The following is a 121,896-nucleotide window of genomic DNA, read 5'->3' as shown; positions in this document are numbered from 1 at the left end:
CATTCTTCAAGGAAGCTAGGTACTGCTTGCAGTTTCTCTTCCAGTGACCAAGTTCATAACAGTAAAAGCACTCTTTGTCTGGAGCAGGTCCAGGTCCAGCTTTAACCTTGGGCGGTGGGTTTGGCTTGGACGTTCCAGCCTTGCCCTTCTTCTTCCAAGAATTGCCCTTCTTCTTAAAGCTGGGCTTGTTCTGTATCGCCATCACATGGCTGGTACTAGCGCTTTTCTTTATGTCAGCCTCTGCTGTTTTAAGCATGCCACACAGCTCATTCAGACCCTTCTCCGTCCCATGCATATGGTAGTTCGAGATGAAGTTCCCATAGCTAGGAGGAAGAGACGAAAGAATGAAATCAGTGGCCAACTCTTGGCCCAGTGGGAAGCCTAGCTTCTCCAACCGTTGAGTGTAACCAACCATCTTGATTACGTGTGGTCCTACTGCTACGCCTTCTGCTAGCTTGCTCTCAACAAAGGCCTTAGACACATTGAACATTTCAGTCCTGGCCTGTGTTTGGAACATGTCTCTAAGCGCCACGATCATATCGTGCGCCTCATGGTTTGTTTCGAACTGCATCTGCAGCTCGGGTTCCATGCAAGCTAGCATAAGGCAGCTTACTTCAAGGTTAGCATCACATGCCTTCTTGTAAGCATTCTTAGCAGCAGCGGGTGCATCATCAGCAGGTTCTTCTGGTAGTGGGTTGTCTAGAACATCTTCCTTTTTCTCAGCCCTGAGAACAATTCTCAGGTTGCGGATCCAATCCGAGTAATTTGTTCCATTCAACTTGTCCTTCTCAAGGACCGAACGCAAAGCAAACGGTGTAGTGCTGCTAGGTGCCATTTAATCTACAACAAAGTAATGCAAAATACACTAAGACAAACGTATCCATGATAGAGCAAATCACATTAAACTATTTTAACAGAATCTACTCCCACTAAAATCAATATCCCTCTATTGAAATTTAGTGATTCAGGATCCACAACTAACAAGTCCACTAGTGAGCTTTAGCATCACCGCTAACAAACGAGGTAGATCGGTAAGCAACTTTTGCTAATCATATCACATATGACTCCTGTTGTTGGGTGACATCCCCATGTCTCGGCGCCCAACCTTTATGCCCCAAGGTCCTTAACCGTTAAGATGACCTCGTTAAGCAAACCAACCCTTATGCGTGTAAGTGTCCGACACAAACCCGTCTAGTCAAGGAAAACCAGTGGCACCCTAATTTCATAGACCCACCACTAATTGTACATGACATGGGACGGTACAAGTTTTAGTTGGGAGGGCATACTAACTTAAAATTTGCGAGGGATCGTTCTACTTCTAACATCACAGCATGCAGAAAGTAAAACATAAACAGAATAGCATTCACACAGCTTGTGACACAGTATGGCCCGTTTTCATATGGTGATCTCCATCTCCATAGAACCTGTTCACCATGGTGATCTCCATCTCCATGTTCCATGTGCGCCATCCTCCTGGTGATGAGTCCTCCAAGAACTAGAGCATGCTATTACGCCTAATAGCTAGTAAAGAATCTAGTAATGAAGATTACATAGTTGCTTGGATCATCACAGATTGGTACGCAGACCATTAAATACAATAAAGTGACAACACATATGGCTCCTGCCGTGTTGCCGTACGCGTGACACGCAGGTCACGAATGAGTTACACACATGCATCACATACACAAGGGGGCCATACTGATCACAAGATACATACATACATCCTGCAAAACAGAGTTAGGCGTCCTAACGTTCCAAACTTCGGAGGCCCGAAACTCCATCTTCCAAGCCGAATTTGGGAAATCTAATTTCGCCGAAAACGGCAAAGTGGTTGAATTTCATGTGTAACTTTTTCTGTAGATCAATTTTCATATAAAATTCGCCCCGATCCGAGATCGTACCGAAAAGTTACGGCTGATTTACCGAAGCATACGCATACGGCAAAAATCCCGACCCCGGCAGTAGATCCCATCTACTATTGCACATCTAATGCGCTTGGCGTATGACCCTGGATTTCGATTTGACCAATCATATTGATCTTCGCTCACTGCAACTGGATTTACGTGTATCACTTAACTCCGATGGCGGAAACCGACCGGTAGGAGTATGTCGTTACACTACCATTGCAGCAAGGGCACGAAACCAGGACATAGATCAAACGGAAAACTCGCATATCTCCATATGCACACATCCCGAATCCAAAACTAAGCAGCTACGGCTCTTGATACCACTGTTGGGATACGAGGTCGGCTACACTAGCGCAAATCAAAATTTCTACCGCGTATAACCAGGAAGAACTGCCGTATAAGGATCACGGGATTACCACTCGACGCACTACTGGTGCGGAAGATGTAGATATGCGTCGATGCAGTGAAGACGATCACGTAGTCGTACGTAGTCGATCAACGTAGTCGTACGTAGTCGATCACGTCCAGCAGCTCCTCAGCAGCTCGTCCACGTGCACAGCAAGATCGCCTCCGGTACCGCGGCTCGTCGTCGGCTCGTCGTGGCTCGGCGGCGGCTCGTCGATGGCTCGTCCAAGTGCTGCAGGCGCAACACCTCCAAGGTATCCACACGTGCAGGGAGGAAGCGTCGCAAGCCGGACTGCTAGATCCGCGAGTTGCAACAGGCGAGGGCGTGGGAGGCGCGGCAGAAGTGTTTCGCCAAAAGGTGTAAACCCTAGGGCGCCCCCACCCCTCTATTTATAGAGGTTCCTGATGGGCCTCTGGATCCGAGGCCCATTAGTACTCCTAAACCTAATCCAACTCGGATCAGATCCGAATTGGGCTTCCAGCCCCTTAAGTGTGTGACCCTATGGGTTCGGATACGTATAGACATGGCCCGAGTACTCCTACTCGGCCCAATAGTCGGTAGCGGCCTCTAGCAAGACGTGCCAACTCCTATACGCACACGAAGATCATATCAGACGAACCATCACAACATAATATACATGCTATTCCCTTTGCCTCACGATATTTGGTCTAGCTTCAAGCCGACCGCTCTTTCTCGATCCTGTGACTCGGAATCCCTTTGTAGGTTAACTCTTAACCGTAAGTAGCATGGCCATGCATTTTCGGATCCGATCACTCGAGGGGCCCAGAGATATCACTCTCAATCAGAGAGGGGCAAATCCCATCTTGATTGACCATGTCTCATAGCATGCTTCTTGACAAACCCGAAAGCTACCTTTATAACTACCCTGTTACGACGTAGCGTTTGATAGCCCCTAAGTAGGTCGATCCACATCTAGAATACATGTGACAATCTTAGGTCTAAGGACAAAGCGTATATGTTGTTTAAAGAGAGAACTACTTCTCGTGTTGGGTCAGTCCTAACACATGTCTCCACATGTGTCCACATTATTAGTTCAACATCTCCATGTCCATGACTTGTGAAACATAGTCATCAACTAATACATGTGCTAGTCTAATATTCATGTGTGTCCTCACATGAACTCCGACTAGGGACAACTTTAGAATAACCATACAAGTAAAGAGTTTCACATACAATTCACATAATTGCAAATCAATTCAAGTAGCCTTTAATGGATATTCAATGAACACAATATACAAATCATGGATACAAATGGAATATCATCATCTCTATGATTGCCTCTAGGGCATACCTCCAACACTAAGGTCGAGACTTTTAGTCCCAAATGATTAGTCCCAGTTAGGAAAAGCGAGATCTACAAGGTTTCCCAATCGAGACTACTGCTCGTTTCGTTATTTCACGTGACTTGTCACTTGGAACGTGCGCATGTTAGCGCAAAACTTTTTAGTCCCGGTAGACTAAATAGACTAGAGGTTGGGACTTTTAGTCCGAATGAGTAGTTCCGGTCGGGGAAAAGAAAGATGTCGGAGGTTTCCTAATCTTTCTCTGCAAGTGAATTAAAATTCGCGGCAGCTTTTTTCATGCTCACGCATGAAGATTGCGGGAGCAAGATATGTTTATATATGATCTCGCTACAGATCATCTACGCACGGCATCTATTGGGTGCAAACAGCGTGGTCCCTTGTGGGTTACATCATTACACATGTTAACTTATACTGCAAGGTGAATCAATCAAGATATTAAATATATTGTTGAAATATGTTGTACTTATTCTGAACATACATAATACATTACCGCAACTTATACTGCAAGCTAAATCAATCAAGAGATTAGAAAGTATTTCATCCGTTTCAAATTGTAGGTCGTTTTAGCTTTTCTAATTCTATGCACTTAGATATAGTGTATATCTAAATACATAATAATATTTATAAATCTAGAAAAGCTAAAACAACCTACAATTTGGAACGGAGGGAGTACTTCGTACACTAAGTATATACTACAACAATTCTATATGTTATCCCATATACATGGAAATTATTCTCGCTCCCAAACGCTCACGCGTTCAATCGTCGGCGGCGGCGGCGGCGGCGGCGGAAGCATGAAGGCATTCCGTTGTCCAACATCGCCAAGCTTGTGGTGCGCCATGAGTAACCAAGCAAAGGTGATGAGCTCCCCTCCTGTGCTCAGCCCCGACGCATGCACTGCCGCTCGCGACTTGCCGGCAGAGTAAACAAGCAGCCTCGTCCAAACACTCAATATCTCCTCCAACGTTTTTCTGCATGCCTCAGGTTCAGAGCGTAAACCCAACTTATTCAGAAGAAGAAATCTGGCTCTGTCCAGTAGTTGGATCTGCGTGTGCCAATTTGCTCTGGCGATGTCGTCTAGAAATAATTTTAGGGTAGGTCGGGTGTTGCCAGTGACAGGTAGCATTTCAGGTCGTGCCACCAGAAGGTAGAGCATGTAGTTAGACAGATTGCGGCATGCAGTTATCAAGTGACTCACATTATTCCTAAGTTGGTAGTTACGTAGGTGTACCTCTGTAAATAGATGAAAGCACACAATGCCATAACCTAGACTGGCGCCAAAGTCGGGCAGCAGTTCTTTCAGGAAGGGGCCAATGTTAAGCCAGTGTTGAGCATCCCCTAGACTGATCGTGCTTTCACCATGTGATTTATAGACAGTTTGTATGACAGACTCCATTGTCGTCTTGTCCACCTCGACATGTTCAGTGTCCAAAAGCTTGCTCAGCCACAACAATAGCTTTCCTTCATTGGCGCCAACTAGGCTTGCGGTCATCCTCGCCACCCTCTTCACTAGCTTGGACAGCCTCGACTTCTCACAACCGACATAGCTCAGAAAGTTGTACTGCCCCATGGAATTTGACCACAGAGGCCTCCCCTCTGACCGCGCAATACTGCTGGAGAGGAGGGCTGTGCATAAATGAGCGAGCCCACAGAACCTTCGGGCCTTCAACCATGACCAAGTCCATGGCGACATCAGTAACATAAATGCTGCACAAGCTTCCAGAACAAAGGCTCCGGCAAATAACATATATGTGATTGCAACATCTGCCCTGCTGTACCCATGATGGTTGCTTACAAGGAAGAGCACAAAAGCGACTACCATAGAAATTTGAGATAAACATCGAAGTATTATGCCGCTTTTTGTACGAATCACCAGAGCCTTGGTGTAGATATCGTCGTACATTAGGTCAAGTTCAACCTCAAGTAACTTGGGCATGTGGGCCTCATGAATTGTAGATGTCAGTACATCCCTTTGGTCAACTTCCATTTGGTGCAAGGTGTGTCCGGCAAAGAGTTCTCGGACACCTGGGGCTGATATCAAAGCAAAAGAAACAATACCAAGATAGCCAACATCACCAGCCTGCTTCAGTCTTCGAACCTCGTCCACATTCTCAGTGGTATTGGAATCACTCGTGTTTTTCATTTTCTGAAGAATGCCACTCATGTTTGTTAGGTTCCCATACATTAAGGCCATTGTCCTTTCCCCATACTTGATAATTCCAGTAATAGAAACAAAAATACCTGGAGCTGTAAGTTGATAACTGTATTGATCAATGGACTTCCAAAATACATAGATGGCAAGGGTAACTTGAACAATCAAATTCAGCAAATGCCTCAACCATAAATTGTTGTCTTCAATGGCAAAAGCAGTGATAGTGTCTTGTCCACCAAGATGTATGAGAAGGAAAGGTGCCCAAAAGAAAGCTAGTTGGTGAACCCCTCTTAAGGTGCCACTACCCGTGGTTGTATCCTCATGTCTTGAGAGAAAGCCAAGGGCATAAACTGCTACCAAGTCTGCACTCAGATAAGCTATCCAAATTATGAAATTAAGTAACATGTTTTTGCTACGCCGCCGAAGACTGCCGGAAAAGAAGAGGAAAGTTTGTAATGTGAAACTGAGGAGCACCAAGAACTGAATTTCCCACTCGTTCCAGAGTTTCTTGATGCTCTGCATTGCGTACTTGATTCCCTAGGGCCCTTTACCACTGTTCATTGCAGTGTATGTAAGTATTGTGTGGTCAAAGAAATTAAAAGTGATACTAAAATGATGATATTTGTAGATGCGAAGAATAAATAGTAGAAACAAAGAGAAATGGAGAAAAACAAATAAATTGAACATCCATTATAACAATAAAAATTGTGAGTACAAAAGTTCTACATATAATTTTTAATTTAGGAATTATTAATTGAAAAGAGTATAGAGATTTATTCTAAATTTATAACTATTAATTCAATAGATAGTTAATGAATTTTTGTGTAGGCTATTTATACACATTCGAGGCTTAATTATTAAAGTTACGATTAGTTATAAAGGTACCACAGCCTGTGTGAACACGTGAATTTACAACTACTGAAGTCAATTTCCCTTGAGTCATATGGTGCTTTAATTAAATAGATGGTACCCACGTGTATATAATTGATTTGTCATGTGAAACTGATTTTCACAAATCATAATACATGAAAACATAATTTTTTTGTCAAACAAATTACCCTCAGCTTCAGTATTATTTGACAGATCAAATTTTATTCGTGTTTACTTCCTTTTTCCTTAAAGATTGAAGTAATAAGGAGGCAATTATTTTAGCCAATAACCATTAATACCACACAGCTTTAGTGCCACTACAATATTATCCAGCCATCATCTTTATCTTTCTTGCCTATGTGTACAGTAACATACAGTTTGGTCACGAGTACATGGCAAGCCAAAGATAGGAGATAAAAATATACTAGCACCAAAGACTAAGGGCAATACACTAGATGAAAAGGACATGTTTTCTCATGCTCTGTTTTCTTCACGTTTTGTTTGGAAACACCCAACTAAATCCCATCCCAGTTCATATCATTTCCAGGGAATTGGACTTCAGAAATTAAAACAGCCTTAAATAATACATATTTATGGACCTATTTAAAAAAGGTCATTTGTAAAACTGCCAATGAGATTTTTTGCATTTCCATTTTGCCTGCCACTGATCATATTGCTATATTCCATTGTGCCATCGTAGGATATAATCCCATGCACGGTTTCTTTTTTTTAAACGAAACCACGCCCATGGGTCCATCAGCCAAACTTCAAGAGAAAACATTTATTCTAACTCTGGCAATCTACACTCTCTTGTCTCTTCATCCTCACAACTCCCTGATTTTCGTAGGCAATGGTGCTCAGCTCGGTACTACATGCAGCAGAGATCCAAATATGCTACCCATACTGTAGTGTCAAATATAGTATAGCACACCGTAAAAGCACCTGCTGACCTGCAGTAGGCTTACTACCTCCTAATTTCAGTTGTGATACGATACCAAATAGTACTATGTATTTTCAATCATTGAATCTAGATACAATGTATTTTCAACCATTGAATCCAGCATTATGGATGGCTTAATATAATGGTACCTGGAAATACTAAGGTTATTAAAATCTCAATCAAATTATATGTTATATACCATCTACTAAGAAAAATGGCAAGTTTTGAGAAGAGTAATTCGCAAGCAGAAAATAGAATTCAATATAAAAAAGAGGGGCATACCTAGTGTGAAAGCTTCCACACAAGGTGGGGTCTGAGGAAGGGAATTCCTAGATAACCTTACTCTTGCAAAATTCTTCTAAAATTCTGCAAAGAGGCTGGTTTGAACCCAGGACCTCCGGGCCACAAGTGGAGGATTATAGGTCTTGGATGGTTGGATGCTTGCATCAGTTTACCACTGCTGATCTTAATGAAGTAAGCCCCGATGGCGCCGTTGATGGGGTAATACGTTGCTTCCTTTTGCCTTGGTGTCATCAAACATTAAAAGGCTCATCAGAAAGATTCCATCGTATGAAAAAACAATTGTTCATGGCTGAAGCAAATGTTTATTTTTTTGGACTACTTTCTCTTTTCTTTTTGCGACAACACGGGAGATCTTGTGTCATTGTGTGTTATATAAGATAAGGGGAAAGTTAGAGCAGGCAAGTAACGACTTCTGCCCCAGCCAAATTGGTGAACAAACAAGAACTCTAAGAGATGAGGAATGAAACATAGGTGTAAATTTGAACAAAAAAACTAGTAGTCTCATGAGTTGAGTTAGACTAGCCATGCCTAGCCCCAACAGATTTCCTGTTAGCACGCTCCTCTTTAATATTAAGAGCAATCTCAGGTATATGGTGTTTCAAAAATTCCGTATAGAAGAACTGAAAAGGGTTTAAGAATACACTTTTGGAGTATACATACATCAAGTAACCCAAAATATTTGTGCTTACCTTATCCAAAATAACTAAATCAGACAGAGTGTAATCCATGGTATGCCTCTCTGATGCACATTATGCTTGCTTGTTATGTTTGTAGCTCTTGCTCTGATATCCGATCCTTTCCTGCTGTAGGAGCAGAAGAGAAGGCATGTAGTCTTAGCCGAATCTTATGCGGGTCTTGCATGAAGGGCAAAGAATAATTAAAGAGATGCTTTTCTCACATACTTGTGCTCACTTTAATCAATCAATTACTGCAAAGCTGAGGATACTGATGACCATCCCAGGGTGGCATGCTTTCCCTTCTATACACGCATTTCTTAAGAAAAAGAGAGAAGAGATCGATGCTCACCTAATAATAATGCCATTGTTCTGGAGCTGATGGTAATACCGCCTCGTTTGTCGACCGTCGGCGGGCACTGGCAACAGCGCATGGGGAGTGCCGTGGCCGGTGGGTCATGTCGATCAGACGATCACGACCATAGTTGGCAAGGCGTCGCCTAGTCGGCGACTTGGCGTCGTCCAGAATGGGACGCCAGGGAGCTTCGCCTAAGGGGATGTATGGATAACACCCCCGTTTACCTGTCACATCGGAATATTTGTAACACCCCCGTTTACCTGTCACATCGGAATATTTGGATACTAATTAGAAGTATTAAATATAGTCTAATTAAAAAACTAATTACATAGACGAAGTCTAATTCGCGAGACGAATCTATTAAGCCTAGTTAGTCCATGATTTGACAATGTGGTGCTACAGTAACCATTTGTTAATGATGGATTAATTAGACTTAATAGATTCGTCTCGCGAATTAGTATAGGAATTCTGCAGTTAGTTTTATAATTAGCTCATGTTTAGTCCTCCTAATTAACGTCGGAACATCCGATGTGATCCTCCTAAACTTTAGCATCTTGTATCCAAACATCCCCTAACTATCGTGGCGTGCACCGTGGTGTGCGGGCAGCTCGGCGGCGCCGCGCACGGGCGGTCGTGCGGCCGCGGCGCAGGCAGCAAAGACGCACGGCGCGGTGCGAGGCAGAGGCTCCCGGGGGGGGGGGGGGGGGGCAGGCGGGCAGCTATAACCACGAAACGCGGCGGCGCGACTGGGATATGTGCGTGCTAACTGTCGGCCGAGAGAGAGGTTGGGGATTGACTGGATTGATGGGCCTATTGGGCTGCTGGGTAGGGTTCCAGAACGTCAAGTATTTCGGAGTAGAAGGGAGCAGAAAAGTTTTTTTTAAAAAAAAATACTAATTTTATTTGCATCATCCGAACGTTAAATAGAAGAAATTTCACATCTCATGCAACATCAGTATAACTGCGGCTCAGAAGCTTGTGTTGCATCATCAAATAGAACGCATCTTATGCATCAGAATTTAGCTCCTAATTTAGTTTTGTCATCAGCAGCCATGAGTGCTTCACTGAACTCCCTGGGTTCCAAATTAATTTTAAATGGGTGAGGGTGATTTTCACTGTATTCTTCTGAAAAGGGAGATTGTTTTGCACAACTGTTAGAGAGAAGCTGCACTGATGTATATGCAGCAGGGTGCAGTAATGTTGTGTTTGAAGACTGTTGTATCGGTCGACCGGAAATATCACCTCGTGCCTCCACCAGAAATGAATACGATGTACACTTACCAGGCATCTCGTTAAACCATATCCTAAACAGCACTATCACCATGGGGTCTGTTCGCTTCAGCTTATAAGCCGGCTGAAAAGCTGAAACGGCTGATTTGTTGTGAGAGGAAAACACTGTTTGATGGCTGATAAGTCGGCTGAATAAGCTGAAGCGAACGGGCCGGAGAACTTCCAATCTTTGGATGTTCCTTTAATTCCCTCTCCAGAAACCGTGAAGAAACCCAGAGGGAATTGAAGTATGAAAAGAATGCAAGGCGAGGAAATGAAAATTTTCCCAATGTTCACTGATTATTTCTATTAGATGAGCTTCGGTATCTATAAAGCAATCAACAGATGTCTATGTCCAGTTCCGTTTGCCATTGCTGCATGTTTATTCAGGTACTCGATCGCCACTGAAGCGTGGAAGGCAGCTCCTACCGGCAGCACATCCTCATCGATCACAAAGTAAGGGGAATGCAGGGGATGCACTGCCTCCATAGTCTTGTTGCGGACTCCGATCATGAAGAACGCCCCTGCAAATTTCTGCGCATAGAAGGAGAAATCCTCGGCGGCCATTAGCGGGGTGCCTCTCCTCACATTGTCCTGCCCGAGCATGGTCTCTGCCACTTCTTTGGCATGGTGATACATCCCTTCGTCGTTTACAGTGGCTGGATATGGACGGAGCTGCTCCTCCATGAAGTCGACACTGGCGGTGCAGCGGTGGACGATTGCATGCGCTTCTATGATCTTCCAAACAAGTATAATGTTATCATTTGCAGTTGTAAGTGCAGCAGAGACATTTTCATTGGTCAACTACAGATTGATGCTCCTGATTTCAGGTAAAATGGAGATATAAACTTGTTTTGTTATTTACCTCTTTGATCCTCTTCTTAAGATACGAAAAGCCTTCTGTCGTCAAGCTCCTTAATGTACCACCGAAGGATACTAACTCCGGAATGACATTGTGAGCGTGACCTCCTTTCATGAACGTAACTGAGACCACCTGGCAGTAAACAACAGAGAGGAGATCATGCCATTATCAGAATAACATTTGAATATGTGCTGAACAAATTAAGACATAAGATGGCCTGCAAAGACAGATGAATGCAAACATGGTAAGCTGGTCACATACTGCAGCCTGAAGGGGGTCAATTTCCCGGGCAACAAGCAGCTGAAGGTTGACGATGGCAGAGGATGCTGCAACGATGGGGTCCACAGCATCTTGTGGCCCTGCAGCGTGCCCGCCTTTTCCAGTGACCGTCACTAAAAATCTGCCTGACGCTGCTAGAAATGGCCCTGGTCTGGAAGCGACGGCACCTACAGGAAGGCTTGGATCAACATGCAAGCCAAAAATGGCCGACACATCATCCAGGACACCTTCTCTTAGAACATGAAAAGCCCCCGCGTAACCTTCTTCTGCTGGCTGGAAGACGAGCTTCACAGTACCCTATAAAACAAAACAAAGAATCAAGTTTTTGGCCATGGAAGACTTAGAAACCCAAGCTCACAAATTCTGGTGACACAATACATACCTTCAGATCATCCTTCCGAGAGTGAAGTAATTTAGCTGCTCCAAGAAGCATCGTTGTGTGAGCATCATGCCCACAAGCATGCATCTTTCCACTTTCCTTGCTCTTGTGCTCCCAGTCTACCAATTCCTGACAAATGAATCACATAGCAATTAGCAAAGAGACAGTTTTCCCAACCAAAAATGAAGGACATGTGCTATTTATTCAAAAAAGGAGGGGACAAAACACTGGCCATGCAAAAGCAGTAGAGTTGCTAAGCTAGCAAGAGCATTTGAATTGAATTGCTGCCTGATGCGTCAAAAGAAGCACTGCGTCCATGTTGCTCCCAAACTAAACATGTAAACGGATTCATTTCACAAACAAAACAGTAGCAAATGTACTCTCCCCATCTTATGCCTAAGGTCTGGCTCTGCAAGATTAGGTTAAGAAACGTGCCAATATTTTTATTTCTATGATTCGATAATGTGTGGAATCAAAAGCAGAGGGTGCCGGGTGTCCCCAACATAATTGAGATGGCTGGATTGGATAAGATGATAATGAACTCCTAATGGCAAGTATGCTGCTAGGTTGGTGTACCTAATGGGATAAATCACTGAAGTCATTAATTAGTGGATTTGATATTTGATAAACGCAAGGCATCTGAAAGTCATGAGACAGCAAAAAGGATCCGAGATACTGAAACTAAAACATGTATTAGCAACGTGTACTTGTCAGTTGTCCAATCGAATTGATTGTTGCAGTTTTGATGGATTTTCATCCAAACAGAGGCAGTCACCTACTCGATTGGAAACAGTGAAAATTCTGGTAATTGATCAAGTTATTTGTAAAAAAATTCACAAGCCGAACCTAAGCACACTTGAAAAGACTAAAACAGATGAAAGGATAAGCAGAACTTTATCTTTGTGCCAAGAAACCAGTTGGAATCCAATAGTACGAACCGCGTGCTCCATCCAACAACCAAAACAAACTCCCAATCGAGAAAATCACGGACCTGCAAGGGGAGCGCGTCCATGTCCGCCCGGAGCGCGACGACGGGCCCATCGCCGCCGCCGCCGCCGCCGGCGATGGTCGCCACGACGCCGGTCTGCGCGACGGGCCACGCGTACGGCACGCCGATCGCGTCGAGCTCGGCGCGGATGAGCTCGCTGGTGCGGTGCTCCTGGAAGGCCAGCTCGGGGCGCTCGTGGATGCGCCGCCGCACGCCGCGCAGCCACGCCGCGAAACCCGGCGCGCGTGCCGTGCCGAGGAGGTCGCCACCGAGGGCCGATGACGCCGCCGCCGCCGCCGCCGCGGCGCCCGGCGAGAGCCAGGAATACAGGACGAGTATGAGGAGGAAGAGGAGGAGGAGGGAAGTCTTCGCGAGGAGAGACGGCGGCGGGGCCATGGCGCGGCGAGGGGCGGCGCGCCGTGTCGGAAAATTTCAGAGATGGTTCAGAAGGTCGAGAAAGAGGACGGGGAGAAAACCTGTTTGGTTCCTCTATTTGATTGTAGTGAATAAAGAGCGAACAATGACTGATTATATAGTGACTAAAGAACATTAAATGAGTTGAACAATGACTGGCTTATCCCTAATCATTGCTCCTCATGCCCTTTTCCCTCCTCCCACGAAGGTTAGGACCGCTGCTGCTCGCACCATCTTTCTCTGCTTAAGGATGGCAGCGGCTCGGGTTCGGGGCGGATATCCGCGGATTTCGGTTTTGGTTCCTAATTTTTGCCCACGGATTTACGGATTCGGATACCTGAAATACTGCGGTTTTGGAGCGGATTTTTAAATTCACCCGTGGAGCTCCATCGAGGTCCCGAAACATTTAGCTCACTAGAAGCCCACCTAGCAACCCTAGGTATATACGCATGAAATCCCCCATCGGCCCCACCCCGCACCCCTGCCAGCCCGCCGCTGCCCGCCGCCGCTCCCCTGACACCACCCCGCTCCGCCGCCCACCCACCACTCCTCCGCCTTCCCATCACTGCCGCCCACCCGCCGCCTCCTCCCTGCACCCAAGCACCCCGCCATTCGCCCGTCACACACCTAGCCGTGCCGCCAACCCCGCCCCGCACCCTTGCTAGCCTGCCGCAGCCCGCCGCCGCTCCCCCGACGCCACCCCACCGCCCCCGGCTCCACCGCCCATCCTGCCGTAACGAGAAACGCAGATAAGAGAGCAGGGATTGAGTCGGTACGGGGACGGAGCCGAGGAGGTGGCTGTTGGTGTTTAAACCCGACAACCTACCAAGAGAGTACCTAAGGTAGAGTTTTGGTTGATGTTGTCGCCGAAATCATGAACTCGATGGTGTACATAGGCACACAATTTAGATAGGTTCGGGCCGCTAGATCGCGTAATACCCTACGTTCTGTGTGTTATTTGCTTGTATTGGATTGAACTTATCTGGAGGGGATCCATGCCCGCCCTTATAAACCGGAGGAGCAGGGTTACAGGTTGGTTGTTTTATAAGAGTACTAGTCGGATTCGACCATAAAGTCCTACTCCAATTGCTACGAGTAGTTTCCTTGCCCTCAACTAGTTCCTTGTACTCCATGAACGCTACATCATCTTGCACCGTAGTCTCCATGTCCAGTATGTCTTGGTGTACAGCCCCATATGCGGATCTATCCAAACCTTTGGGTGGGCCCCATAGATGTATCTACGACAAGCCCCCGAGTACGTTTGAGTCAAATGTAGCAGTATCGAGTATCTTTACAGACTTCACTCGAGTACTTTGTCAGGGTTGAGTCTTGAAGTAACTCGAGTACTATCATGCGGCTAGAATGTGCTCAAGCCTCAACTAACGTTTCCTCTGAACATCTGTTCTTGAATCTTTATATGGAAGTGCGATGAAAATCGCACTCCATATGGAGTAGCCCCCGAGCCTTAGGTTGAATCGAAGAATCAGGTTGAGGATCAATCTGCATCTATATTATCTTAATCTTGATCTTGACAAAAGAATTTTTTAACCAACGAGCACGGTGCACGCAGCCCCCGAGCCGTTGCACAACTAGCTCCAAGAGGTATAAGGGTCAACCACTGGTCATCGTGGCTGTTTGCCAACAGTTAACTCTATCTCTTGCGATACTTCTAGTAACTGCCGGACAAGTGCGAAATTTTCGGCCAAGTCCGAAAACATTGGGCCATTACCTCCATTAACTCCGCCGTTGTTATAAAGGGACGAGAGAAGTTACCCCTCCTATTTACTTTGTCATTTGCCATCTACTATCTGCCCTTTTGAAAAACCCTACCCTTGAGCGCCACCACAATTCAATCTCATATCGCCAGCCCCCCTCCCCCCGTTCCTCCTCGTCGAGCCTCCGGGAAAATGAGCACGTGGGAGAGAGCAATGTTTCATTATTTAGAAATCTCACCGCACCTCAACTTTAAGGGGAGGATCATATCCCAAAGCACCCTAGGGCTGGTAAATGAGAATTTGAGTTAGGGAAAGAGCTTGTGTGGTCGCAGTTGGTGGAGCTTCTTCCAAGAAAGATGTACAAATTGTACATGGAGGCTTCAGCCACCGGTTTACTCCTGCTAGAAGTTCGGATTGGAGATCAGCATTATTTCTGTGGTGATGCCATTATAAATGTGCCGTTCGAGGAACTTTATTTCCTTTACAATCAAGACGCACTTGACAAATCATTCATCAGTTCCTGGGTTCTATAAGTGTTTAATTTTCTCTAACTTGAAGAATATATATAATTATTTCTGTAAGTGTTATAGACGAGGCAAATGTAAGAGATAAACCAAATCAGACCTTGAAGAATACATACATACATACATACATATATATATATATATATATAATGTATTTCTGCCGTACAACTTCAAGTGAGCGTGTTCCCCATCTCTTTTATTTTTCAAACTAGCATTTAAAAATAAGACTAAATAGCTTTTCACTGTATATATATATATATATATATATATATATATATGTACAGCTTCCACTAGGTACTCCTTGTTATCGTGGTTGATTGAACCATGGTCTATATCTTGGATACATTAACCTCATAGACATGCTTAACAGAGCATGGGATCGCTTCCGTCAATGTTACTCAGGTAAATTCAAGGAGCAACTTCATATCCACTCTGAGTTCCCGGTATGTATTGAATTTGCACATCTCATGTCACTTCCTTAAACACATAAAATATTTTATAACTTCTTTTGCCATACATATAGTGTTTAAGTTAGAATCCGCGGAATAATTTATATGGATACTATGTATGTGAGTTCATTCATGGCTTTGTACATCCCAAGCTTATAACTGACTACGAATTCAGAGTACGTACACAAATTTCTTAACAATAAATTAGTTCTAATTGTGGAGATCCATTGATCTAATATAATAACCTTTGCTAATGATATAGATTATACACATGAAGGAAGAACTCCTCGAGACGAAAAAATCAGGGCAATTCAAGAATAACTCAGTAAATTTCTTCAGGTAGTAAATTTAGCAGGAGAGTTTCAAATGATAGATCAAATCTACATCACCGTCAGGACTTGGGTTCAGAATAGTTGATCCAAAATATTGAACTTTGAGAGTTAATGCAATGTAATATGATTCATATATGTGTATGCACAATATGTCTATGTATAATATTATCTCAAATGTACTATTATAGATCAAATACAACTTTATATTACATATTAGAACTAGTATATATAAAGGAAACAAATATGAAATACTAATATAAAATAAAGAAATAGAAAAGAAACATAACAGAAAAAAGAGTTTAGTACCGATTATTTGAACCGGTACTAAAGAACCCTTTTAGTACTGACTTAGCAATACCGGTTGCACAACCGGTACTAAATGGGAGGTTTGGACCCGGTACTGAAGGCGCTTTCCCTAGCAATGTTATATACTACAGGACACCACGGATGGCCGACCACTTTGTTAAATACTCCCTTCAGTGTCCACGGATGGCCGACCACTTTGTTAAATACTTCCTTCAAATTGTTGATCGTTTTAGTTTTTTTTATAAATATTATTATGCATCTAGATATAGGGTATGTCTAAGTGCATAATAAGATCTATAAATATAGAAAAGTAAAAACACCTATAAATTGGAAGTACTATACATGTGAGTTAGCCGGACGATTTGATGTGACATGAGAATTTTTTAAGAGCGTTGATCCTTTTTTATTTTTAAAAAGCAGAAGGCCACGGGTTCTGTCCACTCTCAGATCAACGATCAAACAGGCGAATTAACCCAAACACACACCAACACGGTTGGTAACTGATCCAATGATCCATCCACCCAAACACACACCAACACGGTTGGTAACTGATCCAATGATCCATCCTGCCGCTAATGGAATTGATTAGTCATAATGTTAGCACGAGATGGTTCGGATCATGCTAAATATGCTACTCACTCCGTCTCAAATTATGAGCAAATAGCAATTTAGGACGGAGGGAGTATTTCTTTAGCTGTTAATGGAGTAATAGTAACGAGTAAATTGACCCAAACTGGATCATTACAGGTGGTCAATCAGTTTAATGGTTAGCAGGGCAAGACGCGAGCGCGTGAACAGCTGTGGCTGCGCGGTGAGTAATTTCGAGGGGTCCGAACACCGATACCGAAATCCTTGGGGTCGGCCGCTGGAGTTCAGCAGTACTGTCACGGTTGCTGGTGAAATGGCGGAGCTTCCCAGCCTTGGTGGATTCGCGACCACGGATGTTCTTCACCTTCGAGTTATATCTGGTTCCTCGTGCCTTTTCTATTCTACTGTTCCAATTCGAGGCCTTTTCTTGTCTGAAGTTTCAATCGAGCTTTGATTCGATGATTCTTTGTTGCCGTATGGGTCGGATTGGGTTTCGACTTGTTGCAAAATCCACTTCGGAATAGAGCTAAACGCAAACGAGGATTGCGTTTTTAAAAAAAAAAAATAGTTTCAGGCTACTATCGGCGCTTAAGATTAGGTGTAATTAAGTTGGACAAAAAAAAAATCAGAGCAGAAATGTTGCTTACTTGAATAATAGGTAAGATAAGATTTGACGTTCTTAATGTACACGAGGCTCTACTCTGATTGATGACGTTCAAATTGGAGGTGGCAATGGTAAACGTAAAAGTGTCTCGGGTAATACTTTCACAGCATCACAATTTTGTCAGGTTTAAAAATACTGTGGTAGAAACAGTTGGTGTAAAAGGTTTATTTTGCAGACTTTGTTTATATGTGATACATCATTTTTATTTTGTCATAGAAACCGATGTATGAGTTGCATTAATATTTGGAATATCTTGTTATTTATTATATATGTCTAATACATCATTGTCTTTCCATCAGTGAGGATAACTTGTAGGTCCTGACTCCTGAGCATCTGAACACCTACTTTCTATCTTGAATAGCCTACAGCAAAGTAGTAATGGCATTCTGGATTTTCAGATCATTAAAAACCAGTAGGATTGGGGAACCAAAGAAAGGAAAACTCTGCTCACCTCCACGAAAAGCATACTGCATGATGCCCAAAGTATCCAAACAAGCCAATTTTTCGCATTCATTTTCAGGCTGATGCATGCTGCTTCAAGTATTCAGTTGCCACGGCAGCATGGAGTGCAGCTCCTATGGGAAGCACATCCTCATCAATCACAAAGTGGGGCGAGTGAGTGGAATGGACTGTCACCATGGTGCTCTTGTTGCCGACTCCAATGGTGAAGAAGGCGCCAGCCATTCTCTGCGCGTAGAACCCAAAATCCTCCGCTCCCATTAACTGCGGCGCGACCTTGACGTTCTCTTCCCCGAGCAAGCTCTGAGCCACTGCCTTGGCATGATCATACATCCCTTCATCATTGATCACAGCTGGATATGTTCTCATTTTGCCCTCCATGAAGTCCACGGTGCCAGTGCAGTGATGTATGGCTGATTGTCCTTCTACAATCTTCCATACAAGCATTCATAAATTGTATGAAGGGCAGAAACTATGCAGTTCAGGCCGGAAAGAGTTTACCTCTTTGATCCGCTTCATGAGATACAATAGACCTTCATTTGTCATGCTCCTCAAGGTGCCACCAAAGGTCACAGACTCTGGAATGACATTATAAGCATCGCCTCCCTTCACAAAAGTGACGGATACAACCTGAAAGTTCAAAAGGCAGGGAGGCACCGGTCTTTTTCAACAGTAGTAAAGAATTTTTGAAGTAAAAAGTTCAGAAATTTATCTGTCAATGGAAATACTACCAAAGTAAGCAGATAACGCACCGCGCCTTGGAGGGGATCTATTTCCCGGGAGACGATTTGTTGAAGGCTGAGGATGGCACTTGATGCAGCTACAATTGGATCGAAGGCTTGGTGGGGTAGTGCAGCATGCCCACCTTTACCAGTAACAGTTGCTTGGAATCGAGCTGCTGTTGCAGCAAAGGGTCCTGGCCTGGATGCAACAACGCCTACTGGAAGGACTGGATCAACATGCAAGCCAAAGATAGCTGACACGTCGTCAAGCAGACCTTCTTGTAAGATATAGTATGCTCCACCCTGACCCTCCTCTGCTGGCTGGAATACAAACTTCACAGTACCCTAATGATCAAACAAGAACAGCAGAAATTATAGCATGGAGAGCAAAACTTGTCTAGTGAACTAACTTGAATCATCCAGGAACCACAACGAATGTTGAAACTTTGGGTGGACAGTTGTTGTGGATATATATCATGAAGTGCCATGCATGATTACTGACATAGTACTAATACAGTATAGGAAAATCTGGTGATGTTTTGAAACATTTTAAATTTGATCATAACACTATGTCCTTTCATGTCCATCAAATTGGTTAAAGATTACCTTTAAGTCGCTCTTATGATCTTGAAGTATCTTAGCAGCCCCCAGAAGCATTGCTGTGTGTGCATCATGTCCGCACGCATGCATTTTTCCTTTTTCCTGGCTCTTGTATTCCCAATCAACTAATTCCTGACAAAGAAAAAAAAACACCTCTGCTATGGTAACTCTCTTCACAAATGGTAACTGAGGAATGTGGAAACTATAGTTAAGGTTTTTGCAAGCTTTACCACATGGATGCAATGCACACTATACCAGTGGGGGTGATTAATTTTCGTTTTTCCTAGTTGTTCTTATGCTCTGTTTTGAATTTTTCGAACAAAGATGCTCTGTTTTTCAGATTACACACATTGCGGAAGCTGTGTAAATCCACTAAAGATTTTTTAATAAACTCATTTGTACAAATAATGTGGGCGACAAAACACAAGTCTTTGGAAGAACCTGATTTGGCTGATGCAATTACTTATGTAGCTTGGGTTAAGATAACAGAAAAATCTGAATGAGCTAGCTATAAGAAGAGAATGTGTTATATTGTTAGAATCAACACAGAAGATGTGAATTTAGGAGCCTCAAACTGCATTTCCTTATTAAGTTGTTATAAGTCTTGCAATGTCTTTCTAATCTCCAGCTAAGAGATCCCTCACCAGGTACAATCATATTAACCTTGCATCATTACATCCTCCCAAAAGTAAACTGCGTTACTGCATGCACAAAGAATTCAGGCTTGTTTTATGCGCAGCATTGGCTTTAGGTCAGTTCACTGGACAATTGGTTTCAGGCTTGTTTTAGGTCCGGGCATTGGTTTTAGGTCCAGACATTTTCAGAGTAGTTTTAGGCCAGCCCACAAAAATGCTCGGGTATACGATATATGCCATGTTCCATCCTTTTTTCCTAAAAAGTTGATCACGCTGTATTAGGGAGGAAAAAGGAAACCGGTGCATCATTTTACAAAAAACAGTTGTTTCAATTTTAAATGAATTTTCACGTTTAGATAATCAGAACCAGCATATATACACAGAAGAAAGAGAAAAAAATTGTATTGGATGATGAACTGAAATTGAATGGTTAGACCCCAAGACACCTGCGAGCATCAGAACCCACACCTTGTGCCCGCACCGAACCCTACTGAGTTGCCTACTACGCAAGACGACGAGAAACGAGATCATGATTCACGACGGCGCCGCACCGCTGGAGTATTTGCAGGAAAAACGGACGGACCTGCACGGGGAGGGCGTCCATGTCGGCCCGGAGCGCGACGATGGGTCCATTGTCGCCGGCGCCGCCGACGATGGTGGCCACGACGCCGGTCTGGGCGACGGGCCACCTGTACGGCACACCGATCGCGTCGAGCTCGGCGCGCACGAGCTCGCTGGTGCGGTACTCCTGGAAGGCCAGCTCGGGCCGCTGGTGGATGCGGCGGCGCACGCCGCGTAGCCACGCGGCGAACCCCGGCGCGCGCGCCTCGGCTAGGAGCTCACCCGCGAGTGGCGTCGCCGGCGAGGCGACGGAGTTGTGAAAGCAGAGTAGTAGCGGTAGGAGGAGGACGATGAGGCTACAGGCGGCAGCGGCGGCGGCCATGGTCGACAGAGATGAGTTGCGTGTGTGCTTGTTGTATCCTATGCTAGGTGCACTGATCTGCAACCAAATTAAACTGAAATCCTAGAATGTTGGATCTTTGCATGTATTGGACACAGGCATGCAGGAGCTGACGATCTGTTAGACTCTTATCCCCTTTATTGCGTGCTTTGACTAAACCATCGGATGCCAAAAGATAACTCAGTCCTACCGTGCCTTTAGGCCACACACTTCTTCCTCTGTCACGAGATAGTAGCTAGTGATTACTCAAAGAACACAGGGAGGAAACGACGGTTTGGACAGAGATGCATGCACTTCGATGTTTCTTTTTCGTTCATTAATAAGTTTAGTGTGGTGGGAAGACATTACTGTGCAAGTTTTATAGTGTTTATGTGCTGTAGTTTCTGTTAAGATCAATATGCAAAGTTATTTTGAAATATGTTTAATGCCATACAGGACATTCCTTCTCCAATTAGAACTTTTAACCTAAGTGAGGGAAGCAAGTTTGCTGAAAACTATGAGAAGTGTATCATAGACATTCAAAAAGACATGGAAGATAAGACGGATGTAAAATTTACTTTTGCCAAGTCTCTAGAAAAAGAAAAAGAAGTTGCTGTCCCCGTTACTCCTGCTGAAGATATCATATTGAAGGAAAGCAATACAAACTTTTAGAGCCTTCCCCATAACTCATGATTCATGATATTTTCCATGAAGGCACTAGATGTTATTGCCATGAAGTAGAATAATGTAGAATATAGATATTTGTCCAATGAAAACTCTAGAAGGGGACACATATCATCATCCTATAAACTTACTTGGCCTAGAGGTCCCCTCCCTTGCCATGCCATTCAACCATGAGCATGGTAGATGAATGGAGTATAATGGAGTATAGTAGAAGTAAAGAGTGAGTGCTAGACTAGCCACTAAAGAGAGGGTGCTGTACACTTTTGTGTAATATTGTTGTGTTGTAATAAAGTTCTCTTTATTACAAGTGGTAGCTTTTGAGTTAACTACATTTACCACTAATATATTTATGATATATTTTTTAATAAACTCATTTGTACAAACAATATGGGCTACAAAAGGCTACTAGCCTTTGCAAGAACCTGATGCAATTACTTATGTAGCTTGGGTAAAACAGAAAAATCTGAATGAGCTAGCTATAAGAAGAGAATGTGCTATATTGTTAGAATCAACACAGAAGATATGAACTCGCTAGTGCGCACATGAGCTCGTTGGTGTGGTACTCCTAGAAGGCCAGCTTAGGCCGCTGGTGGATGCGCCGCCGCACACCACGCAGCCACGCGGCGAAGCCCGGCGCGCGCTTCGGCTAGGAGTTCACCGGCGACGGGTGACTCCAGAGAGGTGTGGGCAGTCAGGTGCAAGCAGAGCAGTAGTGGCAGGAGGAGGAAAGTAAAGGTGGTGCTGGCGGCAGCCATGGTGGGATGATGGAGATCACTAGGTCGGAGACGCGTCGGCGTGGTGATTGAAGCCGAAACGGGCGAGACTAAAGGGTGGCCGCCTTGATCGATCTGCCGCGCAAAATACTCTGGCGGAACTTACTGATAAAACTAAGATAGGATTTACAAGAATCAAACAATAGATGATTTTTTTGCGGGCAACAATAAATACTTTTCACAAATAAATCAGTGCTGGCATCATCCAATAACTTCCCTGCGTTTCGTGTACTAATAGACGTAGCTGCTTTTTGTTTGCAAATGAGCTTAACAAAACTATAGATTAGTAAGGGAAAATGCCATTAGTACCGGTTGGGAACCTTTTTTAGTACCGGTTTCCCAACCGGTACTAGTAGTTCGGTACTAAAGGGAAGCCTTTAGTACCGGTTGAAATAACCGGTACTAAAGGGTATTAAAAACTTAAAAAAAGGAAATCCCCCACCCATCCCCGCCCCCTCCCGCCGCCGACCCCCTCTGTCGGCCCGCCCCTGCCACTCGCTCGCTCACTCCGTCTCCGCCCCACCTCCGCCTGGATCCACCTCTGCCTCCACCCCGCCCGCCTCTGCCTCTGCCCTACTCCACCTCCACCGCCGCCCCGCCCGCCTCCGCCCCTCCACCGCTCTCGCCCTTCGCCATCACTGCCGCTCCACCCCGCCGCCGCCCCTCCACCTCCATCCCGCCGCCTGCCGTCGCTGGGTGAGGAAGAGTGAGAGGAGGCAGAGGAGGAGGAGGAAGCTAAGGAAGGAGGGGGCTGGTCGGGTGAGGAAGAGTGAGAGAGGAGAGAGAGAGAGATCAGGATGGGGCCGGGGGATGAAGATGGATAAGAAGCGGAGGTCGGCGGGTGGAGGAACTTTAGTACCAGATGGAGCCCCCACCCGGTACTAAAGGGGTCACAGATGGCTCCTCAAGGACTATCCGTTAGGCCCAGTACTAATGCTCATATTAGTATCGGACCAAAATGCAACCGGTACTGAGGCTCGGGACAAAAGGCCATTTTTCTAGTAGTGTTTTACCACTTGAAAAAAAAACTAACCCTACCCATAAACCAAGTCTTTTGCATTGGTGAGGCCACATCAAGGATACTACACGAGTCGTCGTTGGATCAGTTACGTGGAGCACTATCTCGTCAGTTGAGTTTGTGACTGCTCATTTTAGGAGAAGAGGAAGTGCACGACTACTCAACCCCAAATGGGCACGGCGTTAGGCAGCTTCTCCTTGTATATGAATCTGGTTTGTCATTGATACGTGTGTGACAGCTACTCCTAACATCCCTTCACTATCATGACATCAACTCTCTTCTTTCCTGGTATCTTTAATTTGTTGCTTTTGTTTGTTTGAAGCCCCGTGCAAGTGCAGCTCAGTGGCTTGAGGTAGTCAGAGGAGGCATAAAAGATTTACATGGAGCTAGTTGCCCAGTAAAAGAAACAAGTCCTGATATGTACACTCAAAATTCCAATTTAATTTGTATTTCCAAATATTCTGATGTTGACTAATAATGGAACTTATGAATATTTTCATAAGTTTAAAAGTTTGCGCTTTTGATCGTTACTAAACTTTTAGCAAGTGCCGCTGGCTATGTCAATTCACATTATAAGACTATACTCTATATGGTGAGTGTATTATGGTGGTATATCAAAGAGTGCCATGTCAGACTGGGGGTAAGAAATTCATGTCCAGATATTACTACTTATACCGTATTATTAAAAAAAAAAGATCAAGGTTCAATCGTATCAGTTGTCCAATCGAATTGATTGTTGCAGTTTTGATGGATTTTCATCAAAACAGAGGCAGTCACCCACTCGAACAGTGAAAATTCTGGTAATTGATCAAGTTATTTGTAAAAAAATTCACAAGCCGAACCTAAGCACACTTGAAAAGACTAACAGATGAAAGGATAAGCAGAACTTTATCTTTGTGCCAAGAAACCAGTTGGAATCCAATTGTACGAACCGCGTGCTCCATCCAACAACCAAAATACTCCCAATCGAGAAAGTCACGGACCTGCCCAATCGAGAAAGTCACGGACCTGCAAGGGGAGCGCGTCCATGTCCGCCCGGAGCGCGACGACGGGCCCATCGCCGCCGCCGCCGCCGCCGCCGGCGATGGTCGCCACGACGCCGGTCTGCGCGACGGGCCACACGTACGGCACGCCGATCGCGTCGAGCTCGGCGCGGACGAGCTCGCTGGTGCGGTGCTCCTGGAAGGCCAGCTCGGGGCGCTCGTGGATGCGCCGCCGCACGCCGCGCAGCCACGCCGCGAAACCCGGCGCGCGTGCCGTGCCGAGGAGGTCGCCACCGAGGGCCGATGACGACGACGCCGCCGCGGCGCCCGGCGAGAGCCAGGAATACAGGACGAGTATGAGGAGGAGGAGGAGGGAAGTCTTCGCGAGGAGAGACGGCGGCGGGGCCATGGCGCGGCGAGGGGCGGCGCGCCGCGCTGAGTCAGTTGGATAGCGCATCTGGCAAGGGAGTTGTTTTGTTTTCCTTTTCAGCCCTGTTTCTAGTCTCTACTTCTCTACTTCTCTACTCTAAAAAAACCAAAGAAAAACTTCGTACGCCCTCCGATCTTCCGCTCGCTCGCCTACTCCTCCTCGCTTGCCCTGCATCGCCGCCGCCGCCCGCAATCCTCCTCTCCTCGGTTCGCTCGCCCTGCTTCGCCGCCGTTCCTCCTCGGCTCGGTCTCCCTGCGCCGCCGCCGCCGCCACCGCCGCCACTCCTCGGTCGCCCTGCGCCGCCGCCGACGACCGCCCTCCTCCTCCTCTCCTCGGTCGACGGTGGCGGCGGAGGCGGTTGTAGCTCGTGAAGGTGGCGACAACGGGGAAAAGCTACTGTTGCGGCGGTGGTCCCTTCTTCGGCGTCGACAACCCAAAGGAGGCGCTACCCATCCATGCCCAGATGGGCTGGGGGAGCGAGCGGACGGCTGGGCAGCACCGACGCCGGAGGCGGTTCAGGCCCCACCTGCGCCGAATCCTCGACCCGGCTGGGGGACATGGAAGAGAGGATGCGGGCCTCGCTATTCCCTGATTCATGGCCTTCCTGTTGCAGCCCTGAAGAAAGGAGGCGGCGCTGCGGGCGGCGGGGCGGCTGCGGGAGCGCGCCTTCGCGCGGCTCCTGGAGCGCGACCTCGCGTTCTTCGAGGGCAGAGGAGGGGTGGCTGCAGGCGACCTCGCGCACCGGATCGCCGACGAGGCGGACGACGTCGCGGATGCTGTGTTCTCCGTGCTCAATATGTGAGATTGCATTCGTCCCTGGTTTAGTGGTTTTGTTGCCGATCGACTCACTTTAGAGTTTAGAGAGCAACAATCGTTCGTGGAAATTCATGCTTAAATAGGTAGGTAATAGTAGGTTGCTAGATGCTTGTAAGTTCCATAGTATGTAGGTTAGCTGTTCGAGGAAATGCCCGCCTAGCAGTCAGTATGTTTGCTGATTAGATGTGGCCTTGAGCAGGCGTTTGGATCCTAGAGCTAAAGTTCAGTCCGTGTCATATTAAATATTCGAAGGCTAATTAGGAGGACTAAATATGAGTTAATTATAAAACTAATTAGACAGATGGAGGCTAAACGGCGAGACGAATCTATTAAGCCTAATTAATCCATCATTAGCAAATGGTTACTGTAGCAGCACATTGTCAAATCATGGACTAATTAGGCTTAATAGATTCATCTCGCCGTTTAGCCTCCATCTGTGCAATGGGTTTTGTAAATAGTCTATATTTAATACTCCTAATTAGTATCTAAACATTCAATGTGATAGGGATTAAAGTTTAGCCCGGAGATCCAAACACCCCCTGATTGAAAATTTCAAACTTTCTTGATCTGTGTTTTCCGGAGACCCCCCGCCATTAATCGGCTGGTTTTTCACCAAATTTGATTGATACTTCTACATCTTTCAAGATGATGTACCAATGAATGGTACATCTCGAAATAACACACCGCATTTTGGCTACTGTAATGGTAACAGGCAGCCTCACCGCGGTTGTACCAACAAATGGTACACTACACATGCATTGATTCTGACTACTAATTTTGACACAGACAATTGTGCCGACAAGCTTGCAGTTGATAACAATGGGTACTCAGATGGTGACAATCGATCCCATGCTCTCATTGCTTGCAGCAACGGTAACCAAGCTCACAGTTCACATTGTTGTTTCACAGTCACTTCTATCTTTGCTGTCTAATTTTCTTTGTACATTGTGTGAACAGGTAATTCCATGCATGTGCGCTGTCATAGCAAGTCTTGGTAAACGACTTCGTCAAATGTCCAAGGAGGCGCATCTCAGCCTTGCCATGCTCACAGCCTATCTCAACGATGTCTGGTTTAGTAGCAATTGTTCGCTCACATACCAAAAAAGAAAATCCACATCTGACTACAACTTTAGTCATCTTCTTTTTAGGTAGTTCCATCGATGCTCACTGTGAAGGCAAACAATGGGGAACTCAAGGAGATATTGAGATTCCAAAAGTTAGCTCGTGACAATCTAAAAAATAATTTGGATAAGAAGAAAATGAAGACTCTCATACCTCAGGCTGTTCGAGCAACATACATTGGAGGCCTGCTTGTGCTGTGCTGGGTCAATGGTTGTTTCAGGCACATCCTTTGATGCTGAAGGTTTTCTGTCTTTTCTGACAGCGCTTGCTCTTGTTGTGGAGCCTATTCAGGTCAGTTCAACATTCATGTCAAATAGTTACCTACTGTGTATGTTGGTTCCTCACCCTTTTTTCTTTCTTTCTATGACAAGTTACTCTTTGCTATTTTAAAACAAAATGGATAAGCATCTACTTTTTATGTCAAAAAAGATAATTTACTGAACTGTAGAAATGGATTAACAAACTTGAAGTGCACTCTTTGGACAAATTGACAATGCTTATAGGATTTTCTGTCCTGAATACTTTGAAAATTTCTTTCACCTTCCTGTTGGGGCATTCAGCATCTTTCCCTTGTAGACTTCCTCTCCTGATGAGGAATCATAAAAGGGTTCTAGGCTTCTAGCATTGGAGGATGAAGAAATGGTTCTTGTTCCCAGAAAACTTTCTTTAAATATTTAGAACATGTAATATGATATTTACCTTTATTTCTATTATTGCCTTGCACATGGTCATGCACTGCCTTTATATAGCAAAAGGTATTCCATATGAGGTTGGTCTTTCCACTAACATTATATTGTGTTTTAAAAAAAAACATACACCAAGGGAATGGCTAGCTTGCCAATTTACCGATCTAATGAGTTTGAAGTAAATAAGCGGCTCCGGTTAACCCATACGTAACTGTTATTTTTTCTGCATTGTGTTGCTGCATCAGATTTTATTTGAGGCATTGCTGGTATGACTTTGGAAGATATAACTTAATTTCCTTCTTGAAGAAAAAATGTATCTGTTACTTGTGTGATCGACTAATAATGAAAATATATCTATAATACAAAAGACATCTATAATACATTATTGCAATTCCCAAGTCTTTTACCAGGTGAGCCACAATGTCTCTGAGAAAAATAAACTTCAGTTTAGTGTATATAATTGTTTAGTAGCTCAGCGTTTTAACCTTGGATTTTCCTTCCCTTTTTCTCATTTTTGTACTGTTGGCTTGAATCAATGAGCCTGACCTATGCAACAGTCATTGGAATTCTCCTCAAGCTGAAGAGACTCACAAATGGGCATCCTTCATGTTACTCTTCGGTGTGCTGGATGGCCACGGGCAACTGGGACAATGGAGCAGGACGCCATGCTGAACTGTATATGCGTGTTTAGATGTGTGACGAGGACAGGAGCATGTTCCAGATGTGCAAAGATGAGCAGGCATCAAGTGGATGTAAGACTTGGTGAATTGATCTGAAAATTGTTTTGAAACATAAGACATTTCATATTGTAATTTACTTATCATCATACTTTAGTAGCAATAGCACTTATACATGTGTTGTGTTTCCTTTCACCATGTTAGGGCACTAGGTTCACTGATGACATTATTTTCCTTGGTTGATAGAACAGCATTGACTATTTTTGGAACCCCATTGTTTATCTTTTTAAAAACCTCTTCATCATCTATGATGTTTGTTCTTCAGGAAGAAGTCAGAAGTAAGCTGGCTGCATTGGAGGTGGGCCATCAAAATGAAATTCAGAGAACAGTTTCTGCATTCGCTTGACTTCAGAAATATGCAGAATCAAGAAAAGAGATAGACAGAAGACTAGATGTGCGCTTCCAGAGAAGAATGTATGTACCTTTGTAAATGTTTCTTGCATTTCTTGAAGTATGCAATTTCCATATTTTTACAAATACTAGAGAAAAATTCTATTTGTTTTAATGAGATATAAAGCATTTGTAGTACTATTCCAATGTCCGTATCCAAAATAGGAGCAGGTTCTCTCAGCAATGAGCTAATCGCGTACTGCATTGTTTAGCAATGCTGATTTCTCTGTTAAATTATTCTGCCTTCATTTATTCTATATTCCTAAGTGAAAAGTGTATGCATTTACAAGGGCATCTGGAACTTGCTTTCAGTGTGCTTTATATAATCTGAAGATAAGTCGTACTTGGGTGTACAACTCATCTTTATTAGATTGATTGAAGGATTCACACTGACAACATTTCTAAATTTTTGATTGAAGGATTCACACTGACAACATTTCTAAATTTTTGAGTTCAATGTTGAATGCTCTGATGAATACTTCTATTACTGTATTGTATCCCTCATAGTCAGGTGATGTGTATTACTTATAAGGACAAGTGCCATTTGTTCCCTCCGACGTGCAATTTGAAACGGAGGGAGTAGATGCTTGGGTGCAAGTCTGTTTCTTTTGCAGATGTGTATAGTAGAATGGTTGTTTGTATACATATTTGTGAACGTTTGTTTTATTCAACTATGTGTCACCAAGACACCGAGACCCTGTATCTATTCTGTGACCTTGCACTTATTTGTATGAAGTAAGAGCAGATATGTTATTTATATTATTTTCTATTACAAGTGTGTTGACACAAGCAAGCAATTACTTTCCTTTTGTCATGGCTGTTGGTTATAGACTGTTCACGACCATTTCATTACTTCAACAATCTCACACCATGTTGACTATAAACCTGATAAAATTGATTCTTATGTATCTAAAAAAACCATGTTTCCCATGCTCTATGCATTTGCGCCGGAAATCTTTTATGCCCGTAGCACGATCCTAGTAGTAGTCTAAAAAAAACTAATAGTCTAAAAAAAAACTAAAGTAGTCTAAAAAAACTAAGGGGGTGTTTGGTTCCTCGAGTTAAAGTTTAGTCCGTGTCACATCGAATATTCGGAGACTAATTAGGAGGACTAAATATGAGTTAATTATAAAACTAATTGCACAGATGGAGGCTAAACGGCGAGACGAATCTATTAAGCCTAATTAATCCATAATTACCAAATGGTTACTGTAGCAGCACATTGTCAAATCATGGACTAATTAGGCTTAATAGATTCGTCTCGCCGTTTAGTCTTCATCTATGTAATGGTTTTTGTAAATAGTCTATATTTAATACTTCTAATTACTATCTAAATATTCGATGTGATACGGATTAAAATTTAGAGGGAGGAACAAACACCCCCTAAAGAGGCGAAAAAACTTCGTACGTCGGGGTTCCTCCGTTCCGGTTCCGCGTCCGCGAGGCACCAGGGCCGTCTGCTTTGCCTCCCTCCATCCCACACGTCGCGGTTGGCGCTCTGATCTCTAGCGCGTCCGCGAGGTACCCAGCGCCGTCCGCTGCGCCTCCCTCCATCCCGTGCTTCCCGGTTGGCCCTCCGATCTCCAGCGCGTCCGCCCTACTCCTCCTCGCTCGCCCTGCGCCGCCGATGCCGCTCGCCCTCCTCTCCTCGGCTCGGTCTTCCTGCACCGCCGCCGCCACCCGCCCTCTCCTCTCCTCGGCTCGGTCTCCCTGCGCCGCCGCCGCCCGCCCGCCCTCCTCTCCTCGCTCGCCCTGCGCCACTGCCGACGCTGGTGTAGGATTGAGAATCGATCATTCAGCACACCGGCGACGGGTACGGCGAGGAGGACAGCTGGCCACCACCGCCGCTCGCCCTCCTCCTCTCGCCCTGCGCCGCCGCCGCTCGCCCTCCTCCTCTCGCCCTGCGCCGCCGCCGCTCGCCCTCCTCCTCGAGTCCATCCACCGCAGCCACGGCGTCGTCCCGCTCCTTGGCGCAGCCACGACGTCGTCCTTCTCCTCGGCGCCGCCACGGCGGGGCTGCCGCGGGCCACCGCTGCCCATTACAGCAGAGCCCCGCGCGGGGGACGGCATCGCGGTCCTGGAAGTGGCGGCGGACGCCGCTGCCACGCCAGGGCGGCGTCCGCGCTCGCCTAGGTCTGTAGGAAGTCGAGGATTCAGTAGATCACATCCCTGGCTAGAGGAGTCATGGAGGAGGTGGACATGGTGCACGCGGTTGCTCGCCATGGCTCCTCCCCTCCATTCGGGAGGAGGAGGCAGATGCGGCAGCAGCACCATGTGGAGAAATTTCTGGCCAGGATAGTGTTCGATGAAATGCTGACCCGAGAAATCGAATCATGGAACATCCACAGGTGTGTATCGTTGCATCCCTTGAATATTACCTTTCATTTTAATAGGTTATATCTATCTCAGGTCATCTGATTTTGGCCCTTCATGCACAGCCATCAGTTTGATTACTCCCATCCTTACTTGTTAGATCCCAAACAGAAATTTGTCCTCCAAGGGATAATGTTTTTTCTTAGCAATTCATCTACTTTAAATAATATCCTCCCTACTGCTAAAAATTGACACTAATAAGCTTGATAATTACCATTCTTTACAAACACAGCTCTAGCAGAAATGGCATTGCATAGGCCACTCTGAAAGGAACACACACATGAATTTTATACACTAGGTCCAAGAAATCACATCAATTTTGCAACTATGCATATGCACATATAGTTCCAAGAATTGCTGGTGCCTATAGAATTGCACAATGACCGCACAATGCTATCTTCTTAATTCTAAGAACAACTTACTGAATTCTCACAGGCCGGTCTTCTCAGATAAGAATCCTCAAACTGTATGTGAAATCACTACCAAATTATGTTATGTTCTACTTGAAACAATTACTTCCAGTCCTTTCTCATACATATACATCTGTACAGGAAGGTTTAAAACTCTTAGGGTCATGCATAATTTATCAACACTCTCACGATTCTTCCAGGTTTCATTTCTGCAGGTGTTAATTTTGTTGATGTAGGTATTCTACCCATCTTACTATTCTCCATCTGTGTTGACATTAATCTTGTTCTTCAGATACATTTTTTTCCTTCCCTTTTTCATACTTTTAGTAACGTTTGAAGCATCATTTTGATTTGTATTCTAAAATTTGTATGTTGCAGTTTAAGGCACCACTGGTTGTGGTGGGGATGCAACCTGCACCTGATGGACAACCAACAGGTACATTTCTTCTATTTTTTTATTAATTTGTCCTCACGAATGGCCCCCTGAATAAATCATTTTTGTCAAGCCACTTATGTAGAATCTTTTTAATTGGTGACTGGTGATTCAAATTTCTCTCATATTGATGTTATTATGATTTCTGAAAACAAAAACATTTACTGGCATCTATTTGCTACCAAGTTTGATGATTACTTGAACCATAAATGATTACTGTGTTATCGTAGATGTCCTGTGAGGCAAAATGAACCATAAATGATGAATGTTGTCTGGAGCTATCCTACCAATGTACTGACTGGCTTACAAGATTGATTTTGATCAATGTCGTGTTTAATAAAATTTATTCAGATGCATCTTTTCATTCCAATCTCTTTTCTATGGCCAAACTAATTCAAAAGCTTGTGGTGGGGTTAACTAGATATTATGGTTCTTAGACCAATCTGCCTGTTCCGTAAAAAAAATTAGGTTTCTACTTGGTATAGATAATCATATAGGATGATAAGCATGTTGCAATGCAGATGTATTCATATTATTCAATTATTTGGTGTCGACTTTGCTCAAGCTTTCTATTGAATTTTCTAACTATCTGTTGTGGAAATATTGTAAATATTAAGGCATAACAAAATTGTCCAACATTATGAGGAAACTGTGTCCTACTGAATATTGTCCTTACACTGTACTTTGCAATAGTTATAGGTATGTATGACTACCAATTTGTGCTTTGCAGTAATTTTAGCTATATTTTCCCTCTCCAATTAGATCTTATACGAACAAGCTTTTCAACAAGGACCATAGGAATCAGAGATAAAGATTCCAAGCTGGTTATATAACCCTTAAATATTTTAGTTATCCATGTCAAGTCTCTAAATCTTTTTTCGCTTCTTTGCATATTGATGTCATGTGTTGTTGATGCTATGTTGATGTCTTTAATTGCAGTTCTAGGTGCTGATTTATTAGCTCCATACTCATCAGGTGCAGGGAGCTTCTCTTGTTTCATTTGCTTCCATCCTGAAGATGTTTGACAAAATGCCACAGTTAACTAGCGCTGCCTCTAAAGCAAGGTAACATTCCTAGCTACAAATTATCATTTTTAGGATATAATATGATTTTTTTTGGCAAGCTTTTAGTCCAGGGCTATAAATTCTACATTTTTCAAGGATGCAGAAGGATGATCATCCATTTCCTGGTTTTTTTTACCTTGGTGCCTCCCTTCAACCGTGCCGCCCTCTCTATCTGCGTCTTGTTGACAGCGGCAGGCCATGGGACAAGGAGGAAGCGGTGGCTGCTGTAGCTCAATGATGGGGCCTCTCCGCACTAGCCCCTTCCTCATCTCTCTCAGCGCCATTATGTTCTTACTGTTGAGCAGAAATGGGGAATTGAGTACTACTAGAAAGTTGAGCTGCCTACTAGGTACACATTTGATTGATTGGTGCCTTCTTTGCTAGATTACTTTTATCAAGCTAAGGTTTGTGTGCTGGTCAGGGTGCAATAACTAAAGCATGAAAAGCAAAGCCTGGGCAGGAGACGAGGATTAAGAGCAATCAAAGTATGTTTTCTTTTTTTCTTCAGGGGATATTCAGTAATCAATTGTTTAAAAAACTTACATCTATTTTTCTTACCTGTAACTGCCATGGAGTGTTGCTATTTATTTTGGTTCGAGGCCGTGTATTTATCTAAGGGTATAACCTGGATTTTCTTTTCCATTAGATGCGAGAGAACACTATGCTTGAAAATGATTTTTTCCCATTTGATGAAATATAGTCTGATTAATGTGTCACTGATACATGGAGTACATCAGAAACTAAATTTCCGATGTGTTCAATTTAAACACTGAAGAACAAGGCCATCAATAACTGTTCTTACAGTGGTTGTTTCATGCTTTCTTTTGATTCCATACCCGTGGCATCTTTTTATCAGTGCACTCAAGCATGTTAGTTTAAGAGAATAACTTGTAGGAGAATCCATATGGACTTGCTGAAACCTATCACTTTGTGTTTATTTCGAGTGAATCTTTAGCATCCCGTCTATTTCTTGACCCTTCATCTTATATATGTTTGCTACTAGATCCGGGTCTTTGCAAGTAAAAATGTTGAATAACTTGTGGGATATTCAGTTTAACTTCATTTGTGTCACTATTTTCTTTGTGATAGCGCATCACAGGTAAAGAAATACGATAGATGGGAGTGGCCTATATTCGTACTTGTTCCACATGATTATTGTCCTGCTGAATCCAATGTAAAGGTTGTTCAAGTCGCCGTTAAAGCTTGCTAGAAACGAATACAATATAAAGATGATTAACTATCATATATTGTTTGGGAATTGATCACATGATTATTCTTTTGCAAGTTGAGATAAAGAGCATCCAAGCGTACTTATGCTTATGTTATTACTCATTGCAAAGTCATTTTTTGTTTCACATTGGGGGCGTTTCGCATGTGTTTGAGTTTGTAGAAGTCAATATTCCACACGATAATATTTGATGCGTATAGATGAAATTTGTTTTGCCCGTAGCAACGCACGGGCACGATCCTAGTCTAGCTATAATTTGTTTTCTTCTACCCAAGTTCCAAATCTTTTTTTCTCTTGTTTTTTTAGCATAAGAGGTACTCCCTTTCGGCCGAAAATACTTTGAATGGTGTAGGACGTGTATATTTTGGACCACTCTTTTTTGTTAGAGCATATCTATAAATTTAATATTATAAAAGTACTTTAAAGATGTTCCCTTTTTCAAAAATAAATATTTTGAAAGTTATTGATAGTGAAAGTTTTAAATATTTAATTAGACTTAATTACATCAACATCTACAACAATAAATTGATTTTGTCATAAATCCACATGATATATGTCTTGTTAACGCATTTATATGGTACTGCGAATATTAAGATATTTTTTTTATGTTTTCTATATAAGTTTAATTTTGGATGAAATAAAAAAGAATTACATTTCGGAACGGAGGGTGTGTTTTTGAAGGCGTGACTTTGGGTAAGCTAGGAGACCCAAAATATAAGTTTGTTCGATATTTAATTACAGCATTATTTAATTACAGCATGTATATGGTTTGTTCGATTTTCTTTTCATTCCAGATCATATACATGGTCTGATACCAAAATAGGAGAATTTTGCATTTCCTTTTCAAGAAATCCATCCGCCACCTTTGATCCGACCAAAAGAGCTCCTTGCTTACTTTCAGGCGCACTGGTTCTTGTTCAGATACTCAATTGCCACGGCAGCATGGAACGCAGCTCCAACCGGCAGAGCCTCCTCATCCATGACGAAGTACGGGGAGTGCACCGGGCGCACCTTCTCCATGGTGGTCTCGTTGCCGACGCCGATCATGAAGAAGGCGCCCGCCGCTCTCTGCGCGTAGAACGCAAAGTCCTCGCCGCCCATGGTCTGGGGACGAATCTTGACATTGGCCTCCCCGAGCATGCCCTCGGCTACCTCTTTGGCATGGGCGTACATCAGCTCGTCGTTGACGGTGGTTGGGTACGGCCGGAGATCCTCCTCTAGGAAGTCGACGGTGGCGGCGCAGCGGTTCACGGTGGCTTGGGCTTCTATGATCTTCCAAGAAGCATGCATCATCAGGTTGTTGTCGCTTGTCGTCAATTGACAGTTGACAGTGTGGATGGGAAATTCAGATACGAGGAACTGACATACTTGCTTACCTCTTTGACCCTCTTCATGAGATATGATAGGCCTTGATCCGTCATGCTTCTGAAGGTGCCACCGATCGTCACCGATTCCGGGATGACATTGTAAGCTTCACCTCCTTTCAGCAATGTCACAGATACCACCTGAAAGGTCAGCAACAGGATCGACGATGAAGATTCTCCAAGCAAACAAGATTTACTTACAGAGCTAATCCAACTGATAACATTACAGCAGCTTCAAGAGGATCGGTTTCCCGGGAGACGAGTTGCTGGAGGCTGAGGATTGCAGAGGACGCGGCGATCACAGGATCAATGGTGTCGTGAGGGCCACCGGCGTGCCCGCCTTTCCCGGTGAGTGTCGCGGTGAACCTTGCTGCAGCTGAAAGGAATGGCCCAGGCCGGGATGCCACGACGCCTACTGGAAGATCCGGGATGACATGCAAGCCGAAGATGGCTGAGACATTTTCCAGGACACCTTCTTTTAGAACGAAATAGGCCCCAGCATACCCCTCTTCTGCTGGCTGGAACACAAGCTTGATAGTACCCTGAAGAGATGTGTATATGTAATCAATATCCAGAAAACCAAAGACATTCACCTTGATTTGTCGTTCTCAGTTGACTATTTCTAAACAGAAGATACAGTATGCTGAAATGGAATGTTTTTTTTTGGGGGGGGGGGTGTAAAGTAGAAAGATTTATGACTCAACAATGATCAACCTCATATGAAAATAGTTCTAATTTTCAGGAGTGCATGACTGCTGAGTACCTCATTACAAACAATGCATATTATCTTAGTACAAGGAGTGATCCATTGCAACATAATGGAGTTCTTGCGATATTGAGCAATGATTTAATTTGAATTTGTCGTTATCAAATTAAGATTATTTTTTGCGTAAGTTAGTTGCAGAGTACCTTCAAGTCATCCTTCCGTGATTGAAGTAATCTAGCAGCTCCAAGTAGCATCGTGACATGGGCATCATGCCCACAAGCATGCATCTTTCCATCTTCCTGACTCTTGTACTCCCAATCCACCATTTCCTGCCAAATTAAGGACCGCATCATTGTCAGGAAAAAACACCCGCATCACAGCGATACTTCCTCTGTTCCAAATTATAAGACATTCCAACTTTCTTGGAGAGTCAAAACATTTCAAGTTTGACCAAATTTATACAATAAAGTACTAACATTCATGATATCAAATAAGTACTATTAGTTTCTTCATTAAATATATTTTCAAAGTATATTTATTCGGTGCCATATACCTTTGTGGTTATCTTTATAATTTTTGTCAAACATAAAATTGTTTGACTCTCCAAGAAAGTTGGAATGACTTATAATTTAGAACGGATGGAGCATATTACAACTCTTGCTGTGCAATCATTGATAGATTCCGTGCTTATGGTTCCAGTAAAATATCGTGTGAAGATCCAAACATGATAAGTTCAAGCTAAGGGTAGAAAGTGTAAATTTTAACTGTCATTTTCGTTCTTAGTGTGTACATCATGCTTGATTGGTCTGACTCTTAAATCTTAATGCCGTGCAAGATGTCACAAAAATAATGACTCACATGTTGCGTTTGTTTCTCCATGTCATTTTCATTGTTAGTATTTAAATAACATGTGATGTCACCAAAAGGACCCTATGCTGGATTTGTCTGTAATCTTCACTCTCCAATGCCTGATTTCGACCGTTTAATTAAATTGGGTTCGATGACTGCAAAATTTAATCAAAAGGTGCTCAAGGCAAGACATCTTGTTTGGCTGATGCATTGATTTTCTTTAGTGGTAAAACTCAAGCCTTACCGCATATTTAATTTGAATATTGATGAGCACGAGACATGAATATGCAATGACCAAATTTTTTACAGTAGGTCTGGAGTTGAAACACACAAGACGAAGTAAGATAACCAAGTTGTGGCTCGAAAAGAACATCCGATTCCTCAAGAGAAGGGGTGCAGGGGCTCTATGGCCTCCTGTGTTGTCTCCTACCTTTCAGGCTATTTCTATCAGACAAAAATAGGAGCAGGTAGCAATGACATGTCCATATTATACTATAAAGCAACGATCATCACATTTCATCCTCAAGATTTATGATGAATCCTCACACGTTTAGCAAAAAAAAAAGAATCAAGCATGAAAGAACTGAATCCTGGTTGTTTCACTGGCCTGTTCAAATGAAAACTGAAGCAAAAGCAGTCGCATGGCGAGCGAATGAAAGAAGGTTGGGAGAGAACAGAGCAGCGTCAACACTTACCTGAACGGGTAGCGCGTCCATGTCCGCTCGGAGCGCGACGACGGGGCCGGCGCCGCCGCCGCCGGCGATTGTGGCCACGACGCCTGTCCGGGCGACGGGCCAGGCGTAAGAGAGGCCGAGGGCGTCGAGCTCGGCGCGCACGAGCTCGCTGGTGCGGTGCTCCTGGAACGCCAGCTCCGGGTGCCGGTGGATGCGGCGCCGCAGGCCGCGCATCCACTCGGCGAAGCCCGGATCGCGCGCCGTGCCCAGGAGGTCGCCGGCGAGGCTAGCCGACGGGCTGGAGGCGGCGGCCGCCAGGTGAGGGATGAGGAGGAGCACGAGGACGACGTGGTGGGAAGCAGACGAAGCCATGGACGCGAGCGTGACAGAAAATTCTTCGCACATTCTTATACCAATGGAAAACTCGGCGATTGTCCCGAGGCAAAGTTTTGGTTGGTTTGGTTAAGCGTTAGTATCGAGTCTTACGCTAGTTCGTCAGGAACCTCCTTGACTTCCTTCAGTACTGGTTAGGAGCTCCAATTGGTACTAAAAGAGCAACGGATGGAGCTTCGATCTTGTACTATTGTGCCTGAGGGCTATTAAGTACTGAGTGGAGGCTCCACCCGGTACTAATAGGTGACCTTTAGTACCGGTTAGAGCCACTAATTAGTACTAACTTCCCTCATGTTTTTTTCCTCCTACTCGAGTCATTTCCTCCAGTTCAAGCTTCATCCATTCGTGGTGAAATAGGGGAGGTGTTGCCGAATTTTTGACCATTTCGTGAGGATTTCACTCGTGTTCTAAAGGTTAGAAATTTCATCCTACTTTGATACATGGTTAGTATATTGAGTTTTATGCTTTAGAGCTAGAGTAATTTGTGATTTTTAGAATAAGGTATAATGGAGAGAAAACTCATTTATAATTTCATAGTTTAGTCTTTTACAAATACGAGTTAAATAAATTATGGGAAAAAATATAATTTATTCATATTTTAGTCATTTGCAAATATGAGCGAGATAAATTGTGGTATATAGAGATAATAAGATGAAATAGAGGTACGTAATTAGTCATTTTTAGAATAAGCTACAATGGAGAAATTTTTCATTCATACGTTATGTTTGAGCTAAATAAATTGGAGGGAAAATTATAATTTGTTCATAGATTAGTCATTTACAAATATAAGTGGTACATAGAGATGGCTACTGTTGCTGGAGGTAGTGGCGATGGTGGGGATGATCATCGTTCCTCTCGCGGCAAGGGGAAAATTATAGTTGGACCTCATGATAAGCCGAAGAAAATAAGCACGTGGGAGAGAGCAACGCTTCGTTATTTGAAAATCTCACCGCAACTCATCTTCAAGGGGAGAATCACATCCCAAAGCACCCTGGGGCTGGTAAAATGGAAATTTGAGTTAAGGAAAGAGTTTGTGTGGCCGCAGTTGGTGGATTTTTTTCCAACGAAGATGTACAAATTGCACCAATGGTACACGAAAGCTTCAACCACCAGTTTACTCATGCTAGAAGTTTGAATTAGAGATCAGCATTATTCCCATGGTGATGCCATTATAAATGTGACGCTCGAGGAACTTTATTTCCTTTACAATCAAGACGCACTTGACAAATCACTCATCAGTTACTAAGTTCTGGAAGTATTTAATTTGCTCTAACTTCAAAATCCCGCTCTAGTCATTGTGCGATGTCTTATCTCCTATTCTATTTTGTTTCATGCAGGATGGAGATGCAAGCTTGCTGGAGGATAGGATTGTATGACGTCGGCTTGATGGACCCGGATGTTATAAACGAGGCAAATGTAAGAGATAAACTAAATCAGACCTTGAAGAATATATATAATTTCTTCGACAAGCAACATGACAAGAAGTACATACTTCTGTCGTACAACTTCAAGTGAACGTGTTCCCCATCTCTTTTATTTTTCAAACTAGTTAAAAATAAGACTAAATAACCTTTTCACTATACATATATGTCCAGCTTCCTTGTTATCGTGGTTGATTGAACTATAGTCGAGTTCCCATATCTCCACAATAATACTATAGTATCTATCTTTTTTTCAATTATTGTCTATTGCATCTATATGGACACTACTATTTTGGTTTGTGCTCTTTTGGTCTTGTGATGTCGTGTAAAATGTGTACCCATTTATCTCGTATCCTTGAAATGTTGATACTGAGATATATTGACCCCTAGCCAACCATGCTAGTTGCTCTTCAATCGTGTTATCACCCATCAGTCGTCCCCGCAACCAAGAGGCGAAAGTGTCAATGTGATAACATGTAATCTAGACCTCAGTCTTCCGCTGGTTTGAGCACCGTTCAATGGTCTTGTGCTCCTCCAAGTATGGAGCCACCAGGGATGATTGTTATAATGAGTGAAATCCTCACGAAATGGTCAAAAATCTGGAAACACCTCCTCTATTTCGCCATGAATGGATGAAGCTCGAGCTGAAGGAAATGGCTCAGGCAGGAGGAAGAAGACGTCTGATTTATAGGAGGGAAGTTAGTACCGGTTTAGGCTCCAACCCACGCCCACCCGGTACTAATGGGTGACCTTTAGTACCGGTTGGAACCGGTACTAAACGGGGTCACGGGGCTCCTGGGGAACTAGCCGTTAAACTCAGTACTAATGCTCTAAGGGCTAGAACCAATGCACAGTTTTCCAATAGTATTGGTCAAATGTACCGAAAACCACGGCTTATGATACTAGTCAGGCTACCGTGCAGGATCGTGCGAACTCAGACCTAAGCAGTATCGGGTAGATGATGGGCCTGTTCGCTTCAGCTTATAAGCCGGCTGAAAAGCTGAAATGGCTGATTTGTTGTGAGAGGAAAACACTGTTTAGTGGCTGATAAGCCAGCTGAATAAGCTGAAGCGAACAGGCCAGATACCGCTTTCCTCTCTCTCCCTTCTTCATTTCCTTGAATCATCAGCAGAAATTCCTAAGTGGCGGGTATATTAAACGTGCGTGATACTCAATCTAAGTGAATGCACAAAAATACTTGCTACGTTCACACATTTTGATAAGTTGATGCAATCATATCGGCGTTCATTGCCAATAATTGTATGCATCCATTTTTTTTTCTTTCTCAACAAAGTTTTATTTATTTGCATATTTGAAAATGTCAAGCCTCAATATCCTTGAAGAACCTGCAGCAAATTAAAGAAGCTAAAATAAGAAAATGGTATTCTGCATTCACAGATCCTCACAAAAGGCAGTAGGAAAACCAAACAAAAGAAAATTCAAATCACCTGCATGAAAAAGCATACCTGCTATATCTTCCCATTCATTTTCATATTGATGCATGTTTCTTCAAGTACTCCATTGCCACGGCAGCATGGAATGCAGCTCCAACGGGAAGCACATCCTCGTCAACCACAAAGTGAGGGGAGTGAGGTGGATGGACTGTTGTCATTGTGCTCTTATTGTGGCTTCCAATGTTGAAAAAGGCACCCGCCATTCTCTGAGCATAGAACCCAAAATCCTCGGAGCACATTACCGGGGAAGAAACCTTGACATTCTCTTCCCCAAGGAAGCTCTGAGCCACTGACTTAGCATGAGCATACATCACTTCATCATTGATCACAGCCGGATATGGTCTCATTTTGTCCTCCATGAAGTCCACAGTGGCAGTGCAATGATGTACCACTGACTGTCCTTCTACAATCTTAGATAGAAGCACTTATCAATTGTGTGAGTTGCAGGAACTATACAGTTCAGGTTCAACAGGACTTCACCTCTTCGATCCTCTTCTTGAGATATAATAAACCTTCATTTGTCATGCTCCTCAAGGTGCCACCAAAGGTCACTGACTCTGGAATAACATTGTAAGCTTCTCCTCCCTTCACAAAAGTGATAGATACCACCTGAAAGTTTCAACGGCAGGGAGGCACCTGTCTTTCAACATCTGTACACAATTCAAACACATTTGAAATTATTACTATAGGATTGTAAGCCGATAACTTACTGTACCCTGTAGCGGATCGATTTCCCGGGCGACAATTTGTTGAAGACTGAGGATGGCAGTAGATGCAGCAACAACAGGATCAATGGATTGATGGGGTCCTGCAGCATGTCCACCTTTTCCATTAACAGTTGCTAAGAATCGAGTTGCTGTTGCAGCAAAGGGTCCTGGCCTAGATGAAACGACACCTAAGGGAACGTCTGGGTTGACATGCAAGCCAAATATCGCTGACACATCATCAAGAGAGCCTTCTTGTAAGATGTAATAGGCCCCGCCATAACCCTCCTCTGCAGGCTGGAATACAAGCTTTATGGTACCCTAATGAACAAAAGAAGAATCGCACAGATCATATGAGCATCGAGTGCATAGATGATCTAGTTAAAACCACTGTACCGTCCCAGAAGCGAAGAAAGAAAATTAAACCTCGGAGAGATTAAGTGTCCCATTATTGAGATATGTGCCAACGCATACTGACATTTTCCTAGTAGTAAAGAACAGCCTGGGCAATGGTCTACAACAATTCAAAATTAACCATACATTTCGATAAACTAATACCTTGAAGTCATCCTTGCAATCTTGAAGCAGCTTAGCAGCTCCCAGGAGCATTGTTGTGTGTGCATCGTGCCCACAAGCATGCATTTTTCCATTTTCCTGGCTCTTGTATTCCCAATCTACCAATTCCTGCCAAAGGACAACAACATAGTAAATCAATCAAGCACATCTAAATTCTAAAGTAGTTCCCGCAAACAATCAAGCACATCTAAATTTTACAGTAGTTCCTGCAAACGTAATTAAAGAATATAAGTTTATTTTGTTGCCATAAAAAATATATTGAAAATACAGCACCAACTGGGACTACACATAAGCTATATTCGAGGATGCACTGCAAACTGTAACAATGGTGTAAGGATATTTTTTTTGTCTTCTTAGTTGACACTGACATTTTTATTTGGTACCGTGACAGTTGTGTTGCTCCTTTGCCAGATACTTTAATATGTTAATTTGTACCACTACAATTCGGATGGCAAGAATCCTTCAGATAATACAATCGCTTGTATGTCATCTGGGTTTTGTTATTATTCTATCTGATACATAATAGAAGAAATCTGAAGGACTCAACTCATTGATCCTTTTGGGAGCATGGTCAGTCTGGAAATCGTAATCGCTATGTGTTTGAGGAGGTCCTACCTAACCTGAACAGAGTTATGGCATCCATAAGAGAAGAGATACACCTTTGGAGTTTGGCCGGGGGCTCGTGGAATTTCCCGTCTCCTCGCTCTAGTGCTAATTAATGACTAGGTCTTTTCTCAGGTCAAGGTCAAGTTTATTTGTATGAAAAGGCGAATGTAGAGGGTGTGAGTGTGTGGTGTTGTACAGGTTTCTAAACCCTTTAATCTTCTTAATATATTTAATCTTCTTAATATAAATGATATGCAGCTCTCCTGCGTGTTTGAGGAAAAAAATGAACTAACTTATGATGTGTTGAGAGAATGTGCTAGATAGTTGAAACACAAAATAATAGTGAAACTAAATGGAATCCTCTAGGTAAAAAGTTTTCAGATGATTGCAAATTAAAAATTCTATTAATTTATTTCTTCTATCATCTTTGTCTCCGTGCTAACAAACCTCCAAACGCTATCTTATGCAACTTATTATTTAGCATGGTTCTAGTCTGTTAAATTACATCATCCCATAACTAACTTGCACTATTACTTATGAAATTCATCAAGTCGCTTGCTGCACTGCCCTTTTTTCGGAAGGATGGCAAGAGATTTGTTGTGAGTTTTATTAGAAGAAAGACAAAAAGAAAGAGAATACAACTGCTCTAGGTCCAACAACAAGACCGAGGCCGCTAGAGAGCTGGTGCCGTCACCCTAGAGCCACAAAGAAACTGCAGAAAAAGAAAAATAGAAAACAACCTGCAGAAAAAAGGAAAAAAAAACACCCCAAAAGCTCTCGGTGAGGACCTGGTACAGACTAAACGCCTTCCAATTTCGGTTACTATATTGTGAGAACTGGTACAGACTAAACGGCTTCCAATTTCGGTTACTATATTGTGAGAATGTGACATTGCATTGTTGTCGACTCCTAGATTAGAAAGACCCCACACAACGGTCCCAACTCCTTATGCTTGAAAGTTCTCCTGTTTCACGCCTTCCATATATGCTACAAAATTGGAAAAATCTGGGTCTTGTTCATGACCAATCGAAATTTCAGTTTGTTCATAAAAAATACACTTTTTTAATCCAAAATTTGAATGGAATTTCGCAATCAGTATTTTTGCTGGAAGCAGAAAAATCAGAAAATGGAATCCCAGCCCCTCGGTGAAAAATCCCTTGTGAAATTCACTGCTGTTTCTATTCGATAGCTATGATGAACAACATCGGCGAGCCTGTCTCAATCTGCATCTATCAAATCCTTTCACCAAGGTTGCCATTGATCAGCACCCTTGGGGATGCTGTCGACAGTATCACTGAAATTCAGTATCTCCACCACCTCTGCGTGCACAAAACCTAGAGCTCTCCCATCACATCTAGCAGGTAGGGACAATTAAAGGTGCGTTTGGTAGAGCTTCCCGAGCTGATTCTCTGCTGAATCTAGCAGGAGCTCTGCCAAATAGTTTGCCATAAAGAAGTGATTCACTGTTGATTTTGTGAATTGATTTGTCTAAAATGAACTAATAGGTTGGGAGCTGGAAAAAGTAGTTTCTCCTAATTATGTGAAGTGATTCTCTATCCTGATTTTAAGAGTTTATACTATAGAATCAAAGAAAATCACATTCAACCACAGAATCACTTCTCTCAAATAATTAGCTCCCATAAAGAATCAGAATCAGATGGAGATAAACACACCATAACTCTGCACTGCCAATTTCATGAAACTGACGCATCATTTTGCAAATTAATTGATTCGTACTCCCCAACCAAGGTTTAGTTTCAGAGATAAATTCAGAACCACGTGGAAGCACGCGAAAATTCTCCTGGGCATCACCAGATAATAGATCGTCTTAGCCATCCTAGCGCGCCGCCGTCACTATAGACTAGATCCTCCGCAGCCCGCCGGAATAGAAGTTCAGAACCGAGAAAACACAGACGGACCTGCAAGGGGAGCGCATCCATGTCGGCCCGGAGCGCGACGACGGGCGTGGCGGCGCCGCCGCCGCCAACGATGGTGGCCACGACGCCAGTCTGGGCGACGGGCCACCTGTACGGCACGCCGATCGCGTCGAGCTCGGAGCGGACGAGCTCGCTGGTGCGGTGCTCCTGGAAGGCCAGCTCGGGCCGCTGGTGGATGCGCCGCCGCACGCCGCGTAGCCACAGCGGCGAACCCCGGCGCGCGCGCGTACGCAAGGAGCTTCGCCGGCGAGGCAAGAGAAACGTGGAAGCTGAAGAGTAGTACGGGTAAGAGGAGGACGAGGAGGCTAGAGGCGGAGGCGGCTGCGGCGGCGGCGGCCATGGTCGAAGGAGATGAAGATGAGTCGATCGAAGGCGGCTTGGAGGAGTGGCAATGTATCATGCCATGCACGCGGACTGCGGAGTGATGTGGGAGACACCGACAGGTGGGGCCAGGGTGCGGGGGAACCGTGCGTGTGCTTGTTCTGTTCTGTAGACCTGGGACTTGGGCCGTGCCGGTCCGGTCCAGCTCGGCCCTCTCGTGCATCGTGCCTTGGACTTAGGACTTCTAAGAACAGGCACGTTAGGCACGTCGTGCCATGCTAGCATCGTATGACAAGTCTTTTATTAATCGTATGACAAGTCTTTTATTAGGTCCAAGCATGAACCATGGCACACCGACACAACTTCGTGCCGTGCCAGCCAAGCACGCTCCTCTCGATACATGTACTTATCTGGTGCTTATTTTGCTTGCACATACTTTGCTCTTAGGAAAAAAAATTCTAAAATTAATAGACGAAACAAATATTATTATATAGATGTTGTAGGTGGATGTTATGACTGTATGTAGCCATACGAGAATGCAACATTGTTATGTTATGAATGATCGTTATCATGATTAAGGTAGATTTTGTGATTTTCTTCATGGCAGTAGCTATGTTAGACTATATGACACATAGAACCAATGATATTAGGATGATATAGTCTATAAATATGCTAATAGGCTATTTTCGTACCGTGCCGGCCCAAGCACGGTCTAAAATACGTGCCATACCGTGCTACCCGTCATGCCGAGGTCCTAGATATGGCACGACCCTCGCGTTCGTGCCGTGCTTTGAGCCATGCTAAAATATCGTGCTTTAGGAAGCCCACAAATAGCACGGCTCAAGTCACAGCTCTACTGTTCTGTGCAGTCTGCCGGCAAACTTCCTACTGTAATCTTGGATTAATAATTTAATATCGATGTTAAAAGATTACTCAGTCCAATGTTCAGTGTCGAGCTTGGATTACTCATCTAATAAGAGTATACACAACCTACTCCAACGTATAGCGTTGGGCATAGACCTCCAAACCCAAACCCCCTCCTCACAAAAAAAAATTTGATTGCTGGCCGTTTTTCATGCTTTCTCACAAAGGTTCCCATCCGAATGCAGGTATGGAAAAAAAAAAGATAAAATATGAATGCATCACCGTTTCTATGCAGTGGGTGCCCTCTCCAAATGATAGAGGTAGACCCCCTTCATCCTCTCTTTCTTCTGGGGATGTCTACGATCCAGTCGAGTATTATTGGGCCAGCCCACACTCAGAATCTGCATCCATCCATCCATCTGATCCAGTGGCTCATGTCCATCCCCTACCTCATAACCCTACCTCCTCTGCCCATCGTCTTCCTCACGATGAAAGCAGGCAGGCACGTACAGGGGCACCGTGGTAACAAACGGACATTCCGACGCCCATAGCTCCCTCCACCGACGTTGGTGAGCAACGTCGACGAGCCCTCACCCTGGGACTGCCCCCAGCACCCCATTTTTCAACTCCTCCGACGAGCTTATTCATGGCTTGTCGCCCCCCGTCCTCCTTCCTCGTCTTCGACGGCTCCCGCCGCCGAATCCGACTCGCCGCCTACTTCTGCGCTAACTTGTTGTCGATGCTCGCCCCTGCCGCCTCCACGGACCATCCGGCTGTCCACCAGCCGCTTGCGGCCAGCGGCACCCGCGCCGCCTTGCCGCCCTGCCGGCTCGAACTGCCACCACCGCTCGCTACCTTGCCGCCCGGAGCTCCCTCTAGTTCGCTAGAGACAAGTACGCCCCTCCCCAAAACCCCGAACCCTAAATGCTCGTCAAAGCTTATCGGGCTTGCCGGAGCTAGGGAAGAAGGTGAGAGCCGGGGAAGAAAAAGTCGAGTGTAGGGAGCCAATAAAATACTCGAGCATACACTTGGTTTGGTTCCTCTTGCTTATTTTTAGCACCCGCCACATCGAATGTTTAGATACTAATTAGGAGCATTAAACTTAGACTATTTACAAAACCCATTACATAAGTGGAGGCTAAACAGCGAGACAAATCTATTAATCCTAATTAGTTCATGATTTGACAATGTATTGCTATAGTAAACATTTGCTAATGATGGATTAATTAGGTTTAATAGATTCGTCTCGCCGTTTAGCCTCCACTTATGTAATGGGTTTTATAAATAGTCTACATTTAATACTCCTAATTAGTATCTAAACATTCGATGTGATACGTGCTAAAAATAAGCAAAGGGAACCGAACACCCCCATAGTTTAGCTTTCCCCATTCTTCTTCTTTCCCCCCTTTTTCTCCTCATCTTCCTCCTTTTGACTCTGATGGAGCCACTTTAGATCCACCCTGTCCCCTCTCCTCCCTGCCCCATAAAGTAGAAGCAACTCTCACGGGCCAAGAAGTCCAAGAAAGCTTGGTATACACGACCAAGGAGATGAAAGGGGTGTTTGGATACTAGGTACTAAACTTTAGCAGTGTCACATCAGATGTTCGGATGCTAATTAGAAGGACTAAACATGAGCTAATTACAAAACTAATTGCAGAACCCATGTGCTAATTCACGAGACGAATCTATTAAGTCTAATTAATCCATCATTAGCAAATGGTTACTGTAGCACCACATTGTCAAATCATGGACTAATTAGGCTTAATAGATTCGTCTCGCGAATTAGACTCCATCTGTGTAATTAGTTTTGTAATTAGTCTATATTTAATACTCCTAATTAGTATCAAATATTCGATGTGACAGGTGCTAAACTTTAGCACGGGGTATCAAACATCCCTGAAGGGCATCGACAAAGTGTCGACCCACCAGCATGATTTTAAAGGCATCACAGAATAGCCGTCCCATGAAACGAATTCCTAAGCATTTCAGCATGGAACGGAGAAGTGATTTATTTATTTAATTACAACTTCACCCTAAGATATATTAGGAATGTAGCGATGAGGACGAAACCTCCCTCCTCCTCTTCTTCTTGTTTTTTTTAATAAAGGAAAGGAGAAGGATTTGACTCGCGTCATTCAAACCACTGCTTTGGGCTTGGGCCTTTGGTTCGGATAGCCACGGAAGCCCATTTGCGCCGCTGTCCCGCTGACTTCCGTCCGGTGGTTCGCCGCCAGCATCTTCTTCCCAAGAACCCGTCTTGGTCTCCTCTCCTCTACCGGCAGTCCACGCGCTCCCTTCCCCCTTCTCGCCCCTCCCTCGCACGGTGCTCCTCCTCCGCCACAGCCGCCTCCTACCGGCCTCGCCCTGCAGCTCTCCTAGCAGCATCTGCAGCCGCCCCCGCTCCTCGCGCGGTGTCGCGCCAGCCCAGACCGCCGGAGATCCGGGCCTTTCTTGGTAAGCGCACCCTCCCCCTCCCCTTGTTTTTGTTCTCGGCAAGTCCAATCTGTCTCCTCCATCCTCGTCCTCTTCCAGTTCTTGATTCCTTACCGCGTTCGTGCTGTGGCATAGCTGCTTCGTGCGTGACGAGGAGGTTGTGTTCGGAATTGGGGATCGGTTGGTGCGGGGATGAATACGAGGCCGGTGGTGCTCGTCCTCCTCCTGCTCGTGCTCATCATCACGTCGCAGTTCGAGTGGAAGCAGCAGATCGGGGACGCCGCCAACGCCGACCCCGCCGCCGCGCGCCGCCGCCAGCAGCTGCTCGCCAGGGAGGACGCCGTCAAGGAAAAGGTTGGTGTCGAATCTACCTGACTTCCTTTTTTGTTGTTCCGTGGGCATACCCTGCTTCGTGTGCTGTGCAAGATAGGTGTGCATTCGTAATTGGAGCAGCTGTCGTGCCTATTCCCCCATTTCCTCTTCCGAAGAAATCTTGTGGCAATGATATCTGAACCAAATTTAGGTACACATTGAAATTGGAGTCGCCATTAATTGAGAATTAGTCAAATTGTACACGCATTCAATTGATTTCGGTCTTAGTGGTTGATGGGATATTGAAGGTCTGTGTCATTTAGATAGTAGTAATGTCTTAAACAACAAGCTGATTTCTGTTTCTCAGTCGGGGAATGCCTTGTTAGTATACCCCATTACATGTTGCAAAACTAAAAGCATAGAATGGTCCTTCACCAGACCTCTGGCTTGCTATCACCTATCAAATTTACAGCTTGAAGGAGATGCGGTTTGCTTGCTTACAGCATATCTGCATATGTCATGAGCCATATATGTGCTGTAACGAGCAAGCCTAATTCTGGTGTAATTTGCAAGCAGACTTTCTAGTTAATAACAGCCCTTACTGTTACATCAATGAAATCAAGGGAGCGATGATTCCCTACATTTAATACACAACTGTATTTTTCACTACCAAGTTACCAAATAAGGTAACTGTCCTAAAATAGTACTAGCTAATCGAGTATGATACTTTTGGCCTGTTTTCAGTTGCAACTAGCTGGTAAAGAACCCTAGGAGTTTGTAAGGACGGATTTAATTATATTGGTTAGTTCAGCAAAAACAGCAGAGATAAAGGAAGTGTCATGCACTTTGTGCAAAGATGGGAAATGCTGGTGTGTGCAAAGCGTCACAAGAACATGGATTACCAAATGAGATCTAGCTTGCTGTGTTATGCCTTATGCATGTTTGGTAATAACAAAACCTTTAGGGTCATGCCTGAGTGGATCTGGAACAGAATAGCAATCAATTATTGTATGTTTTGGCTTCAGTGTAGGGCTAAAGTTAATCCTTTGAACAAATGAGAAGTCTTAACATGTTATTGCAAAATCAATTCAGGCAGCTGTTTCCAGTTACTGCTGTATTTAGGCAGTTTGACTGCTACTCCATGTCATCAATTATGTTATCCAGAGTTTTGTAGAGCAGCATGTGCACTTATCATGGTTTGTGACTCTCCCTCAGAACCGATCCAAAAATATGAAAGGGTAAAAATCACGGATGCAGTACATATTTGGTTCATGTGCCAGGTGGAATGGGGGGATGACACTTATAGAAACTAGAAACATGTCAATATGTACTATGGGAAAAAGACAAGCAGTGTTGATTTATATTGCGCAAATATTATGTGTAATAAGCATATGAGCATTTTTGTTAACTCTTTTCTTTGATTTTCTTTTTAACTTTTGCAAAATGCATTTATTGTAACGTGGCCTACTTATATGATCTTCGAGAAATTTTTCAAAGTTCACAACCGTGCATTTGGAGAAAATAGATCTGCTTTTTCTGTGAATCATGCACATTAACCAGCACCCAAATTATCATCAATACTTGTACAGACGCCTTAACTTAGCTTGTCACTTTGGAGTTTATCCTTTATTCCTCGGGCAAAATATGTAGCGGTAACTGGTAATCATGTTATGGGTAGAATGGTTTGTGGAGTTCAATTGTTAAGATTCAGATAAGTGAAATGTCTAATATCCTGAACTGTGCCAAAAAAAAGTCACTGTGATGATGTATTTGGGTTTGGTCGCCTTTGGTTTCCTTATTACAATAGGCATATTGAATTGATTTAGGTCTCCCATTGGTGAGATTTTCAGGGTCCACTGAGTAAATGAGAATTCTGATTCTGGTATTACAATGAAGCAACAGGTTGCCAAATCGAAATAGTGTTTGTGTATTTGCTAGCATGTCTTTCTTTGGAGCTAACAAATAAAATCCATGCATTTGAATGATCTTCACCAATGAAGGTCATGGTACATTCATGACTAACAATTATATACAGAGAATTGGTTGCTCACTTAGTTACTTCTAGTTGATAATCCTCCTTGAAAACATGTATTGTTTATTCTGAATATGTGCTGCTAAAATTAGAAACAATTGCTCTTCAGTTAAATTCATAATTTTAAGTTGCTGAACCAGATCAAAGCTATCATAATCTTGAATCTGAGTCAGATCGGAGGGCAAATCCACTAAGGTTTTAAGATTCTGCCAAACTAAGCAGGATGCCTTAAGAGTCAGATTGATCTTGGCTAGTAAAGTCATAAAATTGTACTATTCTATAGTAGAATCAAGTCTGAAAATCACGTGCTAGGCATCCTATTTGTTAGAGTATATTAGGCAACTCCGGACATAGTTAGTTTAGGATTGATTGTAATCCCGAGATAACCTTCCTTATCTCTAGGAGAGGCTACTCGCCCTCCAAGCCATGTACTCCTATATAATCAGCCCAAGGGGCTCAAGCAATACATCCCACGCAATATACACAATCTTACATGGTATCACGAGTCTAGGTTCTAACCCTAGGCCTCCGGCTTCCGCTGCCCTTGTGCCACCCCGGGGAGATCGATCTCCATCGGGGGCAGCGCCCTCGTAGGATGCGCGGCCGATCCATCTGATTTGCCGTGCCGTCATGGTCAACCAGCAGCAGAGGGACCTACCTCTCCCATTGCTGCCAGGATCCGCCGCAAGCGCCGCCGTCTTTGCTGCCCTTGTCGTGTGTCTGGCCTTGCGCCCCCATCTACTCCTCCAGCGCTGCCACCACCGCTGCCCTTGAGCACGATCTTGCTGCACTTGAGCGCGGGTGCGCGGCTGCGGAGAACCGTGGGGGCGTCGAGCCGACCGCCGTGCAACTGGGGGCGTTCGACGGCTGCGCAACGCCCCTCCCTTGCCGATCCAGCCACGCCGCGTGCGGCCGCTATTGGAGCCGCCAGGACTGTGGCCCAGCCACGCCGTCTGATGTCATCGTCGCTGGGTTGTGGTGCCTTGCCTGGCCCGCTCCACCCGCGCCCTCCATTGCGCTGCTCCTCCGCCTCATTGGCGTGTTACCACGCCGTAGGGGCTTCGCCCTATCTCGCTGCCCCCCAGCTGCTCGCCGCGGGACACCTCCCGATCCGCAAGTGGGCAACACCGCTCCCCCTCACCGCCGGTGCCCTGTTGCTGGGTCCTCCTGACCTTAGTGTGGGCCTCGCATCAGTCGAGGGTGGGCGGGTGCGCCGCCATGGAGTCTGGAAGGGCAGAATAGCCGGTTCCTCCTCTCCCTGATTTCTATTCCCCTTTGTCCATGTTGACTGGGGAAGAGATAAGGGAGGGGACAGGGCACTGCTAGGGGCACCCGAGATTGTACCCCAAGGTTCGTCTTGCTGCTGCTGTTTTTCTTTTTCCCGATCAGAGATCGGGTTGCGTCGTCCTGCCGTTCGTCATCGCTTCATCCTCGACACTCCCGAGGACGAGGTTGTCGTTGCGCCCTTTAGGCTGCAGCGGCAACGCTCGTGGTCAAGCCATCATCGCCGGTGTCGTTGCCCTTCCAGGCGGTGGCGCCACCTATGCTGCTGGTCCTCGTCACGCTGGCTCTCGGTCTGAGTTCGCGCCTATTGCCGCACGCTCATGGACACCGCCACCGATGTTGCTGAAGGAAGATGCATTTGTGCTCTTTAGTTGCACCATCTGCCATCGCAGTCGGCTCATCACCCTGAACCTGTGGCAAGAAGCTGCTGATTTTGTGTATTCGGGTGCCTTCGCTGACGCTTCGAACCCACGCCCTTCTCCACGGCTTCGACTACGTCCACCTCAACCTCGGCTACTTCGGCACTAAGGGGCTACCATCTGCTTGACAAGCCTCTTCGGCTCCCATTCCAGCCACAACATCTGCGACGCATCGACGGTTGCGACTGCGGGAGGATGTCCTCTCCTCGGCTTATTCTCCAGTCTCATCGTCTGCGCGCTCCCGTTGTGACTGCGGGGGGATGTTAGAGTATATTAGGCAACTTCGAATATGGTTAGTTTAGGATTGATTGTAATCCCGAGATAACCTTCCTTATCTTTAGGAGAGGCTACTTGCCCTCCAAGCTATGTACTCCTATATAATCAGCCCAAGGGGCTCAAGCAATACATCCACGCATTATATACAATCTTACACTATTTAGTTGCCATGGAGTAACTTATTGATGAAGAACTTCCATTTTGGTAGCAAAATTTTGATATGAAAAGATTTAACCATGTTAGGCCTTGTTATATAGAAATCAATCCTTTGTCCACCTCTTGGTCCTATATTTGCTTCTTGAGGGCATTATTTGCTGAGCATCATATCTAGAGATCCTGTTCTTTTCCTCATCTATGTTTTATGTGCCATCTGCAGATAATACTATCTCAAGAGAAAAATATCCAACAACTTAATCAGCTTATTGAGAGCCTTCAGCGCCAGCTACTACATTGCCGTGGTAGCAATAATACCGTTCATACAACCACCATTCCCGCCACTGGAGTAGGTGAAGTTGAGGAACATGAAACCATTGATGATGAGAACAGATGATCATCTTGGCAAATGGTTCTTCGATTCTAGTACAGCAGCCAACGAACCAGAGGTTAACCTGCACCTCGCTCTTACGGAATGCCGTCTAATGGAGGATTGAATCATACTCTGATTCCCTGTATTGTATACTTGCAACGACCAACTAGCGGGTTGTCACCCGTGTAAAGCCTGTAGAGAGTTGTAATTTGTAATGTGCTGTAGGCCATGGTTACTAATTGAATTGGAAAGTTACCTGACCATTCTTTGTTCCGATGATGGATGATTCTGCCCCAACAGGCTAAATATATTTGTGTCATTTTTTTTGTTTTCTACCCATGAACTCATCAGGTGAAATATTCTGTCAATATTCACTGTATTGTCGCCTCAATGTGCTTGTTTTTAAGATTCATGAACTCCACTTTGGCAGTCTGGTGCTTATATCGTGTATAGAGTAGCATGCCTACCACTAATGCATGTGATGATAAGTTACAGGGAGGCTGATTGACTTCCACTTGCAGTAGGCAGTTGATCTTTCATTCTTTTTGGTTCAGATAATGAAGTTCCATTTATCTTTTAGAGATCGAATGTTCTACTTTTGGAGTCCTGGAGGGAATATGCTGTGCATTTTTACTATGTACTGTGGTGGTAGTGTATTTGTGATTGACATTGTTGTCTTACATTTACCTGTCAGTTTTACTATATGCAGTCGTTTAATTAAGGAACATGGACGAATTTGTGGTGCAATGATAAGGGTAGGGGGCTTGAGCCCCACCCGTCCCACCGCTAGATCCGCCCTAGTTGTGTGTTTCATCTGATTCGCCAATCCAAAGGCACAGCTGGCAGAGCATCTATACCACAGATGTAGGTGAAGGAACGATTGTAAAGGCAGAACAAAATGAAGCAGATAGCAAAACAGCACGAGACGGAATTGGAAACAATCGAACAAGAGATCCGGACATAGCATCTTGAACTCCGAAATGCACAGTACATATCCAAAAATAAAAGAAAGAAATTGGACTCTGGCACGAGTTACGAGGGGGTTAAATTGATCCTTACATTTTCCAATCCACAAAACTTTTAGAACACGGGCTGTTAGCGTAAAAGAGATGTTTGTAAAAAATTATGAGCTGAAACGTTAGGAAATCGAGCAGGCCTACTTTCGGTGCAGTACAAGAAGAGAAGCTTAGGTGGGCCTGGGGCAGGGAATAAGAAGGATAGGATGGCCCGAGGAAAAGAATGACTGGGTGGGCTGGCTGGGAAAAGAAAATGGACATAGTTCATGTTCATCTCATACTTTTTTTTTATGGGCTGACTCCATTTCTCATATTTGTACTAGTTGTATCCTCTGATGCATACGAGGAATGAGGTTGGATGGATCAGTTAACCCATCCCATTCTCAAGCGCCCGGAGGCCGGCACTGTTCTGCTGCGAATTCATATACAGTACAGCTGATGTGTTTGATCAATCTTCCTCAAATCCTCCTCCTGATTGGCCAATCGAATGCGCAAGCAGGCATCTCCCTCCTTCCTGCCTGCTGCCTGCTGCAAGTGGTTCTCGTCCCTTTCCACGCTTTATTCGCAATTCCTTTGGCTTTTTTTTTCCTGGACAAGTGATTCGCGGTTCCTGTCCCAGCTTGCAAGTAAACGAAGCAAAGAACTTTCCGCCGGTCCCGGAACCCAGGCTGGCTCGCCGCCGTCAACACCGCCGCCGGCGGTGAGCTAGCTGTGAGCACAGCTCGTCATCTATCACCAGCTCCGGCTTCTGTTCATCGCCGCCATAGCAGAGTGCGAAATCAATGTGATGCCTCAACTGAGAAAAATATAATCGTCCGCAAATTTCGGATGGAACATGTTCGAACAAACATAAAAAAAAGATGGATATATATGTATACAATACAAGACCGAGTTCAAACAATTCCCTTTCCGGGACAATTGCAGACATAAAAAAAAATCCCAAAGCAATATCAAAAGGAACCAAATCATTCCATCGCCACCCAACACACAACACACACACACACGCCCACAGTCCACACAAAACGGACTCGATCTAGCAGTTCTTCTCCGGCGGCGCGAGCTTGCACTTGACCCTCTGGAACACGACGGCGGCGGAGGCGGCCGTCCCGGGCGGCGCGAGCTGCAGCTTGAGCGGGCACGACGCCTCGACCTTGCACTTGGTGTAGCGCGCGGTGTACCGGACCTCCCCGGCGACCGCCACCTCCACCTGGAAGACCCCCGTCGCGTTCTCCTTCCGGAACTCGGCCTCGCCGGCGTTCCCGAGGGTCGCGACGAACCTCGTCGCCCCCGCGGCGAGGTGGTACACCCGGGTCTTCCCGGCGGGGTGCTTCTCGCCCTTCCCGGCGAGCTCGAACCGGTCGAAAACCTGGTCGTCGAACTTGTAGAACGCCTCCAGCGGCTTGGTGTTCTTGAGGTTCATCGCCCAGTTCGGGTTGCGGATCACCAGGGTCAGGGTGAGGTTGTAGGCCAGCGACGTCGCCGGCGAGGCCGTCGTCGACAGCTCGAAGCGCGTCAGCGAGGCCTCGTCGACGGAGACGGAGACGCGGCGGACGAAGCCGAACGCGGCGAGGAGCACGGCGAAGAGGACGACACCGGCCACGATGCCGAGGCAGGCCAGGCAGTACTTCCACTCGTCCCACTTGTAGCAGCACTCGGCCCAGCAGTCGTCGAGCTTCCCCATCGCCGGCGATGTCCTTCTGGGATTCGGGTGATGATGACTGAGGAGGGAGAGGGAGGAAGGGAGCTGCCTGCTGGGTCTTTGTTGGACGCGCGCGTTGACTTGACGAAGGAGGCGTCAAGGCAGGGGGTGAATGCCAGTGCCATTTATAAACGTAGCAAAAAATACCAGTTCGGCTGAACTTATAAGCCGGCTGAAAAGATGAAACGGCTGATTTATTGTGAGAGAAAAATACTGTTTGGTGGCCGATAAGCCGGCTGAAGAGGCTGGATGTCTTGTGTAGGACTGCGAGAGATGTCGCATCAACCAAACAGCGAGAAATGCATTCGTGGCGAAAATTCACTAGCATTTCAAACGCGTTTAAATTTTGAGGCGTTTGAATCCAAGACGAACCACTCAATGGTTTTGAGGCGTGGTGATGACAGAAATTGCATTGTGGCGCGTGTTACTGTACAACTTTGTTGTAAAAGAAAATGAAGATGCTACGCACACTCGAGTACTAGTGACATGAATGTTAAAAGCTGCATATTGGCATTATGTTATCCTAAAAAATGTTGGTTTGTGGTAATATGCTTTTAGCAAGATGTGGTGCTGAAGATCCCTTTGACCGTCACACGCATAGATGCAGCAAACTACCATCACTCCCGAGCCCCAGCGCCTTGCGCTCGCGAAGATGCCAAGCAGAACGAGCCCGTCCTAGTTGCCCCCCGAATCAAACTCCATAAAAATTTGTGATGGATTTACACCTACCACTTCGGAACCAAACACATGCTTAGCTTTTCCCCTATCTTGACCACTTCCCAAGGGTATTTTATTGGTGTTAGCTAAGAGTTTCTTAGTCTACTTAAAACATTTCCCAAGGGTTATTTCCTAATGGACTGACATGCTAGTATTCAGCAAATCGTCTGAATGGCCTCATGAATCCAATGGACGTTTCCGGCCGGACCCAGGAATGGGCAGAAGCGATAGGCAAACAACTCACAAATCAATGAGGGTGGATCCGCCAGCTAGCAGTTCTTGTCGGGCTTGGCGAGCTTGCACTTGACCTTCTGGAACACGACGGCGGGCGTCCCGGGCGGCGCGAGCTGCAGCTTGAGCGGGCACGTCGCGGCCAGCTTGCACTTGGTGAAGTGCGCCTGGTACCTCACCTCGCCGGCGACCGCCACCTCCACCTCGAACAGCCCCGTGGCGTTCTCCTTCCCGAACTCGGCGACGCCGGCGTTCCCGAGCGCCACGTACGCGCCGCCGGCGCCGGAGTCGAGGTGGTACACCCGGGTCTTCCCCGCCGGGTGCACGTCCCCCTCGTCGGCGAGCCTGACGCGGTCGAACCGCTGCCCGTCGAAGCTGTAGCCGGCCTCCATCGGCTTGGTGCTCTTGACGGCCATGGCCCAGTTCCGGTTGCGGACGGTGAGCGTGAGCGAGAGGTTGTAGGCGAGCGCGGTGGCGGGGGTGGTGAGGAGCGCGAACCTGGTCAGCGAGGCGGACTCGACGGCGACCTCCGGTTGGCGGATGAAGCCGTAGGCGGCGAGGAGCACGGCGAGGAGGGCCACGGCGCCGAGGATGAGGAAGCAGACGCAGCAACCGAAGATGGTCTCGCGCGCGTCGTACGAGACGCAGGGGCAGCAGCGGTCGCAGAAGGAGTCGTAGCAGCCGCCGCAGCAGCAGCAGCCGTCGTCGAGGCAGCACATGGCGGCCGGAGCAAATCTTGGGCTCGGATGGAGGAGGGGGGGAGGAGATCCGCCGCGCGGATTGGGTGGGGGAAGTGGAGCCTGGTTTGGTAATCAGACTGTGAGCCTGTGACTGAAGTCTGTCCTCTGGTTCTGCCTCGGCTCCTCTGTCCTCAGTCACTGGAATTGCAATTTGTGATGCTTAACAAGTGTCACTCGCAGTTCGAGTTTGCCGTGTGTCAGTTGTCACTTGAGTTGGAGATTACTGCAAGCTGCTTCATTGCAATTGTCTACATTCTACTACTTAACTGTGTTGTGAGAACCACTCCAGTGTGTACATACTTTGGCCATTTCCTTATGTTTGCACTGATGTTGAGCCGTGACAGACTGGGTTACCTTAGTCAATTTTGTTTAAAATATGCTTCGATTACGCTTGTTCAAGTAGCAACATTCCGTGCAATAGTTTAAATTCTCGTACAATAGTTTAATAAATTCCTAAAAGTGTCTAATTTTTACAAACATCAACGGTCCTAAATTAAGGAACACGAGCTTAATCGATTATGCATGTGCACGTTGGTGGTGGCTAAACTGGCTATACAATAGAATTAAGTAGGTGCGCATTTAATTTGGAAGGGAAACTCAAACTACATATGACAAATAGGGTGGTTTATCTAGTTTTCCTTTAGAACATCCACACAGCTGTAAGCATGCCAACACTAACTTTTAAAATTACGAGATTTCAACCGAAATTAACTGAATATTAGCAGAGGATGTGGAATGAAGATATTAGCAGAGGATAAGCGTGGCCATGGTTACTCGTCTTGTCTCTTGTGTACCGGTGTTGTTGACTTGACTCCACGCATGCATGCATTGTGGTACACTGGTTACTGGTAGTACCAGACAATGGTCAATGGGGAAGGCTAAAAGGAAATAGCAGTCAACTGAAGGTCTTGCAATCCTTTAAAAAAAAACACCAAGTTCGAGCTCGGCGCGCTCCGCCCGCTGAAGCCGGGCAGCTGGCGCCTCTCAAGCCGCCGTGGCCTTCGCTCGAGGTGGTCACATGCACGCCCGCGACAAGTCGAACTTGGCTGCATGCTAGTGACGGGTTTGATTCGGAATGTCCACATGACTGTCTCTTTTTTTTTTACTGGTGCCGTGTCCTAACTCCCCGTTACAATAATACTCCATCCGTCCCAAATTATTACAATAACACTCCATCCGTCCTAAATTATTATTCGTTTTCGCTTTTCTAATTACATAACTTTCTATGTCATAATAAAAATTATGTATCAAACACTGGTATAGAAACGACCTTCTAGCTACTTATGTCTCGATCGTCTTTAGACCCAGCACAAAAGAGGCATTAGTCCCGGTTCTAAATTTCGTGGTCCCTCAATGCCCTTTTAATCCCAGTTGAAACCAACAACCAGGATTACATCCTCTCTTTTTTTATTCCTCTGATGGACTCCCTCTCCGCACAAGCCTTATCTCATCGCCACCCCACCAGCCTCACTCCCCCCACCGCTACCTTATCCTTTCCCAACCCACCACCAGCCTCTCTCTCCCTCTACCGCTTCCTCTCCTCCCTCCACTGGCTGCCGTCGCCCCCCTGGTCGCTGGCCATCGGCGCGCGGGGCATCCTTGGCCCGACCCCTGGTCGCCAGTCGTGGGCATGCGGGGCCTCCCTGGGCAGCCCCTGGCCACTGGCCGCTGGCGCTTGAGTCCTCCTCGGCTGGCCCCCTGGCCGCCTCCCGCCGGCCATGCGGACGCGTAGGTTGTCCCTGCCGCCGGCCCCATGGCCACTGGCCGTCGGTGCGCGGGCATCCCCGGCCGGCCACGCGGGCGCGCGGGGCATCCTTGGCTAGGCCCTTGGCCGCCGGACGCGGGCGCGCGGGTCTCCCCGGCCTGGCCTCTGGCCGCTGGCGCGTGGGGCATCCCCGGCCCAGCCCTTGGCCGCTGGCCACCAGCGCCTGGGGCCTCCCCGGCTGGCCCCGTGGCCGCCGGCTGCCAATGACGTGGGCGCGCAGGCCCTTCCCAGTCGGGCCCCAAGGCGCTGGCTGTCATTGGCCACGCGGGGGCGTGTGCGGGGGAGCTTGTGGATAGGAAAAGACAGTGAATGTTTCGTTTGTGAGTGGTGTGCATGATTTGTTTGTGAATGATTCATTCATGATTGTGCTGATGAATCCTCCGCATGTTGTGAATCAAATAAAACTTATATGTTTGTGAATTAGATCTTGTGCGAATTGATTGGTTGTGTTCTTACTTCTGTAATGGTCATATGAGATGAGCATGTTCTTCCTTCGATATTAATTGTTTCTCGCTCTTCATTTGATTATCTCTACTGTGGAGTTGGAGCTTAAGGAGGTGGTACGGTGGTCAAGGCGGAGCTGCTGGGGTAGCGGCGTGAGCAGCAGGACGGGGGTGCCCTACTTTTTATTTTATTTTATTGAACCTTTTTAGTCTCGGTTTGTAGTACTAACTAGGACTAAAGGAGGTATTTACTCCCGGGTGAAATACCTATCCGGGACTAAAGAGGGGGACTTTTAGTCTCGAAAGATTAATCTGGTTGGATTTTCGAGACCTATATATCTCTTTAACTAGGACTAATGCTCACTTTTCCACCAGTGAAAAAAGTTAAAACGTATAGTAATTTGGGACGGAGGAGTAGTTTTGAGTTTACAGTCTTATAAATCCATTTCCTACAGCAACAGCAGCATGCTGATAACCATAATCCATATGAAATAGAGCAAAGTTACGGTGACTTTCTAGGCGACATGAGCGGTGTCAGTCACTCAGATGCATGGTCTCGAATGCTAATGACACTGGACGATAACAAAGCCTGAACAAATGGAAATTTAACTACGGTAAGCAACGATTCTATTTACCTCTTCTAATATAATGCTTCGCCATGTGCATGGGTACCCCCAACCATAGTTTACTGTTTACTGGCTTCCCCTGAAAATGCATAGCCTTTAGGCTTGCCTTTAAACACTCACATCGTCACCTTCTAGGTTGCAACCTAGTACGGCCTCCTCTCCTACTCCAAGATCCAATCATCCAAACCAAGAACACCCAGGCACCCAGCCGCCAGCGCGCCGACGACAGGTGGCGATGGGGAAGAAGTGCTGCATCGCCAGCTGGACCGCGGCCGTCATCGCGGCCGGCATCATCGCCGTCCTCGTGGCCGCCTACGGCGTCCTCCGGCACGTGGACATCGCCGTCGAGGAGGCGTCGCTGACAAGGTTCGCCCTGGCGGAGACGACGACGACCTCCTCCCCGGCGGCGGCGGCGGCGGCGGTGCTCGCGTACAACCTCTCGCTGACGCTCGCCGTCCGCAACCCGAACTGGGCCATCACCGTCAAGAACAGGAAGAAGCTCGAGGCGGCGTGCACCTTCGACGGCCAGCCGTTCGACCGCGTGCTGCTCGCCGGCAAGGGCGACAAGCAGGGGCCCAGGAAGACGAGGGTGTACCACCTCGCCGTGAGCTCGAACGGCGCCGCCGTCCCGGCGCTGGGAAACGCCGGCGCCGCCGAGTTCAGGAAGCAGAACGCAACGGGGTTCTTCGAGGTGGAGGTGAAGGTCACCGGCAAGTTCAGCTACACGGGGCGCCTCACCAAGTGCGACCTGGACGCGACCTGCCCGCTCAAGCTGCAGCTCGCGCCGCCGGGGACGAAGGCCGTCGTGTTCCAGAAGGTCAAGTGCAAGCTCGCCAAGCCCAAGAAGTACTGCTAAATTTGCTGAATTGCATCAACTTCGTTCTTTGTTGCTCTTCGCGTTTGCTTGCTCGTATCTATGCCATGCTTGGTAGCCTTGGTGCTGATTATTCATCTTGATCGATTTGAGATGTTTATGTGTAATGCGTTTCCCGCCGCTACAAGATGCATGTGAATGGAAATTTTGATTTTTGTATGTAATTCGGAGGAGGCGAAGGAATTGCAGAACATTTTCGTAGCCGAACTGTTGGTAGAAGAATCTAGTACGACCAGCCATGGATCGAAGGGATTACAGTAGGACAGAGGACACCTTCAACAAGACACAATAATGGCGCAGGGACCTGCTTCTTCATCGGGGAAAAAACAAGATAAATGGGATACGTAGGTTCACTGTAAGGATAACGTCCTTTCCATGTGCTTGGATGCTTTGACACTATGGTTAAAATGCGACCGGACTCCTCTGTAGTTGCATCTGCAGCAGCTGTGTCACTAACGCGTGGGCTCGGACAGGAGCGAAGGTCTAGTCAAATTAGGAGGTGCTAATGCACCCACAAAAATTTGCAAAAACAGTTGTTAGGTCCAAATTTTCACAATATATATATATGCACCTCCTACAACTCAACTTTATGCACCCACAAAGCAAGCACACCCCCCTCAATTTGCTCTAGCTTCACCACTGAGTTTGGACCCACACGTCAGTGACTCAACTGCCACTTCAGAGGATACCTGTCCGTCAAAATGGCAGCATAGGACATACAGTAACAGTACATGATACTACAAGGTAAGGCTTGGCCGTGTGCTGGTTCTCGGTCTATTCATTCATTCATGTCGTGAACAAGTTGAAACATAGCATTTCCTCCAGTCTCATTATCTGCCCAACAAGCCAAAGATGGCTGTTGTTGGGTTGGGTCCCGGTCCAACTGATTATGTGAAGTGCTATGCCCTAGAGCATGCTTTTCGTCGGTCATCACTCATCAGATGGCTTCAACATTATCGCTTCCCTAAGCCGCTACGCGTCACACAAAACACTGTACCGTGCCTAGCATCACATTACCGTGAGATGCAGTGCTGATCAGTAACAAAAACCTTTCACATTGGTTGAAAGGCTTGAAATAGACTGGTTTGGTAGTAACGTTAAGTTCAGAGCTCTACCAGCTCATGCACTTTGCTAACAACAACCACAACTAGCAGAGCCCCAGCCCCTCCCCCCCCCCCGCCGGTGACCACCCCGGTCCCGGCGTCCACCTCGTCCCGCCGATGACCACCCTGGTCCCGGCGTCCACCTCATCCCGCCAGTGACCACTCCGGTGTCCTCGCTCGCCCCGGCATCCACACCCTCCTTCCTGCCTACCCGCGAAGTTTCTAGTTCGGGAGTTCGCACCTTGGCTGATCACAGCTCCCTTGGAGTATTCTTCCAGACAAGAGTGCAGGAGGAAGGCACCTTCACAGACAACAATGGATGAGGTTCTTCCCTAAAAGCATCCTACCTCTCCTTGCGCTTGCCTTTTGCTCTTGATCTCAGCGATGGATCATACAAAATTCAATTTTCGACTGGGAGAAGCTTTCAGTCGGATGGTTTACCCAGGTTACCCTGGACGAAACAATAGCAGGAAATGGTTTTCACCTGCTGGTTGTTTTTAGTAGAAACAGATTTCGATTATCTGCAGAAGCAGTCAACACCTGTTTAAATTCTGTACTGGGAGGAAGAAAGGAATCATTCATGGCGGAAAAGTTGGAGGAGCAAATTTTCAGATTCAAGGTTTCATCAAAAGAGGTGGGATTCCTAATAGTTAATCAAGGCCTGGTGATCTGTGATCTTTTCAAGCTTTCCTTCTTCCTCCTGAATAATGAAGGGTTCGCCAAGGCTTTCAAATTTGCGAAGCAAGATTCTGGACCCTCATATTCTTGGCAATCTGCTAGCAAAAAGAAATCCACTTTGTTGTCCCATGTACAACACTCTTCTTCTCATTTTCTATCTGGGGCCAATTTAACTCCGCTGGGTTTTAGAAGTCTTGAACCCAGGAATATTTTCACTAGGCCGAAACACTTTGTTTCATACGCTGATATTGTTAGGAATCACCCCAAACACCTTTCCTGGGAAAAAAGGGTTTTTTGCATAATAGAGAGAGCTCCTCTGGTAGACTTTCTTCCTATCCGGTTCAAACAAAAAAGACTTATCTTGAACCAAGGAAATCTGTCTTCCAAAGAATTCAGAACTTGCCGAGGCAGTTGGTTTTCGAAAGATTACAAATCCCCAGAAAGACTGCGCCCAGATCTGAATCTTGGCATTGGAACAGGAGCAAGAGATAGAAAATCTCTGAACTAAGATACCCCAGATACCCCAGGGCAAACATCCTGAGACATGACTATGCTTTGACGGAAAAAGACCAGCTCCCAACTGCCAACCACTCAAGGAGGATCTCACCGAATTGGCCGACTTGTTGGCACTGCAATCAAGCAAGACATAGCTTCCAAACCTGCCCTAGAAGGTTAAGTCTTCAAAAGTTTACGACAGCCTTTACTTCGATGCCTGCCAGTAACTTCTCCTCGGTAATTGACATAAACGGTTGGCCGAGTGATATTGGGCTGCGTTGGTTCAAAGCAGGCCAAGAGGCGACTCTTGGGATAGCCCAGGAAAGCCCACCGGACACCATTCCCCTTAAGAATTTGGGGAAAATCGTGTGGAGAATACGAGGCGACACCACTCCTCCTTCCTCCTCGTCGCCACACAGGACTCCACAGCAACCGGCTGCTCCAAATCAAGAACACCTCAATCCTCCCTTTTCCGAGTCCAGCGAGAAAGAAAACCCCACTTCCAGTATGGCCTTCCTAAATGTGAATCTAGAACCGCTAATGTTCCCTAGATTCAATCGAGTCTTGGTGCAAGCAAGACCCAAGTTCACCAGGGTGGTCACCCCAAGAAGCACTCCGGCGAATGAAGATCTCGCGATCGTCACTGTTTCAAACTTCCCCCTGGTGAGATTCCATTTGATAATGTGCAACGAGCTATAGTTGGGTTGATTGAGGATGATTATGAACTTCGCATTAAAGAAATCCAAAGAAGCTCCTTCCACAGAACCCAAGCTTTTGTCAGACTTAATAGAGTCACTGACAGAGATGCACTAGTGCAACATAGTCCACATCAAAGCAATGGACTCATATTTGATTTCGTCAGGCATAATAGAGGCCCTAATGCCAGGAGAGTCCTGTTCAATAGAGAATGCTGGTTACTTTTGATTGGTTATCCAATAGACTCTAGAGAAATCGAAGATATCCGAGATGCTATAAAATCCTTTGGGCGACTGATATGTTGGCAAAAAGATAATGTCATGGCCAGGGTTGTTGTTAAGTTCAGAGTCACAGAACTGGAAGATATACCGCACTACCTGATTTTTTCTGAGGGTGATGACTTTGAAGGAGTTTCAACTACTGTTCAAGTTGAAATCATACATCAAAACATGCTTGGAGGACAGCTACAAGATGAAAACATCCCCCCAGGCTATGATGATGATTTCGTTTTCCCAGGGCTGGAGCCAAATAATGCAAACAACAATCATCAGATGCCACAACAGCAAATCCAAGGCCAGCAAAATCCACCTTTTGAGGCGCAGATGCATAATAATCAGCAACATGAAGCCCTCCCAGATTTGAATGATGATCCAGCGGAAGATGAACACATACAAGAACAAATGCAGCAACTCATGGAGGACTTGGAAAATCAGGCACCGGAACAGGTGGAACTGCAGCAAGATCAGCAGCAAGAAGTTATGGACCTTCAGCTTAGTCTGTCATTACCTCCACCATCCATCTCTACCAGCAGCATGGAAGGAGAAAGAAAAGGTTCGGAACAAAGTGTTGAGGGGGAAGTACAGCAGCAAGAACATTTGAATGAACAGCCTGAGATAGTATTGGGACTTCCCGCCATGGATAACATGAATATATAAGGGGAACAACACATGGGCCCACAGCATGGAGAAGATAATGCTGGTGCAAATTACTACCTGCCAGAATTCATTAATCCAATCCAGATAAATCATGAAGAGGGAGAGGAACAGGAGGCCCAGGTTAACATGAACATTCATGTTAACATGGTTATCACTCACTTGGGCTTCAATAATAGAATGGACCCAGGATGGGCTACAAAGGTTGACAACGCAATGGTAGACAAGGCTGAAAACCCGGACTGGCATCACATCTGGGCATGCCTCTTCTCCACCGATGACGCTCCTAAACAGGTGACAACAATACCTGCTTGTTGGGCACCCTTTTTCATTCATAAGCTCTTTTCACCATCTAGATTTGATTGGGCCAGAGCCTTTCTTTCATCAAATGCTACTGCTCTCTTGACATCAAATGCTACAACCCATAATGTGATATCACTTCAATTACCAGCTGCTTGCCCACAACATGAACTGCCTAAATGCTCCTTGTCAGAATTTAAGGATAATGAGTCTCACGAGGATTCTTTTGCTGACACCCTCTGTCAACAGAAAAAACCCAGAATGAAAGAGCCTCAGGTGGAGACACAAGCTAGGCACAGTCCAAGGATCCGAACACGTAATGCCGGCTTCAAACACTCCAGCTGCACCTCCAAGAAATGCCTTGCTTGTGCTGCAATTTCACCAACACTATCAAGTAAAGCTATGATGATGGTTGGAGAAGACCATTGCAAGATTAGCAAAGAAAATCTGACTGAGAATGCATTAAAAGCTAGGAAACAGAAACAGACACCGATTGGGGCAAGAAGAACTGAAGAAATGAAGGAGCAAAAGAACAAGGGCATCCTAGAGGAGGGGGAAGGCTCCACAGTTTGAAGAGAAGCCATAAAGCTTTTGGGATCATCTGACATCTTTTGTGTTTGTTAAATGTTAGCAACAGTTTGTAGCAGAATCCGAAGTGTCAGGAGTGGGGGATCTTGTAACTCACTAAACTTTAGGTGGTTCTTTTGTGAACTTGCTGATCGGCAGATCAGGATTGACAAAGGGTGTAACAGTTCTTGGGGTGAGAAAGACCATTCTCACCAGAACATGGCAACCCTCTATGTTATATTCGATTGTCTAATCTTTCATACTTTCGGTTGTTTTTTGGATGGGGTTTCTTCGTCAGTCTTAATCAATAAAGTCACAACTAGGCTATGCAAGAGGTTCCCTACAGCCTTTATGTATGGAATTTCGGCCGCTGTTCCAATGGCCGAGCAAAACTCCCTCATACTTTGGATATAATGAATCGCTCACAAAGGAAAAAGAAGTGGACTGTCTTGTCTTGGAATATCAGAGGGATAAACTCAGATGCAAAATGGAATGCAATCAGGAGTAAAATCATAGAAGCGAAGTGTGATGTGGTGTGTCTACAGGAAACCAAAAGGGATTCATTTGATCAGGCTTACATCAAAAAGTTTTGTCCTTCCCAATTAAATGAGTTTCTTTATGTTCCATCTGTCGGCTCCTCAGGGGGGTCCATAATAGTATGGGATAACTTGAAATTTGATGGTGTCCTGGATTTTCAAAATGCATATGCACAATCTATTCTCCTCACTTGTAAAGGGACAGGGGAAACTTGGTACTTGACAAACATTTATGCTCCTTGCACTACTGAAGGAAAACGAGAGTTCATCCAATGGTTTAAGGAAGTTGAGATGGGAGAGGAAGATAGATGGTTAGTGGTGGGAGATTTCAATCTCATAAGAAGACCAGAAGACCGGAATAAGCCTGGAGCCAACTGCCAAGAGATGCTAGCCTTTAACAACGCAATAAGCAAGCTAAGATTGGTAGAATTACCACTGAAGGGGTGCAGATTCACCTGGACTAACAAACAACAAAATCCCTTACTGGAAAGATTAGATTGGTTTTTTACTTCAAAAGCTTGGACGACATGCTTGCCCAACACAATTGCAACAGGACTTTCTAGAGATATCTCAGACCATACGCCATGCGTGATAACAGCCCAAACAAGTATGCCACCACCACACTCTTTCAGATTTGAGAATTACTGGCTACAACACGAAAGCTTTCTGCCTATCTTACAACATGCATGGAGTCTACAATCCCCACATGAGGATCAGTCTAAGAAGATTACTGGCAAACTCAAAAACTTAAGAAGGATTCTCAAGATGTGGAGATCACAATTACCAAGCTTAGAGAAAACAATACAGAACAACAAATCAACCCTACAATTCATGGACCTAATCGAAGAGTCAAGAGATCTCAGTGTAGAAGAATGGAACTTTAGGCGATTGGTTGAACAAAACTTGGAGCAACTACTACTTCAACAGAGAACTTACTAGAAGCAAAGGGGGAAGGTCAGGTGGATCAAAATGGGGGATGAATGTACAAGATTCTTCCATGCACAGGCATCTATCAGGAAAAGAAGAAATACAATAACTCATCTAAGGGCTGAAGGGGGAACTCAGACATCTCAGCATGAAGCCAAAGCTGAAATACTATGGAAATCCTTCAAAGAAAGGTTGGGCATTTTGGAATATACACACATGTACCTCCAGCTAGAGGATCTGTTACAACAAGAGGATAACCTAGACAGATTGGATGAGCCATTTTCAAAGGAAGAAATAGATAAGGTAATTGCTGAACTCCCAAATGATATGTCACCTAGGTCGGATGGTTTCAATGGAGAATTCATTAAGAAAAACTGGCAGGTAATAACAGAGGATTTCTACAAACTAATCCAAGATTTCTATGATAATGACCTTTGTCTACAGAGTATAAACTCCTCATATATCACACTCATCCCTAAGAAGGAAAGTCCGATGGATGTGGGAGATTACAGGCCCATTTCACTCCTCAACTCGACCCTCAAGATAATCACTATACTTCTGGCGACAAGACTACAACAGGTGATCATGGGTCTGATACACCAGAATCAATATGGCTTCATCAAAACTAGGAGCATTCAAGACTGTTTAGCATGGGCTTATGAATACTTACACATCTGTAAAAGGTCAAAAAAGGAGCTGATCATTCTCAAACTGGATTTTGAAAAGGCGTTTGATAGAATTGAGCACAGAGCCATATTAGAAGTCCTAAAGCATAAAGGATTCGGGCCCAGATGGTTGAATTGGATCCAAGACATTTTAGCAACAGGAACCTCTTTGGTTTTACTGAATGGAGTCCCAGGGAAAGTATTCCACTGCAAAAGAGGAGTACGACAAGGAGATCCACTGTCTCCTCTCCTCTTCGTTCTGGCAGCTGACCTTCTTCAAACCATAGTAAACCACGAAAAAGACTTAGGCAGTTTCAACCTCCCCATTTCTCAGGGAGCAGGAACAGATTTTCGTATAGTTCAGTATGCTGATGACACCCTGCTCTTCATGGAAGCTTGTCCCAGGCAACTTTTGAAATTGAAAGAAATCTTGCACATCTTTGCCCTGTCGACAGGACTCAAGGTTAATCATGGGAAATCGACAATGATGCCTCTGAATATCACTAATGAAAGATTAGTCAGTTTAGCACACATTTTTGAATGCCAACACAATTCCCTGCCATTCACATACTTAGGATTGCTCCTGGGAACGACCAAGCCAAACATTGAACATTTCATGCCCCTTTTACAGAGAATTGAAGGGAGACTAAATTCGATGTCAATGTTCCTAAGTCAAGGGGGAAAACTAGAAATGGTAAACTCGGTGTTGTCATCGTCAGCTGTGTTTTACATCTCCACCATCAGACTACATAAAGGGGTGGTAAAACAGATAGATAAATTCAGAAAGCACTGTTTATGGAAGGGGGCAGACCCCAGCTCCAAAAAGCCTTCAAAAGCAGCATGTCCAATGGTGTGTGTACCCAAGGATAGTGGGGGTCTTGGAGTTATCAATATTAATGCACACAATGAGGCTCTCCTAATGAAATTCCTGCACAAATTCTACACAAAGGTAGATACTCCATGGGTCAATTTGATCTGGAACAGATACTATAACAATGGCACACTACCTGGCACACAATCCAAAGGATCTTTCTGGTGGAACGATGTTCTTAAGACGCTTGATAAATACAAGGGCATAGCTTCAGCTACGATATCGGATGGTTCAACAGTCTCCTTCTGGCATGATCTCTGGAATGGAATAATACCAAGTCAGACATATCCAAAGTTGTTTTCTTTTGTCAAAGAAACTAATAGTACATGCAAGACAGCATCTGGAAGGACAAACTTCATACAAAACTTCAACCTCCCCCTTTCTGCTGAGGCTCATAGCCAATACTTGGACTTGCAACAATTCATTGAGAGAATCATGCCAACAACAAACACCGATGTCTGGTCATACATATGGGGAACAACGAACTTCTCGACACAGAAAGCTTATAAAACAATCATTGGCCAACGAGTTGTTCATCCAAGCTTTATTTGGTTATGGAGGTCAAAATGCCAGAAAAAACACAAACTTTTCTTCTGGTTAATTCTCAAAGATCGGCTGAGCACAAGGGACCTTTTGGACAGAAGGCACATGCAACTTGAGTCACACACTTGTGAAATGTGCATTTGGCAAAAAAGGGAAACTGTTAAACATCTCTTCTTCTGCTGTAGATCTGCCAAAGCCTGCTAGAACAGCATAGGGGTAACATATACCTCGACAAGAACGGTAAAAAACATTATCTCACAAATTAAAGGCAAACTACAGGTTCCCTTCTATATGGAAATCATCATTTTGATGACATGGAGTATATGGACAATAAGAAATGGTTGGTTGTTCAACAATTTGGCACCAACTAAAAGGGTATGCTTGCACAAATTCACCACTGAATTTAAAGACATCTTGCTGAGAGCAAAACCAAGATATCTGCAACAGATGGAAAACTGGCTCCAATTGTTCGTCACCCTTTAGCAGGGGCACTATGTTTTCTTTCCTCTTCCTAGCATCTTTACCCTTGTCTTCTTCTAAGTGAATTCTCCCTTCCTTTTTAGGCTTCCTTTTTCTTAATTTGGTTCTTTTTGTTTGTTCTTTTGAACTTGTACTGCTTCAGCAATCTTTATAATATAATCAGTAGGGGGCTTGCACCCTTCTTGTTTCCTCAAAAAAAAAAGGCTTGAAATAGACTTCTTTCTGTTTTGGGTTTTTTTGGTTGACTGTGACTCCCCTAGTTTTTGTCTGCGTGTCTCATTGTTGGCCTGGCAGAGTGCTTTCGCTATTGGTGACAGATCCAAGATGTAATCCCACAAGTAAATTAAAGTAGGTTCGTAGCATGAGTGTTCCAAAACTATCAAGCTCAAACCTCATAACTTCGAGCTAAAATGACAAAAAATGGGGTTTGAGATTGGGGAAAGCTAAATGGTAATCGAGCATTTTCTTTGCCCCTCACACCCAAATTTTGCTTCTTGCTTATCTGACCCATCCGAGGCTTCTTCTTCCTCCTCTCATCTCCTTCTCCATCTCCGGCGAGATTTAGGGTCCGGGGTTAGAGGGCTGGGGTTCGGGGTGGTGGTGGGGGGGGTTGGGATGCGGTGAGCTCCTCCATTGCCGGGCTTAGAAGGAAGATAGGGGAGGCCGGCAAGCCCGACGGAGGTGGCGGGTGTGGAGGCAGTAAGGCCGGCGGCGATGGCGCCACCGGTCCAGGTGGTGGGGGACGGCCGGTGGGCAGGGTTTGGGCGGGGGTGATGACGACAATGGTGGTCGGCGGCGGTGGGGTCGGAGGGCGGCTGCCGCAAGCGGGCTAGGGTCTCGTCGGAGCTCAGACGAGACCTTAGCCCGTCGCGGCAGGGTGGAGGCACACGGGGCGGTGGCTTGGGTTGCAGCAGAAGAGGAAGACGGAGGTAGAAGACAACTTGCAGTCCTGGACGGAGGTAGAAGAAGAACATCCAGCCATTGAACTTTGATCCGACGGTTGAAAAAAATCGAGTGTGGAGAGGGGAAAAAAATGCTCGAGTGTGATATAGACAGCCCCTTGAAATTTGTGAAGAGGCAGAACCTGGCGTTAGACCTAGAACGTGATGGCGGCACGTCTGCAGCGGAGGATGTTAAGGAAAGTAGCTCATTCATTTTCCGTTGGAGTTAAAGCTAATTTATCGGATATTTCGATAATAACTAATTATAAAACTAATTGCCGTGGCTAATTTGCGAAATAAATCTATTAAGCCTAATTAATCCATAATTAGCACATATTGACTGTAACATCACATGGTTAAATCATGGACTAATTAGGGTTAATAGATTTTCCTCACGAATTAGCATTCATTTATACACTTAATTTTATAATTAACCTACATTTAATAAGTATGTAAACATTCGATGTGACATGTCACCAAACGGGGTATTGGACGAGGAACGAATAAATGGATTTCGAATCCTGCTGACACAAGGACGACGGTGCAAACGGCTTGATGATGGCACAAAAGGTATAATATGTGCACGACAACATATTTAACATTTTTAGGTGTTTTTTTTGTTGGAGGTATGCCCTAGAGGCAATCATAGAGATCATGATATTCCATTTGTATCCATGATTTATATTGTGTTCCTTGAATATCCATTTAAGGCTACTTGAATTGATTTGCAATTATGTGAATTGTATGTGAAACTCTTTACTTGTATGGTTATTCTAAAGTTGTCCCTAGTCGGAGTTCATGTGAGGACACACATGAATATTAGACTAGCACATGTATTAGTTGATGACTATGTTTCACAAGTCATGGACATGGACATGTTGAACAAATAATGTGGGCACATGTGGAGACATGTGCTAGGACTGACCCAACACGAGAAGTAGTTCTCTCTTTAAACAACATATACGCTTTGTCCTTAGACCTGAGATTGTTGCATGTATTCAAGATGTGGATCGACCTACTTAGGGGCTATCAAATGCTACGCCGTAACAGGGTAGTTATAAAGGTAGCTTTCGGGTTTGTCAAGAAGCATGCTATGAGACATGGTCAATCAAGATGGGATTTGCCCCTCTTTTATTGAGAGTGATATCTCTGGGCCCCTCGAGTGATCGGATCCGAAAATGCATGGCCATGCTACGTACGGTTAAGAGTTAACCTACAAAGGGATTCCGAATCACAGGATCGAGAATGAGCGGTCGGCTTGAAGCTAGACCAAGTATCGTGAGGCAAAGGGAATAGCATGTATATAATGTTGTGATGGTTCGTCTGATATGATCTTCGTGTGCATATAGGAGTTGGCACGTCTTGCTAGAGGCCGCTACCGACTATTGAGCCGAGTAGGAGTACTCGGGCCATGTCTATACGTATCCGAACCCATAGGATCACACACTTAAGGGGCTAGAAGCCCAATTCGGATATGATCCGAGTTGGATTAGGTTTAGAAGTACTAATGGGCCTCAGACCCAGAGGCCCGCTAGGAACCTCTATAAATAGAGGGGTGGGGGCGCCCTAGGGTTGACACCTTTTGGGCGAAACACATCTGCCGCGCCTCCCACACCCTTGCCTGTTGCAACTCACGGATCTAGCAATCCGGCTTGCGACGCTTCCTCCCTGCACGTGTGGATACCTTGGAGGTGTTACGCCTGCAACACTTGGACGAGCCGCCGACGAGCCACAACGAGCCGACGACGAGCCGCGGCACGAGGGCGATCTTGCTGCACGTGGATGAGCTGCTGAGGAGCTACTGGACGTCGACGTGATCGACTATGTACGACTACACTGATCGACTTCGCTGCATCGATGCGAATCTACATCTTCCGCACCAGTGCGTCGAGTGGTAATCCCGTGATCCTTATACGGCAGTTTTCCTGTTTTACGCGGTAGAAATTTTGATTTGCGCTAGTGTAGCCTACCTCGTATCCCAACATTTTTTTTGACCATCGGCTGCTTGATAAATAACTCTAAAATTGATTGATTAGACTGAAAAAAACATATCCATTTGAGAGGAACAAAAAATCTAAACAAGACCAATAACTGTGAGCTATTCACAAAAGGTATTTGGAAAAGCTTAAAATAGTAGTGGTGCTAGACTGGTAGCTTCATGTTCAGCACAGGTGGGAAGGAAGTACTGGTCTTTGGCTCTTTGCCATCTGAACATGAACCAGCCAGAGCATCCCAACTGGCCATGCATGTGATTCCCGTTCCATCCAGGTACTAAATGGCGGATAACGGGTTGGTAGAGGATTGGTATCTTGGTAGCGGTTCGTGGATAGTGGGCGCTATCGTGGGTGCTAAGTCCAAATAACGGTGTTTTACAATTACACACAAATTTGACTGTATATCATAAACAATGACTTTCTAACTCATTAAAAGAGCAACTGAAGATCATATTAGAGATGGATAAACATATAGCTCATGGTCTCAAACCAATCAGCAACTCAAACAAATTATGTCTCGATCTCGATCCAATTCTAACATAAGTTACGTAACTTAAATTAAGAAATAGATAGGCATGGTGTTCTACTTCTATGCAATAAAAATACTACAAGAATTCATCAAGTGGTAAGCCCATCATTCATTATCATTGCCCTAAGTTTCAACCTCATCACTCTTATCATCACTTGAATGGTCTGCATAAGGAATATTTTCCTCCTCTTCATGTTCACTGTTAGAAGATTCAAATTCTTCTTCCTCCACCTCCACTTCAGCCACAGCCCATCCTTTCTTTGCTCTGTTTATGAGCTTTTCTGTATTAATCTTCTCTTTCAATTGACGACGCTACTTTGAGCATCATCTACTTCTGGTTGTGCTGCTGTTGGTTGGGCATCATCAACAATCCATTCATTTGGTGGCTCGTCCTCAAGAAACTTCGGAACTAATAGGTCCCTATCCTTTTGAGAATACTTCCATCGCAGCCTCTTGTTGAACAAGACAAAGACAAGAGCATTCAGTTTTCGTTGACCCAATCTAGTCTTTTTCTTAGAATGCACCTACATGAAGACAATGGCCAAGCATTTTAGATTATTTAAGATACTAACGATCAAAATGGAATGTATGTTTGTAAACTAAAGATGGAGTGCTCACTCTCTCAAATGCACTCCAATTTCTTTCACATGCGGAAAAACTACATGTCAAGCTTAAAATTTTGATAGCCATCTTCCTTAAATCCTTAGCACAAGTTCCATATGTAGACCACCAATTTGCTGCAAGGACAACAAAGAGAAGATTAATTAACTTGAAGATATTTCCATTTGATGGCAGAAAAGCTGAGAATCAAGTCAGGAGTTACCTGGGGAGATTGCTTGACTGTTCCTTTGTCTTATGGCGATTGTTGTACTAAAAGTTTCTGTGGCTTCAGCATACATACTAGCTGAGCAACAATATTATCTTGCACAGTGATATCATCATGATACATACGAGCAACACATTCTATAATTGCTTCCATCATTCCCTCTTCCTCCATTTCATTCCTGTTCTCATAGAAGAAGCTGGGATTCAAGAAATACCCAGCTTTATGCAATGCAGTCTTAAGCTTGTTGTCCTACCTTCCATCTATGATTTTCCAAATAGGATCATATTTCTTCTCATTTCCATTTAGGCATGCTGCAATTTCCTGCTTTGCTTTGAGAAGGTCACCATAAATGTATCCCACTGCTGGAACATCACCATCCACCCTCCTAAGTACAAATGCAAGTGGCTCAAAATAATTTATAACCTCAAGCATATTTGATCAAAACCTGTTGTTCATGACCAAATCATGAGCATTCTATCCTGCAACCCTTTTAGACCATGGACTCTTATCCCATTCGGCTAGACCAAACAATTGCTTCAATTCATTTCTTTTATCATTGAGACTTCTTAAGTTCAAGTAACTAGTGGCAAATCGAGTAGCACCAGATCAAACTAAGTCACCTTTGGTAAATTTTTGCATAATGGCCAGCAATCTGACATGTTTATAAAGCAGATTTGTGATAGGCTTTCCTTCTTGAATGATGTTATCTACCACACTTATATTTCCAATTTCTTCTAGCATGAGATCTATACAGTGGGCTGCACATGATGTCCAAAAGATATGAGGATACTTCACTTTAAGCAACTTTGATGCAACCATATTATTTGAAGCATTATCAGTCAGGACCTGCACAACCTTTTCAAGGCCAATTTCAGTAATACAAGAGCTTACCAAGCTATAGATGTACTTTGCGTCGTGAACCTCCAAGGAAGCATCAATGGCATCAAGGAAACACACACCTCTGGAACAATGAGTAACCAAATTCATTAAGCTTCATCCACGACGATCTGTCCAGATACGTATCTGTCATAATAGAACACCCAGTAGAAGACCATGCCTCCTTTTGCACTTGCAAATACTCCTGCACCATATCGACATGTTTATGCAATAAGGGAGTTCCAAGCAGATAAGGAGATGGTTTCTTTAATCCTGGGCCAAATTGTCCAATAGCCTCTAGCATTAGATCAAAAGAATCAAGACGAACCATGTTCAGTGGAATTGCTGCCTGGTAAAACCAATCTGCAATATACTCATAGACTTTGTCTCTTTCTTTGATTTTATAGTGCTCATTCATTGTAGTTTGCTTTCCTTTAGCATGAGCTTGCTCTGGACGCTTGCAATAGCTGTCCATTGGTCCCTTGTTATGCGAGTTCTTAGGAACTAGTGCACTTGCTGCAGCTGATGAACCTCCTTCTCTGTGAGCTTCAGCTTCTACTCTCTCCATTTCAACACAGTCCTCATCGCCATTTCCATTCACATTAACCTTCTGCCTTAGTTGCAACTCTCTCTCCAATTTTGCATTCTTCTTGCCATCATGTGCATCTAGCATTGCTTTAATCTTCTCTTTCACATCATCAGGAATTTGTGTGCAGGAAACACTCTGTCCTTTAACTCTAGCCAAGTGCTTCTTAAACCTAGTTATTCCACCCTTGAAGTAACTTTTGCAATATTTGCATCCAACTTCATTTTTTGCTTCCTTTCTAGTTAAGGGTAAAGCATGCTCCCAAGCAGGATCCTTCCTTGATGTTGATTGGCTTGTATGTGTTGTTGATGCAGCTGAAGACATTGTGCAAGTACTAACTACAAAAAAAAATTGAAAGTCCTAAGAAGCAGGGCAGCAGTAGCATGCTAATACAAAAGTTGGGACTTGGGAAGCTCGTACCTCTGGGCTCTGGCGTGCGTTGATTTAGCCTAGAGTCCTGGATGTAGCATGCTCGCCGGCGGCCGTCGATTCTGTCGAGCATGGCGGAGTGTGCTCCACGGCAAGCAGCGGCTAGCAAATCATCGAGCACGGCCCCTACAGAGTGTGGCAGCGGCAGCTTGATTGTCAGGAATCAGGATGGGTCCGATGGGAGTTGGGGACTGACAAGAGTTTAAATGGGCTAGGGTTGCTTGGTTGGCTCGCAATTGCGGCCTGCGACGCGCTATTTTGTCCTGCTATTGTGGCCTACTAAGTCAAATCGCAGCCGCTAAGTCCGAGCCTGCTATGTCCGGCTCGCTACCTCTTAGCAGTAGCGATGATGGCTCGCTACCACAATTGCGGCCGCTGAACGCTATTTAGTTCCTTGGTTCCATCCAATTATAGATTTCCAAATGGGCCGCCTGGCCCTAGCACGAAATGGCCCGGCACGAAATGGCATGATGCCTGTTCCGTGCCGTGTCGTGTCATGCCGTCGTGCCGAACAGGCAGCCCATGCCCAGCACGACAACCCTTTTTTAGTGCCGGGCTGGCACGGTGGCATGGCAGGCACTAGCGTGCTAGTGCCAAGCCAGGCACTAAAGGTCAATGACCACTCAAACTGAACAACACAAGTCATTCATCTACAAAAGAACAACAGATTTTAACTTCAACATATTAAAATCATCTTAAACTTCAACTTCACAACATCACAGATCAACATCACAGAGAGAGACAGGAGATTATAACTTATAAGGTTGAGCTGGTGCAATGGCTGCCTCATTAAAAATATATCCAGGTAAAACTCACACCTCGTGAGAAAAAACCGTAGATAGGAAAAAAAGAGTACAACCCAGCTCAATCAAATTGTAGTTCAAGACTTTAAGTTATTACAAGCTAGTGTTACACTTCTGAATTATCAGCGACATCTAGGTACAAATTAGCAAAACTTTCCTCAAGTTCTTCATCCTCTACTAAGTTCTGAAGTCTTGCTTCTGTAGCCTCCCAATCCTTGATGCAAGAAAGCATCTCGACCGTGTCCGGTTTCAATTGACGCCGCCTCTCCTCGATGATCCTGCCAGTAGTGCTGAAAACGGATTCTGATGATACTGTGGAAACAGGAACAAAAAGAACATCTCTAGCTAAGATGGACAGAACTGGATAAGTTCTTTTATGCTCATACCACCAAGATAAGATGTTGAAGTTATCATCAAAATGGGTGACAGTGTCACTATCCAAGTAGGTAGAGAGTTCATTGCCAATACCCATACTAGTTGCAGTAGTGCTTGCTGCTTGCAGCAAAGCACTTGCAGATGACCTTCTAGACAAAGCAAGAGGCAAAGAGGGATGAGGGGTGGAGAAAGAAGTACCAGGGAGATCATGAATTCCAAAAGCAGATACACCAGAATCTGAACCTGTGGAAAAAATATCATCCAAAGCATTAGTTTTCTTACCGGAAGTGGCTGGAGGTGGAGGCCTTTGCAATTTTACTACACCAAACTTGTCATCATACAGTTTAAATAAAGTAGACAGTTCATCTCTAACATCAGTGAAGTAACCAGAATAATCAGTATCAGTAAGATTAGATAACAACCTAAGTACATTTTGAAAACCTTTCAATTTAGCTCTAGGGTCCAATATGAATGCAACAGAATAAAGCATAGAAATGTCTCTCCAGTACTTAAGATAGTAATCTTTCATAGGAACAACCACATGCCTAAGCAATTCATCATTTTCATAATGTTTAAGATGCTTAGCAATCAAAATGAGCTGATGCAACATAAGTGGAGAGGTAGGATAATAAACACCAGATAGTGCAACAGTACAATTATAAAAGAGTTCAAAGAAGGATAGCATACTCTGTGCAGCAGTCCAATAATCTTCTGTCAACAGTAAATGATCTTTTTCACCCCTGGGATAGTTAGTCTCAATAAAAACATTAAATGTCTGTCTGTAAGGGAGCAAATGCTTGAGCATGAGATAAGTGGAGTTCCACCTGACATCCATGTCCAAACCCAACTTTCTAGAACGAACATTCACAGCATGACAAAATCTCTTAAATGCAGCAATGCGCTGGTTAGAAGCATTGATGAAAGATATTGCAGATCTAAATGCATCTAGATATGACTCAATGAGATTCAAGGCAGATTTAACCATGAGATTGATGATATGACAAGCACAACGCTAATGTAAGAATAATGATCCAACATAAGCAGCTAATTTATGATCAAGTTTCTCCATAGCAGTAGAATTAGCAGATGCATTATCCAAAGTAACAGAAAACACCTTTGAAATCAAACCATACTCCTCTAGCACACTAGTCACATGGTCAGAAATGTTCTGGCCAGAGTAAGATTCATCAATGAACCTTAAACCAATTAACCTCTTCTCTAATTGCCAATCAGCATTAATATAATGAGCAACCACACTAAGGTAATCTTGCTTAGCATTACCAGACCAGATATTAGAAGTGATAGACACAGATGAAATATTAACAAATGATTCAATAAGCTTAGCACGACAATTAGTAAAGTACTTGCACATATCTCTAGTGGTTGATTGCGTAGAGACAACAGAAAACCTAGGATTATGAGCAAGTTTAATATACTCTTCAAAAGCAGAAGATGCACTGAAACATAGAGGAAGATCTAGTCTAGCAATCAAACGACATAGTTGAGTACGAGCTACCTCAGCAGAGTAATCCTATTGACGAACAGAACCGTTAGGGTTGATTTGGATCAGAGAATGGGAACTACGAACCTTAGCCCTCCTGTTCGGGCATTTCTCAACATGCCTGTTGAGATGGCCAGTGCCAATGGAAGATCTAGCAGCATATATAATGCCACAATGATTACACTTGGCAGAGATCCTTACCTTCTTCCCATTGATGTCCTTGAAGATCTTTTCAAAGTCCTTCCAGCACTCAGAGGTGGTGGAACGGGTCCTCTTGGTGCCACTGCTCACCATGTCTGGATCAGGAGCATCAGGTGCTTCTTGACCAGCAAGTGGTGCTTCAGCATCAGCTATGTCGATTGGATCAACAGCGCTGCCACTGAATAGCTCGTCCCACTCTGCCTCCATGTCACTCTCACCATCACCTCACTGGCCCATCATCCGAAGCTAGTCGTTGATGGTGTGCTCCTGGAAATCGTCATCGCCGTCCATCGCCAACGCTCTGGTCCCTCAACGGATCAACCTGCGAACACAAAACAAGAACGAATCAGTAGAAGAACACCAACAAATCAGTAGAAGAACACCACCAGACAACAACACAACGGCTTACCAACGAATCCGGAGCACCAGAGCACATGGCAAGGTCAACGAACAACGGATTCGGAGCACAAGAGCTAGGGAGGAGCGAGAGGAGGCAACAGGACAGTGGACAGAGGAGTGGGCGAGAGCCCAGAGGTGGGGGAAGAAGACAACAACGCAACGGCTTACTAACGAATCCGGAGCACTAGAGCACACGGCAAGGTGAACTAACAATGGATCTGAACACCGGAGCTAGGGAGGAGCGAGAGGAGGCGGGGGTTGGGGGAAGAAGACGACACACCAATGAATCAATAGAAGAACACCAACAGACAACGGTCGGGAGACGAGGGGGGGCCAGGGGCGCCGGTAGGCGGCCGACGCCGGCCTCTGGTCGCTGGAGAGGGAGGAAACAAGAGGGGCAGAGGCGAGAGAGCGGAGATTGAGAGGAGGAGAGCCAGAGGCGGCGAGGCGTGTGAGAGAGCGGAGAGCCAGAGGCGCGTGAGAGATCCAGATCCAGAGCGGCGGCGAGGGGATGGTAAATGTCACTAGGGTTTGCGGCCGAGGGGGGCGAGGCGGCTGGCGGGGTTATATACACCCCTCCCCAACGGCTTGATCCAACGGTCGGGAGGCGAAGGGACGCCAGAGATCAACGGTCGGGAGGCGAGGGGTGCGGGGTGTCGGGCCAGCATCGGGCTGGCCCAATAATCGTGCCGTGCCCGTGCTGGCCCAACGTGCTGGCCCGGCCCTAGCACTATTCCCCTCGTGCGGGCTCATGCTCGTGCCGGATTTTTAGTGTCGGGCCTCGGGCCGCCCAGTGGACCTGGCCCATTTGAAAATCTATACATCCAATGTGCGACGGTGACCAAAGAAAAACTAAATGATGGTCGTATTTCCTAATCAATTGTATTTTCATATGCCCAACGCGCTTGGGCATCTCCATGTGCAATAATAAACAGACAAAAGCTGCACAGTCCACATAAGGCCTGCGCCAACTAGCTGTATAAAAAGTTTAAAACAAAGACGAAGACCAAGAACACAGCCAGCTATGCAGATTATACTTTACTTGCTTCTTCCCCAATGCATCCTTGCATTGCTGGACCTCAAATTCCCAACTCAACCGTTGCCAACTCCAATCACAGCCTCCTCCTCCGACATCATCGTCTAAAGCAAGAAAACTTGCTACAACGACGATCGCTGCCGGCGAGCTCATTCAACCATGTGCGGCTGCTGCGATGACTGCGGCGACAGGTTCTGCTGCTGCATCCCCTACCACGTCCGGGAGGACATCAAGGGTTGCCTCATCCTCCTCGCCGTCGTCATCGGGCTGGCCGTCGTGGCCGGCGTGGTCCTCATCATCATCATCTTCGGCGGGCCCCTCCGCCACGTCAAGATCACCGTCGAGGACGCCTCCCTCACCCGCTTCGCGCTGGTGACGTCCTCGCCGGCGACGACGGCGCTCGCGTACAACCTCACGGTGGCGCTGACCGTCCGCAACCCCAACTGGGCCATCGGCATCAAGCACGACAAGCCGCTGGAGGCGGCGTACACCTTCGACGGGCAGCCGTTCGAGCGCGTGCAGGTCGCCGACAAGGGCGCCAAGCTGGGCGCCAGGAAGACGGTGGTGTACCGCCTCGCCTCCGGCTCCGAGGGCCGCGCCGTCGCGCTGGGCAACGCCGGCGAGGCCGAGTTCAGGAAGGAGAACGCCACGGGGGTGTTCGAGGTGGAGGTCGCCGTCACCGGCAAGTTCAAGTACACGCTGCGCAAGACCAAGTGCAAGATCGAGGCGACGTGCCCGCTCAAGCTGCAGCTCGTCACGCCGGGGGCCACGGCCGTCGTGTTCCAGAAGGTCGATTGCAAGCTCGCCAAGTCGGACGATAAGTATTGCTAGAGATGGCTCGATTTTAATTTGGAAAGTTCGTTGACGTATTGGTTTAATATGTGTGTTTATTTTAAACTTGTATCCTTCTCCAAAATTCATTCTTTTGTTTGCGAATTGTGTATGGACAAGATTTATTTGCTTTCGTGAAATTTGTCGCGATGCGATTGAAGCACACTGTGTGACGATGCTTGAGTATGTGCTGTTCACGTTTTGAGATTGACCAAGCTTCTGGGGAAATCTTTGACACGCTTTACTTCACAGAAAAAGGATTTGACTTGCTCAGACGAAATGTGCTTTGATTCTTGGCAAAATGCCATCACGCCAGACGAGACTTCTTGGGGGGCGTTTGGATGAGTGCCTCTGCCAGCCAAGCCAAAAATTGGCCGTTGACTGCTGATGAGCGGACCGTTTGGACGCTGGCAAAGATTTCGCATGCCACGATTCTTGCAATTATTTTTTGCGCGTCTGGCCGGCCAAATCGGGGCGGCCGAATCGTCCGCAAACTTTGGCCGCGGCCGACGCTTTGTCAGGGCTAGTGGTCATGTGCCGGCAGTTGGACCTCCTTACTTCACCACATAAATGACCTGTTCCTTCTTTGGTCCTTCAAATTTTTTTTCCTTATTTGACACTGACTTCATCTTTCATTCCTAAATTGACACCCTGTTCGATTTTCCATCCGATCACCATTAAATTTCCCGTGAAAAAACTATTTTGCCTAGAACGTGGGACCTCTCATATCCTAAACAGCACCACCTCCGTCCACTTCGACTCCGACCTGCCACACTACAGCACCCACGGCAGCGTCCGCCGGGACCCCGCCAAGCACAGCCGCATCGTGTCCCCGCCGCTCACGTGGGCTGAGGCCCTGGACCTACTCCTCGCCAAGCTGCAGCCTCGAGCGGACCTCCGCTGCGTCGCCGCTGTCTCTAGCTCCGCGCAGCACGACAACGTGTACTGGGCTAGGGGCGCCGCCGTCGTGCTGGCCGTGCTCGACCCAGCCCGGAGCCTCGCGCCGCAGCTCGCGGCCGCGTTCGCGACGCCGGAGTCGCCCGTGTGGATGGACAGCAGCACGGCGGCACAGTGCCGGGAGGTGGAGGCAGTGATGGGTGGACATGATGCCGCTAGCCGCGCCAAGGCCATCGCTGCAGCTCACGCCGCTGGACCTCAAGGACGACGGCGGCGATGGCGGGGTGGGTGGGGTCGGCGCTGCGCCATCGTGGAGGCTGCCACGGCTCTCGCTCGATAGTCGCGTGGTTGTGGACGCCAGGGGCAAGCTCCGGCCGCACGACATCCGGACCTCACCCGCCCCCGACGGCGCGTCCCTGTTCCAGAGGCATAGCCGCTTTGATGCCCACGAGGTGTTCCTTGAATGGTAACACAAGGACGCAAGATTTAGACAGGTTCGGACCCTTCGGAGAGTAATACCCTACGTCTTGTGTTCTGGTGGATTATATTGCTAGTATGGGATGCGAAGAGTTGATGTCCGTTGGGTTGAGGTGAGTTTCATTACCCCTAGGGGGCGTCCCTGGCCGCCTTATATAGGCTGACGACCTAGGGTTACAAGTCGGATAGGATCTAATCCTAGTCGGCTGTTACATGGAAAGCAATCTGAGTCGGTTTACAACAAGTATCTCATCATATCTGGGTTGAATTGATTCGCCCGGCCTTCTAGTTTGTGCTCTATGCGTCTTCATGCTTTGGCCCGCATAGTGTAGTCAAGCGGGCCCACCTGTAAGGACCGACCAGTATCCTGGTCGGTTGGGACCTGTGGATACCCTTATCCCTCAAGCCCCCGAGTAACGTGGAGTCGAATAGGAGCCTGACGGATGCGCAACAAAGCTTGTAATATACTCGGCTGAAGTTGTGGTGTCATCATAGTGATGGAGAGGCTGCGCAGTGCTAAAAAAAGGAAAAAAATTGAAGCTTCCACAGGCATATGACCAAATGCGCATGGCTATGCGACTGCCGAGCTCTAGGATGTCTGTCATCATGTAGATCGAAAGGAAGCACATGGAGGGCTCGCAAGACGCACTGCATATGGAGTAGCCTCCGAGCATTGAAGTGATTAAAGTAATCAGTCCAATAGTCAAGAAAGTGATACATTGTTTCCATCGTAAAAGGGATCCAAATATAGTGCCCAGCCTCCGAGCGCGAGGACTGGTGGAGCTGCAGAGGCACACCGACCTGAAATAGGCGCCTAGCCCCCAAGCGTGAGGAGTGGCAGAGCCGCGGAAGCATGCCGACCTGAAGTAGGCACCCAACCCTTAAACGCGAGGACTGGTGGAGCCACGGATGCACGCCAACTTGAGATATGCGCCTAGCCCCCGAGCGCGAGGACTGGCGGAGCCATGGAGGCGCGCCGACTTGAAATAAGCACCCAGCCCCCGAGCGCGAGGACTGACGGGAGACGTGGAGGCACGCCGACCTGAAGCAGGCACCCAGCTCCTGAGCGCGAGGACTAGTGGAGCCATGGAGGCACGCCGAGTCATCTGTGGCACCCAGCCCTCGAGCCTGGATGCTGGATGAGCCGCAGAAGCACTCCAAGTTGCCTCTCCCTCCCAACCCTCGAGTCTGGGAAGTTGGCCGGGTGGTAGGAAGCATACCGAGTCGTTTATGGTGCCCAGCCCCCGAGCCTGGGAGCCGGACGAGCTGTGGAAGCACTCCAAGTCGCCTACTGTTGTGACGACCGGCCCCAAATCTTCCCAGTTAATCTTAACCCGAGCCCTGATCACCTATCTAGTTTTCCAAGCCTAAGTGTTCAACCTCCCGACCGGTCCCGACCCCTGAGACCCGATCCCTTCTCGTTTGTCACCGGTTCCGACCCCGCCAAACCCAGCCCACCGTCGGATCCTTCTAAGTCCTTCCAAAAGCACCGTCTATCTGACCGGTGGACCCGCGAGATCTTTTTTCCCCAGATCTTCCGCGACCGGCGCACTCGAGTTGCATGCCCGCTTCAGAGTCTCCCCGCCGCGTGGCTCAACTTCTCCGACGCCCGCCGATCAGCCTCGTCTCTAGCCCGCGACCAAGTGGATTCTCGCGCCCCCTTCCCCAATGGCAGCGGAAGCCCCTCTGCAACCTTTCTGCAACGCCTCGCCTCCCACGCCCATCATCACATCGCCAGATTTCGGCCGCAGAGCCCGATGTCGCCCGTCTTTTCCGTCACTTCGAACACAGTCGCGCCGCCTGGTCTTCGCTACCCGACGATTCCTCCTTCGCCAACCCCGACCACGACAGCGACAGCTCCTTTCCCCGCCCTGTCAGAAGCCGCCCGACAATATGTTGCTCCGCGCTCGCCCGCGCGCCCGCGGCTGCCTGTCTTCTCACCTGTGCGCCCTCGTTTCTAGCACCGTTAAACCGGTCACTTCCATCAAATCTACCGCACGACGACGCCCGCCTCCGCCAAATCTCAACCACCGGCATACTCGCTCCTGCGCCGCCCTGATGCCAGAGCCCAATGACCGCTGGCGTCATCCCCGAAGTCCTGCACCACCGCCCTTGTCGCTCAATCGCCGCCTCGGCAGAGCACTCCATTGCTTCTTCCCCGGCCTTCGCGCCGCTCACCTTCTCACTCCCGCGCCGCTTCCCTTCCCACTTCCCAGTCGCTATAAAAGGGAATGCGCGAGCCCCGCCGGAGTTTGCCTCCGCCATTGCTGCCTTCCACCATTTCTCTTGCTCCCTGCTCAAGCTCCTAGCGCCACACACTAAGTCCTGAGGAACTCTCCTCTCCGCTCCACTCCGTTTTCCCCAAACCATCCAGTCGCTTGCTCCTCCGTGCTGCGTAAGAGCTCACTTGTGTTTCACAAGAAGCACCGCCGCCGCCGGAGCACTGCCGGACCTCGCCGCTATTCAAAGCCTTAGTCCCTCCACCCAAGCCTGTCCCTTCCTGACCCCAAGCTTTCCTTATAGGAAGAAGGTAAGCTGCCGACCCCTGGTCCGCCTCGTCCGACCCCTGACCGCTTCGCCCGACCCTACCTTTTCCGCCGACCCCTCTCCGCCTCGCCCGAGGGCTCGGCTGTAACCTTTTATTCAAACCGAGGGTGTATGTGTAAAACTTGTGAACCCTTCAGCGTTGAGTGTCTAAGGATCCCTAGCACACCAACCCTCTAGTTAAGGGTCAGATCATAAGAGCCTTTCCTCCGACCCTTACCTCTTGATCTCCACCAGCTCCCTTGAACCTTCCCACCCTCCTGCTTTGTGTCACGAGTTTTTGGGCTCAAACTTGCAAGTGTTGCTGTTGAAATAACCGTCTATACTAACTAATGCATTACATTCGTGTAGAGCTGCGCCTCGCCGACGGCTTCTACGAGCTGCACCCGGTGCCAGAAGACGACGGTGTAGCTGAGCTCCTGCCCTCTGAAGCCGAAGCTGCCCCAGAAGTCGAGCAGTTCTCTTCCTCCTTGCTCGAAGGCAAGCCCCGGTTGCATGGAACCCCTATGTTCTCCAAACTTGCGCATGCCTTCTTTAACATGCTTGTGCATTTACGTATAGGAGTTGTTTGGAACCCTAGATGCAAATCTTAGCTCCCATGATCTGAACACTAGCTGTTGGACCGAGTAGATGCTTTGCTCAAATAGGAAGCGGTAAAAGCTGAGTGATTTCCTGTCACTCGCGAGTTTATAGGAGTTGGTTGAGTTCTCTTCTGTTACAACTATAAGGACGATGGATGGGGCAGGGTTTGGGTATCTCTTTGGTGGTTGGTTGATCGCCCCGTCTATCTATGAAACTTGACTAAGGCCCGACAGTGGTGGTGTTCGTGATCAAGTGTTTGAAAGTACTAACCTCATACTTAGTATGGGATGAGGAAGCCGAGTACCGGATTGAACCTGAACGTAAGCGGTCGCCCCATTATTCTTGGAACGGAGTTTCCCCTGCTGGTTGTCGCACGTGGTGGCGAGCGTGGTCACAGGATGGCAGAGGCCGGGTCTGTGGAACCTTGCACCAAAGGAAATGGGTCCGACACGGGTTAGGGGATTGATGGGGAAGGCCGACACAGGAAGCGACCTCCGGGTGCGCGAATGTCGTGAGGTTAGGTTCACCATGCATGGTTAAAGAACTCGAATCGATTCGTCTGCCTCTCACAGCTTGAGACTGCTTGATCGCTATGGTACCCTGAGTAAACAAGGAATCTGATGATAACATGGTTTTGTTGATATCTACATACCTTGATTTGATTCTATGGTTGCGTAGAATAGTTTGCAAAACCTAGACCGGTTAACGAACTTAGAACCGGAGCTAAAACTTGAAAATAGGGTTTTACTTAGTGCTTTTGGCAAACAAACCCCCCCCTCAGCCAAAAAGCCCTGCATGTCTAGAAGTGTGGAGTAGCTTTACTCCTGTCGGTTAAGTCTTGTTGAGCTTAGTAGCTCAGCCTTGTTGTGGCTCCTGTTTTTCAGGTGAAGTTGCTGCTCCCGACCCTTCTCCTGCTGGCACTTGGCCGCCCCAGCTCCCTCCGGGGTGGACGGTCGAGTGGGATCCCTCCTCGGACGGCGAGGAGAGGGATCAGTGATGTCCCGGCTGGCCTCACTAGGGATGTCCGACCCCGACGTTGCTTCCGCTAGTGGTTTTGCTTTCCGTTGTTTTCTAAAAACCCTGTAAAACTCTGATGTTTATTTCATAATCAAGCTAAGTGGTTCAATTGTTAACTCGGTGGACTTGTTGTACTCTCTGGAACCGCTCACCTTCGTGTGGATCTGCTAAAATGGTCCTGTTTAAGTGGTTAAATCGGAGGAGATCCGACGGCACTTCGTGTTTACTCGGCTTAGGCATGAGCGTCGCGTATCAGGCGGCTAAATCATGTTTAACCAAGTAGATCCGAAGTGGATCCGCCACAACTGTCCCGAGCCAGAGAGGTCAGCCGGGCAATGGGAGGCACGCCGAGTCGTCTGTAGCGCTCAGCCCCCAAGCCTGGGAGCCGGCTGAGCCACGGAAGCACGCTGAGTCACCTACCACCCCAAGCCAGAGAGGTCAGCCGGGCAATGGAAGGTATGCCGAGTCGCCTCCCGCCCCGAGCCAGAGAGGTCAGCCTGGCAATAGGAGGCGCGCTGAGTAGTTCCAGAGCTGTAAAAGGACAATACAAACATTATGTAGCTTAATGTAGAGCATTTAATAATTGAATAACTCAATGTTTTATCGGCTTAAAAGTAAATCCTTGCACGTCCTGCTCTTGTGGGTCATGTAATTTCCTCGGGTAGTTAGCTTGTTACATTTAAGCACCTAGCCTTACTTAGCCAGCAATTTGCTGAGAGCGGATCTCGAGCTTGTAGATGGGGTATCACAAGATGAGTTGAGGTTTCATGGATTAAAGTGTGTGCTACCGAAGTACTTTAGCAAACGTTAAGAGAGATAGACAAGCCGCAAAGTAGTTGGAACTGTTCGGAAAAGTAAAGAGCGTGTGCGTGGCACTCATAGGGTGCAACCCTCGATTTCCCGTGTAGTGGACAGACCAAGCTGTATAAGCAGTTGGAGGTGCGACCAGGGTGGTCGGCGAAAGTCACGGAGACATAGGAGAATTGAGGCGTGTAGAGATATACGGAAGTCGTAAAATATTTAATTGAATATATGACTTAGCTTGGTTCGTGGCCGAGTCAAAGAATGCGCCAAGTCGGCTGAAGGCCTTGATGAAGGAGCCCACCGTGGAGTGTGCCAAGAATGTCATGGAGCTTTTAAAGATGCGCTTCCCCTGGCTGGCTGTGGAGCGCGTCGGAACGGGTGCTACCGAGGACTTTGATGCTGGTAACCTCCCGGAGCTGGCTGAGCAATATCAACAAGCTGCGGATCCAACATAGTTAAGGAGCTGGACCTGTAACGAAAAAACTGTAAAATGTATTAATATGTGTCGTGGGGCAAGAAAACTTGTTGATTAACTTATGTAAAAGCAAAACTCCTTCCCTCCCTTGGTATGTTTGATAGGACACCGTGTGGCCTAGGCTTGTTGCTGCTAACCGCCTAGCCTTGCCTATCCAGCACTTTGCTGAGAGCGGATCTCGAGCTTGTAGAGGGGCGAACGCAAGGTTGTCTAAGTTTTGCATGCTAGGACGTTGTCGACACGAGTTAGTTGCACAACCTTGAGAGGGGTAGGAGAAAAGTTGGGACCCGGAGGTCAGCGCGTAGCGGGCGAAGCCCCCGAGTGTAAAGGCGAGGGTGTGGTCTGTCGAACAAGTCGGACAACCCCCGAGCGTGATTAAGAGCTTGGCTAAGAAAGTGAGAAGGTAGTAGGTACACAAAGGACCTCTTGGGTTTTATTTATTCAATATGAGAAAGTTGAAAGAGTACATAGCTTTTATATCCTAAGGGTAGAAGCGCCGTAGGTGTTGGATGTTCACCATAGCTCGGAAATTGGGTAGGTTTGGGTGGATCTTCAGATTGGATCTGGAACGACTGCGCGAGTTTTTCGTAAAACATGGCAGCTGAGTTCTTGATGCCAAAAAGGGCGTGAGGAAGGTTCGGCGCCGACCTTCCATGGCGTAGGGCCGCCTCGGAGATGTTGATGCACTCAGCAATGGTGTTGCTGATGCGATCTAGCCCCGTGATTAGATCGGAGAGCGTGGGTGGGTGGGTTGCCACGAGAATGTGTGGGACCCTCTCTGAGAGAGAGATCACCAACCTGCTGGGCAAATGGTATGATGATCCTCGGGTGAAAATCTTGCTCCGTCGGTGCAGATCCGACAGATGCCGAGCTGCTGGCGGACGCCGAGTCGGCGAAGGAGACAGTGGAGTCAAATTCCACAGGCATGCTCCCGAAGCATAGCTGGATCGGTTTGGCTATGAAGTCATTCATGCTCTCGGGGAAGATGACGTGGGTGCGAGATGCCATCAAGCTTGCTGGGGAGGTTCTCGCAGGTGGTATATGTAGGCGGGGAGATCGTAAGACCAAGAGCTTGAATGGTAACACAAGGGCGCAAGGTTTAGACAAGTTCGGGCATCCGTCGAGTAATACCATACGTCCTGTGTTCTGATGGATTGTATGGCTAGTATGGGATGCGAAGAGTTGATGTCCGTTGGGTTGAGTTGAGTTTCTTTACCCCCAGGGGGTGTCCATGGCCGCCTTATATGGGCTGACGACCTAGAGTTACAAGTTGGATATAATCTAATCCTAGTCGGTTGTTACATGAAAAGCAATCTGAGTCGGTTTACAACAAGTATCCTGTGATATCCGGACTGAATTGATTCGCCCGACCTCCTAGCTTGAGCTCCACACGTCTTCATGTCTTGGCCCGCACGGCGTGGTCATGCGGGCCCACGTATCTGGTGGGGACCCGTGGGTACCCATATCCACCGTCCAGGATACGTTCATAGCTTATGCAATATTAGTTTTATATATAATTGATGTTTATTGATTTTAGTATATCTGTTTCATACACATATATATATATATATATGTAGGTTCTGAACCAAATTATGTGTTTACAATTTTTGCTTAATTTCTTTATCGATAATTAGAGAAAAAAGAAAATAAAGAAAGTGGGGGCTGTCAGGATGAAGTTTTGAGGTTTTCTCGGTGGACTGAGCAGCGACTGGACCACGAGAAAGAAACGCACACAACCCGCAGCAGCTGCCACCAACCGCCTGTCGTTTAGCTATCAGAAATCGCATCCTAGGTTCCTCCCCGACGCGCGCGCTAATTAGCGGTCCCCATACTGACCTTAGGACCCACGTTACTGGCATGTAATGTTGAAGCCCACGATGATTTGTTTTGGTAACTTGATCTTAAACTAGTCAGTACTTCCGATGACATAACTTTATAGTTTACAAAGAAGCACTAAGGTACGTTTAGTTGTATGCACCACATGATGCATTTATGAATGATTCTGAATGGGTGGTTCAATCAATTTACTTGTACCATATGATTTACTCTAATTAGTAGAATAATATATTAAGTGGGATGATCTCATCCTAGATGAGCTGGTACAATTCACCTAACCAAACAAAAGGATCATTATTATTTTGAATCATTTCATACATGAATCAAATAATACAACCAACCAAACACCCTTTAAATTTTTTGTACTCCCCCTAGTCTTTATAAAAGAGTGATGTTCCGGTCGTGTCATTCAACGCGTTTAAACTTTGACATCAATAATTGAACTTTTGAAAAACGGTATAGCAATATTTTTATTTTTAAAGGTAGTTTGACTATAAACATTTTGTACCACTTTGTGTTATTAGTAACTACTAGTAGAAAATCTTTACTACGTACTAGTACTCGAATAATTAGCCCTATTAGCCGATCGAGAGTTCCGGCAGCTACATAGGATGGATTCTTAGCTACAAAGAAGAGAGTTGCAGATTAAGGCATAGAATAAATAACCTCCAAGGCGGGATAAAAACCTTGAATAAATAACCTCTACAATGCAAGTTCCATTTGGTATGTAAAGAGTCATACCTAGCAAATTGAGGGCCCTGTGTGCTCATTGAGGGATAATCTGGATATTGTGCCAATGCAGGCCATGCATGCTGATAATACATCGGTGAGCCAAATAATTGGCGAGCGATTCATCCACCCGCAACTCGCCTACATGCAGTCGGTCGGCGGAAAAAACAAACTAGAGTGCGAGCTTTGGGCGCTGGCATGCTAATGATGGGCATCAATCAAAAATAGAGTCCGCATTCCCAGTCGACGGCCAAAATATTGGTGGGGCTGGTGTTGGTGTCGTCCTATATATATCCTTTTATGTAAGAAAATTGTATCGTCTTGAAAGTGTAGCATGAATAATTTGCAGAAAGTTTCCTTTTGTAACTTTTTCATGAAAAGGTATATTAAACTATTTTTTTTTGCTAAAGATGATCTACTAAACGCAATAGCAAACGAAGGGGGTGTTAGGTTCTTTTGTCAGGACTAAAATTTATGTCACATCGAATATTTGGACGTTAATTAGGAGAACTAAATATGACCTAATTATAAAACTAATTATATAATTATATAGATGGAGGCTAATTCATGAGATGAATCTATTAAGCCTAATTAATCCATCATTAGCACATATTTAGTGTAGCAACATATTGTTAAATCATGGACTAATTAGGCTTAATAGATTCGTCTCGCATATTAGTCTATAATTAATCTATGTTTAATATTCCTAATTAGTATCAAACATTCGATGTGATAGGAATTTTAGAAGGTTCTCCAAACACCCCCGAAGTTTGTGTAAGATTCTAATGGTTTGGTGCTGAAAACTGAAAGCAACTTGCTAAGGACTTGACGCCGTCCAAAAACGTTTTTTTCCTATATTTGAAGCAAAATTTAGCTTTAGTTCTGAATACCATATGAAGTTTTTTAATCCTCAATTCCAGTAAGATATGCATAAAACTATAGAATAAAGAGATGAGCTAATTGGAAGATTACATGTAATTTTTAACCAATGATGCTACATACTAGTGAGTTAATGTCCGAAACAATTACATGCATGATTAACACTAATCAAGAATTTGGGGTTATTTAAAAGTGGCGGCCTGTGAGAGTGCCCAGGGACGGCCCTACATAGGCAACCATAGTTTTAATTCGTGCACAACATGAAAGCATTTAATTGGATATTAGATCAGATCAATGAATGTGTGAAAGAGTTTCATTACATTTTAAAGTATGTGAGCCGAGTTTATTCCAACCGTAAAGATGTCTTCATTGGTATGACCATTTTGTCTATTGGGGTGTGCTCTTCGAGCAGCCATTCCTTGCTTCTCTCTCACCACTAGCTCCAAACATTCTTGAGCTCAAATATAGCAATGCAATTTAATTTGAAAATATCTGAAAATTATATATGTAATATTCTTTGTTATATTAATAAAATATACTGAATTGGCAATGAGATTTAATTTAGATAGTACATGGATCATGTCCAACTTTAATCCTAGTAATTTTGTAGGATTTTTTTATTGAGGATGCTTTCTGAATATTTGGCTTAATCTGAGGTATGTATGGTTACAAGTGAACATGATTAGGGAAAATTCAATGCTCTCTTGAGAGTAGTTGAAAATGGCATTTAGGTGGATTATTTGCCTTTCTCAGTCTCTCCCACTCTTACTCCAGATTGACTAGGATAGTATTCTCCAGCAGGAGCAACTCCAACAGCATGTACAGACTCCAAGCCCAAGTTTGGTCGATCCCCCGCACAAAGTTTGAGTGCCATTATTTTTCTGAGAACATAGTATAAATTCAAGACACTCATGTACCAGCATGCATACACTCACCCCGTACAAGCACATCTCAAAGAGTAGGCCAGCTGATCTTGAGATTGTATGAGTCACCATTGGCGTCTCGTTGTCGACACATTGACAGGCATATTGCCCACCATTGAAAAATAATTACGCACTAATATAAGCTCATGTGTTAAGTCAAAAACTCAAACCCAGATGAACATATTCCACCACAAAGACCTTGACCAACTAAGCTACCCTCTTCTCGAGTTTGGGTGTTATTAGGGAATGATGTAGAAATTGATAAAGTTGTGATAGAGGCATATGAGTAAGAAGACTTGGAAGCTATTTCCTAGGAAAATCCTTGAATATATTTTGTGAACAGATGGCCTCACCACGAGAGGGCCTTTTTCTTAGTGTCCCTATATGGAAATTTCTTAGGCCATGCTTTTTTACTGGTGATTTACTTTGTGTCATATTGCTTGCGGCACTACGGGACACAGGTGGTATGCCGAGTGCCAGGGGTACTCGGCGAAACCCAAAATACTCTCGGCAACAAGTTCGCTGAGTGTTACACTCGGTATCTGGCACACGGTAAAATTCCTGACGGTAAAGTAATTTCACCGAGTGTTTTTTGCCGGGCACTCGGCAAAAGCTTTGCCTAGTGCCTAGAAAACACTCGGCAAACCATTTTTTCGAGAAAAATAAAAAAAAAATGGCACGCCGACACCGTCGGCCGCACCACCAGCACCGCCGCCACCATCCACACCGCCGCTAGCCACCGCCACTGCCTCCCGCCGCCACGCCATGAACCCCGCCGCTGCCAGCACCGGCTCGCCGCCACCACGCCCCCGCGCCAGCCACCACCACACGCCCCCGCGCCAGCCACCACCACACGCCACTGCGCCCCTCGGTGGGCTCCCCGGACGGCCGAGACGGAGTCCGCCGGATCCGGGGAGGGGCGCCGCCGGTGACGGAGTGGAGGGGTGGGGAAGCAGATCCCAGGGGGGGCGCAGCGGGGAAGCAGATCCCGGGGACGGCACCGCCGGTGACAGAGGGGAGGGGCGGGGAAGAAGATCCGGTGGAGGGGCGCCGCGTGGAAGCAGATCCGGTGGAGGAGCCGGGCGGGCGGCGGATCCGGGCGCCGGGCGGCGGGCGGCGGCGGGTGGCAGCGGGAAGGAGAGAGGAAGAGGTGGGGGACGGGTGGGAGTAGTGACGGGGGGAGAGAGGAAGACCGAGGGGGCCGGGTGCGGTGCGGCCGGAACTTAAGTCCTTGGTGGCCGGGGACTTAAGTCGCCGAGTGTCCTAGGGTGACACTCGGTGAAGGGTTCTTTGCCGAGTGTCTAACCTAGGACACTCGGCAAAGCTATTTTAAAAAAAAATTAAAAATATTCAACAGTTTCAAAAAATTGTCAAAAATTTACATGAAATAATATATATTCTCTATTGACTATACAAAAAGTTTTGTAATCAAATCAAAACTCGACCGTCATTTTGACTCCAAATCTTATGCAATTCTTCTCAACGTTACTATTCTTCTTCTGAAATACTTCGGTTTGTAAACATCGTACGTGACGAAATGTGCAAAATACTCTCAATTTTTTTCCACAGCCTCCACCTATGATGTCATCACACCATGACAAATCTCATAATTTTCAGACTTTGCTTGTTTTTTTATAATTTAAAAATACCACTGCCACACATTCGTGGTCGTATTTCCTGAACAAGATGTTCGAAATTTCTTGTCATTTCATGGGTCAAGTCTCAAATTGGGCCGAATAACATGAATATCAATTTTCTACTCATTTTGTTCCATAATTTGAATCACTTGCAGTTCAAATTTGACTTATACCAAAAATTCCCTTGAAATGCAATTAATTAAATAAATATAGCAAATAAATCCAAAAATATACCAAATTTTAACATGGAGTACCACATATTGTATGTGGGGAGTAGAAAAAATTTCATGGTGAAAAGAGGAAAAAAAATTATTTTTTTGCCGAGTGTCAAAAAAAGACTCGGCAAACCCCCGTCTTTGCCGAGTGTTTTTTTTTGACACTCGGCAAACCGGGGGGTTTGCCGAGTGTTTTTTATTTGACACTCGGCAAAGCCCCGATTTGCCGAGTGTTTTTTATTTGCCGAGTGTTTTTGTCTTGGCACTCGGCGAAGAGCTTGTTTGCCGATTGCTCGAAAAAAAACACTCGGCAATTTTTAGCTTTGTTGGTCTAGTCTGTAGTATCCTGTTGTGTATTTGGTGCTTTTTTATGTTTCCTCACGTGTGTTCTATGGGCTGGTGTTATAGGTGGTGGTATTGTGATCCTTGTCGTTGGCTGTGGTATCCTCTCTTTTTTCTAAATGAGAACAGATTTTTATGGATGGGCTCGAGACGGTGAAGGAACGAAGGTGTCATCTGCACGCTTATTGATTTCTCCTTTTCAGCCATTTTCTTTAAATACTTCCTCTAAACGGAACACTTGTCATTTAGGATATCGACATGGTCTACAAGATGACACTTTAAGCAACGACCATAATTGAAGATGTGGCATTTCAGAAAGATGTAAATAATTATTTTGAAAGTATTTTTCATGGTGAATCTAGTAGTAACATATCTCTTATGTTGTGAACCATAGTAATATGTTACATATCTGATGTTTAAAGTTAAAACAGCTCGACTGACAGGAATCCTAAAACGATATGTATTTTGAATGAGAGGGATGCTAAATGGAGATCCAGCTCGCATTCATTTTAATTTATTTGGCCAAGTGACCCCAAGTTAATACAGACACATTCTAATTCGCATCAGCTCACCATTATAATTCTCTTATTTCAACTACAAATGGTTTAGAAAATTGATCTGTCTTCACGCTGGTTGTTATTTCAACCATTTTGCATCATCCCTTTAAACCAAAAATTCAGTACATATCTCATGAGACAGTATTTTACCAAAACCCACAAGGAAAGGCAGATGATCCTTCAAATTGATGGTGTAAATTTAACTACAAATATTTAACCTGCACAATTATGTTTTGCAGCGATTAGAGTAACAAAGTTACATCATTTCTGATTGTATCATTACTGTCCCGGTACTCGGTACATAACAAGCACATTACACATTAACCAACATAGTAAACTTGCAACACGATAACGACTAACTAACAACCATATCACCTCACCAGGAAATTAACACCAACTAAGATGACAATTAGCTAGTTCGGAGCTTTGCACTAGCAGTTGTTCCTCTGGCGCTTTAACCGAGCTTCTTCTCAAGGATAGGTGATCCATGAGCTCTATGGATGCGAGTTTTGCATAGCATGGTTTACTTACTCGACCTAAATGCTAAAACTCATTCAATTGAACTACTCCATATTTTAAATCAAGGAAAGTGAGAAAACAACTGACCCCACTACTACTTAAAACATTGGTGCCACCACTGACATCCCTATCGAAGTTGCAGGACCCCAGTGTCAGACACGCCACTGCACCCCAAAGCTAGCTGCACAATGCCGTCCGGCCTAGCAGTTCTTCTCGGCCTTGGCGAGCTTGCAGTTGACCTTCTGGAACACGATCGCCGCCGGCGCCTGCCCCAGCGGCGCGAGCTGCAGCTTGAGCGGGCAGGTGGCCTCGATGGCGCACTTGGTGACGCGCGCCGTGTACTTGACCTCGCCCTTCACGGCCACCACCACCTCGAACACCCCCGTGGCGTTCTCCTTCCCGAACTCGGCGACGCCGGCGTTGCCCAGCGAGACGGGCGCGGCGTCGGATCCCGACGTGAGCCTGTAAACCCTGGTCTTCCCTGCGGGGTGCTTGTCGCCGTCGCCGGCGAGCCGGACGCGGTCGAACTGCTGGCCGTCGAAGCTGTACGCGGCGTCCAGCGGCTTGGTGTTGGTCATGGCCATGGCCCAGTTCGGGTTGCGGATGGTCAGCGTCAACGAGAGGTTGTACGCGAGCGCCGTGGCCGTCGTCCCGCCGCCGACCAGGGCGAGGCGGGTGAGGGAGGCGTCGTCGACGGTGACGCTCACGTGGCGGACGAAGCCGAAGGCGACGACGAGGACGACGATGAGGGCGACGGCGGCGAGGATGGCGAGGCAGAGGACGCACCACCAGAACTCCCGGCAGCTGTAGCAGCGGCAGTCGTCGCAGCAGTCGTCGAAAGCCCCCATGGATGGAGCAGCGGCTTGCTGCTGCTTGACCTTAGGTAGCAGACTGGACTCAGAAGGTGTCAACTGGCTAACTTTTGTTGCTATCTTGTGATTGGCTTTTTGAACCGGATGTGGTTGCTCCGGATATATATATAGCATTGAGGTCTTGACCTTGACTTGCGTTGGAGCGGTGGTTAGATGGATTAGCATAAAGTTTTCGGATGATATTTAGAAAAAGGACTTGGGAGTTCCTTTTGTGATGGTCAAGTATTATTCGGATACAAGTTGCTTAATTGTATTCAAATATTATTACTAGTCGTATTCCAGGGAAAAGAACCTTTGGGAATTTTTGACACATAGTTTTGCAATGCCATGGTTTTTTAGGAGACCTTGACCTCGTAGGCTCAAAAGGTTTCGTGCACTAGAATGCCAAAAGGTATTAAGATCCTTTTTGTGATGTCACGTATTATATTGTTGGATTGCTTGTTGCTTAACGGTACTACTCCATAGATGAAAGGGAGATGAATACATGTATTGTTAATTGTTATTATCCGCCGAGTTAAATAAAAACAATTGTAAAGTTATAAATTTCAAATCAGGCCTCAAGCTCCTTGAATTCTTAAACATATAGTACTGTACATGCTTTATGCTAATAGCACACCTCAGATACAGCATTTTCAACAATGATAATTAGCAGAATGCTGCGGGCAATTAAGAACCTTGCGCAACCGCAAAATAAAAATGAAACATAAGAGGTAAGATTGAAGTGAACAAGAGATGTGGTTTTACTCGCACATAGAATATAGTTCCCATGGTTTATATGTGTCAGTGTTTAGCCCGACAACCTACCAAGGAGGGTGCCCGAGATAGTGTTTAGTACGTGGTGCTCGTCGAGATCAGGAACTCGAAGGTGAACTCTAACACACGGTTTAGATAGGTTCTGGATTGCGTAATACCCTACATCCTGTGTGTTGGTTGGATTGAATTGCTTTGGAGGGGGTCCCTGTCTCGCCTTATATTGCTGGGGGCAGGGTTACAGGTCGGTTGTTTACAAGAATACTAGTCGGATTCGACTAGATAAGTCCTACTCTAATTGCTACAAGTAGTTTCCTAATTCTCGACTAGTTCCTGTCTTGCCACGTAGAATACGCCGTCCTGCACCATAACCTCTATGTCTGACACGTCTCGGTATCTAGCCTTGTATCTAGAACTGTCCAAACCTTCTAGTGGGCCTATAGATATATGTACGACAAGCCCCTGAGTACTTTTTAGTCAAATGCGGCAGTTCTGAGTACTTTTGTAGGCTCCTCCGACTAGTTTTGGTGCTCGTCGAGTACTTCATTGGGTTGAGTTTTCAAACGTACTCGACACTGCCATGCAGCTAGAATGTGCTCAAGCATCAGTTAACTTAGTCTTGAATCTTCAATTTTGAATTTTTGTATGGAAGTGCAACAAAAGTCGCACTCCATATGGAGTAGCCCCCGAGCCTTAGGTTGAATCGAAGAATCAGGTTGATGGTCAATCTGTAATTTGCATCTCTTTTTTCTTAAAACCCAAAGAAAAAAAATTTTAGTCGATGGGCACGTGGTACACAGTCCCCGAGCCGTTACACGACTAGTTTGGTGGGTACAAGGGTCAACCTTTAGTCAATGTGACCGTCCATCAATAGTAACCTTATCTCTTCCGAAAATAATGGAAACTGCCAATCAGGTGCAAAATCTTTGGGCCATTAAATTGGAATATTCCCTTAATCCCGCTTTTGTTACCGCGCTGTGGTTATAAATAACGGAGGAAAACATTCCTTCCGTTTTGCCCTAGTGCCGCTGCTGCCCGATCCTTGAGCGCTAGCGCCGCCATCCCTCACCACTCAGCCCCCAAGCGTATGTGAAGGAAGACCCTCGTGGCAACAAGGATGGGGAAGAAAGCAGCTGCAACCAAGGCATTAGAGGGTGGGAAGAAGAAGGTGGATAAGAAGAAAGAGATCCAACTGCCAGCCCCCAAGTATGGAAAGATAGGTTAGACTGCTCCGCTGTTCCCTGCTTGTGCCTAGGAACGATCATCGCTGAAGGAGGAGGACATCAAGGCACTGGTAGCGGCCAACCTCCTACAGGAGAAAGATGTTATCAACTAGAGTCCTGCATTCAGCAACCCATGGCCACTGGAGGAGTACCCATAGGAGACGGTAATTTTCTTGCATTTCATTGAATGCGGTTTGGCATTGCCTGCTTCTGACCTCTTCCGCGGTTTGCTTGATTATTATAAACTAGAGCTTGTTCACCTCAACCCCAATGGGATTCTGCACGCCGCCAGCTTTGTACATTTGTGCGAAGAATTCTCTGGGATCCAGCTGCATTTCCAGCTCTTTCGTAGATTCTTTCGTGTCAAGCCACAGCCCAAGAGAGAACACACAGAAGTAGTCGGAGGGGTTGGAATCCAAATAAGGGAGAAGGTGAAGGGCCTTTACTTGGACTATGAGTTGATTGACTTGCACTCTGGATGGAAGGAGAGGTGGTGCTATATTGGAAACCACGATCCCAAGCTCCCCAAGTTGACAGGCCATTGCCCGACTTGGAACAATAGGTGGCTGGCCAAGCCAAGCCATGGAGACTGCTTGCAATTACCCGAGCTCCCAGATAGAATTGTGTAACGACCTCGATTAAAATCCTTCGCGTTAATCTTAATCCGAGTCCCTGATCACCTATCTCAGTTTACCAAGCCTAAGTGCTCAACCTCCAGATCTCCCGAGCCCCTGTGATCCGACCCCTCGCCGTGTTTCCCCCAGTTCCGACCCCGCCGACCCCCAACCCACCGCCGGACCTTTCTAAGTCTTCCCACAACGCCTCCCTTCTTTTGAGCCGTGGACCACCGAGACTGACTGGTGGACCCACGAGATCTTTCTCCTAGATCCCCCGCGACAGGCGCGCTCGAGTTGCATGCCCGCTTTAGAGTTCCCTAGCCGCGTGGCTCAACTCCTCCGACGCCCACCGCTCCGCCTCGTCGCCGGCCACGCCTGGATGGATTCCCGCGCCCCCTTCCCCAATCACAGCGGAAGCTCCTCTGCTACCCTTTCTGCAGCACCTCGCCACCCACGCCCATCATCACATCGCCAGATCCCGGCCGCAGAGCCCGATGCCGCCCGTCTTTTCCGTCACCTCTCCACAGTCGCGCCGCCCCGGTCCTTGCTACGTGACGATTCCTCCTCCGCCAACCCAGACCGCGGCAGCGACAGCTCCTTTTCCGCCTTGTCAGAAGCTCCGCCCCAACAATCTGTTGCTCCGCGCTCGCCCGCGCGACCGCAGCCGCCTGTCTTCTCACCTGTGCGCCCTCGTTTCTAGCGCTATTTCCCCGATCACTTCCATCAGATCCACCGCACGCCGACGCCCACCTCCGCCAAATCTCAACCACTGGCGAACCCGCGCCTGTGCCACCCTGACATCGGTGCCCAATGACCGCCGGTGTCATCCCCGAAGTCCTGCTCCACCGCCCTCGTCGCTCAATCGTCGCCCCGGCAGAGCACTCCATCGCTCTTCCCTGGCCTTCGCGCCGCTCCCCCTTCTCTCTTCCACGCAGCTACAAAATGGAATGCCGGAGCCCCGCCGGAGTCCCCCTTTGTCATCGCTGCCCTCCCGTTTGCTCCCTGTTCGTGCTCACAGCGCCACCGCCTAAGTTTGAGGAACTCTCCTCTCCGCTCAAACACCACCTTCCCCCAATCCACCAGCCATTGCTTCCCGTGCTGCACAAGAGCTTGCTTGTGATCCACAAGAAGCACCGCCGCCGCCGGAGTACCACCGGACATCCTCGCCGCTGTCCCAAGCTTTAGTCTTTCTGCCCAAGCCTCATCTGTAAGACGAAGGTAATCTACTGACCCTTGTTCGCCTCGTCCGACCCCTCCTATCCGCCCGACCCCGGTTCCGTCTCGTCCGACCCTGTCTGTTCCGCCGACCTTTCTCCGCCTCGCCCGAGGGCTCGACTGTATCTTTTTCCTTGAACCAAGGGTGTATACGTAAAACTTGGGGACTTTTCAGCGTTAAGTCTTAGGACCCCTAGCACATCTTTTTTCCCTAGATTAAGGGTCAGATCATAAGTTCCTCCCCATCGGACCCTTATCTCTTGATCTCCACCAACTCAAGTGAAACCCTCACCCTCCTGTAACTTGACGCAAGTTTCTGGGCTCAAACTTGCAAGTGTTGCTGTTGAACATAACCGTCTAAATACTAACCAATGCACTCTATTCGTGTAGAGCTGCGTCTTGCTGACGGCTTCTACGAGCTGCACCCGGCGCCAGAAGACGAAGGAGTAGCCGAGCTCCTGCCTCCAGAAGCCGATGCCGCCCAAGCAGACGAGCAGCTTCCCTCCTCCTTGCTCGAAGGCAAGCCCCGGATGCATGAATCCCCTACGTTTTACCAAACTTGCGCATGCCTTCTTTGTCACGCTTGTGCCTTTACGTATAGGAGTTGTTTGGAACCATAGATGCATAACTTAGCTCCCTTGACCTGAACACTAGCTGTTGGACCGAGTAGATGCTTTGCTTAAATAGGAAACGGTAAAAGCCGAGTGATTTCCTATCACTCGCGAGTGTAGGAGTTGGTTGTTTCCCTTCTGTTACAACTATAAGGACGATGGACGGGGCAGGGTTTTGGGTAACTCTTTGGTGGTCGGTTGATCGCCCCGTCTGTCTATGAAACTTGCTAAGGCCCGACAGTGGTGGTAATCGTGATCAAGTGTTTGAAAGTACTAATCTCATACCTAGTATGGGATAGGGAAGCCTAGTACCTGATTGAACTAGGGCGTGGCTTATACCCCTGCTGTTCCTGGAACGAGGTTCCCATGGTGCATCATGTGGGTGCAAGTGCGGTCACAGTATGGTAGAGACCGGGACTGTAGAGCATTGCATGCCAAGGGAAGTTTGGACCTGACACGTGCCTAGGAATTGATGGGGATGGCCGACACAGGAAGCGACCCTTGTGGTGCGCGGATGTGGTGAGATTAGGTTCGCCATGCATGGTTAAGAAACTTGAATCGATTCGTCTGCCTCTCACAGTTTGAGATTGCTTGATCGCTATGTCACCCTGAGTAAGAAAGGAATCTGATGATGACATGGTTTGTGATGATATATGTATATACCTTTTGTTGGTTCTATGTTTGCTTAGAATAGGTTGCAAACCTAGACCGGATAATGAACTTAGAACCTGAGCTAAAACTTGAAAGTAGGGTACACCCAGCGCTTTTGGCAAACAACCCCCCCCAGCCAAAAAGCCCTGCATGTCTAGAAGTGGTGGAGTAGCGTACTCCCTGTCGGTTAAGTCTTGTTGAGCTTAGTAGCTCAGTCTTGTTGTGGCTCTTCTTTTTCAGGTGAAGTTGCTGTCTCTGAGCCTTCCTCTGCTGGCACTTGGCCGCCCCAACTCCCTCCGGGTTGGACGGTTGAGTGGGATCCCTCCTCGGACGGCGAGGAGAGGGATCACTGATGTCCCGGTTGGCCTCACCAGGGATATCCGACCCCGACGAAGTAGCTTCCGCGCGTTATTTTACTTTCTGTTGTTTTCCTTCTGAACCTTGTAAACTCTGATGATGTTTTATGGCCAAACTAAATGGTTAATTTGATAACTCAGTGGACTTGTTGTATTCTCTGGAACCGCTCACCTTCGTGTGGGTTTGCTATTCGGTCCTGTTCAAGTGGTTAAATTGGATGAAATCCGACGGTACTTCGTGTTTACTTGGTTAAGGCATGAGCGTCGCATATCAGGCGGCTTAATCATGACTAATCAAGCAAATCCGAAGTGGATCCGCCACAAATTGCCAAACTCAAGAAAGAGGGGTTGACAGGAGTCAGGGTAGCCTTTAGTTTCATGAAGCCACGAGTACCACCCCTGCAACTGTGGTGTACCTGGGGCTATGACTACTCAGGTGTCAACAACCCATTCAGGATGGCACCGGAAGAACTCAGCGTGGATGAGGTCATGGCGTAGTTGAGGCGCCTTTTCAAAAATGCAAGTGAAATCCCAACGATTGTGTGGAAGTTCTATGCCGCCAACCCGCTTAGAACTGTAAGTTCCCGTGGCCGCAGCCCCCGAGTACTCATTTTGGTGAATTTGGATGTACTGACTTGTCTGCCTGTGCAGGAAGATATACACTTGTACTGTTCTGCTCCTCCTCCTCCCGGATCAGAAGACACTGAGTTTCTCCTCGCATCCATACTGAGTTTCTTCTGGTGGGTCCATGGATGTATACACGACAAGCCCCCGAGTACTTTGTAGTCAAATGTAACAGCCTCGGGTACTTTTGCAGACATTGCTTGACTAGTTTCTGGCGCTCTTTGAGTGCTTTGGTTGTGGCCAAATCTTCGAGTACTTGAGTGCTGTTATGTGGTTGGAAGGTACTCTAGCCTCATCTGACGTTGTTTCTTAGAAATTTGTCTTCAAACCTTTATATGGGAGTGCGATGAAAATCGCACTCCATATGGAGTAGCCCCCGAGCCTTAGGTTGAATCGAAGAGTTAGGCTGAGGGTCAATATGCATTTGTTCCATTTTCATCTTGATCTTTGAAAAAAAAAGAAATTTTATCCAACGGGCACGGTATATGCAGCCCCTGAGCCGTTACCCGACTAGTTTCGGGAGGTATAAGGGTCTTTTAATCTGTTACCGTGACCTTTCAGCTTCTGTTGGTTTGGAGAAAACCTATCTTGCATGGATAAGGCAGTAATTGCCGTTGATTAGCAAAAATATCGGGCCGTTACCCCGGAGATTCCGCCGCGGTTATAAAAGATATGGGGGAGTTACCCCTGCCCTTTACGCTGTCATTTTGCATCTGTCATTTGGCTGAAAAAAGCCTAGCTCTCAGTGCCACCGCGATCTCATCTTAAACCGCTAGTGCCGCCACGCCTTCCGTCGCTTGCAACGCCTCCTCGAAGCCCTCGAGTGCATGCGAGTGAAGACCAAGGCAACAATCAGGATGGGGAGGAAGCTTGAAGGTCTGAAGAAGGGGTCTAAGGAGGATGCCAAGAAGGCACCCAAGGAGGGTTCCCAGAGGGGAACTTCCAGGAAGGGGAAGGAGCCCGAACTGCCGGTGCCGAAATGTGGGGAGGCCAACCAGACTACGCCGCCCAATCAGGCGATGGCTTGGAAGTGATCCACCATGAAGGATGTGAAAATCCAAGAGCTGGTGGATGCCAAGCTACTATAGGTAGGCGGTCGTGGGTTGGAGGTCCTTTTGTGGAAATGCTTGGATGTTTGAAGTGCACCCCAATGAAATGGTAATATTTGCTCGGTTTGTGGAGTGTGGGCTTGCTATTCCGACTTCTGACTTCTTCAAGGGTCTCTTGGAGTACTATTCATTGCAACTCGTCCATCTCAATCCCAACAGCATCTTGCATATCTCCATTTTTGTTCACCTATGCGAATCGTTTATGGGGATTTTGCCCCATTTCGGTCTTTTCCATAAGATTTTTCGTCTGAAGCCGTAGCCTAGTCGGGAGAATATGCAGGTTATTGGAGGTGCCGGCTTCCAGATCCATGAGCAGTACTCGGATCTGTATTTGGAGTATGAGCTGGTGGAATGTCATGGCAGTTGGAAAGAGAAGTGGTTTTATATTGAAGATCATAGGCCGTCTCTGCCCAAGATTACTGGGCATCATCCAAAGTACAGCAGCCGATGGCTTGATGAACCAACAACTGCTGAAAGTATTCAAGTACCCAATCTGACCAAGATTGCTGCGTTGAAGAAGTAGGGTTTGACAGGAGTGGTCGTAGCTACTAGCTTTCTGAAACTACGTCTGCAGCCATTGCAGTTTCGGCAGACTCCTACATACGAGTACTCTGGGCTCGACGATCCCTCGCGGATGTTGCCTTATGATATCTCTGATGAAGAGGTTGGAGCCCGACTGCGTTAGATGTTCAAAGAATTTGAGGGCGAACCTGGGGCGGTTGAAGAGTTCGACAACTGGAAAAGGCCGAATGAAGTAAGTATTTGTCAGCGTTCTGCTTCGAGTACTTGTATTGTTTTGATCTCTTGTTTTTTGACTTGTTTCTTCTTGTGTAGGCAGATGTACTCGTGTATTATTCGCCTCCTCCTCCTCCCGGTGTGGATGTCACGAAGAACGCAATGCTAGTGTATTCACTACAATTGCCTGGGGTTTCCTCAAAAGAGGAAGGGGAGGAGGGGGAGGATGAAGAGATCAATCCCATTGATAGCTCTAATTCTGATGGTGAGGGTTTCTTTGTATTGCAGCTGCGCGCCTTGAAATGAAACAAGTCATCTTCTGTCATGCCGAGACGCCATACTGGTGATGACATAGATGCTGATTTGGCACCACCGCCAAAGAAGCAGCGAACTGCTGTGCCCAAGAGGCGCACTAGGCGCGATCTTTGCATTCATGATGCGCTCCCGCCGGTAATAACTTTTGTAGATGGGCAAGGCCTTGAGGTCCGATTACTATTGTACTTGTTTTGTGTAGTTTTGACTACTAGTGAAGTAGTCGAGACCGTAGGGGCAGCTGCTGATGAGGATATTGATGCCACGGAGACGGCTACCAATAGTGCCAGCAAAGTTGCAGAAATAGCTGTCGACGAGGGACTGATGCGGCGGACACGGCTACTGGTCATATGACCATGGCTCCGGAGGTAACTACTCCACACGTGACGTTGGAGGCAGCGGTGACTGCCAGTGGTGTAGCCGGTTCAATGGAGACGGACATGAGTGAAGCAGTTAAGATGCTGGAGGCTATGTCTGATGCTATTCTATCTGAAATTTCCAAAGGCGTAGAACGCGTGGACACTGGTGGTAATCATGTGGCTGCCGCTACCCAAGTAATTACTGCGGGTATCAGTGACAATCCTGGAGCTCCGCTACCTGCCCCATCAAGTATGCCAATTCCTAGTACCTTGCTAATGCTCTTGGTGAGGAAAAGTCCTCTGGTGCCTCATCGGTCGACTAGGTCAGTACCCTGTCACTGTGATTTGAGCACTGAATTTGTATCGACTAGGTCATCTTCGAGTGTTGACCTTGGTGTGGTAGGCATAGGCCCAATAGTTGATGACAAAAACCACTCAACTGCGAACCCAGCCCCCATGCCTGTCATCGAATCGAAGGAGAACTTAGCTCCGGCGGTGGGGGAAGACGCTACGTCATTGGCGGCCACGTTGCTACAGGACGTGATCGGTTCTCTCTAGGATGTAGCACCGGCAGCTCCCCAGAATTCTGCCCCCGGACCATTGCCTGAGGGCCGTATTAGTTGAAGAACCATCTGCGACGGATGTTTTGGGCGCCATTCATCTCAACTCTGCAGATAATGAAACCCCCGAGCTCGAGGCCGCGCGCGCCCTTGGATCTATTGCGGTGGCTGCAGGGACGTCGTTGGGGGCAGAGCCATCATTTAGTCAGGAACTAGACTTGGTGCCCGGCGCAAAGACTAGTTCACGGCTAAGCATCCATTGCCGCAGAGGGAAATTGAGGCTTTTGAGAGCCCCCTGTTGGAGCCGCAGGCCATATCCTCCATCTTGGAGATGAACCATCGTGTTGTGGCGTATACTAAGGTGAGTGCTGATGTTTCTGTATTCACGATCTATTTGAGAAGTCTTGTCAAAATGTCCAACTTTTGTGGGAGCAAAGCAAGGCTGCGCGTCGCATTAAGCTTCTGGAGAAGGAAATTGGCGAGGAGCGTCAGCGGACTGCCCAAATTCAAGATGATGTAGCACTGGTCCAATCTTCGGATAGGTATAGATACACTCGATTTGGTGGAGACTCAACGTTGATGATCCGACTTCAAATCAAACACGATTCCAACCCTGCAACTGCTACACCACTGCTTCATTGGTTATTAACCAAGCACAACTTGATTGACCTCACCGAAAAGACTTTCCCTGCAAGCAAATTGAAGAACACAAGCAAGAGAACGGTAAACACACAATCTGAAATTGCAAATATGGATGAAGCAAGATCAATATGGGGTTCAAGCTCTCGATTCGAATGGACTAATCGTCACAGGCGAGGAGAACAAGAACAGGGGCCCTGGATCACTGTAAACGGATTTGTCACCACAGTTACAATGAATCACTCTTAGTTTCTTGATGGAAAACTAGAACTAAACAAAACCCGTGTTCTAAAGGTGGTGGCTACTGAGTTTTATACCCAAAGGGGTGTCCTAGGGTTGGGGGCGACTAGGGTGGAGGCGCCCACAACATGGGCTTAAGGCTCGACACGATACAAGGCCAAGTTGGCCCAAAAAGGTGACACAGCACCTTGTCATGGTCACATAGAATGATCCATGAATCTTTTAGAGCTAGGACCAGAACCAAAAGAACAGCTTCATCGTCCCCTTTCTAATGCATCAAAAAATGCCTCATTTCAATGTCGTATGAGGGAGATATGGCCGAAACCGTGCAGGGGTGTCGGCTGAATCTGAACCGAACGCGACGACCGAGTTGGTAACGACTTGTGACTTGGGGAAGACTATGGCTCATGTGTGTCCAGCAGGACGATGTCCTCATCATCCTCCCCTTCTTGAATTGGAGTCGTCCTTGACTCCATCCCATCATCAATCTGCTGCAAAATGTTAGAGACAGCAGAATGCAAAGTACGAGATATAAGATTATCAGTGACACAAACATCTCGACAAAGCATAGTATAGCAAGGTGCATCATGATTATCACATAAAGCAACAGTAGCAGTAGTGGTGGCAAGATAAAAGCCCCCTTTTATGTTTAGCATGAGATGGATCGAATGCAGGATCATGCGTAACAATTTCAGCAAGCTCATTATGATGTATCCTAATATCCGCAAGAGATAAAGGAAATAAAGTAATCTTCTTTTTCTGATGCATGAAAGTATATTTATTAGTTCTACCATGGTGTAAAGCATCAATATCAAATTCCCATTGGCGGCCTAACAAAAGAGAGCATGCTTGCATAGGTACAACATCAAAATCAGCATAGTCATTATATGATCCAATAGAAAAATGCATGCACGCTGATCTAGTTACCTGTCTTACCACTGTTGTTGAACCATTGTAGTAGGTATGGTTTAGAATACGCACGTGTGGTCAAGCCAAGTTTCTTGACAAAATTGGAACTCACCAAGTTGTTGCAACTCCCACTATCAATTATGGTGAGGACACGACGATCCTTGATGATGAGAAACATGTGGAACAAATTGCGGTGTTGGAGCTTCTTTTCCTCATGTCCCAATTGTGAAGTCAACACCCGCTGCACAAGAAGGCTCTCATAACCTGCCGAGGCAGCCAGAGAATCAATGGCAACCTCCTCCTCTTTCTTCTCCTCATTTGCAACAATGTTAGCAGCAAGAGCCAATTCATCTTCAACATCACTAGCACTTACATATCCTGTGCCATCATTGGAAACAGCCAATTCATCTTCAACATCACTAGCACTTACATATCATGTGCCATCAGTGGAAACCATGTAAGCACGATGACTTGGACAATCCTTCATGACATGTCCCATGCCCTTGCAGCGATGGCAAACAATGTTGGTGGCGCTGCTCGTAGAAGCACCCGGGGACATAGCCTTCTTCTACGGTTGGGACTGCATAGAAGACAAATTGCTCACCTCAGAAGCATGTGTAGAAGCAGGCGGTGTCGTGGGTGGCTTAGCAATAGAAGCCTTGGGTTTGTCGATGTCGGAATGCTGCTGCTGAAAAGATCTTAAAAGGTTGGACCTGAAAGTGTGTTGTTGAGAACATCCTTGTACTTCTTTTTCAGCTTTAAGAGCAAGATGATATAATTGGTTGAACCTATTCCAATTTTTTAATCAAGAATATCCTGTATATCACGATTCAAACCACCAAAGAATCTAGCACAAGTATCTTCATCATCCTCATGTATATCACAACGTGCTAAACCAATAAGCAATTCCTAATAATATTCTTCTACTCCTTTTCACCTTGTTTTAAAGTTTGTAGTTTCATACGCAAATCACGTTGGTAATAAGGAGGAAAAAAACGAGATTTTTATGTTGTTTTAACGCATTCAAAGTTTGAGGTGTAGCACTGGCGTTATTAGCAGTAGTACAAAGATCATTCCACCAAAAGAGAGCAAAACCAGTAAACGCACTAATAGCAAGTCTAACTCTATGCTCAGCAGGAACTAAATGAGAATTAAACTTTTGTTCGACAGCAAGTTCCCAATCTAGATATGCTTCAAGATCAGCATTACCAGTAAAAGGAATCATGGTAAATTGAGCTTTAGCAAAAGGATCATTGTTACCATGATTACGATTACCTCCCATACCATAGCGATTATGCCGAAGACGGTCCGCATCGCGATCACTGTCATCAAAATCAGTATCATCATCAGCATCATCTTCATCCACCTCACCATCAACACGAGGACGGGGTCAGCGGCGTGGCTGCTCAAGGGGAGGTCGTTGCTCGACATGTTCAATCCGAGTGACCAGATTGGTGACATTTCGCATCAGATCATCAAACTTCTCGGTAATATATGTGCGCTGTTCATCAAGAAGCCTCTGAAGCTCATCCTTGAAAACACACTCATTGATGTCTAAGGGGGACTCCAATCCTTTCCCTACCATAGTTAGAAGACAGCAAAAGACAACACCAAAATATTATCCCTATCAACTAGGAACTACTAGGCGGTGGAGAAAGTGGAATGCAATATCTCAGGCGGCTTACCACCGTCTTGCAAGTGTTCTTACCAAAGCCAACAGGGCGGCACAATCTGTTGTCAAGCTTGGGTGTAACAATTGCAAGGTGAACTAGTGCTAACAAAAGTATATGTGGGGCTATGGGTAGGCACAATACGACAGCAAGGATTAGCAATAGCCGAAGTAGATTACCAATGTTCAATAAGTATCCAAAGTACAAGTCACAATTGCTGGCTAAGGCATGTTCTAGGTGCAGCACAACAGGTTGAAACAAGGGACGATGGATAGAGCTCACAGAACAAGCAAAGAGCAACTCAGGTAATTGTTTTTATTCTTTTCCCTAATTTCCCCTCCAGGACCAGTAGGAATCCACTTTTTTTATTTTTCCCAAATATTTTTCTTATATTTTTCTCCGAGCAAGGATCACACAAGATGGAACCACAAAAATTTTCACCTTAAACAGAGGTGTGATGTTGTCTACAGAAAAGCAGGCACGTTTGCTGAAAATCGTGCAACAACTTAGGAGCTTGAAAATTCCCACTTCCTGATTTTTTTTTGGAGTTCTAAGAAGCGCAAAAATGCCAAAGGGTTGACTTGTATGTGTAAAATTTTGTTCTAAAAATTTGAAAAAAAAATTCACCTCAATCGGAGTTCCGAGCGAAAAGTTATGTCTGTTTTAAGGAAGGTCGTCCGAAGCAAGGTTTTTGGAAGGCACAACTCGACTGGTAAGACGGCGGCGGCTAGGGCAAAGCTTCCCTATCCTTGCAACACTGATCACGGCTGAGCAAAGCTTCTCAGCAATAAATCCAAGGGCAAAACTTCCCTGGTATGCAGCAATAGGTATTCGCCAGATGAAACAAGAACGGATGCGATGCAAAGGTGACACAATGCGGCGGGCAACCTATCTAGGGTTTGCGCGGTGAGAGTTCACACAAGGCGGCTAGCGGGGCAAGTCAAGTAATGTGGTGCCTAGACTTGTTGTTTGGGTAATGGTGGATGGGATAGAGGTGGAAACAAACAAACAAAAATGGCGCGATTGAACTACAATCACGAATCACAACATAACCAGCAACAAGACTCAACCACGGACATGAACTCAACAAAGCGAATCTGAAACGAAAATTGCAAAGGCTAAAAAAGGTGATAGGACAGCAGGAAGTGTAAATATTTTGGTGGACTATAGGCGATGAACACGAATTGAATCTAAAGAGGAAACGCGATAGTATACCTCACGGCCAACCTGGAATCCTGATACCACTTGATGTAGCACAGGCCCAATCTTCCGATAGATATAGATACACTCGATTTGGTGGAGACTCGACGTTGACGATCCGGCTTCAAATCAAACATGATTCAAACCCTACAACCGCTACACCACTACTCTGTTGGTTATCAACCAAGCACAACTTGATTGACCTCGATGAAAAGGCTTTCTCTGCAAGCGAATCAAATAACACAAGCAAGAGAACGGTGAACACGCAATCTGAAATTTCAGATATGGATGAAGCAAAGATCAATATGGGGTTCAAGCTCTCGATTTGAACATACTAATCGTCACAAGCGAGGAGAACAAGAACAGGGGCCCTGGATCACTGTAAACGGATTTGTCACCACAGCTACAATGAATCACTCTCAGTTTCTCGATGGAAAACTAAAACTAAACAAAACCCATGTTCTAAAGGTGTTGGCTACTAATTTTTATACCCAAAGGGGCATCCTAGGGTTGGGGGTGACCATGGGGGAGGCGCCCACAACATGGGCTTAAGGCCTGACACGATACAAGGCCAAGTTGGCCCAAACAGGTGATGCAGCACCTTGTCATGGTCACACAGAATGATCCATGAACCTTCTAGAGCTAGTACTAGAACCAAAAGAAAGGCGGCGGCGGCCCCTTTCCAACGCATCAAACCACCCCTCATTTCGATGTCATATGAGGGAGATATGGCCGAAACCGTGCAGGGGTGTCGGCTGAATCCAAACCGAATGCGACGACCAAGTTGGTGACGACTTGTGACTTGGGGAAGACCATGACTCATGTGTGTCCAGCAGGGCGATATCCTCATCACTAGAGCAATATGATAACACCATTGTGTCATTCCAGGTGGCGCGGCAGGAGTTTGAAGGTGAAAAGAACTGCATCGTTGCGCACAACAAGTCCTTACATCATAAAGTTGAAGGTGAGTACTCGTGCACGCAGTCTTTGAGTTGTCTGTGGTATGTGGTCTGTCCTCTAACTACTCATTGCTGTTTTGTAGAGTTCAAAAGTCAGGAGACTGTGTTGAAGAACACAATCATTGACTGGAAGAATGCCTTCTGTAGGCTGATGGAGGAGCATGAAGAGCTCAAAAGTCGGTTGGAGAAAATAGAGCGCGATCTGGAGAAGGAATATAAAATGCACCGAGATGGTGATGTTGGCCTAGTTGGGGCCATGACTGCTCGCAAGGCGCAAGAACTTCTCCAGGAGTGGTCTGATGCGGCGCGACCTCTTGCTGACATGGTGGAGCCCCCTGAGGAAGGAGTAGAGCCTCATCCCCTGCTGGATAGGGCCAGGGATGGACTGGCAAAGATTAATAGCCTAGTCCAAGGTATGGCCAAGTCAGTGTCCAAGCAGCTGCTAGGATTCGTCAAGTCTTTTTATCCCAAGGCTGACCTGTCTCTAGTGGTGGAGGGTGTTGTTGCGGATTGCTCGGACGAAACTTATCAGTAATACTTGGAAGAATTGGACCCCATAGCCGAGGAAGTAGCCAAATTCATCAACCTGCAGTAGTCTTCTGGGTTCATAATTGTTGTAACTGTTCCTGAACTTTGTATATTTGAACAATGATCTTTTGGAGGAACTAAAATATTGTATTGCAATTTCCAACTAGTGCAGCCATGATGATTCTTAGTACTTTGTTGAGCATTTGTTTATTCCAAACTTGACTTGTGATCTCGGCTAATGAGTAGTCTGTGATAGCTTACTACTCGTAGCCTCACAAAGGAGTAGTCATCCTTTTTCTCTGCATTATTTTGAATGTACCTGAGAGGACGCAAGAGAACAATGTGCCTTTGTCCTTTGTGCCTGTATTATTGCGAGTGTATCTGAGAGGACGCATGAGAGTACTATGCATACCTTGTCATTTTGCAATCAGGGCAGATCACACGCGAGCATTTACTCTGATCGGTTGATTCTGCACGTGGGTACTGTAGTTGTGCCAGGCGGAGGGCCAAGCTTTGCTCTGTGTAGTCACGGGAGTGTGGTGGTGATCCTTGGATGGTAGCTTAACTTCCTAGCTATAAATAGGGCTCCATCTACCTCTGTGAAAAGCATGGCTCGGGTTATAGCAGTAGTTGGCCTTAGGCTTCTTCTCTTTGATAATGGAGAGCTTCCAATGAGCTCCTTGGTGCTAGAAGATTCCTCATATTGAGGTTCCACATTCCCTCCACAGATCCTTGAGCTGAGTTCGATTGATGCGATGCTAAAAGAATCCTCGTACAAGGAAGCACCGTGCACCCCTACTTTTCCCCTCCTCTCTAGATGAATCGATGCTGGAGCTCGCTGGCGGAAAAAGGCGAGCGTCCCGGTCTTTATCCAGCTATCTAGTTGACGACGGTGGTGTGGTTCTGACCACTCCCTCTCTCCGCAGTTTCTCCGGGCAAGAGTCAAGTACAGGATGTGTACTCGCAGTCCTGTTCTGGGTGATTGTGGGAGGGAGAGGGAGGTGATGCTGGATGAGAGGACGGGGGTGTTGTATGCCCTGGTCTACATCCCGGTCACCGTCGAGGGGAGGAGTGAGGCACAGCTGCCTAGAGCACAACTTTCTTACGTGCACTTCCTTCTCTTCGACGCTTCTTGCTCCTGGTGTTGGAGTAGTCTTCCAGGCTTATCCGCGCATGCTTGGTGGGATATTGTAAAAGCCTGGGACTTCTATTGTAACCGCCAGTAGGTAGTTGCTTCCAGTCATTGTTGTGCACTTTTGTTGTACTCTTGGCATTCCGACTTCTTGAGGTGGAAGCATTTGATGTATCCTGCAAGATTCGTTAATACAAAAAAATGCATATATGAGATAAGTAGTCAAAATCAGCAGTTTTGTGTACTCTTCTTGTCGACTTGTTGGCTTCTTGCGCCGTTGGTTAGCTTGTGGTAGCTGCTGACCCGCCTTTATGAGCCGCTAGGTGAGTTGAATAACTCAAGAAGACTTATGACTATAAGTCAAAATTGGGGCACTAAGACCCTAAGAGCTGAATAGCTCATGGTTTGCAACTGACCCACTTTTGCGAGCCGCTTGGTGAGTTGACTAACTCAAGTAGACTGGTGACTACAAGTTGTACTAGGGCGCTAAGGCCCAGAGAGCTTAATAGTTCATGGTTACAGCTGACCCGCCTTTGCGAGCCGCTTGGTGAGTTGAATAACTCAAGTAGACTTGTGACTACAAGTCGTACTGAGGTGCTAAGGCCCAGAGAACTGAATAGCTCATGGTTGCAGCTGCCCGCCTTTGTGAGCCGCTAATGGAGGTGAGGACAAGTAGTTGACTGCCACCAAAAAGTAATTGCATAAAAAAGGTTGACGTCAGTGGCTTGTGTACAATGTCATGTAGTCTACTAACTAGGGGTAGAAACGATAGAGATGCTCAATGTTCCACGAGTTCTCGACGTCTTTACTAGAGAGATGTTGTAGCCTGTAGGATCCTGGGCCTATGACTTTGGATACGATGTAAGGCCCCTCCCATGGCGAATTGAGTTTGTGCAGCCCTGTGGTGTCTTGGATGTGCTTGGGGACCATGTCACTGACATTGAAGGAACGTTCTTTGACATTGTGATCATGGTAATGGTGGAGTCCTTCAAGGTACCTTGCTGATTGGACGAGTGCCGCACAGCAAGCTTCTTTTAGAATGTCTATGTCTAGATGCCTTGTTTCTTCTGCCGTGCCTTCATCGTATTGTTTGACAATGGGACATTTCCACATGATGTCAGCAGGGAGTATGGCTTCTGATCCATAGACCAGGAATTAAGGTGACTGCCCCGTAGGCTTGCACGGTTGAGTACGTAGCCCCCAGAGTACGTTGGGTAGTTCTTTGAGCCACTTGCCTCCCTTAGTGTTGCCAATGTCGTGCAGCCTTTTCTTTAGGGCATCAAGTAACATCCCGTTGGTGCGCTCAACTTGGCCGTTGGCTCTTGGGTGAGTGACAGAGACATAGCGAACGTTAATTTCACTATTTCACAGTACTCCTAGAATTCGTGGTTGTTGAAATTGGAGCCTAAATCCGTGATGATCCGGTTTGGGAATCCATATCGGTGGACGATCTCATCGAGGAAGTCGAGTACTCTGTCTACTTTGGGGCAGGTGACAGGCTTCACTTCAATCCACTTGGTGAATTTGTCGACGGCTGCAAGTACTCGGTTGAATACTCCGGGCGCAGTTGGGAGTGGTCCAATCATGTCGAGCCCCCAGCATGCGAAGGGCCATGTTGGAGGTATCGTGATGAGCTTGTAGGCGGGACATGTTGTTGCTTTGCAAAGAATTGAAAATCTTGGCATCAATGGACTAGTGCCTCTGCATCGACTAGTGCGGTAGGCCAGTAAAATGCTGCTCTGAAGGCCTTGCCAACTATTGTGCGCGAAGATGCGTGGTTGCCACAGATCCATTTGTGTATTTCCTCCAATATGTCCTTGCCATCTTCTCATGTGACACACTTCATGAGTACTCCTGAAGATGCGCCTCTTCTGTATAGCTTGTCTCCAACGAGTACTTCGCCGTAAGAGTTGTTCTGCTTGTGTTTTGTCTGAGGGTAGTTTGTGCTCTTTAATATAGTCAATAAATGGTGTTCTCCAATCCACATCAATCATCATAACCTCCCAGCCTATTTCTATGGGACCGTGATCGGTGGTTGCTGAGGGTGCCTGCTCCATGATGGATGGCTTGCGAAGCTCGTGGACGAAGACACCTGTTGGAACTTGAGCACATGTTGAACCCATCTTGGATAGGACATCCGCAGCGACGTTGTTGTCACGGAAAACATGATGGAACTCCAAGCCTGAAAATTTATTTTCCAGCTTGCGCACTTCTTTGCAGTACGCGTCCATGTTCTCTTTGTTTCTATCCCACTCATTGTTGACTTGGTTGATGACTACTAGTGAGTCACCGTGAACTAGTAATCTCTTGATCCCTAGGGATACTACTATGTGTAACCCATGTAGTAGCGCTTCGTACTTGGCTTTGTTATTAGATACCTCACAGAATATTTGGAGAACATATTTAAGTTGTTCACCCTTGGGGGATATCAAGAGTACTCCTGCGCCGGTGCCTTCGAGTTTGAGTGACCCATCAAAGTACATGACCCAATGCTCTAGGTGCTCTGCTGGTGTTGATAGTTGATTTTCTCTTTGCTCTGCCATGAAATTGACTAGATCATGGTTCGCAGCCTGAATTCCAAGGATAGCACTCCGAGTTCTACTGCCCATTTGGAGATTTTGCCTGTGACATCTCGATTATGGAGAATTTCGCCTAGGGGGAAATCGGTGACCACAGAGATCTTGTGTTCCTGAAAGTAGTGTCACAATTTCCACGAGGTGAGTAGTATAGCGTAGAGTAGCTTCTGGACCGGTGGGTACCGGGTCTTAGAGTCTGAGGGTACTTCACTGACAAAGTAAACTAGTCTCTGGACCTTGTGTACGTGACTTGGTTCTGACCTTTCGACTACTATTGCCGTGCTTACGACATGAGTAGTAGCAGCGATGTATAACAACAAGTCTTTATTTGGAGTTGGTGCTGTGAGGATCGATGGCTTTGATAGGAAGTCTTTCAACTATAGCAGAGCCTTATCCGCCTCCTCTATCCACTGGAATTTGTCTTGCTGTTTGAGTAGTTTGAAGAAGAGGAGGCCCCGTTCTCCAAGCCTTGAAATAAATCTGTTGAGGGCTGCCATGCATCCTGTCAGCTTTTGGATGTCCTTAATGCTAGACGGAGCTTGCATATTGGTAATAGTGGTGATTTTCTCAGGGTTTGCTTCAATGCCTCTGTGGCTGATGATGAACCCGAGTAGTTTCCCTGATGGTACGCCAAAGACGCAATTCGTTGGGTTGAGCTTCCACCGGAAAGTCTGCAGGCTAGCGAAGGTTTCTTCCAAATCGGCGATGAGGCCATTTGGATTTCTGGTTTTGATTACCACGTCATCCACGTAAGCCTCAATATTGCGGTGTAGTTGTTTCTCAAAGCACATTTGGATTGCGCGTTGGTAGGTGGCGCCTGCGTTCTTCAACCCAAAGGACATTGGCGTGTAACATGAAGCTCCGTAAGGGGTGATAAACATGGTCTTCGCTTAATCTTATTCCCTGAGAGCTATCTAGTGGTACCCTGAGTAGCAATCTAGGAAGCAGAGTAATGCGCATACTCCATTCATTGTTGAGCCCGAAAGGGTCCTTTGGACAATGCTTATTGAGATCTGTGTAGTCAACACACATACTCCATTCATTGTTGTTCTTCTTCCGAACCAGGACGTGATTGGCGAGCCACTCAGGATGGAAGACTTCTTTTATGAATCCTGCCGCAAGTAGTTTTGCCAACTCTTTCTTTATGGCTTCCCTTCTATCCTAGGCGAATCATCGTAGTCGTTGTCTCTTTGGAGTAGCTTTGGGATCTACATTAAGTGAGTTCTCGATCAGCTCTTGGGGCACAGCTAGCATGTCTGCTAGCTTCCACACGAAAATATCTCGGTTAGCCCGAAGGAAACTGACAAGCGTGCTTTCCTATTTAGCATCCAGCCTTGTGCCAATAAGGGATGTCTTGGAGGTGTCACCAGTCTCGAGGTCAATGGCTTTAAAGTTCACGTCGTTTGCCAACTTGACCTTTGTAGCCCCCGACTTGTTATCTAGGATTTCGAGTTTTGTCGTGGAGAGCTTCTTTGAAGTGGCGAAGACTTGTTGTATTGAATTGGGTACTTGAGTAGTCCTGGCCATTCGACAGTTTCGGTGTCGCACTGGTATGATTTCTTCAAGTCTCCACAGAGGGAGAGGACTCCTTTAGGTCCCGGCATCTTGAGTACTAGGTACACATAATGCGGGATGGCCAGAACTTGGCCAATGTTGGTCTTCCGAGGATGGCGTCATAAGAAGTCTCAAAGTCCGCCACTTCGAATTGGATGTACTCGGTCCAAAAGTTCTCCTTGGTCCCAAAGGTAACTGACAGGACTACTTGTCCAAGAGGTATAGCCGCGTTTTCTGAAAAAATCCCGTAGAATGGAGAGCTCGTCGGGGTAAGCATTTCTGTGATGTTGAGGCCCATCTTCTTTAAAGTGTTGGCGAATAGGATGTTGAGACCGCTGCCGCCATCAACCAGTACTTTGGTAAGTCTGGAGCCAGCAACAGTCGGGTCCAGGACAAAAGGAATCATTCGGGTTCTGAGAAATTCATCCGCTGATCCTTCCTGGAGAAGCTAATTGGCACCTCAGACCACTTAAGAGGTGTTGGGATAGCAGGTTCAATGGACATGATTTCCCGTAGTACTAGCTTTTGACACCGCTTGGAGGTGGTGCTCGGGATTCCGCCAAAGATGGTGTTGATGGTCTTGGATGGGGTCTGAAACTTGCCCTCACCATCTTCACCTTCATTTACCTTGGCTTTTTCTTTGTCATTGGTACTCGAGGGTTCTAGCAAATCCTTCATTACTCTACGTAGGTTGTAGCAGTCTATCGCAGCATGTTTGTGATGAGGGTGCCATGGGCATTGTTTCTTCAAAAGCTCGCTGAAAGCAGGCCTGTCTTCATGTTTGCTGGAACCTTTCTTGGCTGATTATGACATTGCTGTGATAGTGTTATCTGGCTTGCGCTTGCGGTTTTGACCTCCCGAGTAGTTATGTCAATGGTCACCATTCCGGTTCTTGCCATGGTCCTGGCCATTGCTTTGATTGTTGTTGTGTTGGCTTCGATTGCGATTTGATTCGAATCTTTCGATCTCTTTGTCTTCTTCATCTGCCCAAGATTGTGCCATGGTCTTGAGCGATTTGACGTCTTGAGGACGCTGTCTGTCGAAGTCAAGGAACATGCGGCTATCGTAGAGACCATTCTGAAAGCAGTCAATTACATCCTCTTCTGAAATGTCTACGATAGTGGCCTTCTTGTCAAAAAAATCAATGCAGGTAGCTTCGCAGATTCTCGTCTCACCGCTGCTTGACTTGCGCCAAGTCGATTCTGTTGCCTGGACACTACATTGCTCCCGCGTATTTGTTGGTGAACGCCTTCTTTAGGTCTTGGCAAGAGTCGATCGAGTTTGGCTTCAAGGATTTGAGCCAAGTTAGTGGCGCGGTTTCCATGCATATTGGAAAATATATGACTTTCGTGTCATCGGTGTTCCCTGTAGCTTGAACCGACAACGAGTAGCATCACAATCATTGGACTGGGTCTTGCTTGCCATCGTACTTGGAGATACCCAGAGGTTTGAATTTCTCGAGTAGGATAGTCTTTCTGACCCAACTTGTAAAGGCGGGGAAGCTGTCATTGTCGCCGCTCCTGTAATCATCTTCGAGTTCGCGTTCACGATGTCGTCCGTTGATGATGTTTTGAGCATCGTGATTGTTGTTTATCTTCTGTCGGAGATCGTCGATATCACGTGCGGGTTCAGGATCATCTCTGCGGTGACGCCAGCCTCCCGCAGAAGTTGTCCGACTACCCTTTGGTATATCTCTGTTTTGTCTTGGGCCTTCAATTGCATCCCTGTTATGTCTGGCATCCTCATGTGGTCGAGCTGAGGGTCCTACATGATCTATGTGACTACTGCCATGCTGACGTCACACCGATGGGGTATGTGATATTGAAGGAATTGGGTTCTACCTGTCGAGTAGTTCATAAGCGCGTTCCGCTAACTGTGATAGTACGGTGGTATGCTTATCTTGTGACATGGCGCGAGTGATGAGATCAATCGAAGAGATAGTGGCGAGGGGCATCCAGTGTTGCCGCATTTGCATTGCCTCAAAAGCTTTGTCTAGGTTAGTGATCAGGAGCTAACCTGCCAATTGTCGGTGACGTTCTGCTCTTGATGCATTCCTTGATCGTCGTCGGGTTCTCTGCCCTTCGGTTTCTTCCCCGACGACGTTGGCGGAGAGTTTGTCCTGTGAAACATCATCTGGGTGACTCTCCTGGCGATGATTCCTCTCTGGCTGCCGCTGTTCACCGTCCTCCCCATCACCTGCAGTGATAAGAGCAAAGAGTTCTCTATCTGGAGAATAGCTACCATAGCTCAAAGTGATGACTTCTGTGGAGCCATTGTCTTAATGAAGAGGAGACATGGGTGATCCTTCCTGGCATGGAAGAATGTTGAGGTGGGCGATGAGACGTGATCCGTAGTCTTGGGCCAGAAAGGATGGCTTTATGCCTGGCTAGTAGATGAATCTGCCTTAAGGTGTTGTAGTCACCAGGCTTTGTTGTGGACCTAATAAAGGGGTCTCCTTGACAGAATTCGATTGGAGATTGAAATCACGGTCCTCAAGCATCTCCAAGTTCATTTGCAATTTGGATAGAGTTGCTTGATGGATAGAAATTGCGTTACGGAGTCCGAACGGGAATTGGCTCAGAGTTTGGTTTGATTCGCACGATGGCTGGATTGCCTGCTCATGGGGACCAATCCGAGTGGATGTAGAGCTTCTGGTTAGATCAAAAAATTTGTTGAATTTCTGAACGAAATCCTTCGTGGTTTGATGACAAAAGTTGATGTCGTGTAGCTTCTTCTTCGGGGCCTCCGCGATGTAGCGATGGAAGTTTCCAGCACCGTCTGCGACGCAAACCCATGAACCGAAGATGAACATCGCGCCTGCTTCGAACACAACTGCGAGCTTGATGATGACTTGAGCCATCGAACTCGCAAGGGGAATTTTGGCGACTGCCCCTACCTGGCGCGCTAGCTGTCGGTGTTTGAACCAAGCAACCTGCCAAGGGAGTACCCGTGGTAGAGTTTTGGTTGGTGGGTATCTCCAAAATCTGGAACTCGATGGTGTACATAGGCACGCGAATTAGACAGATTCGGGCCGCTAGATCGCATAATATACCCTATGTCCTATGTGTAGTTTCTCTTGTATTGGATCGAACTTGTTTGCAGGGGGTCCCTGCCCACCCTAATATGCAGGGTGAGCAGGGTTACAGGTCGGTTGTCTTTACAAGAGTACTAGTCGGATTTGACCAGAGAATTCTATTCTAACTAGGAAGAGTAGTTCCCTTGTCCTCGACTAGTCCTTTGGACTCCATGTAGACAACGTCGTCCTGCACCGTAGCCTCCATGTCTGATATGTCTCGGTGTATAGCCCCATATGTGGATCTGCCCAACCCTTCTGGTGGACACATAGATGTATGTACGACAGCTGCTGGCCTTTGTGAAATCCTTCTACCCGCAGGCGGACCTAGCTCCTATTGCGGAAGGGATAGCAGAGGACTGCTCTGATGAGCTGTTCCAATAGTACATGCAAGAGATGGGCCCTATCGCAAAGGAAGTAGCTAGTCATTTAGACCTTGAGTAGTCGTTTGTAAAAAGTGAATATTAGTTCTTTGTAATATAAACATGATCTGAATGAAATGTAAATATTTCTAAGTCATGTTGCAATTTTTATTGCTTTCGACTTGTTTGCTTTAGTGCATCTTATGAACTACCCTGATGATTGCTCGTACAGTAGATGTAAGTGTCTGCGCACAAGGCTACTTTGATGAGCCTTTTCAGATACACAATGTAGAGTACTTCAGGATGCAACTCCTTTCTGTGGAGTACGAGTACTCAAGGCATCTGGGTAGTCAGACCTCTTTAGGCTAGTAGACTCTTCAGGATATCTTCGACTGGAGCCTATCTTTGCAACCTCTCTGGGTTGTTCTGATGTTGTGCTCCGAAAATCTTGGAACTCCGAACTTGTCTAGAAAGTATCTCGGGTAGTTTAAATAACTCCCAAAGTGCTGACGACTCCTTCTCTGCAAGCCGCCAGGGAACAGACTTGTCCAATGAATCGAATAACTCATGAATTTTGTTGCAGACTTGTCTTTGCAAGCCCGTTTAGGACAACTCCATCTAGTGAGTTGAATAACTCAAAAATTTTCTTTTGTGGACTTGTTATTACAAGCCGTACGTAGGCAAATTTGCCTTAGACGCTAAATAGCGTTGTACAGACTTGTTATTACAAGCTATGAATTGGGTGATATTGCCTAGGGAGCTGAATAGCTCTACGATCTTGCTTTTACAAGCCGCAATCAGGCAGAAATAAGTAGTTGTTTTACGATGAAAAATAAATCTGCTTTATTGAACTGTAATTCTATACCTAGGGCCGATGATTTACATGAATATGTAAACTAGGGATAAAATCGACAATGTTGCTCGATGTTCCACGAGTTGTTGACATCTTCACCAGAGAGGTGTTGGAGCCTATACGACCCAAGTCCAGTGACCTTAGAGATGATGAAGGACCCTCCCATGGTGAGTTTAGCTTGTGCG

The 121,896-nt window shown here is 46.3% G+C and overlaps 11 protein-coding genes and 1 pseudogene across 33 annotated transcripts; 4 read left to right on the top strand and 8 right to left on the bottom strand.

Moving 5' to 3' along the window:
• Positions 1–4,133: 4,133 nt before the first annotated feature.
• On the bottom strand, positions 4,134–8,730 carry LOC117843227 (uncharacterized). The gene is made up of 3 exons (XM_034723796.2): positions 8,593–8,730; positions 7,883–8,123; positions 4,134–6,343 (listed from the first exon to the last, which is right to left on the bottom strand). Exon 3 carries the CDS (start codon positions 6,310–6,312, stop codon positions 4,369–4,371), a length of 1,944 nt encoding a protein of 647 aa, XP_034579687.1. The 5' UTR covers positions 6,313–6,343; positions 7,883–8,123; positions 8,593–8,730; the 3' UTR covers positions 4,134–4,368.
• A 1,749-nt stretch (positions 8,731–10,479) lies between these two features.
• On the bottom strand, positions 10,480–13,246 carry LOC117842153 (IAA-amino acid hydrolase ILR1-like 7). The gene is made up of 5 exons (XM_034722516.2): positions 12,716–13,246; positions 11,728–11,853; positions 11,328–11,642; positions 11,070–11,198; positions 10,480–10,942 (listed from the first exon to the last, which is right to left on the bottom strand). The coding sequence occupies exons 1-5, from the start codon at positions 13,106–13,108 to the stop codon at positions 10,532–10,534; spliced, it is 1,374 nt and encodes a 457-aa protein (XP_034578407.1). The 5' UTR covers positions 13,109–13,246; the 3' UTR covers positions 10,480–10,531.
• A 4,685-nt stretch (positions 13,247–17,931) lies between these two features.
• On the bottom strand, positions 17,932–24,975 carry LOC117843519 (IAA-amino acid hydrolase ILR1-like 9). Of its 3 annotated transcripts, XR_004637753.2 has the most exons (6): positions 24,544–24,975; positions 19,492–19,617; positions 18,916–19,230; positions 18,665–18,793; positions 18,156–18,595; positions 17,932–18,066 (listed from the first exon to the last, which is right to left on the bottom strand). XR_004637753.2 is itself a non-coding variant. In XM_034724131.2 (5 exons), exons 1-5 carry the CDS (start codon positions 24,973–24,975, stop codon positions 18,221–18,223), a joined length of 1,377 nt encoding a protein of 458 aa, XP_034580022.1. In that variant the 3' UTR covers positions 17,932–18,220. The 3 variants fall into 3 exon arrangements, 2 of the variants coding, with proteins under 2 accessions (XP_034580022.1, XP_034580023.1); XM_034724131.2 differs by having other exon boundaries at positions 17,932–18,595; XM_034724132.2 differs by lacking the exon at positions 24,544–24,975 and adding an exon at positions 20,704–22,918 and having other exon boundaries at positions 17,932–18,595.
• A 630-nt stretch (positions 24,976–25,605) lies between these two features.
• LOC117845964 (uncharacterized) lies at positions 25,606–36,220 on the top strand. 21 transcript variants are annotated; one of them, XR_011897568.1, is made up of 15 exons: positions 25,606–25,746; positions 26,551–26,637; positions 26,722–26,829; positions 26,913–27,177; positions 28,130–28,324; positions 28,575–31,047; positions 31,508–31,538; positions 31,624–31,714; positions 31,861–31,918; positions 32,855–32,979; positions 33,076–33,328; positions 33,401–33,464; positions 35,109–35,503; positions 35,614–35,719; positions 35,801–36,220. XR_011897568.1 is itself a non-coding variant. In XM_072292086.1 (9 exons), exons 1-5 carry the CDS (start codon positions 30,884–30,886, stop codon positions 33,215–33,217), a joined length of 567 nt encoding a protein of 188 aa, XP_072148187.1. In that variant the 5' UTR covers positions 30,105–30,883; the 3' UTR covers positions 33,218–33,328; positions 33,401–33,464; positions 35,109–35,503; positions 35,614–35,719; positions 35,801–36,220. The 21 variants fall into 21 exon arrangements, 7 of the variants coding, with proteins under 7 accessions (XP_072148187.1, XP_072148191.1, XP_072148190.1 ...); XR_011897570.1 differs by having other exon boundaries at positions 31,624–31,718; XR_011897569.1 differs by lacking the exon at positions 31,508–31,538.
• Positions 34,923–38,312, bottom strand: LOC117845963 (IAA-amino acid hydrolase ILR1-like 8). The gene is made up of 5 exons (XM_034727059.2): positions 37,822–38,312; positions 36,481–36,606; positions 35,799–36,113; positions 35,584–35,712; positions 34,923–35,479 (listed from the first exon to the last, which is right to left on the bottom strand). The coding sequence occupies exons 1-5, from the start codon at positions 38,203–38,205 to the stop codon at positions 35,105–35,107; spliced, it is 1,329 nt and encodes a 442-aa protein (XP_034582950.1). The 5' UTR covers positions 38,206–38,312; the 3' UTR covers positions 34,923–35,104.
• A 2,791-nt stretch (positions 38,313–41,103) lies between these two features.
• Positions 41,104–45,543, bottom strand: LOC117844064 (IAA-amino acid hydrolase ILR1-like 9; annotated as a pseudogene).
• Positions 45,544–48,286: 2,743 nt separating this feature from the next.
• On the top strand, positions 48,287–53,749 carry LOC117844553 (uncharacterized). The gene is made up of 3 exons (XM_034725256.2): positions 48,287–48,530; positions 48,645–48,863; positions 53,209–53,749. The coding sequence occupies exons 2-3, from the start codon at positions 48,702–48,704 to the stop codon at positions 53,380–53,382; spliced, it is 336 nt and encodes a 111-aa protein (XP_034581147.1). The 5' UTR covers positions 48,287–48,530; positions 48,645–48,701; the 3' UTR covers positions 53,383–53,749.
• A 1,470-nt stretch (positions 53,750–55,219) lies between these two features.
• LOC117844552 (uncharacterized) lies at positions 55,220–57,064 on the bottom strand. Its single transcript, XM_034725254.2, has one exon. The coding sequence runs from the start codon at positions 56,053–56,055 to the stop codon at positions 55,408–55,410; it is 648 nt and encodes a 215-aa protein (XP_034581145.1). The 5' UTR covers positions 56,056–57,064; the 3' UTR covers positions 55,220–55,407.
• Positions 56,108–58,039, bottom strand: LOC117844551 (uncharacterized). The gene is made up of 2 exons (XM_034725253.2): positions 57,035–58,039; positions 56,108–56,245 (listed from the first exon to the last, which is right to left on the bottom strand). Exon 1 carries the CDS (start codon positions 57,738–57,740, stop codon positions 57,060–57,062), a length of 681 nt encoding a protein of 226 aa, XP_034581144.1. The 5' UTR covers positions 57,741–58,039; the 3' UTR covers positions 56,108–56,245; positions 57,035–57,059.
• A 2,657-nt stretch (positions 58,040–60,696) lies between these two features.
• On the top strand, positions 60,697–61,633 carry LOC117845488 (uncharacterized). Its single transcript, XM_034726545.2, has one exon. It carries the CDS (start codon positions 60,831–60,833, stop codon positions 61,449–61,451), a length of 621 nt encoding a protein of 206 aa, XP_034582436.1. The 5' UTR covers positions 60,697–60,830; the 3' UTR covers positions 61,452–61,633.
• Positions 61,634–80,681: 19,048 nt separating this feature from the next.
• On the top strand, positions 80,682–81,752 carry LOC117843109 (NDR1/HIN1-like protein 10). Its single transcript, XM_034723675.2, has one exon. It carries the CDS (start codon positions 80,918–80,920, stop codon positions 81,587–81,589), a length of 672 nt encoding a protein of 223 aa, XP_034579566.1. The 5' UTR covers positions 80,682–80,917; the 3' UTR covers positions 81,590–81,752.
• Positions 81,753–95,745: 13,993 nt separating this feature from the next.
• On the bottom strand, positions 95,746–96,981 carry LOC117845526 (uncharacterized). Its single transcript, XM_034726585.2, has one exon. The coding sequence runs from the start codon at positions 96,868–96,870 to the stop codon at positions 96,223–96,225; it is 648 nt and encodes a 215-aa protein (XP_034582476.1). The 5' UTR covers positions 96,871–96,981; the 3' UTR covers positions 95,746–96,222.
• Between the last annotated feature and the right edge of the window lie 24,915 nt (positions 96,982–121,896).

This window comes from Setaria viridis, chromosome 2 (genome assembly GCF_005286985.2).
Source record: "Setaria viridis chromosome 2, Setaria_viridis_v4.0, whole genome shotgun sequence".
Lineage (NCBI taxonomy): Eukaryota > Viridiplantae > Streptophyta > Magnoliopsida > Poales > Poaceae > Setaria > Setaria viridis.
Note: the sequence above shows the minus strand (reverse complement) of the source record. Positions and strands in the feature narration are given on the sequence as shown.

Coding starts and splice junctions, on each gene's coding strand:
- LOC117843227 (XM_034723796.2), bottom strand. CDS start 6,312: ATGCAGAGCATCAAGAAACTCTGGAACGAGTGGGAAATTCAGTTCTTG.
- LOC117842153 (XM_034722516.2), bottom strand. CDS start 13,108: ATGGCCCCGCCGCCGTCTCTCCTCGCGAAGACTTCCCTCCTCCTCCTC. Junction 11,854..12,715: donor TGGACGCGCTCCCCTTGCAG/GTCCGTGATTTT, acceptor TTCATTTGTCAG/GAATTGGTAGACTGGGAGCA. Junction 11,199..11,327: donor TTGACCCCCTTCAGGCTGCA/GTATGTGACCAG, acceptor GTTTACTGCCAG/GTGGTCTCAGTTACGTTCAT.
- LOC117843519 (XM_034724131.2), bottom strand. CDS start 24,975: ATGCGCTATCCAACTGACTCAGCGCGGCGCGCCGCCCCTCGCCGCGCC. Junction 19,231..19,491: donor ATCATAAGAGCGACTTAAAG/GTAATCTTTAAC, acceptor TTTGATCATTAG/GGTACTGTGAAGTTTGTATT. Junction 18,596..18,664: donor TCATGAAGCGGATCAAAGAG/GTAAACTCTTTC, acceptor CTTGTATGGAAG/ATTGTAGAAGGACAATCAGC.
- LOC117845964 (XM_072292084.1), top strand. CDS start 30,884: ATGGAGGAGGTGGACATGGTGCACGCGGTTGCTCGCCATGGCTCCTCC. Junction 31,048..31,507: donor GAATCATGGAACATCCACAG/GTGTGTATCGTT, acceptor GAATTCTCACAG/GCCGGTCTTCTCAGATAAGA. Junction 32,980..33,075: donor AGCGCTGCCTCTAAAGCAAG/GTAACATTCCTA, acceptor ACATTTTTCAAG/GATGCAGAAGGATGATCATC.
- LOC117845963 (XM_034727059.2), bottom strand. CDS start 38,205: ATGTGCGAAGAATTTTCTGTCACGCTCGCGTCCATGGCTTCGTCTGCT. Junction 36,114..36,480: donor CACGGAAGGATGACTTGAAG/GTACTCTGCAAC, acceptor ACATCTCTTCAG/GGTACTATCAAGCTTGTGTT. Junction 35,480..35,583: donor TCATGAAGAGGGTCAAAGAG/GTAAGCAAGTAT, acceptor GCTTCTTGGAAG/ATCATAGAAGCCCAAGCCAC.
- LOC117844553 (XM_034725256.2), top strand. CDS start 48,702: ATGAATACGAGGCCGGTGGTGCTCGTCCTCCTCCTGCTCGTGCTCATC. Junction 48,864..53,208: donor AGGACGCCGTCAAGGAAAAG/GTTGGTGTCGAA, acceptor TGCCATCTGCAG/ATAATACTATCTCAAGAGAA.
- LOC117844552 (XM_034725254.2), bottom strand. CDS start 56,055: ATGGGGAAGCTCGACGACTGCTGGGCCGAGTGCTGCTACAAGTGGGAC.
- LOC117844551 (XM_034725253.2), bottom strand. CDS start 57,740: ATGTGCTGCCTCGACGACGGCTGCTGCTGCTGCGGCGGCTGCTACGAC.
- LOC117845488 (XM_034726545.2), top strand. CDS start 60,831: ATGGGGAAGAAGTGCTGCATCGCCAGCTGGACCGCGGCCGTCATCGCG.
- LOC117843109 (XM_034723675.2), top strand. CDS start 80,918: ATGTGCGGCTGCTGCGATGACTGCGGCGACAGGTTCTGCTGCTGCATC.
- LOC117845526 (XM_034726585.2), bottom strand. CDS start 96,870: ATGGGGGCTTTCGACGACTGCTGCGACGACTGCCGCTGCTACAGCTGC.